This window comes from Balaenoptera acutorostrata, chromosome 19 (assembly GCF_949987535.1).
Source record: "Balaenoptera acutorostrata chromosome 19, mBalAcu1.1, whole genome shotgun sequence".
Taxonomy (NCBI): domain Eukaryota; kingdom Metazoa; phylum Chordata; class Mammalia; order Artiodactyla; family Balaenopteridae; genus Balaenoptera; species Balaenoptera acutorostrata.
In genome coordinates, this window is record NC_080082.1 from 58,275,961 (window position 1) to 58,415,453 (window position 139,493).

The following is a 139,493-nucleotide window of genomic DNA, read 5'->3' on the forward strand; positions in this document are numbered from 1 at the left end:
AGCCAGCGTAGCTGCGTGCTGGGGTAGCACCGTCCCGCTGTACTAGCCATATTTAAAGGGCGCGGTCAGAGGGCGCAGGTCGCTCCGGAGTCAGTGCCCTCCTAGTCCTCATATTTTTCCCCTCCTGGCGGCTAGAATTCGGATCCTGGAGAGGTCTTTGATGAAAACTTGCCCCTGAAGTCGGATTGAACGAGAAGTGGAGGGACCGCAGGGGTGTTTTGGGCAAGGTTTTTTCTTGCTTTGTTACGTTTTGTTATTGAAGTGTTACATGCCTCCAGAAAAGTGCACGGATCCTAAGCGTGCTGCTCAACTGAAAACGAAAAACACCCGTGGAAACATCTTGCCAGATCAAGAAACAGAACTTGGGTTGGCCAAGTTTTAGACTTTGCAGTTGCGGGTGCGAGGGAGGAGCCGCGATGGCCGTTGTTTTGACTTTCAGAGACACAAACAACTTGTTAAAAAAAAAAAAGAAAGAAAGAAAGAAAGAAAAAGGAAAACCACGCCTCTGTAGAGAAACGGGAATCAGGCCAGGCTCTGGTCAGGCTCCCTCAGGGTAGGAGCTGGGCTGTTGGACGGGTAGGAGGTGTAGGACTCAGAGATAAAGGGTGTTAGGATCTGGTTGGGAGAGCCGAGGGTGGGGTGGGGAAGGACTAGAAATTTGAGGGGATAGAAAATGCGCTTGTACTGGGGGTGGGGGGAGGGGAGGTTTCTGGGCTGGAGGGTTGGGAAGACCAGGGGGACTTGGAGCCGGTGGGCTAAAAGTGGAACAAGGCATCACAGCCCCTGGGAGAGGGCAGGTTAATTCTCCAGTGTCCTGGACTTTCCACAGCAAATGGGTTTCCTGCTGTTCCTTTTCAGCTGCACAGTTATAATTAAAACAGTCCATTAAACGTTGAGATGAGGGGCCCAGAAATCCAAGCTCATTCAGCAAATATTTGTGAGTTGTCTGTCTTCTGCCCAGACCTATGTTAGGAGAGAGGAAATATCGTGACCTATATGGGATTAAGTTCCATATTGGCAGGCAAGGACCCTGTGTCCAGAGCCCAGCTGAGCACAGGGGTGTAGCGTATTTGGTAGATGAGAAAAGGTGGGTGCATCTTCTCCCGTCCTAATTTCTCACATCTGGATGCTGCTCTGTCCCTGTCCCATAAGAGCTTCTACGTGCCTCGTCCCATTTCATCCTTTCCATAGCCTTCATAACGTCTGGACTCTGGGGACAAACAGAGCTGGGTTTGACTCCCCGGCTGTGTGAGATTGATCCGGTTTCTTACCCTCTCCACACAAAAATGTTAGAATTGAGGTTTAAATGAGAGTCAGCGCCTGGCCCAGGGGGTTGGTATTAACAGTTGTCAGAGTGTTTATCAAAGCGAGGAGTTAGTTAGGATTACCAGCTTAATGATGTGTTCAGGGGAGATAAACAGATGTCTGCAATGCATCAAAAACTGAGATGGGGCTTCCCTGGTGGCGCAGTGGTTGAGAATCTGCCTGCCGATGCAGGGGACACGGGTTCGAGCCCTGGTCTGGGAGGATCCCACATGCCACGGAGCAACTGGGCCCGTGAGCCACAATTACTGAGCCTGCGCGTCTGGAGCCTGTGCTCCGCAACAAGAGAGGCCGCGATGGTGAGAGGCCCGCGCACCGCGATGAAGAGTGGTCCCCACTTGCCACAACTGGAGAGAGCCCTCGCACAGAAGCGCAAACCCAACACAGTCATAAATAAATAAATAAAAGAACGTGAATTTCTTTAAAAAAAAAAAAACTGAGATGGAGATGATGGATGGATAGATGCATAGATGTGTGATTAAGCTAGTAGAGGAGGATGCTGATGGTTGAATCTAGGTGGTGGGTATTTATTCTATTTCTTCCACCTTTCCATATTTGAAAATGTTCAGAATAAAATGTTGGGGGGGGGCGATGGATTTTGGTGTCTGAATATACGGTCCCATTTTACAGATGAGAAAACGGAGGAGCTGGAGAAGTGACTTGCCCCAGGTTCATCAGGTGACTCGGTAACAGAACATCTGGGATTAGTTCCTCCCCTGGCTGGGTATCCCTGGGGCAAGTTGCTGACCTATCTGGGTCTCACTGCCAACCCGATTCTGAACCTGGAACTGACAACTTGCATCTGATTTTCAAAGGGAAGGGGTGTGTCGCCCCCTAAAGAATAGCAGGTCTCTTCCTATTTGGGCCCATATAGACCCCTCCTCTGGCCTTGGACATTTAACCTCCCAGGGCTTTGCCAGCCATGGCTAGATTGGGGGCTTCTTTCACACCCATGCCCATTCCAGCCCGCCTGGCCTCAAGACCATCTTCCTAAGAGGTCAGGTATGCCTGTGGAAGGGTGGGTATTATCTCATTGTTCAGCAGATCTTTCTTGAGCACTTATTAAGTGCCAGGCACTGTTCTGGGGTGTGTGTTGGGGGGGTGGGGGGGTAGATACCATAATGCACCTAAGAAGCCTGGAACCTGCTACAGAGGGCAGGGGAAACTGAGGCTAAGTGACTTATTTGCTTACTTGCTCATTGTCTGTGTCCCCTAATAGACTGTGAGCTGCGGAATGGGGGTGGGAGGTAGCGATGGGGCAGGAACCAGGGTGTTCTTGGTCACTGCTATATTCCTGGCACACACTAGATACCCATAAACAATACTTCCTGTATGAATGAATAAACTTGGACAGTCACCCCTCGCAATGCCTCAGGTCTGCTACCTTTTAACCCCAGTGAGTTCCCTAGTTCCGAGTCCCCCAGTGTTGGCAGCTATGACAAGAGACACCAGTGCCACCCAGCTCAGATCAGGTCCCACTACCCGGTTGTGTGACCTTGGGCAAAACGCTTCCCCTCTCTGAGCCTATTTAGTTTTCTACACTTCAAGGTGGGAATAACTAAAGGTCTCTAGGGGGGAGTTCCTGGGGGTCTCTTCTTGGTGAAGACTGGAAAAATGGCACCCAGATAAATGAATACCCAAGGTGTAGCCCAGTGGCTCAATCTTAGCAAATAGAAGGGCAAGCTGCACAAAAATAATGTCCTTGTATGTTGCTGTTCCTGGAAGGATCACATACCTCAGTGGGCCATGGATGACTACTATATGAGTTATAGATTGACCACTGTCTTATGTTTGGGGCAACACGGATTCACTTCTGGAATTGATAAGGTTTCCTTTTTCTATAATAGTCAATAATAACAGTACTTATCTGGCACTTCCTGTCAGATGCTGCTCTCCATGAGAACATTTTCTCCTAATGACCTTATGAAATGAGGCCTATTAATTATTTCCTCTTGGAAATGGAGGCACGGAGAGGTGAAGTAATCTGTCCAAGGTCACACAGCAAAGGAAGTGGCAGGATGTGAAGCACGGGCTCACTGGTTTGAGTCAGGGCGCTTAACCTCCGTGGTCTCTTAAATAATATGCGTAATGCCACCAAGATGCCAGGATCAATTCTAAAGCTTAAAACACATAGGTCTCAATCACTCTTTTATTCAACATGCATTTATTGAGCTGCTTCGGTATACACATGGCTTTTCCAGGGCACCGGGGAAATAGAAGGTAAGAAGAGACCAGAATATAAGTTCCCTTGGCTTGTGCGCCCTGGCAGGGTAGCTCCGAGCTGTCTAGGTGCTCGATGGGCCCCGAACAAGGCGCAGGGCACACAGCAGGCGCTCAGCAAGCGTTCCCTGAACGAACGCGCGAATCGAAGTGTCACGCCCGCAAGGCGTACACGGCCCCGCGGGGCGGAAACAGACCCAACACCACCGAGGCGTCCCGGGGCTTCTGGGAGTCCCATCTGCGCGGCCCGAGAGGCCTCGAGAAGGCTCTAAGACAGGTCGGACCCACGTCCCCGGCGCCCTCCCCGGGGCGTAGCAGCTCAAAAGACCGATTGAGGTGAGTGAACGAGCCGCGTTCGGGGTCCCGGCCAGTAGCTCCAAAGCACCGCCCGCCCCCGCGCCTTCCACCCTTTTGGCTCCGACTCCCGGCTCCTTCGCGATTCCACCTGCGGGGCCTCCCCTCTCCTCCAGCCGCGACTCCCGCTACCTTTTCGAACCTTCGGTACTCCCCCTGGTCGCGTCCTCCCGCCCGGCGGCCACCCGCGTCGGGGCGCGCCCAGGGCGGACCGCGCCCGCTCCCCAGCCGGGCTGGGCGCCCGGGATACGGGAGGGCGAATCCCTTTCGCCTTTCCCCCTAATCCGGAGCATCGCTCGATGCAGTCGGCAGACTCCACCGTAGCCTGGGAAGGCGCGCCCCTGAACCCCCGGGACTAGGGCTGGGGAGGGGGCGGCGCTGGTGCGGAGGTCACCCTCCCGGGGCGTTCGCAGCCTCCCATTCGTTCGCGGGCCCGCAGCTCGGCGCCCAGAGCCGAAGCTGGTTTGCGGAGTCGCGGGGCGGGGCCTCCTCCAAGCCCGTCCCTCAGCGAGGGCGGAGGGAGGAGGAGGAGGAGGAGGAAAGGGGGGGTGGAACACAAAACCTGCAAGGTTTTTTTTTTTTTCTTTTGCATGTAATTAAAAAATAATTTTTTTTTTTTTTTTTTTTGCAAACCCGAGGGGTCCCGCCCGGAGCGGGCGCGGGTCCGGGGCGCCCGGGCCGCGGCGCGGGGCGGCGGCAGGGGCCTGGCGGAGGCTGCCGGGCGGCCGCCATGCAATCAGGCAGTGCGCTGACCGGCCCGGCCGGTCGGCCCCTTCTGGGTCCTCCCTTTGCAGCCCGTGCGGGGCCGTCTCGGAGACCCCGCGCCGACGGCTGCTCAAACATCAGGGTGAGTTTCTCACAATGTAGCAATTTCTCTTTAAATCTCTTAACTCTCTCTACCTGCGAGTCGGGGCTGTGACAGGGCGCAAAAGCGAGGGGGGAGTGGGGGTTGGCGGCGAGGGTGTGTGTGGGGGGAGCCGGAGCCGGGGCCGAACCCACCCCCCCGACACTCACACACTTAGCCCCCCAACCGGGGCGCATCGCCCGCTGCCTCTTTTTCTGTTCGGCGCCCACCACCCCCGGCAGCCCCCCCTCACCCCCCGCGTCTCTCCATCACCGCCGCCCCGATCCTGCGGGGACCCCCCCCACCCACCCCGGGCTCCCCTGCCCAAACCCGGCGCCCGGTGCCTCCCCGGCCCTCCCGCCGGCTGCCGGGGATACAATGGAGCGGCGGAAAAACGAGACCTAACGTTCCACGGGGGGAGGGGTGGGGAGACCCCCTCCCCCGGTCCGGGGGGCCCCCCCTCCTCTCGCCCTGCTCCCTGCCTTTTGGGGAAGAAGAGGGCAATGGGGCAGCGGATGGTGGTTTCCCGGCCGGAGCTGGCGAGCCTTCATCTCCCCCTCTCGCCCGTCCCCTGCGCTCCCTCCTCAGATCCCTCCGGGGGTGCCGGGGAGAAACGGGGCCTACGGCATGCTGGGGAGGGATGGATGCGGAAGGAAGCCACTGGGTCTCCTCCTCCCCACCGCCCCGAAACAATGAAAGGAGTTGACTTGGTCCCCCACCCCCCAGCAATGAAAGGAGTTGACCCCCGCCCCCGCTAGCTGGTTGTTCCCGGAGGGGGCCGTTACGGGGGGTGGGGAGGAGGGAGGTGAGCCTTACCCCTGTCACCTCCGAGATTTGGGGCGGCCCCCCATCTCCACCCCCTCGGCCTAGCAATGGGAGGCAGCAGGCCCAGCCCGGGCACCGCGCTCGGGTGGTGACCTTTAGACAAAGGCAGCCCTTTCCCTGTGGTGAGCCTGGACGAGCCGGGCCCGAGGCCTCCCCGGGCCCCTGCGGAGGGCGGCCGGGCCGCGGGCACCCGGAGGGAGGGATGGAGGAGGAGGGAGGAGGGATGGAGCCATCTGGTTTTCCCATCCCTCGCTGCCCCTCGGCTGCTTCTCCGGCTCCTGTCACGGGCGGCCGCGGGGAGACCAGGGACCGCGGGCTGCCCAGGCCTTGGTCCGCGGCCAGCGGCGAGCGGGGCGAGCAGCCGCGGGCGGGCTCGGGAGGCAGCGGTGATTGGAAGGCACGGCGGCTCCTTCCTCTCCGCACCCCTTTGTTTTGCTTTGTGGTTCTGAGCAGCTGAACTTCCCGGGAGGTGGGGTCAGAGGCCGCTGTGTCAGCTCTCCCCAGAGGCCGGGGTGACAGGTCCCAGCCCTCTGGTGTACCCGGACCGGGGGCTCCTGCCCGTGCTCGGCCTTCTGTCCGGACAGGCAGCCCCTTTTGTTACATAGCCCTCCGATAGTATAGATCTGGGGATGTATTGAGGGTTTGCTTTTCCCTCACACCTCCTTTCCCAGGGCTCTTGTCAGGGAAACAGTTTTTAGAAACACCCCCAGACTTCAAGGCCTGAGATTTCTGAGAAGTGCTCTGTGCTTTCAACCTCTCCTCTCACCTGGGGTGGGGATGGGGGCCTCAGTCAACGCCGACCTGCTAGGGTGGTGGGAGAACAGGGGAGCTCAGGAACCACCGCCTTCCCATGTGCCAGCGTCCAGTGAGACTTAAGGGGTGTGCTTAGCTACACCCCCCTTCCCCAGAGCTCCCCCACTCCTGGAAGGCGGAAATAACATGTCCTACCCAGAGAGCATTAGGGATTGGCTACTGTTAGGTGCGCTACCCACTGGCCACCACCCGAGGAGGAAGTTGGGTCAGTTATGTGATTCCCATTTTGCAGACAGGCTAATGGAGGCTCAGAGAAGCTAAGTGACTTGCCCGGGGTCACACAGCCCCAATCTGTAACCGTCTCAAGTTTTTCCAACTCAGCTCAAAACTCTTAGGTTCTCCTGTACCCGTCTTTGGCAATTTGTCCGTTTGACTTCAGTTGAGTCTCAAATGTAGATAATACCAGGAAGGAGCGGCTGAATTCCCCCCCCCCCTCCCCCCAGTGCTCGTTTGGGGAAGGGGTAAGGAGCATCTGGAAGCTGGGCTGAGGGCAGGATGCTTTCACCTGTGGCTGGAGCAGAGCGTTTGCCTGCAGGAGCTGAGGATTGGAGGTGTGGAGTCAGGAGAAGGGGGGGCCCCAGGCCTTGCTGGCTGGGGTTTGGGGGGCATTTGGTCGGTGGCCCCTCTGTCATCCTCTTCCTGCTCCACCTGACCTGGGACTCGGCCCCACTGGGAGGGAATCTGAGCTGCCGGGGACCTTCGTCGTCGCTCTGCCCCGTGACCCTCCGTGGCGCCATGATGTAGCTGGCAGAGAACTCCCCTGCCCGCTCTCCCCTCGGCCTGGGCGGCAGACTCCCTGCCCCACCCTGTAACCTCAGGCGCTAGATTCAACTCACTAGTCCTCAGTTTCCTCATCTGCAGGTGGGGATCAGTAGAGCTTCCTTAACTGACCTTGCGGTGACTGAAAGTTTTATCCAAACGTGTTATTTTTATTTTTCCTTCAGCATACGGGGATGTGGCAGGCCTGTAGGGGTGGGGAGGAAAGTTGGGTGCTGGGTATTTTAGAGTGAATGGCAAAAGGCATCTACCCTGGAGGAATTCCCTGTGGTGGTGGGTGAGGGCCCACTGTAAGGAGTTCCACTTTGGTGACACTCCGCCTCCAGCTCTCTGGGACCCCACCCCTTCAGCACTTGCGGGTGCCGAATACACATTTGGCCGGTGGTGGGGGGGAGATGAGGGGGAAGGGCTGGGGAGGGCCCAGCTTACCCAGTGAGGGGGGCAATACGGGCGATCTTGCCATTTTACAGATGAGGAAACTGAGTCCAGTGGAAACCTGTTCCATGGCTGAGAGGGGACTCCAGCCCAGACTTCAGGGACGGGGGGTGTGATTGGAGAGGGGCTAACACTTGGAGGGACACCCTACAAATACCTTCCTGAGGTGACAGGCATCATAGGTAATCATAATTCCTGTGGGGTGGGGGCAGGAGGGGAGGGGCTGTAGGTCTCTCTAGGGTGAGTGCTTCCTGAAAGTTGGAACTGATTTTTGGGGGGCAGGGTGGGGGTGGAAAAGGGGGGAAGCGTGAGGCCCAAGAGTAACAGGCCTATGCCCTGCCCCCCTTTTTTGCCCGCTTCCTTCCCAGAGGCCTCAGGGGCCTTCCCCAACCTTCCCTGGGGATGTGGGGTCTTCCCCCTCTCCCCTCTGAGAGGTTGTGAAAGGGTCCAGGGGTCAGCGCCAAGCCCAGGGGGCCTGGCAGGAGGGTCCTGGGGGGTGTGGGGGTACCCCGGGGTCCTGGGGGGGTCACCTTTGAGCCCCAGGTCCAGCCACCATCAGAGTTCCCGCCCGCCCTCCCAGCTCTCCCCCGTGGCTGTCTTGACTCCTGGTCTCAAGAATGCAGAGGGCTGCTGGTGGGGGGAAGTTAATTGGAAACAGGAAAACATGGCATTCCTTTCTAGCCGGCCTGGGCCTGGAAAGCAGTGAGGGGCTGCCTTTCTCCCTCTCCCGCCCTGCAGGGGAGAAGGGTGGGGGGCATGGTTCTCTTGCCTCTGTCTCTCCGGGGTCTTTCCCCCACCAGGCTCCCTGACTCTTAGTGGAAACAGCAAGTTGCCTGTTTTACATCCATGATGTAAAACGCTCTCCCCCCAATCAGAATGACTTGCCCCCCTTTTTCACCGGGTCATATCCAAGTTTGTCCCCGCTCTCTGAGGGCGGAGGGCCTGTCTTAGTTGGCTCCCCAGCGTAGGATGTGTCACACTAGAGACACATGGGAAATGTTTGGTTGACTGGTCCCCAAGGATTCCCTCCTCCTTCCTTCCCTAGACTTCTCCGCTGCCTGGGGTACCACCATTAGAGTTTTATCCCCATTGACTGAAGCCTTTGTGTCTCAGTGGCATGCAAGATCCCCCAACGGGAAAAGAGAAGGTTTTCTAAGACATTTCTAGTTTGGCGACAATTAGTTTTGTGTCCTGAGTTTGCAGGTATTCATGGTGGCGGGGGATCTGTTGGCAGGAGAAGCTGGAGAGAGGGCCTGTCTGTCTTTAATTGTTCCCGATTAAACTTCCTGAGGGCCTACTGTGTGCCACGGCCCTGGGGCCCGGTTATGATATTGGGACCCAATCCGGGAGGAGGCTAGAGAGAAGTGTTGTCTTCAAGGCTGCTGGGGGACTTTGATGCCTTCTGTCTGGGTGGTTTGCAAAGGCTCCAAGGGGGAAGCAACTTCTTTCTCTCTTTCTCTTTTTTTCTAAGTGATACGTCCACATGGGACAAATTCAAAACCCCAAACATAGTAAGTCTCCCTCTTTACCCTCCGGGGCATCCCTGGTCCCCCAACTCACCTCCCCAGAGCACGGCCTCAATCCTGATGTTCTGTGCGCACACATTTATATACATGTGTATGTCTTAAAAAATATTTATTTTGCACAGATGTTAGCACCCTCTTCCCATCGTTATGCACGTTGCTTTTTTCACTTCATCTCCCTCGGAGATGTGCACAGTACATGGAGAGGTTTCTTTGGCTTTTTCTCAGCTGCGTTGTATTCCTCAGTGTGGGCAAATCCTCCTTGACTCAACATGGATATGGAGGTGTTTCCTAAAGTTTCAGCGTGCAGAGCCAGGGGGCATGCATCCATTTGTCTTACTGGGAAGTGGGTATGCCAGCGGGATAAACTCCTGGAGGCGGGATTGCTGGGTCAAGAGCCTGCGATTTGTCATTCGGTCACTCTTAGGAGGCACCTGTGGAGCTGTATCTTGAAGGAAATCGTTTCCCCTCCTATTCAAGTCATCCCACCCATCCATCCATTGTCTTTGCCTCTTGTGACCTCCTTGCCCCTTCCTTCCTGCCCGTGGCCTGCACCATGTGCTTGCCACTTGGTGTGGAGGTCAAGGGTGTGGGCGCTGTTGATTCGAATCCCGTCTCTGCCGCTTGCTGGCTGAATGGATGCAGGCAGGGGGCTTGCTGGCTCTGGGCCTCAGTTGCCCCCTCTGTTAAATGGGTTCACCTCAGTACCTACTTTTGGAAAGGCTGTTGTGAGGATTAAATAATACCCATCAAGGTGCATGGGTAGCCTAGCTGAGTCATTCAGTGGAGGTGTCATCTGTCATTCTATGGCAGTTCTGTCTCCTGGGGTCAGGAACCCCTTAATTCTGGGCTGTGAGCCCCCTTACTGGCAGGCAGGGGAGGGAATGCTGGCTTTTCCACTTACCTGCAGCGTGACCTTGGGCAAGCGATCTTTTTCTGGGTCTCGATTTCCTTGTCTGTAAAATGGGCCCATGATGGCTCCCTGGCAGGTGGGCTGGGAGGGCCGAAGGAGGCACTGCCCTCCCCAGCCGGGCGTGCAGTAGCCGTTCAGGAAGCAGCATCTGATGTTGCTGTTATTTTCACTATGATTACTGTTCTCCTATGGGCCCCACGCTGACTTCGCCACTCTGAAAGCTCTCCATTGTCTTCCTGAAAGGCACATAGGGAACATTGTTGGCATTCTAAACCGCACAGCAGCGGAGGGCACAGGGCAGGCTGCTGCGGCGGCATGGCCCTGGGGACAGACAGGGCTGTCCTGCTCCGGGTCTCGCTTTCCTCATCTGGAAGAACGGCTGTGATGGGAGACCTACCTGTATGCTCACGGATGTTCAGTGCTTAACACAGTGCCTGACATATCACAAGTGCTCAGAAAATGTCAGTGGCTGTGATGGTGGTGATGATGGTAATGATGATGATGATGATGATGATGATGGAGAGAAATCTCCCGTGGAATTAGATACCCGCGTCCTTGCCTCCTTCCCCTGAAACCCCGGGCAGTCAATGTTGGCATTTTAATCAGAGGGAAGGTTCCAAGGCAATCAAATACCCTTTGGGCCTCAGTTTCCTCATCTGTAACAGAACTCATGGGGTCTTTGTGAAGCTTAAATGAGTGAAGATGTAGAAAGCTTTTAAGACAGGCCCTGACTTGCAGGAGTGCGGTGAAAATTCACTTTGCTTGTTACTATTTTAACTTTTTATCATGGAAATTTTGAAGTACCCACCAAGAGTTGAGAGAATAAAATAATCAACCCCTGTGTACCCATCGCCAGCTTCGCCAATTTTCCGCTGATCCCTCCTCGCGCCACCCCCCCCCATCCCCTGCGCCACCCTGCACTTTCTTTTCCCTTTTCTGCTGGAGTACGTTTAAGCAAATTCCAGATATCATGTCAGTTCAACTGTATCATTCTCTTTACTAATGGTGTTATTATTTTTGGTATCCAGAATCTGTTTCATCACCTCCGGGTTCTATCCTGTTCTGTGATGGAAGAGACATTAGGCCCATTTCATAGATTGGGGAAATCGAGGCTGCAGGCAGTAAACTTTGGTCAGGTTGTCCTTGATCTGTGTTGCCATCGTGTTTTGGCCACCCCAGGCTTTGCACCTTGGTGGGTGGCTGTTTCTGATCACATGGGCTTGGGGATTTATGCCTGGATGTGGGTTCTGATACTCTGTGCAGAAATCACAGTCAGAGAAGGTGGGCCAGTGGCAGGGGGATGGACAGATGACCCCGGCAGTGAGGGGTTACTGGGTCAGCCGCCCGGGTTCGAGTCCTCTTTCTGCCCCTTCTAACCTTGTGACTTGGGGGCAAGTTACTTCCTTTCTCTAATTCCAGATTAGAGAACCAGAAGTACAGGAATCATAAATCGATGCTTCTTTCAAGAGCTTTTGCATCAGTTAAATCAGGTCCTGAGTGGAAAAGTGTTTTGCAAGTGCCTGGCTCAGAGTAAGCGCTCTGCAGAAGGTAGCAGTCACCATTGTCACTGTAGTTAGTTATCACTTCCAGGGATAGGAGTGTCAGAGGAAGGGTTATATCCCTGGAGCCCCTGACCAGGCCTGGCTGCCTTAATCCCCTCCTTTTGGTCACTCCATCCTCTGTAATTCTCCTTCAAAGTGTTTCTTGTCCTTCGAGGGGCTGGAGGGGGCTGTTGACTTCTAGGTAACTCCCCCCCACCAGCCTCCTGTGTCCCTTATGTCCCATCCTGGCAGCCTTGGGTGCGGAGTGAGGGAGGAACATCTCTATGGCTGTGGGACCCTCGTTAATGACCCCTGGGGCCCTGGAGGGAGCCCCGGTGGCCTCCGCAGCTTGGAGGTGAAGGGCGGTCCATTCCGCCAGGACACCTGCAGATCGAAGGTCCCTGGAGCCCCCTTTCCAGAGGATGGATGCCGCCCGGCCTCTCGTCCACTATGTGGTACTGGGCAGGCCGATGCTCACAGATGCTCACGGGGTGCTTGTGATAGTTGGCTAGACTGTAACCTCCCCCCTGTCCTTCAAGGCACCTCACCCATCCTCGAACACCAAGCCCTCCAGGCTAGGTGACGGGGGCCCCCGGAAGAGCTCTCAGCTTTTTACCCTCTCAGGCCAGGCTCCCCTCGGCTTAGCAGGCTCTGGCCACGGTGGCCTCACTTCTCTCCCCAGAACGTGCACCGTGCCCTCCCGCTTTTGTGGACGTGCATCCCCTTTCACAGAAAGTTTTGTGTGTGTTTGTGTGTGTATGTATGTATGTATGTATTTCTCCCCCATCCTCTCACTGAGTGTAATTGGCATACAATGAAATACACAGAGATTAAGGGTGCTTCTCCACGAGTCTTGCCAAACCATAGCAGCCTGTGTAATCCACACCCCATCGAGATCCAGAGCGTTCACATCGCAGCCAAAAAGTTCCTTTGTGCCCCTTCACAGTCAACACCCCCTCCCAGAGCAGCAGGTCACTGGCCCGCTGCTCGTTTATCCTGTTGTGGACCTGCCTTGCCTCTTCTTGAATCTCGCGGACTTGTGTGGTCCTTTGGGTTGAGCACCTCAGCTCAGCATCACTGTTTGGAGATTTAGCCTTTTTATCACTGAGCAGGGGTCCTTGGGAAGGCTTCACCTCCTTTCTCTCGGCAGAGAGAAATCTGCCCCCCCCCACCCCGTCCCCTCTTGAAGTCTCATCATCCCATTCGCCCCTCCCCTGGGTGCCCTTCCCAGCCTCGGCCTCTGGCCTAGGGATGCTCTCCCACTTCACTGCTCCACCCCTCGTAGCCCCATTGGGATGTAGGTATCCCGTGAGCTGTTCTTCAGGCCTGGCTTTCTCACCAGATTCTCTAAACTACAGAAGGAGGGAAATGATGTACCCCGTGTTCTCAGCTCCTGGTGTGCGGTAGGAATCCTGTAGGTGTTTGTTGACTGACTCGCTGACTGACTGAAGGATGGACATGTCACAGGCATGGAGAAAGGGAGCAGAGAGCCTGTGCTTGGAGTCGCTCTTCTGTTTCTTAAAAAGTGTGACCCACCTGCTTCCAAAGCACCAAAAATGCCAATCTCAGGGTGCCACGCATCTCCTGGGAGTCCTGGTGGGTGGGGCTTGAGAGGCCCCCAGCCAGCCTCAGCTGCCTTCATTGCCCCCCCCCCCACTTTTATCAAGCCCGACCCCTGAGTGGTTCCTTGGCTCAGGAAGCCCAGCCCTCAAAGCTGCAGGGCTCTGCCTGCAGCGGCAAAGCTCCACCGGCAGGCCCCTCACCCAGGGCAGGCAGCCATGGGTCTCCCAACTGCACTTGACACTTGGTGCACGGACATTGCCCATCCTGCCCTAGCCACCTCCCCACTGCCCAGTACTCGCTCCCTAAGTGTCTTCAGAGAGGGAGTGAATCAGGGCCCACGGGGCAGGTCAGGACTGGGGCCTGCCCGCTGCCCAGCAGGGAGACTGAGGCTGGAGGGGGGCGCTCAGGTGCTGCCCTCCTCAGTTCAGCCACGACCGGAAGCCACGCGTGCTGTGTTCACACAAGCCATTGGCTGTAAGTTACGCCTCCTTTTACCGAGATGCTAAAATGGGGAAAGACTCAGGTCTCGAAGTTGATAAAAATGTCCGGGAAACTTCTGCTCCGTCTTTGCCTTCTGGTTTCTGCGGCCCTTCTGGGCTGCCCGTGCTTTGCCACCTGAAGTCTCAAAGCTGTTTCGTGAGGAGTTGTTTTTCTTTGTCGGATTTCTGTCTCCTTAGCTGGCCCAGCAGAATTCCCTGACATCTGCCCGGCCCTTGCCCCTCCCCGAGCCCGTCCCCCTTCCGCAGTCCTATTTTTTCTTTGCGACCTTTAAGGGGCAGGGAGCCGTGTCTGCATTGGTCACAGGGGACGCTGAGCCAACTTCTGGGCCTGAAGAGCCCCCGGCCAGACTCTGTAGCAGAACAGGGAGATTTATTTAAGGGAGTTCCTAACAGAAGTCTGCTTTAAGCAAATGAACAGTAAAATATATATACTCACACACATACATTAATATATGTTATGTATTATTATACTTTATGTAATAATTTAGTGGTAAATTTAAACTTAGCAGTATAATAGGCATATAGTAAATGTATATATTATATACACATATATGCAAGTGCATATATATATATATATATATATATATCTGTATAAAATTCCCTTGTATTCCCATTCCCTTCCCTGGCCCAGTGCCCTGGCAAATTGTTCTGTGCCCTGGCAAATTGTTTGCTTGGTGTGGTGGATTTTGGCTTTCTACAGAGGATCCTGCTGTATTTCTCCTTCTGAGTCTTTTTCGCCCAGCACCCGCTTTCAGGCCTCCTGTGTTGTTACTTGGCCATTTGTCTGTTGCTTCTCCTGGCTGTGGGACTCCGTGCGGTGCAGTTATTATCATGGTTTGCTTAGAAGTTTCCCCAGGGCCAGACCCCCGGGTTGCCTTCCTCTCCCTGTTACAGCGAGAGGTGAAGTGCCTTGTCCAAGGTTACACAGCTAGCTGCTGGCAGAGCAGGGATTTGAATCCAGGCGCATCGTACTGGTTAATTCAGACCCACATAGCAGGCCTCCCTTGTGCCGGGCCTCAGAGCTCTGCACTGGGGACAGGGGAGGGGGGTAAGCCCAAAACACACCCATTCTCCCTGCAAGGTGAGATCAGTTGTCTCAGGAGTGTCAGCTGGGCTGGTGGAGGCCAGGAGGAGGCATTGCTTCTGGGGTATGTTGGTGCATCAGGGCAGGCTTCCTGGAGGAGAGGGCTTCTGGGGGCAGACTTTGGGCTCCACGCCATTTCCAGCAGAGAGAAACCTGGGATGCTTTGCACAAAGGCCAGTTGAAGCTTCACGGGGAAAGAGGGCCCAGGACACTGGGGCTGAGATCTGGGGTGCTTTGGTTTTGTTGATGGGAGGTAAGAGAAGGAGGGAGGCCAGGATGATCCAAAGTCACTGGCCTGAGCGACTGAGTGGATGCAGGTGCCGTTTCTTGAGATGCTGTAGTGGTGTCTATAGTTTGGGGAACACGAACCCCAGAGAGTAAAGCCCCAGCACCCTCTCGGCTGGCGGTGAGGTGCAGACGGAATGAATGAATGAACTGGAGGCATCACGAGTGAGAGACGGTGACACGGAGTGATCGCTGAAGTCCCAGGGATGGGGATGATTCCCCAGGGAGAGGACAGGAGAGGGTGGAGAATCAACTTAGGCGGCCACCCACGTGTAGGGAGGGGTAGGAGCTTCTTTGGCCAAAACAGAGAAAGAGGGAGGAGGGGCAGGATCGGGCACAATCAGTATCTCAGGAACAAAGTGGGAGAGTTTTTAGAAAGGCTTAACTTCCACGGACTTGAGGACAGGCTTCCTGGGTTGGATGCGGCTGTTCTGGAAGCAAAGATTTCCTGGGTTTGATGGGTTTGTAGGGGCGGAAGCCAGACTGGAATATGGTGAGGAGTCATGAGAGAAGGATGGCTTCATGGATGGATGGATGGATGGATGGACGGAAGGCAGGCAGGCAGATGGAGCTCTTGGCAGCCAGAGATGGAAAAAAAAATCTTGCTACCCTTTATGGCTCCCTAGTGCCCTCAGGTGAAAGTCTAACCCTCACCTCCCCCCACAGAGCCCCATGAGTCTGGCCTGGGCTTATCTCCCTGACCTCATCTCCTGCCCTTTCACCTTGCTTTCTTCCCACACCCAGCTTGTTCCTGCCTCCCCACCTTTGCCCTTGCCTCTGCTTGCCGTGATATTTTCCCATTCCTTCCTGTCTCCGGGCTCCTCGTCCTGTCCTGCAGGCCTCTGCTTAAATACCGCCTCCTCTGGGAAGCCTTCCTTGACGACCCTGTCCAACTTCCTCCATGTCACGCAGTTTATTTCTGTGTGAGGATTCATCCCCCGGATCTGACTGGGAATGCGTCCAGGCTCAGTATTCACTGCATGAATGAGGGGCCAGGCTTAGAGATTTTTAGGATCTGAGCAGGCTTAGAGAAAAGGAAAGGAGCGAAGGAAGATTCTAGAAGAAGAGGGAGGAGGGGGTGTGCTGGGTTGGGCTCAAGAGTGAAGTTTCCTTACGGGTCAGGAGGTGAGGAAGAGAGGGGTGTGAAGGCAGAAGAAAGATGTTTGTGCAGTTGGGAAGGAGTTCAGGAGGCCAGTGCAAACCTGCTTGGAGACAGGAGGGGGTGTCAAGAGGCGGGGGGCAGGAGAGTGGGAGGCCGGTGGTATTGCCAGCTGTTGGGAGGGCGAGAGCTTTGGCCGTCCTGCCCCAGCTGGGAGAGGCAGCCGCCTTTTATCTCTTCCAGGGCAAGGTCTTAAGAGCACGAGGTGGTCCTTAGTGTGGGGGAAGGAGGGCTCAGGTCTCTGCTCAGAGGCCTCCGACCTTTTCCTCAGAGAAACGCACGCTTGACTGTACATCCCAACCTTTGGCGGAGGATTTCAGGGGTGTTGTGGATCCAGTTAGGAGCTTTCCACAGCTCATGACCATAGCAACAATAATAATAACAGCCCGTGCGGCCATGGGCACCAGTCTGGGGCCCTCACAAGTCCTGACTCAGTTACTCACGTTAGGACCTTAGGAGGTAGGTGCAGTGAGCATCCCCATTTTACAGATGAGGAAACTGAGGCACTGGGCAGTTAAGTGACTTGCCCAGAGTCACACATCTGCTAAAGGGTAAACTGGGGATCCCCCACCCCACCCCGGGGGTTGCAGTCTGGCCCCAAAGCCCAGGCTTTTCGCCATAAAGCCTCACTGTTTGCTTGTTACAGGGACCAGGACTGAAAGCCCACAGTCAGGAAGCTGCCTTTGCCCCGCCCCCCTCCACTCTGCCTTTTGCCCTGGGATCCAGCTTGGGTCTCAGCTTAGCCAGTGGAGGCCCTGGCTCAGCAGGGTGCCGTCCCACCCTCCTCTTTCCCTTTTTACCCTCTGTGGTGTCTTCATTAACATAACCGTGGCGCCCTCCGGCTTCCTCGGATGTGTTTGTGAGTTTGTGAGCGAGCCGGGTGGGTGACTGACGGGGAGACCTGTAAGGAAGGGGTCAGGACCCCGGAGGCCGATCTGGCCTGGAGGCAGCTGCGGGACTTGGAGCAGGGGCCCACCACCTCTCGCAGCCTCAGTTTCCCCATCAGTGAGGGGGGGCCTGGTGCCTTCCTCTTGGAGGTTTCATAGATGACGTCACATGTCAACAGATGTGCTGCAAATTTCCGGCAGTAACTGGCTTCCAAGGTGTGTCAACATTCAGAATATTTCAGACCGCAGCGCAGGCTGGATGAGGTGGAACAGCCAGCCCTCAGCCAGGCAGGGCAGCTCCCCTTCCCCAAATAGGCTAAAGATTTCTGCAGCAAATACTATTCGTGCTGCTAATATATCTGTGGCTGTTTTACACTAAGGAGGATACATAAGGATGGTCATTGCAGGTTAGCTTTTGCCCCACAATGAGTAAAGGGGAAAAAAAGGGGATGGTTTTTAGAGATTTTTGGAGGTTGGAATTGCAGATATGGGGTTGTAGATCGAGATGATCTGCGACATGGTGGGATGTCTGTGGAGTTTCATTGAGATAAGGTACTGCCTGGCACTTAATAAGCCCGTTGTAAGTGCTGGTTGCTGTTATTATCACGGTGGTTGCTATTATTATCACTGACCGGCCTTCAGTCTGTACCTACTAAATCTGTGCAGACAGATTGGGCTGTGTTGCAGGTCAACAGTTTCTCCAACTTGAACGTGCACACGAATCCCTTGGGGAGCCTGTTCAAATGTGAGGTCTGATTCAGCGGGTCTGTGGCGGGCCTGAGACTCTGCATGTCTAGCAGGCTCCCAGGAGACCCTGAGGCCGCTCCTTTGAGTAGCAAGGGGTAGAGTGGTTTCCGGACGATTTCCGAGTTGCTTCAAGGGCCCTGCACTGGATGCCGAGGCTAAGATCAGATTCCTTAACTCTTTGAGGTTTGCCAATTTGAGGGCAGATCTGTATGAATTAATTAGACACGGAAAAAAGTCATATATAACACGATGAAACTGTCCCCTTGTCCTGCCCTCTCCAGAGGAGCCCTCTGTGAGGAGTTTGGATGCGTTCTTTCTACCCCTTTATTCTGTGCATACATTTTTTTCTTCTTGATCACACGTACCACATGAATTATTCTACACCTTGCATTTTAACTTGAACAAATGTCTTAGAATTATTTCCATGGCAGCAATCTAGAACTCCACTCTTTTTTTTTTTTAATTGAAGTATAGTTGATTTACAATGTTGTGTTAATTTCTGCTGTACAGCAAAGTGATTCAGTTATACGGATATATTTACATTATTTTTCATAGCCTTTTCCATTATGGTTTATTACAGAACATTGAGTACAGTTTCCTGTGCTATACAGTAGGACCTTGTTTTTTAAAAATATCTATTTAATTAATTGATTTATTTATTTTTGGCTGTGTCGGGTCTTAGTTGTGGCACACAGGATCTTCACTGCGGTGCATGGGCTTCTCTCCAGTTGTGGCACGCGCGGGCTCCAGAGCACGTGGGCTCAGTAGTTGCGGCGCGCGGGCTTAGGTGTGGTGTGTGGGCTTAGTTGCCCCAAGGCATGTGGGATCCTAGCTCCCTGACCAGGGATCGAACCCACGTCCTCTGCATTGGAAGGCAGATTCTTCATCACTGGACCACTAAGGAAGTCCCCAGGACCTTGTTTTTTTTGTTGTTGTTGTTTTTGTTTGTTTGTTTTTTAAGTTTTTTTAAGTTTTTTTTTTTTTTTTGGCTGCACTGTGCAGCATGTGGGATATTAGTTCCCCGACCAGGGATCAAACCCACATCCCCTGCACTGGAAGCGCAGAGTCTTAACCACTGGACCGCCGGGGAAGTCCCAGGACCTTGTTGTTTATCCATTCTGTATATAATAGTTTGCATCTGCTAATCCCAGACTCCCAATTCGTCCGTCCCTCCCCCCTCCGCCCAGAACCCATTCTTTTAGCAAACTAAAGGAGAAGTAGTATTCCATAATTTATTTAACCTCTACTCTATGGATTTTTTTTTTTGGTTCCAATTTTTACTGTGAGCCTATATATGTCTTTACATTTAAAGTGTGCTTACATTTAAAGTGTGTCTCTTGCAGACAGCAAATAGTCTATATCCTTTTGATGACTGGAATGTTGAGACCAGTGCCGTCCAGTAAGAAAATCCTAGCCACTTGTACGTTACTTATAATTTTCTAGTAGACACAGGAGAAAGAAATAGGGAAAATTAATGTGAATGTATTTTATGCAACCTGTTCTATACAGAATACTATTATTTCAACATGTAATCAATCTAGAAGTCACTAATGAGATATTTTACAGTCTTTTTTATTGTGGTAAAATGCACGTGACATAAAATTTCCCATTTTCACCATTTTTAAGTGCACAATTCAGTGGCATTGAGTATATTTGCAATGTTGTGTAGCCATCACCGCTATCCATTTCCAGAACTTGTTCATCCTTCCAAACAGAAACTCTGTTCCCCTTAAACAGTCATTCCCCATCCCCCTCTCCCACCACCTACTGGTAACCTCCATTCTACTTTCTTTCTCTGTGAATCTGACCACTTCTTCCTCATGTAAGTGGAATCATACAGTATTTATCCTTCTGTGTCTGGCTTATTTCACTTACCATAATGTCTTCAGGGATAGTCATCACATTCGTAGCATCTATCAGAATTTCCTTCCTTTTTAAGGCCGAATACTATTCCATTGTCTGAATAGACCACACTGTGTTTATCCATCCAATAACAGACAGACACTTGGGTTATTTCCACCTTTTGGATATTGCGAGTAGCGCTGCTATAAACATCGGCATACAAGTATCTGAGTCTGCCTTCAGTGCTTTCGGATATATACCTAGGAGTGGAGTCGCTTGGTCATCTGGTAATTCTCTTTTTAACTTTTTGAGGAATCACTGTTGTCCACGGTGGCCGCACCGTTTCACATTCCCACCAGTAACGCACAAGCGTTCCGATTTCTCCACATCCTTGCCAACACATGTTGTAGAGTGTTTCCCCCCTTCTGCCCCTCACTGACTTTTTGAAATCCAGTGTGTGTGTTTTCCACTCAGAACATCTTGTTGGACTAGCTCTGTTCCCAGGGCTGGGCAGTCCCATGAGGCCTCTCTGAGTGGACGGTGCAGGGTTAGACTGTTCGTATTTGCCCTCATTACTGGTGTGGCTGCGTTGAAATCCTCTATCTTGCTGTTCATTTTTGGTTTATCTCTGGTGTTCTCTGTTCCTTATTCTCTCGTTTCCTGCCTCCTTTAGATTAATTGAGTAATTTGGCCTTCCACCTTATCTCCATTAAGAGCTGATTCATGCTACCTCTTTATTACCCTAGAGTTTCCATTCTGCGTCTTTGACCGGGACCTGGGCTCTGATCCTGAGTGAGATGGGAGCCATGGCAGGCTTTTGAGCAGGGGAGTGACCTGACCTGACATTTTTGTATCCACACCTGCAGTTGCTTGTGCAAGAGCGTTTCTACTGGCCAGATTCCTGGAAGAGGACTTGCTAAGGCAAAGGGAAGCGTGTGCTAAGGTTTGAGGAGGCCCTGGCAAATGGCATTCCAGAAAGGCCTCACTGTTCTCATCCCTTGCAAACAGCAGCCAGAATTTACTGAGTGGCTGCTTGGTGCCAGGCCAGGCCCTAGAGATGCTGGCGAGAATCAGCCCAAGTCCTGCTACTTAAATAACTCTTGGTCCTGGAAACGCAGGGCAGTCTCTGGAGTGGCCTCTGAGCTCAAAGGAAGATGAAGCTTTCAGAGGAACCAAAAAAGGAGAGGCCAGAGGCTATTCTAGGTGGCAGAAGGAGGCCTGGCACAGCCCTGGTGTGAGCTCTGGCTGGACCAAGACGTGGACTGTATTGGCCTGGAGACGGCACGTGTGGGCTCCCCATCCACGTGGGACGTACCGAGGTACAGCTAAGGAGTCAAATAATAGTACCTCCCCCTTGGGGCTTGTTTGGGAGCGTTCAGCAGGAAGCAGACAGCACACGGGTTGTTGTTTGACTGACTTATCCCCGTTGGGAGGGGATCAGCATCCAGAACGGGTCGGCCTGACCTAGGGACAGGCGTGATCCATGCTTTGGACACGTTTAGGCCCTGTGGCAGATAGACTTGGACTCGGAGCCCCAGCTGTCTCCTTCTTCAGGCCAGCTGCGCCAGGCCTCTGTTAGAAGAGGATAAATAAGAGTAGAAGCTGCTTCTCAGGAGAGCGATGAGGGTCAGGCAATGAGATGGTGGCCACACGGAGCTCAGGGCCCTCCTGGACCAGAGGAGGGTTCCATCAAGGTTAGCCACTATTATTATTATTGCTGTTGTTGTTGCTGTCATTGTTGTTGATTTAAGGCTTATAGGCCTTGATTTAAGGCTTATAGGCAACAGCCAGATCCTTCCAGACCCACCCCCCCAGGACTGAGACCCCCTGGAGAAATGACGTCAGTTGCTCGGGGTCAGGAAATTGCAGAGCAGGGATTTGAAGCCAGGTTTGTCTGACCTGAGCTCAGGGGCTCCCTGCTTCCAGGCCTTGGGGGAGCCTTGGGCTTAGCACGAAGACTCTTCCCTTCTTAGATCAACCAGCGAGCAAGGCGCGCTATCACAGTAACACCACCTCCATCAGTAATGATAACGGCAGCTCGCCCGCAGTGACTCAACAGGCAGCAGGACCTGACCCGAAGCCAAGCTATTTGTAGTCTGTCTTTGCTTGTCATGGGAATATTCATACATTTGGCTGCAGAAATATTAGCGTTTGATTACTGGGTGGCGTCTCCGAGCTGGTCGTGGGTGTTCCGTCGTAGACAGGTGCGTGTCCCAGCACCTGGCAGAGTCTGAAAAAGAATCTGCTTTTCGGAAAGCATCTCCCCTCAAGGGTTTTGAATAAAGGCTCTTGGACCTCTTAGAATATGTATTGTGTCTCGCGCTTGCCCACCCCGCAGGGTGCATGTTGCCTGTACTGTTTGGCGACGCTGGATGGTGTTTCCTCTTCAGATTCCGCGCTCCTCGCCAGACGATGCAGAATGAGCAGACACGTCGAGCCCTGATGGGCTCCAAAGGCGAGGAAGCCGCGTGGGTGGTAGGAGTGGGCAGGGAGGCTTCTGGAAGCCTGTTCCCCGAAAGCTGGGAGCCTGGAGGCTGTGCTGGGCCGCGACTGGTGATGAAGGAGGAAGGGGGAACGTGATGATGGGCCAGACTGGGGCCTGCCCTGTGATAGCATGCTCCTTGCACGGCTGGACACGGTGTCAAGGGAACCAAGAGAGAAGCCAGGCCCTGGAAACGGGCAGGAGAGGAATTAAGGGCAGATTTTATTCACTTTTGTCTCCAGCCCGTCCGCTCTGCCGAGCCCTCCACTGGGTTGTCTCAGAGGCACCTCAAACTTAACACGTCGGACCCCTCACCCCCACCCCCCAAACAAACAAACAAAAGTAAAGCCTGCCCCCTCCAGTTCGTCACCATCTCGGTCCATCCTCCCAGTGGCCTGGGTCAGGTACTTTGGCATCATCCTTGACTCTTTTTTTCTCTCTCTTTTAAAATTTTATTTATTTATTTATGGCTGCTGCTCGGCTTGTGGGATCTTAGTTCCCCAACCTGGGATCAGACCCAGGCTGCAGCAGTGAAAACGCCGAGTCCTAACCACTGGACCACCAGGGAACTCCCAATTTTAATTTTTCTTATTGTGATAAACAACGCATGACATAAAACTTACCATCTTAGGCCCTTTTTAGTCACATTGTTGTGCGGATGCCCCTTTTCCTTCTGTCTTCTGCACCCCGTCAGTCCAGCAGTGTAGCCTGTGAGCTCTGCCTGTGGAAGATCTCCACCTTCTGGCCTGTCTCCCCACCCCCGCTGCACCCACCCCGGTCCAGCCACCATCACCTCCCGCCTGGACCATCTCAGTCTCCTCCTCCCGGGGCTCCCTCCATCCCCTGCCCCGCACCGGCTATTTCCCTCACTCAGCCAACCGGACCCTGTTGTAACCTGAGTCAGCTCACGGCCCTTCTCCGCTCAGAGCCCTCCCGCGCTCCGCTCCCGTAGCTCAGAGTAAAAGCCCAAGAACTCTGCTCATGAGTGCACTGACCACTGGGTAGCTGTGAGTGTCAAAAAAAAAAAAACCACACTGGGTTTCAAAGACTTCGAAGGAAGGGGGAAAACAGTCAACTCCCCATTAATACTATTTTTATATTGATGACACGTTGAAATGATCATGTTTGTATATATTATATTACATAAAATGTATTCTTGAAATTAGCATATGTTAAATTCACCTCTTCTTTCCACTTGAAAATTTAGAATGACATATGTAGCTTGCATCGCCTTTCTGGGGGGCAGCACTGGTTTAGAAGGCACCTCCCCTATTGGGTTGTCGGAGGGGTGAATGAATGAACATACGTAAAGCTTTGAGGACAGTGCCTGATATGTCTAATGCAACATGTTAGCTGTTATTGCTTTTTTAAAAAAAAATTTTTATTTATTTATTTATTTATTTGGCTGTGTTGGGTCTTCGTCTCTGTGCGAGGGCTTTCTCCAGTTGCGGCAAGTGGGGGCCATTCTTCATCGCGGTGTGCGGGCCTCCCACCACCGTGGCCTCTCCTGTTGCGGAGCATAGGCTCCAGACGCGCAGGCTCAGTAGTTGTGGCTCACGGGCCCAGTCGCTCCGTGGCATGTGGGCTCTTCCCAGACCAGGGCTCGAACCCGTGTCCCCTGCATTAGCAGGCAGACTCTCAACCACTGCGCCACTAGGAAAGCCCCTGTTATTGCTTTTTAATTGTGGGAAAATGTGCATACCATAAAATTTATCATTTTCACCATTTTTAAGTGTCCAGTTCAGTGGCACTAACTACATTTACGGTGTTGTGCAACCATCACCTGTATCCATTTCCAGAACTTTTTCGTCATTCCAAACAGAAACTCAGTACCCATTAAACAATAACTCCCCGTTCTCCCCTCCCACCAGCCCCTCGTAACCTCTCATCTACTTTCTGTTTCCATGAATTTGCCTATTTTATGCACCTCATTTAAAAAAAATTTTATTTTATTTTATTTTTTTATCTTTTGGCTGCACCCTGCGGCATGTGGGATCTTAGCTCCCCGACCAGGGATGGAACCCATGCCCCCTGCAGTGGAAGCGCAGAGTCTTATCCACTGGACCGCCAGGGAGGTCCCGTATGGTCTCATTGAAATGGAATCATACCATATTTGTCCTTTTGAGTCTGAGTTATTTCACTTAGCATAATGTTGCCAAGGTTCATCGATAAGGTAGCATGTATCAGAATTTCATTCCTTTCCAAGACTGAATAACACTCCAGTGAGTGGCTGTACCGCATTTTGTTTCTACGTCCCTCAGGCGATGGGCACGTGGGTTGTTTCTGCCTTTTAGCTGATATTATTTTTAGTTCATGATCTGACCCCTGGCTTTCTATCTATCTATCTAACCTCATGTCCCACTAACTACTCTCCCCCTTACTCACTCCGTTCAGCCTCACTGGCCTCCTTCCTAGACTCAGACACGCATCCACCTCAGGGCCTTTGCGGTTGCTATTCCTCTGCTCCATGATTCCCTCCCTCCCCCTCCTCAATCAAGCCTGCCTTTATTACTCTAGTTAAAATTACAAATACCTTGTCCTTCTTTTTCATTGCTTTTCCTCCACAGCACTTAGCAACTTCTGACACAATATTTATTTTACATTTATATTGATTGTACATGTCATAATCTTTTATAACATTTGTATTTTAAATATTGATAAATAATTCTATACATGACATATATATTCTAATATCTATTAAGTATTTATTCAATAAATAAAAGCTAAATACATGTAAATTAAATATTTGTAAATACTTAGTATAATCTGTTATATTGTTCTTTCTTTATTTCCCTCCTGACCCTCCTCAAAAATGTCAGCTCCACGTGAACAGGGATCTCTTGTTTTGTTCACAGCCATCCCTCCAGCTTCTAGAACAGAGCCTGGCACGCAGCACATATCCCAGGCCTTAATTGCTGAATGGATGAATATTTCGTGAATGAGGAACCCGGGAGGATGTGAATGAGCCAAAAGAAAGTTTGTTAATCGGGGAGAGGAGAGGAAGTTGGGAAGAGCAGGAAAAGGGCCCCGAGGCTTAAAAGCTGGTGTGATCAGGCCCTGGGTTAGTGTAGGGACACTAGGGAACAGGCTGGCGGAAGAGACACAGTGAGTGCTTTGGTGGGGGTGGGGGTCTGAACTTTACCTGAAATGTGGTTCCCTCATTTGCTGGGTAACCTTGAGTCAGTGACTTGCCCTCTCTGGGCCTCATTGCCTCATCTGTAAAAAGGGAGAAGAGCAGCTGTTTGTACATGAATGCAACATGAACATACACATTTCCTGCATTCCTGCCATGTGCCGGGCACTGTGGTAGATGAGGCAGGCAGCGTCCTCACCCTCATTGATCTATTCCAGGCCCCCACCTCCAGGGTCATGTAGAATTAAGCACTGTGGTGGCCTGTGGTGAACCGCAGTTCCTGTCGTCAGGTTAGCTGTAGGCTTCAGCTTTCCTCATTGGTAAGGTAGGGATAGAGGTACCCACCGTGCATGGTTGTCATGGAAGCCCGGTACCCCGTTTATGGTAATGGTGATTTCTAAATGAGGGCTTTGTTATTGGTGTGGTCTTGGGCTCGAGATGCAACTTGGACCCTTCATCATGGAGCTTATGTTTCTTTTCTTTTCTTTTTTTTTTTTTTGACCACGCCACGCAGCTTGCGGGATTTTAGTTCCCCGACCAGGGATTGAACCTGGGCCCCCCAGGCAGTGAAAGGGCTGAGTCCTAACCACTGGACCGCCAGGGAATTCCCATGGAGCTTATGTTTCTTTTCAAAATATGAACTTGACGTGGCTTAGAACGCATTTTGTGGATGCGTAAATCTCTGGCCTTGAACGTGGCCCTGATGCTTCACTAGGCTTTTCTGAGTTGGGCACACCTGTTGTACTGTGAGGCGTCCAGAGACTCAGTTTCCTCTCCTCTCCTCTCTGGAACTTCAGCAAAAGATTCTTCGTTCAGCAGGCTGCTGAGTTAACCAACCTTCATTTGGGGGGTGTGTAAGTTAACACAGGTCATGCTAGCTGCTGTAACAAATAAGCCCTTTATTCTCAGTGGCTTCAGTGTACTAAGTGGCTTCAAAGCATTTTTCTCACACATGTTATAGACCAGCGGGGGTGCTTCTGGTGGGGCAGCCTCATGTGAACTCATTGAGAGAACCAGACTCCTTCCCTAGCGTGGCTTTGCCCTCCCCTAAGTCTGTGGAATCCACTGTAGGTGAAGAAGTGTGGAGGGATGTCTTTTGTGCCAGGCCTGGAAAGTACGAATGTCACTTCCTTCCACCTACGTTCTGTTGGCCAGAATTCAGTCGTGTGACCACGCCCAGCTACAAGGGATGCTGGGAAATGTAGTCCAGGGAAAGAAAATGGTTGGGGGAAACATACAGCAGTCTTCACTATAGTGGGTGTGTATTTGTAGATGCCCGGGTGGCCAGTGGAATGAGTGGGAAGGTCTCAGATCTATGGGAGGGGGCATCTGGATTAGCTGTTTTCCTGACCTTTGGACCTGCAGTCTCTGATAAGACATATATTTCACACCATGATCCAGGAGGGAATACACACACACACACACCTGAAACAAAGTTTTGTGGAACACTTAGCTGAACCACCTTTGAGTCATTCAATATGTTTTTTCAATTTTACTCTGTTCTTTTTCCTTCATTTGTTTCAGTGATGATTGAGACTCACTATACTGATTTCATCACTGCTCAAATATTCCAACTCACAATTTGAAAAGCGCTGAAAATGAAAGTAGAAATGTGAGGAACCGTATGGGCAACTTCTACACTCCCGAGAGAGTACCACCTCAATTCCCCATGTGTCCCAAGCCCAGTTCCAGAAGCGCGTTGGAGGCATTGGGGCAATTCTGGAAGGTTAGAACACTTAGAACAAAATCTACTCGCTTCCCATGCTTACTGCCCCACCCCCCCAGCTACTTCTCTGACATCCTTTCCAGTGCCCTCCACCCACCTCACAATGATCTAGTTGTTCTTGGTGCCTATCAGGCACATTCCTGCCTTAGGGCCTTTGCACTCACTGTTCCCTCAGCCTAGGATGCTTTCCCCCATCTATTTGCATGGCTCCCTTCATTTCACTCTCTGCTTCAGTGTCACATGTATTGACCACCCTGTTTTAAAACTAAATCCTCCCCTTCCCCATCATTCCCTTATCCTGCCTTTTGAGCTCCTCCTGGCCACTTGCCACTAGCCAATATCACGTCGTAGATGACTTTGTTTACCAATTTATGGTTTGCTTCTTCCACGAGAATTTAGCTCTATGAGGGGTCTCCCAGGGCCTGGGGCATAGTAGGTGTTCACTGAATATTTGTTGAGTGAATGAATGCAAATGTCTTGGTTTTGTGTTTTTTTTCTCCCTGCCCAGTGGGAAAGCAGCTTCCTCTCATCAGCATTTTGGGAAGGTGAATTGTCCGCAGGGTGTTGTAAGAGAGGGTCTGGGTGGGGGTCAGGTGGGAGGGAGAGAACCGAGCTGGGAAAGCTGTTCCCAGGAATTCTGTGGAATCAATAGCTTGGTTGCTTGACATGAGAACATATGTCTATAGATTATTATTTCATAAAAGAATCGCTTAGGAACTGTGTGGGTTTTTCTGTCCCCCCTGCTGAAATAACAGTCCTAAATCTCACCTCTTAACCAACTTAACCTCCCAAGGCACTGCAGAGCGTGGCGGGACAGAGGGGGGCTCCCCCAGGTCCCTCTGGCCTGATTTGCTCTGTGTGTGTGTGTGTGTGTGTTCACTTTTTGTTGAAGTCTAAAGGTTTCTTTGTTTGCTTGGTTTTGTGTTTTGAAGTATAAAGGTATTTCTGCCTCCGAAATTAGCACTTTACACACTTAGAAAATTCTACAAACCCAGCACATTTCACATGCCTTTGTGGTTTCTGTGTTTTCTTGCCCATTTTTGGCTTTGGTGGGGTTGGGGGGCGGGGTGTGGTGGATGGCATGAGAGGCTAAAGCTTCATCTCACCTCTCACACGTGGCGCCCCCATCCCAGGGCCAGTAGTGGGTACAGAGGGAAGTGACCCAGGGACGCGCTGGGGGTCTCCCACCTGGGTCATGTAGGGCACCCAGGAAATTCAGCCAGGACTGGAGGCGGGGGTCCGGGCGCTGCCCCGTGCGTTTGGGGGGCGGGGGCCGTGCTGAGGGAACACGTTCTGGGAGGATGTGCAGCCTGGTAAGTGCAGGTTGGGAGTCATGGTCCGGGTGGGGGTGGGGGTGGGGGTGGGGATGGGCCATGTGACCAGTTCGTTCCTCCCGCTCTCCCTCCCTCCCTCTCTCCCTCCCTCCCTCCCTCTCTCCCTCCCTCCCTCCCTCTCTTCCTCCCTCCCTCCCTCCCTCCTTCCCTCCCTCTCTTCCTCCCTCCCTCCCTCCCTCCCTCTCTCCCTCCCTCCCTCCCTCCCTCCCTCTCTCCCTCCCTCCCTCCCTCTCTTCCTCCCTCCCTCCCTCCCTCTCTTCCTCCCTCCCTCCCTCCCTCTCTTTCCTCCCTCCCTCCCTCCCTCCTTCCCTCCCTCTCTTCCTCCCTCCCTCCCTCCCTCCCTCCCTCTCTCCCTCTCTCCCTCCCTCCCTCCCTCCCTCTCTCCCTTCCTCCCTTCCTTCCGTTTTTCCTTGCTTAAAATTTTGAGCAGCTTTATTGAGATATAATTCACATACCATAAAATTCCCCCATTTAAAGCATACAGTTCAGTGGTTTTCTGGTACATTCCCAGAGTTGTGCAGCCATCCCCACAATCTAGTTCCGGAACATTTTCATCCCCCCAAATGGAAACCCCGTATCCTTAACAGTTGCTCCCCATTCCCCCTTCCATCCAGCCCCTGGCAACCCCTAACCTGCTTTCTGTCTCATGAATTTGCCTGTTCTGGACATTTTCTATAAGTAGAACCCTACACTATGTGGCCTTTTGGGTCTGGCTTTCATGCAGTGTGTTTTCAAGGTTCATCCATGTTGTAGCGTGTGTCAGAGCTTCATTCCTTTTTTTTTTTTTTTTTCTTTTTAAACATTGAGATATTTGCATACCATTAATTTCTCCCCTTTAAGCATACAATTCAGTGGGGTTTAGTACATTTACAGAGTTGTGCAACCATCCTCACAATCTAGTTCTAGAACAATTTCATCACCCAAAAGGAAACCCTGTATATTTTCCCCTAATCCCTGGCAACCATTAATCTACTCTGTCTTTGGGGATTTGCCTTTTCTGAACATTCGTACAAATGGAATCGTGCAAGATGTGGTCTTTTGTGTCTGGCTGCTTTCATTTCATGTATTGTTTCCAAGGTTCATCCACGTTGTAGCATGGATCAGTGCTTCATTCCTTTTTTATGGCTGAATAATATTCCGTTGTACAAATGTACCACATCTGGTTTATCCACTTGTCAGTTGGTGGACATTTGGGTTGTTTCCACTTTTTGTCAACTATGAATAAAGCTGCTTGGTGGCTGTTTCTTCAGTCGAGGTGGAAGATGGCATTTCCAGCCACCCCCTGCCCAGGCCTGTTCTTCCTTTGTGTGCTTACAGGTACACAGGTTTCCCCTTCCCTCTCTCCCTCCCCCTCCTCCCCTTCCTCTTTTCCTTTCTCTTCCTAGTCTTCCTGTTCTTCCTGTGTTGTTATCTCCCCCTCCCCCAGCCTCAGCCAAGGGCTCAGGAGTCTGGAAATCATTTCCAGGGAGCCCTGGGCAGTCCCACAGGGTGGTTCTGCTCTCCCAGCAGGGAAGCCTCAGCCCTGCCTGGCCTCCCACCCCTGCGAGGGAACAGAGGAGGAACCTGATCCTTCTAATCCGGCCCCAGGGGACGTGTGTGGGGACAGGGCCACATGTAGGAAACAGCTTTCCTTTGGGGCTTAAAAAAATTTTTTTTTTCTTTTTTTAAATAGGAACAACGCGCGCAAGTAGAAAACTCAGTAGAAAACTCGAATAATATCAGAGATTTCTAGTGAAAAGTCTCCCTCCCTCTCCCAACTCCCAGCTATCTGTACCCACATCCTCTTCCCAGAGGTAAATGGTTATAGTTTGGGGGCCTCTTTTCAAACAGACATTCTGTGCATGTGTAAGCATCTCTCCCTCTCTCTCTCTCTCCTTCGCCCTCCTTCCCTCCCTCCCTCTCTCTTCACGCCCCACCCCCCCATTTTTTAAGGCACTAATGACAAGTTATTCTAACACTGTTCTGCCCTTTGCCTTTAGCTTTTAATGATATATCCTGGAGGTTCTAACTTGTCAAGTTCTGTGTCTTTCTCAGCTGCATGGTATTTATTCCATTGGAGGGCCCTGACTTGCTGAACCAGTCCCCATCTGCTGGACACTTAGGTTAGTTCTAGGCTATCACAAACAAGACTACAGTGAGGTACCGTGTGTACAACTGTTGATTTGCATGAATGTGAGTAATGTGAGTACAGGGCAAGTTAAAAGCCCAGAGGTGGAATTGCTGGGACAAAGGGTGTGCAGAAGAAAAAAAAAATTTATTAATGAAAATTTCCAACTGTATACAAAATTAGACAGAACTGCATAATGAACCCTCCTTACTTATCCCCAGGTTCCATAGATCAAGATCTGGCCACACTTGCTTGTATTGATATCTTTTTTGTTGCTGTTGAAGTATCAGTATTTTAAAGCAAATCCCAGATCTCCTGCCATTTTAATTCTGCAAACTCAAGTGTGTATTTAAAAAGCAAAACTAAGCACTTTCTTACATAGCCACAATGACATTGTCAAACCTAGTAAAAAATTACGGTCATTTGGTATCATCAAGGGATGTGCTTTTTTTAATTACTTTTTTTTATGGAGATGTGATTCACATACCATAAAATTCACTCTTTGAAAGTATATAGTTCAGTGGTTTTTAGTATATTTACAAGGTTGTACAACCATCACCGTTATCTGATTCTGGAATGTTTTCATCACCCTCAAAAGAAATCCCATTTCCATGAGAAGTCTCCTCATTTCCCCCAGCCCTCCTTCCCCACTACAAACCCCTGATCACCATTAATCTACTTTCTGTTTCTATAGCTTTGCCTGTTCTGGACATTTCACATGAATGGAATCATACAGTATGTGTGTGGTCTTTTGTACTTGGCATCTTTCACTGAGTATAATGTTTTCAAGGTTCGTCCATGTCGTAGCATGGATCAGTGCTTCATTCTTTTTTCTGGCTGATTAATATTCTATTATATGAATATACCAGGTTTATTTATCCATTGATAGACATTTGGGTTGTTGCCACTTTTTTGTCTCTTGTGAATATGCTGGTATGGGCATTTGTGCACAAGTCTTTGTGTGGATGTATGTTAATTCTCTTGGGTCTATACCTAGGAGTGGAATTCCTGGGTTAAATGATAATTCTGTGTTCAGTTATTGAGGTACTGCCAGACTTTCTCCCCCAGCAGCTGCACCAGTTTACTTTCCCACCAGTAATGCATGAGGATTCCAATTTCTCTTTTCTAACATAACCATCCTACTGGGTGTGAGGTGGTATCCCATTATGTTTTGTTTTTTTAAAATTTTTTATTTATTTTTGGCTGCATTGGGTCTTTGTCGCTGCGCATGGGCTTTCTCTAGTTGCAGTGAGCAGGGGCTACTCTTCGTTGTGGTGCACAGGCTTCTCATTGCCGTGGCTTCTCTTGTTGCAGAGCACGGGCTCTAGGTGCGTGGGCTTCAGTAGTTGTGGCATGTGGGCTGTAGAGCGCAGACTCAGTAGTTGTGGCGCACGGGCTCAGTAGCTCCGCGGCATGTGGGATCTTCCCGAACCAGGGCTCGAACCCGTGTCCCCTGCATTGGCAGGCAGATTCTTAACCACCGCGCCACCAGGGAAGTCCCCCATTATGGTTTTGACTTGCATTTCTCTAATGGCTAATGATGTTGAGCATCTTTAAATGGGGTGGGGGTGTGCATCTAAATTCTCATCTCTGTTTCCACTTGGCGGATGGGACCACTGTTTTTCACTGCCTTGTCTTTAATTTTCCCCCAAACACTCTCCTTCCCTCTCCCCTGCCTGTTTTCTCTGCCCCTGCTTTCTCTGTCTTGACTGAGTAGTCTTTGTGTAGAGACCACCAATCCTTCTTGCTGCCTCTCATTCAGGGGATAAAATCTGGGCTTCATGGTGGTCTGGGCTCATGCCCTTCCCTGGGGCAGCATGCAGCGTGCAGTGTAGGTGGTTGGTGGTGTCAGCCTGCCCAGTGGGGACCCACGCTCCACCCCTTACTTGCTGTGTGACTTGGGGCCAGTGCCTTTGCCTCTCTGAGCTTCAGATCCTTGAGGTTAGTGGTGAAGCCCATTTCTTTCCATCTTCTCTTGTGCTTTCTCCTTCTTTCCTTTACTAGATACTTTTATTAATGAAAATTTCCAACTGTATACAAAATTAGACAGAACTGCATAATGAACCCTCCTTACTTATCCCCAGGTTCCATAGATCAAGATCTGGCTACACTTGCTTGTATTGATATCTTTTAGCTTATAGCTAAGGGATACATGTTACTCCCATTTTGGGATGTGAATTGCAAAATGAGCATTTTGCAATTCACATCCCAAAATGGGAGTAACATGTATCCCTTAGCTCACTTATTCAGCAGTTATTTACTAAGTGCCTATTGTGTGCCAGGCACTATTCTAGGAGGGGGGGATATAGCATGAACAAGACAAAAATCCCTGCCGTCTGGGGACTGACTGGCTGGTGGGGGAGACCCATGGTAGGACTCATCAGAAGGTACTGAATGCAGTGGAGAAAAAGGGAAAGTGGGTGGAGAGGGCTGGTGGTGCGAGTGGTCATTTTAACCTGCCCTCGCTGAAAATGTGATATTTGAGCAAAGACCTAAAGAAGGTGAGGGGGAAGCCCCGTAGCTATCTGCAGGAAGGGTGTTCCTGACCGAGAACAGCAAGTGCAAAGGTCCTGAGGCAGGGAAGTGAAGATACTTGCCCCACTTCACAGCTGGTAACTTGTGGAGTCACAGTTTGAACCAGGCAGTCTGGAGTTAGAGTCTGTTTTTGTTTTTGTTTTGTAATGAACTTCATTAAGGTGTAATTTATATTTAATGTGATACACCCATTTAAAATTTTTTTTAATTTAATTTTTAAAATTGAAATGTAGTTGATTTACCATGTTTCAGGTGTACAGCAAAGTGATTCAGTTATACATATATATATTCTTTTATTTATTCATTTATTTATTTATTTATTTATTTTTGGCTGCATTGGGTCTTCGTTGCTGCGCGCGGGCTTCTCATTTTGGTGACTTCTCTTGTTGCGGAGCACAGGCTCTAGGCGCGCAGGCTTCAGTAGTTGTGGCTCACTGGCTTCAGTAGTTGTGCCTTGCGGGCTCTAGACCACAGACTCAGAAGTTGTGCCACACAGGCTTAGTTGCTCCACAGCATGTGGGGTCTTCCCGGACCAGGGCTTCACCTGTGTGTGTCCCCTGCATTGGCAGGCGGATTCTTAACCACTGCGCCACCAGGGAAGCCCCATATATATATTCTTTTTCAGGTTCTTTTGCATTATAGGTTATTACAAGATATTGAGTGTAGTTCCCTGTGCTATACAGTAGGTCCTTCTTGTGCATCTGTTTTATATATAGTAGTGTGTATCTGTTAATCCCAAATTCCTAATTTATCCCTCCCCCCCAAGTGATACATCCATTTTAATGGTACTTATTGGATGCATTTTGACAAATCCGTACCATTGTGTAACCGCCTTCCCAGTCAAGGCACAGAACATTTTCCAGCGTTTGATGTAAATAGAATCACACAGCCTGTGTTCTTTGGTGTCTGGCTTCTGCCACTCAGCACAGTGATTTTGAGGTTCATCTGTGTTGCGCATCTTAGTGGTTCGTTTCTTTTTGTTGCTGTGCAGTAATTCCATTGTGCAGATATAATACATTGCGATCTGTTTATCCCTTTGGCTGTGGGTGTACCTTTGGGCTGTTTGCAGTGTTTGGCCATTACACATGAAGCTGCTGTGAACATTCGGGTACTAATCATTGTGTGACATGTGCCGTCCTTTCTTTTGGGTAAATACCTAGGCGTGGAATGGCTGGGTTGGATAAGGATGTGTTTAACTTTATTAGAAACTGTCAAGCCATTTTCCAAAGTGGCCGAAACATTTAACATTACCCCCAGCCGTGCATAAGAGTTCCAGTTGCTCCACATCCGCACCACCACTTGCTGTTATCAGTCTTTTAAATTTTCAAATGGGTATGTAGTGGTGTCTCATTATGGTCTTAATTGAAATTTCCCTCATGACTAAAGATGTCGAATATCTCATTGGCTTCTGCGCCATTTGTAGGTCTCCTTTCGCTCGTTTTTAAATTAGGTTGTTGGTCTTCTTATTGTGTTGTAGGATTTCTTTATATATTCTGAATATATGCCCTGGTGTGATATATGTGTTGTGAACATTTTCTCGCAACATGTGAGTCCATTCTCGTTATTTGCAGTAGGTGTGTTCTGTAAAGTTGACGCAGTCACCACACTGGGGTCTTTGCAGAGATCCTGCTGGCTTTCCAAGTGGCGGGCAGCTAACTGAGGCCCCAGCTGATGTGCTGCTGTGGTGGTTCCCCCCACCAGCCTACGTCCCAATCCAGATACCTCTCAAGACCACCCTGTCTCTTCTGCAAGCACCCTGGCATCCCACCTTATGCCTGTTCCCACCTTATGCCTGTTCCCACCTTACGCCTGTTCCCACCTTATGCCTCCTCTGGTGCTTCTCTTTAAATGGCTTTATGGGATGTAATTCGCACACCCTCCAATTCACCAGTGGCTCTTCGTATATTCACAGAATTGTATAACCATCACCACAATCAATTTTTGAACATTTTCATTCCCCCCCCAAAAGAAACTGGGAACAGTCCCCTGCCAGGTGGCCCTGGACGGACAGGCAAGGGAGAGGAAGGTTGAGGGAGGCCCATGTCGCTGGAGCTGAGCGGAAAAAGGAGGGAGGGCAGGGAATGAGGGCAGTGGGAACAGGGCCAGTTCCTATGCGGCCTGGTGGGCCTCCGTGAGGACTTTGCTTTAACTCCGAGTGAGATAAGAACTCTGCTCGGATTCAGGGCAGAGGAGGGACAGGAGGTGACTCAGGGTCAAACCAGATCCCTAGACTGGGAGTGGGGGTGGGGAGACTGTTGAGGAGGCTGCTGAAGAAATTCAGGCATAATGTGGGTTCGGGAAATATTTATTGATCTTTGAATTGAATGAAGGAATGATTTCAGCAAAGCAGTAGGAGGCATTTGCTGAAGCAAATGTGCAGGGGAGAGGGCTGGAAGGTCTGTCCCAGCCACCCTCCAAAACCAGTCTCTCCTGCTTCTGCCCCCTAGAACAAGCAGGGTATCGGGAGGACCCAGCCACTGAACAACCAAAAGCCCGGCTTCCAGGCAGACCTACTTTGTGACCTGGGGCATGCTCAGGGGGGTGTTGCCTCAATTTTCATTCTGTAAAATGGGAATAATCAAGTGCCTGGGTGTGGTCAGTACATGTTTGCTAGTTTTCTTTTTTTTTAATTTTGAAATAGAGTGTTCATACAGAAGAGTAGAAAACGTGTCTTCCGCCTAGCAATGATCAACTAACACTCTCACTTTTTTTTAAACAGCTTTATTGAGCTTCAATTCACGTATCATACAATTCACCCATTTAAAATGTACAACTCTGGTTTATGGTACATTTGCAGAGATGTGTAACCATCACCATTTCAATTTAAAACATTTTCATCACCCCCAAAATAAACGCTGTGCCCCTGAGCCATCACCCTCCCCCGCCACTCCCATCCATCCCAGGCCTGGCAACCACTGATCTACTTTCTGTCTCTATGGATTTGTCTGTTCTGGACATTTCATATAAACAGAATCATATAATATGTGGTCTTTTGTGCCTGGCTTCTTTCACTTGGCCTGATGGTCTCTCTGTTCATCCATGCTGTAGCATGTGTCAGTGCTTCATTCCTTTTCATGGCTGAGTAATATTCCATTGTGTGGATGGACCACATTTTGTTTCTCCATCCATCAGTTAATGGGCATTTGGATTGCTTTTACCTTTTGGCTATTATGAATAATGCTGCTGTGAACATTTGTGTACATGTTTTTCAGTGCATACATATTTTCATGTTTCCTGGGTAGTGTACCCAGGAGTGTAATTGCTGGGTCATAGGGTAACTCTGTTTAACCCTTCGAGGAGCTGCCAGACTGTTTCCCACACGATCACACCATGTTACGTTCTACCAGTAATAGATGAGGGTGACAGTTATTCTTTTGTATTCTTCTGTCTTCTCCCCCTTTGGGGGAACTTTTTGTTGAATTACAACATGGAGAAAAGAGCACACATCATAAATGTCCAGTTGGATGAATTTTTTGCACATTGGACACACCCATGTAACTGGCTCCCAGATTTAAAAACAAAAAATTAAAAAACCCCCAGAACATGACCCCCTCCCAAAAGATGCCCCAACCCTTTCTGGCCCCTCCATCTGCCCCCTACCCCTCCAACCCCCAGGGAACCACCATCCTGATTCTAACTCCATAGTTAAAAGTGGGTGTGTACTTTTACATGAAACCGTACAGTGGTGCTTTCTTTCACTCAACATGGTGTTTATGAGATGATTCCATGTTGTATATACCAGTAGTTTGTTCCTTTTTCATCGCTGTGTAGTATTCCATTATGTGATGGACTGCAGCGTATTCATGCATTCTTCTGTTGATGGGCATCTGGGTTGTTTCCAGTTCAAGGGTGCTGTGAACATTCTAGAATGTTCTACATCTGCCCCATTATTCATAAGGACGGAATTAGAGTAGCCCCAGGCCCTGTGTGATGCCAGGTAGAAATTATCTGTAGGCTCCCCTCCCTTCTTGACGGAGGTGTGCCCCCCATCGCATGTTCTAGAACCCTCCTTTCTGAGTGAGGGTTGAAAGCCATCATGGCAGTCCCTGCTGCTGGTGTTGGCTCTGTAACTCTTGCTCTGTGGACTTGAGAGATGTTCTCTTCCACAGCGCCTGTGAACGAGCCGTCCACGAGGTCAGTGGGGATGCGGGCATGGTCTGGGGGTCCTGCCCCTGTGGAGGGTCCCTGACCAGCCTGACGGGGTTCATCGGGGTGGTGTCTGTACACATTCTGCACACTTGCCTGGAGTTTTTATTGTCTTCCATGTTGGGGTGGCTCCTGGCGTTTTGGGCAGGAGCCGCTGGTGTAGACTGATTGGATTAATTTGCCTCCTGGGTTGGTGTGCAGGGTGGGGCGGGTGGATAAGTCCTGTGGAGCATCCCCCCACTGTCCTGGGAAGATGCGCCCACCTCCTCTCTCTCTCCGTGTCTGACTGTCTCTGAGACGCTCTCTATGGCATCGGCCCCATCGGCACCTCTGCTCAGTTCCCCCTTCTCTGAGCAGCTTTCTGTGCTGAGGCCCAATTTCACCCCTCCCCCACCTGTGACCTTTCACCTCCTCTCCCATCTGCCCCTGACAGGTTCCCCCTGGGCCCCTGGGCCTTGCTCTCATCCCGGTGGCCGGTCCCCCACTGTGAGCCCTGCCCGATGGGTCCCTGGTCAGCCTGTGATGGGTCCCCCCTGCCCACCACGCCCTCCCCCAAACCTGGTCACACACCTGCTCTGTTCAGCATCAGCTGTGACCACTGAGAACGGTCCCCCTCTGTCATTCAGTCCATGTTCACACAGAGGGAACAAAACAGACCGAAACCTGGGCTCACCCCCTCCTCGCAGAGTCAGGCAATAGATAAGATAAATCAGAGTCACACGTGAAATGGTAATCAGAGCTTTGAAGTAAAGCAAAGCAGGAGAGGGAGGTGGAAGTGCTGGGTGAGGGGGTGGGGAATCGGGTTGAGCCTCACCGATCTGGTGCAAAGGTCCTGAGGCAGGTGTGTGCCTGGTGCATCGGAGGAATATGGAGCAGGCTGGTGTGGGTGGAGGGGAGCGAAGAAGGGAGAGGGTGAGAGGTGAGGACAGAGGTGGGATGGGGGCAGATGGTCACAGTAAGAACTTGGACTTTGATTCTGAGTGAGGCAGGAGCCGTGGGAGAGCGCCGAGCAGAGGAGGGACGTGAGCGGACTTGCGTTCTAACATGATCCCTTTGGTCACCATGTGGGGATGAGATTGTAGGAGAACCAGGGCAGAATCAGGGGGACAGAGAGGACAGAACCTGGTTGCTGTTTGTCACAGCCAAAAACCAACATTGCTATCCACCCAACTCCAGAATTGATTCAGATTTCCTTAGTTTCCCCCTAATGTCCTTTTTCTGTTCCAGTACTCCACCCAGCACACCACATTACATTGCGTCGTCATGTCTCCTTAGACCTCTCTTGGCTGTGACAGTTTCTCAGACTTTCCTTACTTTTGATGACCTCGACATTTTGGGGGCCTACTGGCCAGGGATTTTGGAGAATGTGCCTCTCTTGGGATTTGTCTGATGTCTTTCTCGTGATTAGACAAGGGGTTAGGGGTTTGGGAGGAAGACCACAGAGATAAAGTGCCCTTCCCATCTTATCACATCAAAGGTACATAGTATCCACTTGACTTATTATGGCTGATGTTGACTTGATCGCCTGGCGGAGGCCACAATACTTTTGATTCTACACTCCTGGCAGTAAAAATGGTAAGCATGTGCCTAATGCATATCTATTTACATGCATCCATTCATTTTAATCCTCACAACCCTCTGAGGTGGGCACTACTTTTAATCCCATTTTATAGAGAAAGAAACTGTAGGGAAAGGGAGGCTGAAGTGACTCATCTGAGGTCACACATCAATTAAGTGGCATTTGAACCCAGAAGGTCTGGTTCCAAAGTCCAGGCCTTAACCGTCACCTGTTTTTTATAAACTATATACGTACATGACTCCACTTTGGTACATTATTAAAAAAATACATTAAAATGTACATTAAAAACAGGTGAGGAAGATTTTAAAAAATCAAACATTTTAAATAGCATTATATTTATCAATAGTCATTACTAATGATAAAACCTAAAGTCTCTCTTTTGAATGATGTTCTTGATAATTAAAGTTTCAGTCAACTTTTTGCGAGTTCTGCTGAAAACATCACTGATGTTTTTACTTTTTAATGTGGCTTAAAAAGAGCTTACAATAGGAACAGCTTACAATAGGAATAGGACCATCGTCTTTATTTTCTGCTTACATTAACTGTGTTTTCTTTTTTTGAGATAACATTCACATAGCATAAAAATTAACCATTTTGAGGGGGAATGGATAAATTAGGAGTTTGGGATTAACAGATACACACTACTATATATAAAAGAGATAAACAACAAGGACCTACTGTGTAGCACAGGGAACTATACTCAATATTTTGTAATAACCTAGAAGGGAAAAAGCAACTGAAAAATTATTTATATATATATATATATATATATATATATATATATATATATATATCTCTGAATCACTTTGCTGTACACCTGAAACTAACACAACATTGTAAATCAACTATACTTCAATTAAAAAAAGTTAACCATTTTGAAGTGCACAGTTCAGTGGCTTTTAGTACACTAATAATGTTATGCAACCATCACCTCTATCTAGTTTCCTGCCAACCCACCTATCTAGGATAATTTCGTTTGCCCAAAAGGAAACCTTATACCCATTAAGCAGTTTCTCTTCGTTTCTCCTCCCCCCAGCCCCTGGCAACCACTAATTTGCTTTCTGTCTCTATGGATTTACCTTTTCTGGACATTTCTTAGAAATGGAATCATACAATATGTGACCTTTTGTTTCTGTAGATTATTATTTTTAATCTTTTGGTTTCTTTGTGAGTACTTTCTTATGCCCTCTGTCTCTTTTTGTGAGGATAGTTTCATTAAAAGTTGATAACGTGATATGTAAGTCAAGTTACTCGAGAATGTATTGTCAAGCAAAGGGACATCCCGGTCTCTGCTTTGGGACCTTGTACCCTTCTGAGGCACCTTGCTGCCTGGACCATCCATCACCTTCTGTCCAGCATCAATCCGTATATCGATTACCTGTCCAGCTGAATATGTTTTATCTCCGAGATTAGGGAATAAATAGAAATTGACATTTTACCAATGGAAAAGAACAGAGAGCCCAGGATGAGAGCCAGGCAAGGTATGGACATCTGGTCTGAGGCCGAAGGGGCCAGTGGTCACATTGATGGGGAAGGGAGAGACTTAATAAACCAAGCTGGGGACCAAAAACTAGTCATTCATTTGGAAAGAGATGAAATGGGATCCCTACCTTACACCATATACCCCCAGATGGCTTAAGGATTCAAAGTCAGATGTAAACTGTCAATCTCAGTTTAGACTTTGGGGAAAGGCCAGATTCTGAAACAAGACACACAAAGAGCTGCTGGGTGAGGAAGATTTGAAGACCTTGCATATCGCAGCTATTTTTCTCTGTCTCTGAGGCTCTGAGCAGCAGCCCTCCCTGCTTTGTCCTGGGTGGGAGGCCAACCCCTCTCCTAATAAGATAATTAGTAGCTTTGGGACCATCAGAATACCTTAGGGAGAAATGGCCTTAGCTGGAGCAGGTGCTAGATCAACCAAGAGAGCTGGTGTAAGGGTGCGTGTGCACTTCACATCCTGCCTGGCTGCCCACTTTTAGCTGCTCTGCCCTGCTGTCTGTCTCAAATTCCAGCGGGCCCTTGACTCTGCTCTTTCCCCTACACCTTCTGGTCAATCCGTCTGCAGACCCTGTTGCTTTGCCATCAAATCCAGACTCCAACCACTTTTCGCCTCTTCCCCTGCCACCATTGCCTCCTCTCTGGGCTCCCTGCTCCCATCCTTGCCTCCTGCAATTCGTTCTCCACTCAGCAGCCGGAGGGGTCCTGTGAAAACCCAAGTCAGGTCACGTCCCTGGACTCACCCAGAATAAAAGCCCAAGTCCTCACCACGGCCCACCAGGCCCTCTGTGGCTGACCCTCATTGTCTCCTCAACCCCGCTTCACCTCCTTGCTGGTGCTCAAGCATCCCCAGCATGTTTCTGCCACAGGACCTTTGCATCTGCTGTTCCTTCTTCCTGGACCACCCTTCCCTGGGTGTCTGAATCGCTCCTTCCCTTACCTCCTGCACATCAGCTCAGACTCCCCTTTCTCTGTGAGGCGGCCCCAACCACTTTCGCTAAAAATGCACCCGCAGCCCTCCCCGCCCCCTCCCCACAGCACCTTTCTCCCGCCTCCTTGCTTTCCTCCTCTCAGCACCATGTCTTTGTTCGTGGTCTGACTCCTGCCCTAGAACGTGACCAGGAGAGTAGGGATGTCTGTTGTCCTTGCCGCTGTCTCCCCAGCACTGTTTTGTTGAGTGGGGCAGTGGAGAGTCCTGGGAAGGGGAAACCACGTGACCTCAAATCAAATGGATCTCTTTGGCCCGAGTGGGGAGCTGAGTTTAGAAGGGACCCGAGAGGAAGCCGGAGGCCGGTTAGCGACTCCCCTGCAGCCCTCCAGGCGGTGAGCACAGACAGGGTTGGACGGACGATGCTGCTTTTAAGTAAGCCCTGGAGGAGGGTGGGGGGCATTTGTTAAGAAACAGGACGAAGTGTGGCATCTTGAAACCAGGACCACAAACCCATGGCTGGCTCAGGACCTGCCCACCCAACTCCCTGGCCCTGGTGGGGTAGACCTTAGGCTCCCACTTCTCAGGACTCCCCAGTGGTTCTGCCTCAAGTATCATGTGAGAGAAATCGGGCCATGATTAGGGAAGGCTCCTGACAAGTTCAGGAAGAAAAGAGTTTCCGCCGGGAAAGGGTAGAGGGAAGGGAGGTCGTGCCAGCAGATGCCCAGTTTTGCAGCATTTTCACGGACACTGGAAATGAGGCAGTGGGGTGTCCTGGAAGGCAGTCCAAGGATTTGGTGTCCCGAAGTATGGGTTCAAATCCCAGTGCTTCCTTTTACCACTGAATAGCTTTTTAGTTTGTGTGCATTTGGCTGCAAGTAACAGTTTACGCTGATGAGTGATGGCGGAAACTGTCCTCTTATTTTTTTTAACACATTTTTAAAAATTTACTTTTTGGGGAATTCCCTGGTGGTCCAGTGGTTAGGACTTGGAGCCTTCACTACTGTGGCCCGTGTTCAATCCCTGGTCAGGGAACGAAGATACCTCAAGCCTCGGGGCATGGCCAAAAAAATTTTAAAAAAACTTTTGCTTTTTGGAATGGTTAGGACATGGGCTGAAAAACCAAAAACTATTTTTGAAAAATTTGCAGCAGAGTGTCTCCGTCCCATCTTTGTCCCATCTGCTGGGTCCCCCTCCTAGTTCATCAGTGGGTTTAGTGCTGTAGAGATCCTTCTGGAAGTTCTTTAGACCTAGAAAGGTATTTCGGATATATAGTCTTTTTTTTTTTTTAATGGATGTATAGTTGATTTACTAGAATATATATTCTTGTATCTCCTCCCCACTGTCTTTAAGCAGACGGTAACGTTTTATACACACTGTTCTGCATTTTACTTTCGCACAGAGCCATAGTCGTGGAGAACTTTCTCTGTCAGTATATGGAGAACATCCTTGTTCCTTTTTTAAAAATAACATCTTTATTAACATATAATTCACATACCATGAAATTCACCCATCTAAAGTGTACAATTCAGCGCTTTCTAGTATATTCACAGGTTATATATTCAAGATTATATAATGTGCAACCATCACCACTATCTAGTTTCAGAACATTTTTATCACCCTCCCCCCCCCAAAAAAAATTTTGTGCCCGAGAGCAGCCACTTCAAATTCCTCCCTCTTCACAGCCTCTGGCAACCACTAATCTTTCTGTCTCTGTGGATTTGTCTATTCTGGACAGTTCATAAAATGGGATCATACAATATATGGTCCTTTGTGTCTGGCTTCTTTCACTCAGCATGATGCTTTCAAGGATCATCCATGTTGTACTGTGGTATATAAGTACCTCATTCCTTTTGATGTCTGAGTAATATCCCACCATACTGAGAGACCACGTTTTGTGGATCTGTGCATCCATTGGTGGACATTTGGACTATTTCAACCTTTTGGCTATTATGAATAATGCTGCTATGGACATTTGTATACAAGTTTTTGTGTGAATGCATGTATTCATTTCTCTTGGGTATATATGTAGGAGTGAAATTGCTGGGTCACATGGTAACAGTGTTTAACTGTTTGGGGAGTTTCCCAGACTACCTTCCACTGAGGGCCCGCCATTTTCCATTCCCACCAGCAGTGTACGAGGGTTCTGATTTCTACACATCCTCACCAGCACTCATTATTGTCTGTCATTTTGATTGTAGCCATCCTACTGGGTGAAGCAGTCTCCACTTGTGGTTTTGATTTGCATTTCCCTGGTGGCTAATGATGTTGAGCATCTCTTCATGGGCTTGTTGGCCATTTGTATTCTTTCTAAAAAAATTTTTTTTAAATTTTACTTTGGAGTATAGTTGATTTACAATGTTGTGTTAATTTCAGGTATACAGCAAAGTGATTCAGTTATATATATACATATATCTATTCTTTTTCAGATTCTTTTCCCATATAGGTGGCCATTTGTATTCTTCATTCATTTTTACAGCTGCATAGTATTCCCATTTAGATGGACCCAGTTTATTTAACCTGTTTTCCACTGATGGCCAGTGGATTACTTCCAATATCTCGCTGGTAGACACACACCTTGCCCTAAAAACCTCCTAAATGTATAATTTTGGATATGTCAGGTTGTACCTGTAGGATCAGGCCCATGAGTAAAATCTCTGGGTAAAGGGTAAATATATGTGCTATAATCTTGACCAATATTTCCCTGTACAGTTGATTCTCGTTCCCACATGCCATATTTGTGAATTCATCTACCTGCTAAAATTTCTTTGTAACCCCCAGATCAGCACACCGGGTGCTTTCCCAGTCATTTACAGACATGTGCAGAGCAAGTGCAAAATTTGAGTTGTCCTGTGTGCCTGTTCCCAGCTGAGATCGACCAGGGTGACCCTCTGTCTTCTTGTTTCAACTCTTATACCGTAGCCAAGTGGCTTTTTCTTGGTCTGTTTAGTGCCACGTTTTTCACATTTTGGGGGCTTTTTTGTTGCTGATTTAGCTGTTTAAAATGCCCCCCAAACATTGTGCTGAAGTGTTGGCTAGTGTTCCTAAGTTCCAGAAGGCTGTGATGTGTCTCAGATGAGCTTCGTTCAGGTGTGAGTTACAGCGCCGTTGGTTATGGGTTCACTGCGAATGAATCAGCAGTATATATTAAATCAGGTGTCTTTAAACAGAAACACACGTGAAAACAAGGTTATGTATTGATCGGTTGATGAAAATGTTGGGACCAGAGGCTCATAAGAACCTGTATTTCCCCCAGGAGCAATAGTTCCTTATTCTGTAATTCAGTGTTTGTGGCAACTTTGTAGAACATAACTACCACGAATAACAAGAATCGATTGTGTAGGTTTTTTTGTTTTTTGTTTTTTTAAGCTATGCTTTACTGGGATACAAATTAAGTATAATAAAAGGCACAAACCTTAGGTGCACTGCTTGATGAATTTTGGCAAATATTACCTATGTAACCATCACCTGGATCTAGCTACAGACCATTTCCATCATCCCAGAAGATTTCCTCGTGGACCTTCCTGGTCAGTACTTAGCCCTCTTCCCCTCCTGCTGCCCCCTTAAGGCAATCACACCTCTGATTTTTTTCCCCATCAGTTTCACTAGAACTTTACTTCAAGGGGATCACACAGTGAATGGTCTTTTGTGTCTGGCTTCCTTTCCTCAGCATGGTGGATTTGAGATTCATCCATGACCTTGCCTGTATCAGTAGTTCATTCCCTTTCATTATTAAGCTGTATTCAAGTGCATGGATATAACATAGTTTGTTTCTCCATCTACCAGTCGATGGACACTGTGCTGTTTCCAATTTGGGGCTTTTGTGAATAATGCTGCTATGAAAATTTCTGTACAAATGTTTTTGTAGACATACTTTTCACATCCGTTAAGTCAATACCTTGGAGTGGAATTTCTGGGTCATAGAGTAGGTATATGTTTAACCTTAGTTAATTCAGGCTTTTAGTTCTCTTCTGGAACAAAACATCTAGTTGAAGGCCATTCCAGGGATATTTGGCAGCTCAATATTGCCAGGCTGCTGGGTCTGTCTCTGATTCACTGGGCCTTCCCCCTCAGGAGTGCAAAATGGCTGCTGTAGCACTGGCCGTTGTCACCATGCTTCACATCATTCTCTCAAGCACGAGAGAGTAGGGGCAAATAATCTTCCCAATGTAAGGCTCTGTCTTTTTTATCCAAATGTAAAAATCTTCCCAGGTCCACACTTGGCTGCAAAGGAGGCTGAGAAAGGAAGTTTCTGGCAAAGGGGCAAAAGGCCTATACTCACTGTGAGTCATCCTCTTAGGAGGGTACACTGCTGAATGGAACCAAATCCAAGTTCTGTTTAAAAGGATATCAGACTGAGACTGGCTGTTGGACCCTCCTGAGCCTCGGAGAGGACCCTGCGAGGCCACATTGTCAGGGGCCTGGACACTGGCTAGGAACTGGTGGCTTGTGTTCTATACAAGAGCAAGAGCCCCAGAAGGAAAACTAAAGAGACAAAAGCTTCCAGAGCAGTGGTCCTTGGACCAGCAGCAGCAGTATCACCTGGGAACTTGTTAGAAATGCAAAATTTCAGCCCCCCCACCCCCCGCCCCTGCCCCCACCCTGCTGATTCTGAAATCCATTCTTTCATTCTTTATTTTAAAAGCCTTCCAGGTGACTCTGGTGCCTGCCCACGTTTAGGAACAAGTGGTCTAAAGCATGTGTGGAATGTTGTAGGGGCTTTTCTTTCCCCTTCGCTTCTCTTAACTCCATTTTTTCCTGAACTTGAAGTGTTCTCTTTTGCTTGATGCCCTGGGCAGCCCTGTGTGTCTGGTCAGGTGTAATCGCTGCTTTTGTTCCCTTCACCCCGACCCCGTTACCTGTTTCACTCCTCAGAGTTTCCCCGTTTTTTATACACTAGTATTAAGAAAAAATTCAAAAACCTTTTCAGATGCCTGATTTTCTTGGCAAGTCTGTGGCTTTATAGCTTCATTTAGAACAGCGGTGAATGGCAAAAAGGGAAAAGAGAGAACATACCAAACATTTCTAGTGTGTGACTACCTGTGTAAACAAGGCTTTTAGGAGCTAGACACCAGTTGCTTTATGAGCAATCCAAGTTTTATAGGGCACGCTTTTATGTTGTTAAACTAATTCAGTGATTTTAGAACTCTAAAGGTCACTGAAAATAAAGGTGGTGTCGATTTTAATTGCTCCCCAAATAGCTCTTTCTTTCTCTCTCCCCAAAAGGCTGGGTGGATGGATAGATGAAAAGAGAGATGGCGAAGCCTGGATCTGGGCAGGAATAGTGGTCATGGAGAGGAGGAGATAAAGTGGAGAGATTTGGGAGGTGGAATGGGTAAGACTTGGGTGAGGGACTTCCCTGGTGGCGCAGTGGTTAAGAATCCGCCTGCCAACGCAGGGAACATGGGTTCGACCCCTGGTCCGGGAAGATCCCACGTGCTGCGGAGCAACTAAGCCCGTGTGCCACAACTAATGAGCCTGTACTCTAGAGCCCGTGAGCCGCAACTACTGAGCCCGCGTGCCACAACTACTGAAGCCCGTGCACCTAGAGCCCGTGCTCCGCAACAAGAGAAGCCACCGCAGTGAGAAGCACGCGCACCACAACGAAGAATAGCCCCCGTTGCTGCAACTAGAGAAAGCCTGCACGCAGCAATGAAGACCCAATGCAGCCAAAAATAAATTAATTAATTAATTTAAAAAAAAAAAAGAAAGAGTTGGGTGAGTCAGAGGTGTGAGGTTAAAGCTGGTACTTAGTCTCTAGAGAGGGCTGTATCAGCTAGCTGCTGCCACATAACAAATAACCGCCAACTTTAGAGGCTGTTCTGGTTACTGTTGCTGTTTAACAAATTACCCCAAAATGTAGCAGCTTAATGGAACAATTGTATTATGCTCACAGGTTTTATGGGCCAAGAATTTGACATGGAATTTGACATAGTGGGTCTCTGCTCCATGATGTCTGCGGTCTTGCCTGGGAAGACTTGCAGGCTAGGGGCTGAGGGCTTGTTCATATGCCATGCTTGGCGCCTGGGCTGGGATGACTTGAAGATAAGACCATCAACCAGAGCGTCTACTCATGGTCTCTCCATGTGTCTAGCTTAGGCTTCCCCATAGCATGGTGGCCTCAGAGCGGTCAGAATTCTATTAAGGTGGCTTAAGCCTTCCAGGGTAAATGTCCTGGTGGACATGGCAGAAACTGAATTGACTTTTATGACCTAGCTTCAGAAGTCACATAGTGGCACTTCTGTTGCACTGTCCTGGTTGAAGTAGTCACAAAGTTTCCTCAATTCAAGGGGACTGGCAAGATCGCGCTTTGGTAGATCATGGGAGGTTGGAGACGTTATTTCAGCCATCTTTGGAAAACACGATGCGCCTCAGTGGATTAAAACACAACTGTGATTCTAATGGTTGGAATTTGGCCTTGGGTACCTCTGGTTACTTCTCTCTTACCTGGGTGTGGTCAGCTGTAGGTCAGCTAGGCAGCTCTGCTTCTAGGGCTTGGCTGGCTGTGAGCTGGGATGATAGAGGTGATGGGCATGTGTCTCTTGTCCTCCAAAAGGCTAGCCTGGACTTTGTCACATGGCAGCTGGGCAAAGAGTAGGCTCAGAAACGCACACCATCACTTCCACCACATTCTGTTGGCCAAGGCAAGTCAAAAGGCCAGCCCAAGTTCAAGGGTTGGATAATGAATAGGAGGAGCTGTAAACAGTGGGACTAGGGAGAAGAAGAGTTTTTGGCCCCAGTGGTCTTTTTTTCAGATCCCCTTACCATCATCCCTCTCCCATTTTGCTGGGCCTCTCTTCTCGATCAGCAGATTCACAGAGTACAGTCCTTGACCCACGGAAGGCTTTGAGAGTCCTTGTGATGGGCTGCAAGGATGTCTAGAAATGCCAACTCGTTTGTGTCAGGTTGTGTTTGACTGCAAATAACGGAAAACCTAACAGTGGCTTAAACTGTAAGGATTAAGAAGTCTGGAGGCAGGCAACCCATGAGGAGTTGTTAAGAACCTAGTCTTTTTCTCTCCTCTCATCAGTTATCCTCTGTAGGTAGGCTTATCAGCCTCAGATTTATTGCCTCTTGATTGCAAAATGGCTGCCACAACTCCAGTCTTCTCAACTGTACTCAAAGCTGGAAGCAGGAAGCAAAAGACTTTCTCCCTAGAGAAGCTCTGTCTTTATATTCTGGAAGAAAAACTTTCCCAAATTCTGTCTTCCCCAAAAGATTCATTGAGCAGAACCCAACTCTGTACACTTTGGCTTTTACTTATTTGCAAAACTATGGCTGGCCTAGCTGCTAGGAAGCCTGGGAAAGTGAATGGCTGATAAAGGGGATAGCAGTGCCACTGGCCTCGTCCAATTATTTTAAAGCTATTTTGGCCACAACCCACAGTAGGAAATATGTACACACAGAGACACACATAATTGAAACCAGTATCACAAACTGATCCTTTTGCTTACCCTGTGTGATGCCTTTTAATATTTTCTATTCTATTCCATTCCATTTGACCCTATACTCTTTAACTTAAAAAAAAATTACTTGTCGCAACCTGCTAATATGATTTCACAACCTTCAAAGGCGTGACCCATAGTTTGAAAAAGACTGACTGACTCAGAACAGCGTTTGTTTACATCTTGGAATTGGCAGGGGTTACCCCGAGCAGCATCAGGCTTCTGTGAGCAAGGCTTCTGTGAGCAAGGCGAGGAGGGGTGGGGAAATGGTGTTTGGAAAAGCAACAGCTAGACTTTGCCACATCCTCTTCTCCACCTATCACTTCCCATCAGCAAATGGTAGAGTTCCGTCGACTTTCATTTTTATGACTTGCAAATAACCTGAGGGTTACTAGCATTAAATTAAATCTAAATTAAAATTAGCCTGTTTCTGGAGCTTTGTGGGGACTTTTAATTCTGTATCCTGCTCAGCAGCCTGGCTTCTGCACAACTCCTGATGACAACGCAAAACTCCAATGGCATTCCAAGTGCCGGAGGAATTCACACGATTTTCTGGAAGGACACTTTGTCATTGTTGCATCATGGCTGTTCTCTTGAGCTGGTTGTGGTTTCGCAAGCCCAGCTTTTCCTGCTTTTTATAGCCCAGTGGTGGAGAATGAGGTTCTTCAGAATCACAGGGTCTGAGTTCAAATTCTGGCCCCATAGTGTGGTTTGGGGCAAGTGTCCTGACCCCTGGGAGCCTCAGTTTCCTGCGCTGTGGGAAACGTTCCTCCTGCCTCCCCAGGGACTGGGAGGAATCGATAGGTATGGGGTTAGCACAGGGCCTGATACCAAGGAAGCACTGGGGCAGGGTGGGCTCTTCCGAGATGTATCAGTCAGCTTCGGCTGAGTGATCTGCAGTAACGAGTGAGCCCTAGATCTCAGTGGCTGACAACAGCAAAGGCTCCTCTCTCACTCATGTGTCCGAGCTTCCTGCATTGGCTGTGGCTCTGTCCACGTATCCATGTCATGCCAGGACTTGGGCAGAACCATGCAATGGCTTTTAAAGCTTCTGCTCTGAAGGAGCGCAAGACGTCCACTCCACTGTGTGTAATTTGGGGTTGCAGCTTTGCATGCTAATTGTGTGTCCCCCACCTCCCCTGGTCACTTTTTCAAAAGCTTTTTGAGTATGTGTGTGTCGAGGAAGGAGAGGGGTGTCTAATGTCACCCCTGGTTGAGAACCACTAGTCATGATCTTCCCCAAAGTCAAGGACTGGGTCTGCTTTTGTTCATTACGGTATCCTCAGCTCTCCCCCATGCTGGACACAGAGCGGGCGATTGGTAAATGCCTTTCTCACCAGGCTGCTCTTTGAACGAATGATTGGATTTGCTTAACCCCCTGTGCAAATTCATTTGTTCACCCCACAAATATTTAGTGACCCCCTACCGTTTGCCATGCTCTGTGCAGGCTCTGGGTGTCCCACAGGGAACAAAACAGACAAAAATCCCTGTCCTTGGGGGGGGTTGACATTTTGGTGGGGGAGACAGACAATAAAAAATCAGAGAGACGTATGATTTTTTGATGTTCAAGTATTTTCAAAGTAAAAAATTTTCATTTTGGAAAACTGCAAATGTGCACAAAGTAGAATAGTGAAACATGGACCCCATCAACCAACTCTTTGCCAATTTTTAGTTTTCTGCCACTCTGACAGACCAGCGCTGTCCAAGAGAGCTTTCTGCCACCGTGGGAATGTTCTAGATCTGCGGTGTCCTGTGTGGTAGCCATCAGCCACGTGTGGCTGTCAAGCCCACGAAATGTGGCCACTGTGACCGCGAACTAAATGTTTAATTTCCTTTATACTTTTAAGGTAAATCTTTTTTATTTAAAACTTTCATATTCCTCATTGTTCCCTTTTTTTCCCATTGGTTTATTGTGGTAAAACATACATAACAAAACTTACCATCTCAGCCATTTCGAAGTGTACGATTCAGCGACATTAAGTGTGTTTGCATGGTTGTGCAACCTTCACCCCCATCCTTCTCCAGAACTTGTAGCATCTTGCAGAACTGAAACTCTGCACCCACTAAACAATAACTCCCGGTTTCTCCTCCCCTGCCCCCAGTCCCTGGCAACTGCCATTCGACTTCCTGTCTCTCCGTCATAAGTGGAATCAGATGGCATCTTTGTCTTTTTGTCACTGGCTCACTTCACTTAGCGTAAGGTCATCCATTGCTGTTGCTTGTATCAGAATTTCCTCCCTGAATGATATTCCATTGTAAATGGACACCACATTTGGCTTATCCATTCATCTGTTGATGGACACTTGGGTTGTTTCTACCTTTTGGCTCTTGTGAATAGTGTTGCTGTGAACGTGGGTGTATAAATATGTCTTCAAGACCCTGCTTTCAATTCTTTTGTGTATATATCCAGAAGTGGACTTGCTGGGTCATATGCTAATTCTATTTTTAATTTTTTGAGGAACCGCCAAAGTGTTTTTCACAGCAGCTGCAACATTTTACGTTCCCACTAACTAACAGAGCACGAGGGTTCCAGTTTCTCCAGGTCCTCGGCAAGACTTGTTAATTTTGGGGTTTTATTTTATTTTTATTTATTTTTTGGCTGTGTTGGGTCTTTGTTTCTGTGCAAGGGCTTTCTCTAGTTGCGGCAAGCGGGGGCCACTCTTCATGGCGGTGCGCGGACCTCTCACTATCGCGGCCTCTCTTGTTGCGGAGCACAGGCTCCAGATGCGCAGGCTCAGTAGTTGTGGCTCACGGGCCCAGCTGCTCCGCGGCATGTGGGATCTTCCCAGACCAGGGCTCGAACCCGTGTCCCCTGCATTGGCAGGCAGACTCTCAACCACTGCGCCACCAGGGAAGCCCAATTTTTGGTTTTTGATAGTCGCCATTCTAATGGGGGTGAGGCAGCATCTGTGGTTTTGATTGCATTTCCCTAATGATTGGTGGTGTTGATCATCTTTTCCTGTGCGTATGGCCGTTTGTATATCTTCTTTGGACAACTAACTACTCAAGTCATTTGCCCTAATTTCATTTCATTAGCTTGAACTTAAATGCGCGTAGTCACACATGGCTCGTGGCTTCCGTATTGGACAGCGCAGGTCAGTATGTCCCTGAACTCCCAGAACTGGATTATTTTGCAGTAAATCACAGACATTTTATCATTTCACCCCTACGTATTTTAAGATGTATTTCTAAAAGGTAAGGACTCTAAAGGAAAAAAACCTGAAAAACAAAAACACGATGCCATTGTTATACCTAGAATCTTAATCACAATTTCTTAGTATCATCAAATATCCAGACAGCATTCAAATTCTGTCTTTCCATTCTTAGTGGGTTCATTTGTGTCCTTCAAGGCTCCCTCTGTCTGCCGAGTTGAAAGCTGCAGGATCCTGGGTAACCCTGTGCATGGGTGGGCAGGGGGCCTGTATCACTGGTTGTGTGTGGCCCATGGTTTCCCATTCACCACTCTATTTAGCCTCGTTTGTCTCACCTGACAAATGGGGTAGCAACAGGGGTTTGGTAGGACCCAAGGAGACTTGGTACCTGGCAGTTTAAGTTGGACCATGTGCATAATCAAATGATATGTAAACTCTTCCATATGATAACTCCATTTTTAGTTTTTTAAGGAACCTCCATACTGTTTTCCATAGTGGCTGCACCAATTTCCATTCCCACCAACAGTGTAGGAAGGTTCCCTTTTCCCCACACCGTCTCCAGCATTTATTATTTGTAGACTTTTTAATGATGGCCATTCTGACTGGTGTGAGGTGATACCTCATTGTAGTTTTGATTTGCATTTCTCTAATAATTAGCAATGTTGAGCATCTTTTCATGTGCCTGTTGGCCATTTGTATGTCTTCTTTGGAGAAATGACCGTTTAGGTGTTCTGCCCACTTTTTGATTGGGTTGTTTGTTTTGTTGTTATTGAGTTGTATGAGCTGCTTGTATATTTTGGAAATTAAGCCCTTGTCAGTCACATCATTTGCAAATATCTTCTCCCAGGCTGTAGGCTGTATTTTCCTTTTGTTTATGGTTTCCTTTGCTGTGCAAAAGCGTATAAGTTTGATTAGGTCCCATTTGTTTATTTTTGCTTTTGTTTCTATTGCCTTGGGTGTAAACCCTTCAAAATGTGCTCAAGAGCCAAATGTGGCAAAAAGCACCAGGTGGAAAAGCTGGGGCCTGGGGACTTTTGTCCAACCTGACTGTGGTGTGGCCAGAAAGCTTTGGGAGTTGCCACACTAGGTAAGGTTCACAATGGCAGCTAAAACGATTGTGTAACAGTATCTATCGCTTACAAAATACTTTACTGCACCTGAGGATTAAAGGCCTAAGAGCCTCTCCACTGCCCTACGCGAAAATAAGAACCATGATTGTGCCCATTTTACAGATGAGGACACTGAAGCCTAGAGCGGTGAAGTCACTTGCCCGACTTCAGCCCATGTGTGGGGAAGTGGGGATTTGAACTGCTGACTCCAACCCCAAACTGTCACCCCATGCTGGGCCTCTTGGCATCAACCTGATAGGCGACATAGATGCCAACCCTGGCACCTGAACGGGGGACCCACCTCAGAGGAACCCCGGACCTGCTGATCATTGACAAATGGTTTTCTTTTTATTATGGAAACTTTCAAGAAGATGTAAATTAACTAGAATGGTGTACTGAAGCCCCCAGGTAGCCATCACCCAGCTCTAACAGTTACCAACATTTGCCATGTCTGTTAGCTCTCCCCAGCACCCCCACCCCCGACTACAACTCCATGCTGATTATTTATTTTGTACAGTTTTTTAAAGGTAAAATTAACATGCGTTAAATTGACATGTGTTGACATACACAAGTCTGAGCTGTGAATTTTTAAACCCCCATGTAACGGACACCCCATCACCATGGAGAACCTTGCCCTCTCCCCAGAAAGTCCCCCTCGTCCATTGCTCTGCTGTTACCATCTGAATGAAAACACATGGGTAACAGATTCTCACCGGCTGGAGCCTCCCACTGGACATTCACCCGCAGATCCCATTTGGAGAGCCCTGTTCAGGAGACACCCACCTCCTGGCTCTACTTCTGGTCCGAGGTTTACAGAACTTGGGCCACGCCCAAAGCTTGGGGCAGGGAGGAGGGGAGAGCCCACGTGGAGCTGGCGGCTCTCATGAAGCCACCTTGGGCGCTTGCGATCACCCTGGTCCAGGGCAGCGTACCTGGAATCTAGATGGGCCAGGATCCCGTGTTCCAGGGTCTTGTGACAGTTGCTTTCTAGATCTCTCCGGGGCCTGGGGCTCTCCATAAAAAGGAGAAGCAGCTCCCGTTCCTCCTCTCTCTTCCATCTGCTTGCTTTATCGCCTTTTTGGATCTGAGCTATCCCAAGCATTCACAAAATGCTAACAAAGGCTGTCACCCAGCTTCGTCTTATCTTGACGCTGTGGCCGTGTTTGCTTCACATTTAAAAGAGAAACAATATGATGAGAGGACCGTCTGTGGGATAGTGGTTAAGGGCGGGGACTCTGGAGTCAGCCTACCTTGGCTCAGACCCCAGCCTGACCGCTGACCGCTGGCAGGATCTAGGGCGTATGGCTCACCGTCCTGAGCCTCGCCTTCCTCATCTGTGGAATGGGGCTGCGAAAAGCACCTGCTTCATAGGGATTCAAAGGTGGTGAACAGGCTAATACGTGCAGAGTACTTAAAACCAGCAGCCATCACCATCATCACAACCACCATCATTATTGTCATCAGGTCAATCCTTGTTATTCGTGGATTCCATATTTGTGAATCCGCCTATTTGCTGACATTGATAACCCCCAAATCAATACTCACGGCGCTTTCCTGGTCACTTGCAGACGTGTGCAGAGCCATGAGTCTATTTGAGTCTCCCGATGCACGTGCTCCCAGCTGAGGTTGAAGGCGGCGACCCTCTCTGCCTCTCCGTTCGGCCCGAGAGCTATAAACAAGCATCCTCTTTAGTGCCCTGTTGTTTTGTGCTTTCTGTTGGTGGTTTTGCTGTTAAAGACGGCCCCTCCCGTGTAGTGCTGAAGGGCCGCCCCATGTTCGTAGGCACAGGAAGGCTGCAATGTGCCCAATGGAGAAATCGCGCGTGTGAGATGACCTGCCCTCAGGCATGAATTATAGCGCTGTTGGCCTTGAGCTCAGTGTGAGCGAATCAACGATTTATATTAAACAAGGTGTCTTTATTGTTTTTATTATTTTTTTAATAAATTTATTTATTTATTTAATATTTATGGCTGCATTGGGTCTTCATTGCTGTGCGTGGGATTTCTCTAGTTGCGGCGAGCAGGGGCTACTCTTCATTGCGGTGCGCGGGCTTCTCATTGCGGTGGCTTCTCTTGTTGCGGAGCACGGGCTCTAGGCGCGTGGGCTCAGTAGTTGTGGCGCACGGGCTTGTTGCTCCGCGGCATGTGGGATCTTCCCGGACCAGGGCTCGAACCCGTGTCCCCTGCTTTGGCAGGCGGATTCTTAACCACTGCGCCACCAGGGAAGTCCCAAACAAGGTGTCTTTTAACAGAAACACACATAAACCAAGGGGATTTATTGATGGGTTGATGAGAATGGGACCAGAGGCTGGCAGGAAGCTAACCCTGTCTTTCCCCAGGGGCCGCGGCTCAGCGGCCATAATCGCAAATTCGCGGTGACCTTATAGGGGACATAAGCACCTCAGATGACAAGATCTGACTGTATTTTGCTAGATTGAAGTGCTGATGGATTATATCATATGACGTTATATGCTGTTGCATGATGTGTGTGTGTGTGTGTGTGTGTGTGTGTATATATATACACACACAATATATAGGTATAGTGCGGTGTGTCTGCATATATATATGTGATAACATACAGTGTTGTTTCCTGTGGTTTTAAACTTGTATTTGACCTCTCGTCTCTCTGGCTACATCTTTCTCCTTTTCACTGACTGTCCCACTCACAGCCTCTCTCTCATTCTCTCTCCACAGCTGGCCCCCGAAAGGACACTGCCCAAGTCCCCAGCTGGGGGCCCTGCGTAGACCTGGAGTGGACGCCCCCTCCTTCCCTTCATGATTCGTTTGTAGCGCAGGTAACCAGCCAAGCATCCCGCGCATTCCCGGAGGGGCCGCGCTCCCCCGTCCACCTCCCCGGAAGGGACGCTCCTTCTTGGAAGAGCCTGGTTCAGCCACATCCTTCAGCCCCGCCCTCTCCAGCCTGGGCCCCCTGGGCCATTCGGGCCATTCCCCCAACCTCCATGCCATCTGCAGGCAGGATCTCCCTCCCCGCTTTCCGTCTTCTCCAGATTCTCTGCAGATCCTGCCTTGTCATTCCCTGGCCAGGCCTTGCCCACCTTAGGCTGGTTGGGAAGGGCAGGGGCTCGTAGGCCACAGAGCTGGTGACACGGGAAGACAGTGGGTGTGGGCGGAGATATGAAGCCGGAGAGAGTGTGTTATCTTTCTGCACCGATGCAGCAAGGGCCTTGGAAGGGCGTCTCTGGGGACAGTCCCCGGGGCCAGCTCTAGAGGCGAGGGCGATTGGTGTGTGAGGCTTCCTGGCCGTGTGTTTCTGTTCTAGACTGGGCTTGTTAACCGAGGGCCCATGAAGTGTGTACGTGTGTGCATACGTGTGTGTGTGTCCCATGACACGCTTCCCTCTGGGAAAGAATGTGTAACATTTCTGGCCCACATGCACGTTTCTGGCAAGAGGGTCTTTTGCTTTCATCAGACTCTCCAAGGTACTGTTCAGAGAAGACCCTGAACTAACCATGTGGGGTCCCTCCCTGAGATTGTCACAGAGCCGTCGAGGGTAATAGGGGCTGTAGTGGCGATCAGGAAGTTCAGAGAATGCCGTTGGGGGTTAGGGGTTGTGACCCAGCTGAGAGCACAAGTACGATTTTGTGTGTGTTTGGCGGGGGTGGGGGGGGCACGACAGTCACCGTGTCCTCAGTGAGTTCAGGACCATCCCCCTCCCCCTACCAAGAAGGAAAAGAGAGGGTACGAACTCCACGGCCCTGGAGCGGGATAGTGTGTGATTTCTCATCGTGTCTTGTCTGCGTGGTTGGGAGGGAAGGATGCCTGGGCTGATGGAAGCATAGGCGGGTGGGGACTTCCCTGGCGGTCCAGTGGTTAGGACTCAGTGCTTTCCCTGCCCGGGCCCGGGTTCAATCCCTGATCGGAGAACTGAGATCCCGCAAGCCTCTCAGTGCGGCCCAAAAAAAGTAAAAAAGGAGGAGCGGATGGAAGGATGGGTCAGTTTGTGTATTTGGAAGACGAGAAAGATGGGTGGTTGGGCGGAAGTTTGGAAAGATGGGTGCATGGAAGCTTGGTGGGGTGTCTGGCGCAGTGGTGGTTGGCGCGGGGGGTGGGTGGGCAAACACAGAGAGCTTGTTTTCTCACTTGTAAAATGGGGCACACGGCATCCCTTTCCCATGGGGGCTGAACAAGCTAACATTTGTGAAACGCTCGGGACAGTGCCTGGCACATGGTAAGCACGAGACAAATGTTAGCCGTCCTCATCCTCATCATTCTGACAGGCTCAGCCCGGCTCTGGCGGCTCCTCTGACTCAGAGCGCCCGCCCTCCTGGCCCCTCTCCCTCTCTCTTCCCTTCCTTGAGAACCACGCTGCATGCGTCTTCCAGGGGGACCCCGAACCTGGGCCCCGCCATGCCACCTCCCCTCCCTCCCTCCTTCCCCCGGTCACGTGTAGGACAGGAGCACAGGCTTGGGGCCAGACTTCTGGGTTCAGGCCTGGCTCTGCCACCTGCTAGCTGGGAGACAGAGAACCATGGCCTCCGCTCTTCCTTTTACTCATCTGCAAAGCGGGGGTGGCAGGACCCACCTCGAGGGATGCTGTGGGGATTAAATGAGTTACATGTGTGTGAAGCACTTAGCACGGAGCCTGCATGTGATCAGGACTCAGTCTGGGTTGATGTCACCACCATCGTCATCAGATGCTGGGGAGAGAGAGGGAGGAGGAAAAGGCAGCTGTCTGTCTCTGATCAGGAGGTTCTGGTACGGAGGGCACCTGCCCCACCCCTACCCATGCCCCTAGACTTAAGGGGACAGAAACCCTGACCCCTCCAGGGGTCTTGGCCCCAGGGAATGGTCCTTGCAGGGAGGGTCCTGGCACACTGCCGACATCTAACTTGTCTCCCTTGCCCTCTTCCCGCCCCGCCCCGTCCAGTGGCGATGGATGATGAGGATGGGAGATGCTTACTAGACGTGATTTGGTGAGTAATGGGCTCCCCACCCCACCCCATCCTCCCCCACCCTCTCCCTCCCCTCCCCTGTCCCTCATCTCCTCAAATGTCTCTCCCTTTCTCTCTTTCAGTGACCCTCAGGCCCTCAATGACTTCTTACATGGATCTGAGAAGGTGAGTGCTTGGGCAGGGAGAAGCATCCCCAGGGCAGGGGCCTGTGGAATTGGGAGCTGAGAGACACTCCCCCCCCCCCGCCCCCGATTCAGTAGACATCTGCCCCTTGCCTTCCATGAGCCGGGCCCCAGGGTTATGGCAGAGAGTGAAAGAGATGGCAAATCCCTGCCCTCACTCCATACACATTTCCTTGGTAAACAAAGCAACCGAGAGCTAATAAAGGTGATGGTGGGAAGCACCATGCAGAGCAGCATAAGAAATAATAATGTCACTTGCACAACAAAAGAGGTTTAAAAGAAAATGAATGGGAGGCGGAGGCAGGGGCTTCTTTAGCTGGTGTGAACCTGAAGGATCAAAGGGAGGTGCCCATGGCGCTCTGGGCAGGGGAAGGACAGGTAGGAAGGTTGGAAAGTTTGAGAAAGAAGGCCAGTGGGGCCGGAATGAAGGGGAAACTAGAAGGTGGTAAGACTGGAGTGGACAAAAATCACCAGGTCATGCAGGGCTTGGAGGACCTTGATCGAGGAGTTCAGACTTTATTCTGAACATGACAGGCAGTTCTAATGGGTTACTAAGCAGGAGAATGTCACAATCTGTTTGCACTCCAGAGAATGGAACAAAGTGGGGGAGAGTGGATGTCTGTTGAGCCATGAGGAGCTGTATCAGTCACCTACAGCTGCATAACAAGTTATCCCAACACTTCGTGACTTAAAACAACATTTGTTAGAGCTCTCAGTCTCTGAGGGTCAGGAACTGGGGAGTGGCTTAGCTGGGCGTCTAGCTCAGTGTCTCCCCTGAGTAGCAGTCAGGATGTTGCCTGGAGCCGCTGTCATCTGAGGGCTTGTCTGAGGCGGGAGGCTGTGCTTCCACAATGACTCACTGCTGTGGCTGTTGGCTGGAGGCCTCAGCTCCTCACCATGTGGACCTCCCCATAGGATTGCTTGAGTCCTCACAGCATGGCAGCTGGTTCCCCCAGAGCAAGTGAGCCAAGGGACAGAGCCAGGAGGAAGCTCAGTGCCTTTTATGACCTAGTCTCCAAAGTCACACACTGTCACTTCCATCATACTGCATTTACTAGAAGCGAGTCACTAAGCCCGCCCACACTCACAGGGAGGGAACGGAGCTCTGCTCCTTGAGAGGGGATGTATCAAACAATTTGTGGAGCGGAGGCGAGTGCAATGGGAGGATGGTGGCCTGGGCCCCAGGGCAGGTGCGGGAGGAGGTGCCAGGCGCTGGCTCTGGGATCTGTCTGGGAGGGAGAATCACTAGACTTGCTGGTGGATTTGATGGTGAGGAAGAAAGAGCATCCAGAATGCCTCCGGGACTTGACCTGAGCAACTGAGTGGGTGGTGGTACCGTTCTCTGAGACTGGGAGTTCGAGGTGGATTCCAGAAGTCCAAGGGCGGCTATTGGATACACCAGTCTGGGGTTCTGGAAAAAGATCAGCTGGACAGAGAAACTGGGGAGGCTTGGCTGTGGACAGACATTCATTGGGTGCTCAGGGTCTGTTCTAGGCGTTGCCCATGTCTACGGGAACGAGACAGGTCCCTGTGCTCCCAGACATGGGAACAGCACGCACATTAGGCGCCCAGGTGGCAGGGTGTGCCGGGTGCTTGGGCTGGGCAGTGGAAGGAGTGACTTAGTAGGAAGGGACGGACAGTTGTCGGGAGGAGGTGACAAATGTGACAGGCCCTGCCAGATGTGTTACCAAAGACGCTTGAGCAAAGCCACGGAGGCAGGATTCTAGAGTTCAAGGCAGGCGTGTCGGGAGAGCCTGGGACTCAGTGCTGGGGTTGCCTTGCGTTTTAATCTTGCAGCCAAGCTCCTTTATTTGGGGCATCTTTTCTGGAGGCAGAGTTTCCTGTACCCCTCGAATCTCCCCCCCAACCCCCCCCACCTCGTCTTCGTCTTTTTGTCCCATGTAACCCTAAATTGGTTTTTGTTCTAGAGGTGGGCCGGCCCACTGCCCAGCTGACCTTTGACCTTGGGTGGGGGCGGGTCTTGTTGCAGCTTGACAGTGATGACCTCCTGGATAATCCCGGGGAGGCCCAAAGTGCCTTCTATGAAGGTCCTGGGGTAAGTGGCCCGGGGGGCTTGGGGAGGGCCGTGGGCTCCAGGCATCACACAAGTCGCCTGTGGTGGCAGCCAGTGGGGGAGGGGAGAAGGGGTCACACTCGTCCCCTGAGGCACTTTGCCGGGAGCGGGGCAGGGGGCAGTCACTGAGGAGCAGTGTGGGGTGGAGGTGAGGCCGGAGCTGCTGGACCCCCAGCTGTGCCTCAGGCCCCTCAGAGAGGGAGGTGCGGTCCTGAGTCCCTGGCCTTGGAGGTCAGCTGCTACAGAGCTGGTACAGAGGCAGAGGCTGGCTCTGGAGTTCACGGCGGGCAGGACGGGGTGGTTCTCCTGAGGAGCAGTGCAGGGGGGCTTGGGGGTCCTGTCCCGGCTCAGCCGTGGGGTGTGTGACCTGGGGGAAGGGGATCGACTCTTGTGGACCTCAGTCTCCACCTGGAAGATGAAGGCAGGGGTGATGAGCAAAGCCCAGAGCGAGGAACACAGTGGACTTTTATTGAGCACCTACTGTGTGCCGAGCCCATTACTCAATGCCAGTCGTCCCTCCCTCTTCTTCCTCTTCTGTGGCCTCTCCCCTCCCCACTTCGCTCCCCATCCCTCCCCCTCCTTTTTCCTCCTCCCCCCTCTTCTCTCTCCCTCCCGCTCCCCCCTCCTCCCTCTTCATCAACATAACTATCAGTTACCGAATACCTATCATATGCCAGGCCCTTTACAGTAATTTTCATTTAGTCCTCACAACAACCATAGTAACATTCCAAATAATTTATCTGGCATAATATAAATGACTAAATCCAGAACCCAACAAATAAACATTATGTTCATGATATTACATTTATAGACCAGTAACAATATGCATTATTCTTACCCCTGCCGTCCTCTTTCAATACCCATAACGTCCCTGGTCAGGTTCTCAGCACCTCCTGTATGTGACGTCAGTGAACGTCACGACTGTCCTAGGAGGCGGGCTTGGTTATGGCCATTTAGCGGTTAGGAACTCAGAACTGCCTGGGCCTTGGTTGGGGGCTGAGCCAGAGCCCCATCCTGCCAGGCAGTGCCCTCCACTCAGCAGCAGGGTGACTCCTTTCCCCGGTCTGGGAGGCAAGGAGAGAGCAGTGGCCACCTCACCGGGCTGTTACTAACAACAACAACATGGGCAGTAATAATGACAGTAACAACGATAGATGATGTTTCTCACATGCCAGCTAGGAGCCGGGTACTGCTCTGAGCCTTCCACTTGGATTAACTCAGAATCTTTCAAACTACAGGTGTTGTTTGTTGTTTTTTTAAAATTTTATTTATTTTATTTATTTATTTTTGGCTGCGTTGGGTCTTCGTTGCTGTGCGTGGGCTTTCTCTAGTTGCGGCGAGTGGGGGCTACTCTTCGTTGCGGTGTGCGGGCTTCTCATTGTGGTGGCTTCTCTTGTTGCGGAGCACGGGCTCTAGGCGCGCGGGCTTCAGTAGTTGTGGTGCGCGGGCTCAGTAGTTGTGGCTCGCGGGCTCTAGAGCACAAGCTCAGTAGTGGCGCATGGGCTTAGTTGCTCCGCGGCATGTGGGATCTTCCCGGACCAGGGCTCGAACCCGTGTCCCCTGCGTTGGCAGGCGGATTCTTAACCACTGCGCCACCAGGGAAGCCCCCGAAGTACAGGCTTTGATCCATTACCTGGTCAAGTATCAGTGGGTTTTCCATGCCGTTGGCATAATTATTACTTGTGGAATATTTGCTCAAAAATGCATGCATGTATCGATTACACACTCGTGTCCTGGGTTGCCATCCCGGAAAGCATTTAAGAAACATCAGGCTCGGGACTTCCTTGGTGGCGCAGTGGTTACGAGTCCGCCTGCCGATGCAGAGGACACGGGTTCGGGCCCTGGTCTGGGAAGATCCCACATGCCGCGGAGCGGCTGGGCCCGTGCGCCACAGCTACTGAGCCTGTGTGCCACAGCTGCTGGAGCCCGCCCATCTAGAGCCTGCGCTGCGCAACAGGAGAAGCCACTGCAATGAGAAGCCCGCGCACCGCAACGAAAACCCAGCGCAGCAAGCAAGCAAACAAATATCAATCAATCAATCAATCAGGCTCACATTGCGCTGGGCACCAAGTAAGGCTCCCATCCGGTAGCTGCTGCCGCTGCTGCCTTCAACAGAACCACGATCTTTTATCTGAAACCTTTGGGGCCAGGCTTGTTTTGGAACTCAGGGTTTTTCAGATACTGGAAAGGTGACGCAGAATATGTGTGTGCTGCATGCAACATAACACACTCACTTTTCTGTGGTCGAACTTAAGGTGAGTCACGTTGCGTGGATGAATTACGCCTTTCCCTCAGAGCATCACCTGAGTTCCGTTCAGGATTTACAGCCTAAAGTTATCAAAACATTTGTGGTTTTCAGAGCCTTTCGGGTTTTGGAATTGCAGATAAGTATTACGGGCCTGTATGGCTGTTTAGAAAATGGTTTTTATTACATTCTGCGCAGATGGGGAAACAGGCTGGATTAAGCAAGCCCCGGGTTGCCCAGCCCAGCCCTGGCAAAGCTGGGATTTGAACCCGGGTCCAGCCGCTTCTAGGTGGAAGGTTCTTCCTATCCCTGCCGCCCTGACACCGAGTGCCCTTTGCTTCCGTGGTGCCCTGAGCCCGGCCCCTTGCTAACCTCGGCTCTCTCCTTCACACCTTACCTGCCTCCAGCTCCACGTGCAAGAAGCTTCTGGCAACCACTTGAACCCAGAGCCCAGCCAGCCAGCCCCCAGCGTGGACCTCGACTTCCTGGAAGATGATATCCTGGGCTCACCGGCGGCGGGGGGCGGCGGCGGGGGCGGCGGGGGCGCCGACCAGCCCTGTGACATCCTCCAGCAGAGCCTGCAGGAGGCCAACATCACTGAGCAGACGCTCGAAGCCGAGGCCGAGCTGGACCTGGGCCCCTTCCAGCTGCCCACCCTGCAGCCTGCGGATGGCGGGGCTGGCCCAGCGGGGGCCGGAGGGGCTGCCGCCGTGGCCGCGGGGCCCCAGGCCCTCTTCCCGGGTGGCGCTGACCTGCTGGGGCTGCAGGCCCCGCCCACCGTGCTGACCCACCAGGCCCTGGTGCCGCCCCAGGACGTGGTCAGCAAAGCCCTCAGTGTCCAGCCCTTCCTGCAGCCCGTGGGCCTGGGCAACGTGACCCTTCAGCCCATCCCAGGCCTTCAGGGCCTGCCCAACGGCAGCCCCGGGGGCGCCGCGGCGGCTACTCTCGGCCTGGCTCCCATCCAGGTGGTGGGCCAGCCCGTCATGGCACTCAACCCGCCCACCTCCCAGCTCCTGGCCAAGCAGGTGCCCGTCAGCGGTTATCTGGCCTCGGCAGCTGGCCCTTCAGAGCCAGTGACCCTGGCATCGGCCGGCGTCTCGCCGCAGGGGGCTGGCCTGGTCATCCAGAAGAACCTCTCTGCCGCCGTGGCCACCACGCTCAACGGGAACTCGGTGTTCGGAGGGGCGGGAGCCGCCACGGCCGCGGCCAGCGGGGCGCCCTCGGGACAGCCGCTGGCGGTGGCCCCGGGCCTCGGCACGTCGCCACTGGTTCCGGCGCCCAACGTGATCCTGCACCGCACGCCCACGCCCATCCAGCCCAAGCCTGCCGGCGTGCTGCCCCCCAAGCTCTACCAGCTGACACCCAAGCCGTTCGGCCCCGCGGGCGCCACGCTCACCATCCAGGGCGAGGCAGGGGGCCTCCCGCAGCAGCCCAAGGCCCCCCAGAACCTGACTTTCATGGCGGCGGGCAAGGCCGGCCAGAACGTGGTGCTGTCGGGCTTCCCGGCGCCCGCCCTGCAGGCGAACGTCTTCAAGCAGCCGCCCGCCACCACCACGGGCGCGGCCCCGCCGCAGCCGCCCGGGGCCCTGAGCAAGCCCATGAGCGTGCACCTCCTGAATCAGGGCAGCAGCATCGTCATTCCCGCCCAGCACATGCTGCCGGGCCAGAACCAGTTCTTGCTGCCCGGCACGTCGGCAGTCCAGCTCCCCCAGCCGCTCTCGGCCCTGCCGGCCAACGTGGGCGGGCAGATCCTGGCGGCCGCAGCCCCGCATGCGGGCGGACAGCTCATTGCCAACCCCATCCTCACCAACCAGAACCTGGCGGGCCCGCTGAGCCTGGGCCCCGTGCTGGCCCCCCACTCCGGGGCCCACAGCGCAGCCCACATCCTCTCGGCCGCCCCCATCCAGGTGGGCCAGCCAGCGCTCTTCCAGATGCCCGTGTCGCTGGCCGCGGGCAGCCTGCCCACACAGAGCCAGCCGGCACCCACCGGCCCCGCCGCCACTACCGTCCTCCAGGGGGTCACTCTGCCCCCCAGCGCCGTGGCTATGCTCAACGCCCCCGACGGTCTGGTGCAGCCCGCCACCCCTGCCGCCGCCGCCGGGGAGGCCGCGCCTGTCCTCGCGGTGCAGACGGCGCCCCAGGCGTCCCCCGCGGTCAGCACGCCGCTGCCTCTGGGCCTCCAGCAGCCGCAGGCACAGCAACAGCAGCAGCCCGCACAGGGCCCCGCCCCGCAGGCCGCCCCAGCTCAGGCCTCCACCCCCCAGCCCAGCCCAGGCCTGGCGTCCAGCCCGGAGAAGATTGTCCTGGGGCAGCCGCCCTCTGCCGCCGCCACGGCCATCCTCACTCAGGACTCCCTGCAGATGTTCCTGCCCCAGGTAACCAGGGCCGCCGGGCAGGGGAGGGGACGGCAAGGGCAAAGGCAGGGGCAGGGGGTCTGCGTGGAGAGGGGCCAAGAGCTGGAACCGGGTGTGGTTGAAGCAGCGAGTGGGAGGGTCCTGTGGGTTAAGGACAGCGTCTCGGAGATGGTCCCCCGGCTCCAGGTCCCCGAGGAGGAGGCCTGAGGGTGACAGGGCCAACTGACTGACACAGAGACAGACAAGGAGAGTGACTGGCTGACAGACTGCCCACTTGCTGGAGGGTGGGAGAGGGGTCACACAGGGAGAGGGGCTGAGACGTGGACGAACAGACGGGGCAGGAGAGATGGACATTGGGGTGGAGCTGGAAGATGACTCACGGGACTGAGGGGACGGAGCTGCCCCGGGTTGCGGCCTCCTGGACCCTGGGGCTCCCTCCCAGCGCCCTGGCCTTGGTTCCCACCACCCGCTCCCCTGGTGCATCAGTGGGGGCGGGGTGTCAGGGTGGGGAGGCCGCGGGTCCGTGGGGATGGCCTCTGACCCTGTGCGGGCTGCCTGTTTCAGGAGAGGAGCCAGCAGCCCCTCTCCACAGAGGGCCCCCACCTCTCCGTGCCCGCCTCGGTCATAGTCAGCGCCCCGCCTCCCGCCCAAGACCCAGCCCTGACCACCCCCGTCACCAAAGGAGCTGGCCTTGGCCCTCAGGCCCCCGACAGCCAGGCCTCCCCGGCGCCGGCCCCCCAGGTAGACGAACCCCAGCAGCCTCTGTCCCAGCGCAGACCAGCCCTGCCCCTCGCCCCCCCTCCCCGCTCCCTCCGCTCGCTCCCTGGCTGCCCTGCCTGCCTCTCTGTCTCGCTGGCTTGGGAAGCGGTGCTCTCCTTGGCTCCCCAGGTGTTTCCCGAGGGTCTCCTGACAGTCATGGATGCTTGAGACCACACTCTAGTCAGGGACACAAGATCCACACAGCAGGAAATGGATTAGGTCCTAGAATGATCATTTTCCTATCTGGATAACTAATATTCAGGTAGCTCACATTTTAAGGAAGATACCAAGAGGTCTAGATCTAAAGCCCCCTCTCCTGCTTTCCCTCCCAAGGCAGTTTCTTGCACTCCTTTCCCATGCATAGACAAGCAAAATGACAACTGGATTCCTTCCCTTCCATTTTTACAAAAGTGATAGCGTACTCTGCATGCATTCTGCACCTTTTATCATTTAAAAGTTCATCTTGGAGACTGTACTGCATTCTTTTACATGATTGCATAGTATTCCATTGTGTGGAGGTACTATTATTTATTTAACCAGTTGTTGGGAATTTAGGTCACTTTTGGTCTTTAGCTGTGGATGAGCATGGTTGCAAAGAAGAACTCTGTACGTATGTCTCTTTGTAGGATAAGTTCTTTAAAAGGAAATTGCTAGGTTTAAGAGCAAATGTATTTGTAGTTTTGACAGATATTGCCAAATTGCTCTGGAGTATAAATTTGTTTAACAGATTATCAGCAATATATGATCTGTGCCTTTTTGCCCCCACCCTCAGCAATATTGAACTTGGCCGATCAGATAGGTGAAAATGGTGTCTTGTTTTAATATGCATTTTGTTTTACAGTAAATGAGGCGGGGCGGGTTTTTATAGATTTAGAGCTGTTTGTGTTTTCCTTTCTATGGAATTGTCTGTTCATATCCTTGGTCATTTTCAAACTTGGGGTACTGGTCATTTTCTTGTTGATTTGTAGAAACTCTTTACATATTAGAGAAATTAGCCTTTGTCTCATATGAGTCATTAGCACATCAGCATTTGAGAGGTTAGGGTGGGCCACCTTTTATTCTGGAGGGATGGATGTTGTACTCGTTCGAAAAGGACCAGTGGGTAGGTGGATTAGGGTAGGCAGGAAGAGGAGGGAGTAACATGAGCGAGGTCCAGGAAGGCAGAAATCAGCTGGGCCTTGGCCTTAAACAGCCATGATTTCATTCTCAGGCTCTGCTACTCACCATGTGACTTGAAGCAACTAGTTTCTTCATTCCATCAACAGTTGTTTAGGGAAGGGGGTGCACTACGTATGTGTCAGGCCTTGTGCTAACCCTGGGCGAGTCCCTGTAACTGCCGAGCCTTGATTTCCTTATCTGGAAAATGGGAATAATAGTTTCTTTATAGGTCTGTTAGGACAAGTAAACCGGTTAATATGTGCTTTGCACAGAGTAAGCATTCCATAAATATTTGCTATTATTATTATTATTTTAGCTATTGTGTTTATGGGTCAGTCCAGAGGGACATGGGGCCAGGATGTCCTCAGGTCATCTCTACCCAGAGAGGAAAACCAGCCAGGAGTAGGGGAGGGGCGAGGGGCCGCCTAGCCCATGAGAGACTCAGGTTGGAAGCACTGTTTCTAGAGTGGTCGGACCGGGCCTGGGTCCCTGGGGCCAAGGGCAGTCCCCTCTCCGAGCCTCGCGAGCTCCCGTCCTCAGCTGGAACGTGGGGCTGGTAGGAGCCCTTTTTCCGAGTGCTGTGGTTGAGAGCCAGGCCAGGGCACCTGTGTACTCTGCCACTTTAATGTTGCATACCCTGCAGGTACTTGTCTAGACTCGCTCCTTGGGTGACCAACCAGCCCAGTTTACCCAGTACCGAGGAGGATCTCGGGAGACGGGACTTTCAGTTTTACAACTGAGACGGTCCCAGACAGACCAGGACAAGTTGGTCACCTTCCTGACTCCTCCCGGCCCTCCCTTGCCACCTTCCCTGCTTTGCATTTCTCCATAGCACTGACCACCCTCTGACCAGGCTGCCTGTTTCCCCTGTTTCCTGTCTTCACTGTAACGTAAGTGCCTCTCTGTGACGTATACTCTTCACTATAACGTAAAGTCCACGAGGCAGAGAGTTGTGTGCGTTCAGGTCCTGCTGTCTCCCCAGCGCCCAGAACAGTGCCTGGCCTGCAGCAGATGCTTGGTGAGCATTTGTAAAATAAATGAATGGAGGAAGGAACCCAGCCACACATACGAGCTCCCGCCCGGTGCTGAGCACTCCACGGCGAGAGCAAAGGGAGAGCCATTACCGATGGGCACTAGGTGTGCCTTGAAAACCACGGTCCCGGAGAATTGTTGTTAGGGGAAGTTAGGAACAGGGACTCGACTCCCGACCCTGCCACTTACAGGCTCTGTGACCTCCGCCAAGTCCCTTACCGCTCTGTGCCTCAATTTCCTGACCTGTCAAATGAGGATGATGATAACGGCATCTACTTCATAGGCTGTTGTGAGGGATAAATAAGTTAATGTATGTAAAGTGCTTGAACAGGGCCGGGCATGTTGAAAGTCCTGCAAGCGTGAAAGAAGCCGGGTGAATTTTCCATGAAGGGCCAATAGGAAACATTTTAGGCTTTGCAAGTCTCTGTCATTATAGCCTAGCAGCAGCTCTAGATCTAGATTCTAGATAAATGAATGAGCATGGGCGTGTTCCAATAAAACCTTATTTATGGACACTGAAATGTGAATCCCCTGTCAGCGTCCCGAGTCAGAAAATATTCTTCTTCTTTTGACTTCTTTTCAACCATTTAAAAATGTAAAAACTATTCTTAGCTTGCGGGCCATACGAAATGGTTGGCTAAGCGGGTGGCAGGCCAGATCTGGCCTCTGGGCCATAGTTTGCCAACCCTTTTGATGTCTTTACTTCATTACGTAGACACGCAAGGCTTCATTTATTCAGTCCCCCATTCATGAATAGTTAAGGTGGTTTCCCGTGGAATTGGTAACAAACCACACTCCCATACATATTCTTTTTTTTTTTTTAATTATTTTATTTATTTATTTATTTTTGGCTGTGTTGGGTCTTTGTTGCTGCACACGTGTTTCTCTAGTTGCAGCGAGCAGGGGCTACTCTTTGTTGTGGTGTGTGAGCTTCTCATTGTGGTGACTTCTCTTGTTGCAGAGCACGGGCTCTAGGCATGTGGGCTTCAGTAGCTGTGGCACATGGGCTCAGTAGCTGTGGCACACGGGCTCAGTAGTTGTGGCTCAGGGGCTCTATAGCGCAGGCTCAGTAGTTGTGGTGCACAGGCTTAGTTGCTCCACGGCATGTGGGATCTTCCCGGACCAGGGCTCGAACCTGTGTCCCCTGCCTTGGCAGGCGGATTCTTAACCACTGCGCCACCAGGGAAGCCCCCATACATATTCTTGTATCAGGCTTCGCACATGCATGAGAATACCCGTAGGGGTAAATTTCTAGAAATAGAATTGCTGGATCAGAGGGTATACAGTCGGCCCTCCATATCCACAGGTTCTGCATCCCCGGATTCAGCCAACCGCGGATCAGAAATACTTGGGGAAAAATATTCCAGAAAAAGCAAAATTGAATTTGCTGCGCTCAGACAACTATTTACATAGCATTTACATTGTATTAGATATTACAAGTAATCTAGAGATGATTTAAAATATACGAGAGGATGTGCATAGGTTATATGCAAACACTGTGCCATTTATACAAGGGACTTGAGCGTCCTTGGATTTTGGTATCCGAGGCAGTCCTGGAATCAATCCCCGTGGATACAGAGGGTTGACTGTAAGTGCTTCCCAAGCATGTTATGGACCAAACCGGTTGCTCCTCTGTGAGGTCTGTGCCGGTGAAGGCCTTCTCCCACAGCTTCCTCAACCCCAGATCAGCAGCCGACTCACTGCTGGCCAGGCGGAAAAATGCACTCCTCCTCCTGTGCTTCTCTCTAATTCTCTGCGTCAATCGAGCATCTTCCCATCTCCTCATGGGCAGTTGGAATCTCTCCGTAAACAGTCCACTCATGTGGGAGCTTAAAAAAAAAATGATTATAAAAATAATTTCATGCTTCTTCAGAGAATTTAGAAAATACAGAAAAGAACCAAGAAGAAAAACAAATCACCCATAATACCAGCATGCAGAAGCCACTGGTAACATTTTTGGTATGACGTTTCCTTTTCGCCTTGCTTTTTTTTCTTCCCATCCGTTTAAAACATTTGTCGTTTTTGACATTAGGTATTATAGTCACATGGTTCAATCATGAAAGCATTTTTAAAGTACGGGGAGAAGCATCCCAACCCATGCCTGCATTCCCAGCCCCCGGCCCTTCCCCATAGCCTCGGCACTTATTTTTTGTATCTCCTTCCAGCTCTGTGCATATACAGCCTCGTGCAAATATGGGTTTACATTTCTCTCTCTCCAGCAGGTAGCACATTATCCACTTACTTGGGCAGCGCGTGGGGAGTTGCCTTGGTCCTTTGTTACAGTGGAGAAGTATTCCTCTGTACAGATAGGGATAGACGAGCATTCATCCCCGGAAGTGCTGTCCTGATGCACGATAGACCACGTCCAGGCTTTGGTCCTCCACGCAGAGCTGCAGTAAACAACTCAGCCACCTGTCATTTCCCACATGTGCAGGCATATCTCTCTGGTCACTTCCTGGAAGCCTGTTTGCTGGTTCAGAGCACAGGTGCACTTAGAATTTGCACAGCTGCTGCTGAATTGCATTCCTCTGAGGCTGTAGCAAATGGTGCCAGTTTAGACCCCCAAAGGCAATGCACGGGTGTCTTTATGAGACACACGGCTTATTCCTAATGCGATGCCTGAACATGGTTCCATAGGGTGTTTTGATTTGCGTCTCTCTTACTACAAGTGAGGTTGAACATGTCTTGAAATATTTCAGCCTCTTGTGTTTCTTTTTCTGCACACTGTCTGATCATCTCCTTTGCCCCCTTTTTCTCACTGCTTGTTATTCTTTGTGATTTCTAGAGGCTCTTTGTATGTGAGAGAGATGAGCTTTGTCTAGGCTATGAGTTGCAACTATTTCCCCCAGTGTGTCATTTGGTTTTTGACTTGGTTTGGGGGGAGTGTGTGAGTATTTATCTTTCATGAGGATGAGATTCTTTTTTTAATTTTTAGACTTTTTCGGTTACTTTTAAACTTTTTTCTTTCTTTCTTTTTTTCTTTTTCTTTTTTGGCTGCACCATGCGGCTTGCGGGATCTTAGTTCGCTGACCAGGGATTGAACCCGTGCCCTTGGCAGTAAAAGCGTGCAGTCTTAACCACTGGACTGCCAGGGAATTCCCTGAACTTTTCATTTTAAAATCATTTCAAACATACAGCAAATTTATAAGACTAGTACATGGGAATAATACTCATGAGAGTTCTTTACTCTCTGACCAGATGTATTAGTCATCTATTGCTGTGTAACAAATTACCCCCCCCCCAAATGTAGCAGCTTGAAACAACAGACATTAACTTATCTCATGTAGTTTCCAAGGATCAGGAATTGGAAGCAGATTAACTGGAAGGTTCTGGCTCGTGATGTCTTAGGAGATTATGGTCAAGGTATCAACCAGGACTGCGGTGATATGAAGGCTTGACCCGGCTGGAGAATCTGCTTCCAAGAGGGTGCACTCGTGCCACTGCTGGCAGGAGGGAGGGCCTATGTAGAGACGAACTGAGGCTGAGGCCTCTCCGAAGGGCAGCTCATCACATGCTCTTACAGTTGGCTTCCCCCAAGTGCCTCATCCAACAGAAAGAGAGCAAGAGAGCACCCAGGATAGAAGCCACAGTCTTTTTTTATAATATAACCTAATCTTGGAAGTGACGTGTGGTCACTTCTCCTGAGTTCTTTTGGCCACTTTTGACCAGAGACCAACCCTGATACAATGTGGGAGACTGAATCCAAGGAGGCGGGGATCGCTGGGGGCCGTCTCAGAAGCTGCCTGCCCCGCCACATTTACCCACTATAAATATCTGGCTGCGTTCGCTTTAGCTGTAGCCCTCTCGGCATGTATACATTTTTTTTCTTCCTGACTCATTTGAGAGTAAATTGTAGACATCATGCTTCTTTACCCCTTAATATTTTAGCATAGTATTTCAGCCCTTGAGAATAAGAGCATTCTCTTATTCGATCACAGCAGAGCTATCAAATTCCGCAGATCTAGCCGTGAGACAATACTGTTATCAAATCCAGTGTCCATAATGCGGTCTAGCCAGTTGTCCAGTGAGCGTGTCATGGGTCATTCTCCTTATCTCACTTAGCATCTGGCACGTCTGTGTTGCCACTTCAAGCCCTCGGAAGCCTGTGCTTGGGGGGGTGGGGGGGAGGTGTCGAGTGGGCCGGCTCCCTTCACCCTTACTCACTTTAGCTACTCACCTGCTGCTGCCATTGGGTTTCTTCTCCTACTTTCTCTATTGTAAATAGTCCCACAGTGGCCAGCCCTGTGGGCATGCGCCTGAATGCTCCTTATCACAGATTCCTGGAGGGGGGGATTACCAGGTCAACTCGAGGGTCTTTCAAAACCACCAGATCAAACCGCCTTCCAGAGGGTTGTCCAGGTGACAATCTCACCAGCCCCTTGAGGGCCAAGGTCCAAGCTTCTGATACCTCCTTAGAGGTGGCAAGCCTTTGGGGACATATAGAGTGGTTGATAGGTTAGTTGGTTTTTTAACTTTGAATTGCCAGAAGTTATTCAGGGCCAAGCTTGGAGGCTTAAAGCAAGCCATGACTCCGGAATTGTCAGTTGGCCCACTTTGGAGGCTTGAAGCAAAGAGCCCGAGCTTTGGAGCGTGGCAGCCATGGGTGGCCTTGGGCAAAGTCCCCTGAGCCCTCTGAGCATGAGTCCTCCTTGCTCAGCTTGGAAGTCACTCACTGGGTGGTGTAGATAAGCCAGGGAGATGATGAGCACCTGTCTGAGACTCGACCAGTAATTTTGGCTCCCTGGCCTCAATTTCTCATCTGTGAAATGGGTCCAATATCATCACAGCTCTCAGGACCATGGAGAGACCACACAAGTGGGTACAAGTTCCCAGCCGTACGCGCTGGATCAGTGTGCACCGTCACTGGGGTACAGTGAGCAGAAAGGCACCACCAGCTCAGTGTCAGGTACCTGGCTGGTGCTCGCTGGTTCAACAGTAGCTGCCGAGGTTATGGTTCTTGGGGAGGTGACCTCAGAGGGAAGAGAGTGCAGAGGGCTAAGGCGCTCTGGCCGAGGTGTGTTGTAGGCGAGGTCACTGTACGTGTTACAGAACTAGTGCCCGGATTGCGTGTGCAAGTCTGACACATGCGTGTGCACATGCGCGCGCACACACACACACGCGCCCATACCTGCAGGCTCACATGGCTCCCAGGTAGGCGTGCAGCCACGGCCACACAGGCACACGGAGGCAGCGGCCACGGACACTTAGAAGGGGACCAGTAACTCATGGGCTGGTGCCCAGAGGGGCCTGACCCTGACCCTCAGTTTCAGTCCCTACCCCGGCCTCCCTGGATGCCCTAGTCCCCAGCCGTGCCCTCCTCGGCCATCAGCCCCCCGCCCCGGTACACAGCCACAGTGTCTGTGCTGGTATCTGTTCTCCTGGGTTAGCTGGACGGTCGGGCCAGGGCCGGCGGCTCGAACGCTGCCCTCGCCTGGCCGCCTCCCTCCCCCTTGCTGCTGTGCTCCTGCTCCCCGGCCCCCCGCCTACCCGCTGGGCAGCTGGTGTGGTGCCCCCGCCGCCGCCACTGCTTCCTACGCTGCTACCCCCAAAGCCTGCAGAGCTCGCCTTCATCTGGGGGGACTTGCGGGGGGGCACATGGGGAGGGGGGTGAGATCGGAGGGCAGAGGTGTGGGGGCATGGGGGGGACGGATGGAAGGGGGAAGTGGGGACAGACGGTGTGGGGGAAGGTGGGGGACGGGTTGAGGGAATGAGGTAGGTGGACGTGTGCAGGGCTTGGGGGGGACGGGTGGAGCGGTGAGGTGGGCAGTTCAGAAGTGAGGCGGGAAGGGCGGTGGGGTCCTTTCAGGACTAGGGGTGGCTAAGAAGGGGGGGTTTCTGGTGGGAGCGGCCAGGGTCCCCAGTGTCTTGGGGCAACGGGAGCCAAGGCTGGTTCTGACCCCCGCCCCCTCCCCTCTCCCTCCCTCCCCTGCCCAGATCCCAGCAGCAGCTCCGCTGAAGGGCCCAGGCCCCTCCTCATCCCCATCACTACCTCACCAGGCCCCTCTGGGAGACAGCCCTCACCTGCCCTCCCCACACCCTCCACGGCCCCCTTCCCGCCCGCCCTCCCGACCCCACTCTCGCCCACCTTCGCAGCCCCAGAGCTTGTCCCGCCCACCCTCAGAGCCCGCCCTGCACCCTTGCCCTCCGCCCCAGGCCCCCCCCACTCTGCCTAGCATCTTTGTCATCCAGAACCAGCTGGGCGTGCCCCCACCTGCGAGCACGCCGGCCCCCACTGCCCCAGGCCCACCGCAGCCCCCTCTGCGACCCCCGTCCCAGCCCTTGGAGGGGCCGCTGGCCCCAGCCTCCACCTCCTCTGTCGTGGCCTCCTCCTCCGAGACGTCCTCCAGGCTGCCAGCCCCCACGCCGCCCGACTTCCAGCTCCAGTTCCCCCCTGGCCAGGGGCCCCACAAGTCCCCCACGCCCCCTCCGACCCTCCACCTGGTCCCCGAGCCCGCAGCGCCCCCCCCACCGCCTCCTCGGACCTTCCAGATGGTGGCCACCCCCTTCCCGGCGCTGCCCCAGCCGAAGGCTCTTCTCGAGAGATTTCACCAGGTAATCGGAGGCAGGGACTGGCCCCCCGCCCGCCCCGCCCTCCCCTTCAGTCCCATCGGAACCCCTGGCACTTCATGGCTTTGTCTTCACCCCCAGCCCTGGTTCCTGGCCGCCCCCACTCCTAGCGTGTGCCCCCCAGCCACCTGTCGCCCTCCTCAGGTGCCGTCCGGAATCATTCTCCAGAGCAAGGCTGTGGGTGCCCCCGCCGCCCCGCAGACCTCCGCCAGCCTGGGGCCCCTCGGCAGCCCCACCGCCTCCGGGCTGGTCAGCGGGCAGGCCCCATCTGGGACCTCCACCGCCCCCAGCCATGCCCCGGCCCCGGCGCCCATGGCCACTGCAGGTAGGGGAGAGGTGGCCCATGCACGAGAGCTGGGGGGCCCGAAGGTGGGTGGACGGGGGGCTGAGGGCCGGGGAGGACGGGCTAGGGCAGAGGCTGGGGGCCTGAGCCCAAGGGGTCACCCAGACCTCCCGGGACAGGGAAGGTGGAGGAGGAAGGGCTGTCTCTCCAGATGTCCCTCCAGGGGGCACTCCCTCCAGGGCTGACACAGCCACCGAGGCCAAAGAAGCAGAGGAGTGAGGGGTGAAGGGTCACGCGTTTGGAGGCGCGCGCCTTCGTGCCAGTGACCCCTGAGCCCTGTCTGCCCCACCTCGCCCCCAGGCCTCCCTCCTCTGCTTCCCGCCGAGAGCAAAGCCTTTGCCAGCAACCTCCCGACCCTGACTGTGGCCAAGGCCGCTGCATCTGGGCCAGGGAAGTCCTCCGGGCTGCAGGTAAGGGGCTACCAGAGTGGAGGGCTAGGGCCCGAGTGACATCACCGGGAAACCGGGACGGGGGCTGGAGGGGCAGGGGGTGCTGGCCGGCAGACAGAGATGGGCAGATGAGACACAGCCTTGCGATGGGCGAGACACCAGGACGGTCTGGGCTGGGGGGACACACGAGAGACCGAGACAGTTGGACAGAGACCCCTCCCGGACACCAAAATGACAGGGTGATGATAGAGAGATGGCTTGAGTGAGAACCCAGACGGTCACTGGGGACTGGAGCAGGTGAGAGGTTGAGACTGTAGGAGGAGGGGCTGCATGGGCTCGGGACAGGTGGGGTGAGGCCCTAGACGGAGGGGCAGGGCGGGGTGGGCAGTGAGACACTGAGTCAAACAGAGACGGCGGAGATGGGGGGGAGGTTGGGGGGAGAACTAGGATAGTGGTACCCAGACTGGAGGGGCGAGACAGGGAGTGTGCGGGGTCGGGGGGGGGGGGAGACGGAGGCGGAGACCAAGATTCGAAAGAGCATGAGAGGGAAGACCGGGCATGAGCAAGGGAAGTCAAGAGAGAGATTTAGGCAAAATGAGAAGAGTCTGTGCAAACCAGATGCTGGACAAGGACGAGGGATTCAAGGGCCATTTGGTGGGCAGGGAGGGAGACACCAGGCGGAGGCCGAGAGACCCAGGCCGGATAAGGGGCTGGAGGGGACCCAGGCGGAGGGCGCCGAGGGCTCGAGCCTGCCCGTCACCCTCTCCTCACCGTGTCCCGCTCCTGGATCCAGCCCGGGTCTTCCCCGCAGGTTGAATGTGATGGGCAGAGCATCCCGCAGCTGGGACCAGGACCCCATCTCGGGCGACATCGGCCCCCTCCCATCTTAGTCCCGGGCTGGGGGGTAGAGAGGGTCAGGCTGCCAAGGGAAGGCTCCTCCGTCGCAGTACCTCTCATTGGCCTCTTCCTCCCCACCCCCATCCCCCCACCCCGCAGTATGAGAGCAAGTTGAGCAGCCTGAAGAAACCACCTATCCTTCAGCCCAGCAAAGAAGCCTGGTGAGTTCAGTGCCCGGCCCTTGTGCCTTCCCACCCCGTGCTGTCCCTCCACCTCTCATTAGCCCTGTGGTTTGGGCAGTGCCATTTCCCTGAAGACCCTCAGCTTCCCCCTCTAGAAAGTGGGGTGGGAATAGTAGTGATAATACGGTGATGGGTGAGGATTCGGTGAGGCGGTATGAGGAGTATTCATGAGGCAGCTAGGCTGCTGGCTTCAGGAGGGAGGGATTCGGCGTGGCTTGGTCACCTCGGCACCCCCAGCATCTCAGACAGGCCTGGGGCAGGCAGTGCTTCGTATCAGGGGATGGGTGATGAGCGTTTGGGCGGGTGGTAGGATGAATGGGGGCCTGGGTGAATAGATGGATGGATGGTAATCAGACTGGTGCGTGGCTGATCCGATGGCTGTTTGGGTGGATGGGCGGCTTGCCTGCGTTCTGTCCCTCTCTTCTGCCCTACTTCCACCGAGAGTGTTGGTCATGTCCTCATACAGTGCCCAGTCCTGTGCTAGATTCTGGAAACACCAGCCAGACCAGGTCCTGCCCCCGTGGTGTGCGGGGGCTGCTGGTCTAGAGCACAGGGTACAGCCAAGCATGTCTGGTGGGACATTATGTCTGGTGTATTATGTACATTCATACATAATGTTTACGTGCTGGGCTAGAAAACAGCCCATTGAGAGAACAGGATCTTATCAACCAACCAACCAGTGTCCCAACCTCCCTGCCAGCCTCCCCAGGCCTGCTGCTGGGTCAGAGGCAGAGCGGGGACATGCTGACCCCAGGTGGCAGGAGACGGTATTGCATGGAGGCTGAGTAACAAGCTCTGGCCTCTGACTCCCAGCGCTGCCTCTTCCTCGCTGTAGGTGCTTTGGGTCAGGGACTTCACCTTTGTGGACCCCAGTTTCCTCATCTGTAAAATGGGCATAATGATAGCGCCTACTGCCTTTGGTTGTCCGCAGAGATGCACTGAGGCAGAACAGGCACATTCAGCACCCGATAACACATACTCCCCCAGCGTTCCTTTCCCTGTCCCGTCGTTTTCTGCCTTGTGGCCTGGGGCTCAGGGTCCAGGATCTGCTGCCTCCTGGCCTCACCACCAGCTCTGTGTGTGTGTGTATGTGTGTGTGTGTGTGTGTGTGTGTGGTGTCCTCCCCACCCCCCAGCTTCCTGGAGCATTTGCACAAACATCAGGGCTCCGTCCTGCACCCTGACTACAAGACGGCCTTCCCTTCCTTTGAGGACGCCCTGCATCGCCTCCTGCCCTACCACGTCTACCAGGGTGCCCTCCCCTCCCCCAACGACTACCACAAAGGTGAGGCCTCCCCTGGGACTCTCCCCACCCTGTCCCCGGCGTGTGGAGGTGGGAGGCGAGGATTGCAGAGGGTGCCGAGGAGCAGATGCTAGTGCAACTCTGCACGCGCCCTTGACTGTGGGTCAGGATGCGCCCAGCTCCGTGCACATCTGCGGGTCCCTAGGTCCCCAACCTCTGGGCCTCCGGACCCCTTCTCTTCCTCCACAGTGGACGAGGAGTTTGAGACGGTCTCCACGCAGCTGCTGAAACGCACCCAGGCCATGCTCAATAAATACCGCCTCCTGCTCTTGGAGGAGTCCCGGGTAGGGTGGCCGTCACCTTCCTCCCTGGGGGACCCTGCCCTTTCCCCTCACCCCCTCTGAGCAAGAAGGAGGGAGGGGGGCTGGGTGGGATCACAAGGACAGTTTGGAATGTGTTCCCATCCATGCCGGTTGCTCGCGTCCCCTCCCCCACCTCACCTCTCCACTTGCCCATCTTCTCTTCTCTCCCCCCTCAGAGGGTGAGCCCCTCAGCGGAGATGGTAATGATCGACCGAATGTTCATTCAGGAGGAAAAGACCACGCTGGCCTTGGACAAGCAGCTGGCCAAGGAGAAGCCTGGTGAGAGGGGAGAGAGGCGGAGTCCCCGACTCCTACCCGCGTAGTGCCCAGTGCCAGAGCCGCCGAATTAGACTTGGGGCGGGAGCAGGGTGCGTGGCCTTACCTCACCCCACCACTGGGCGGCGCCCGAGCCCCGCCTTCCTGCCGGCTGCTCCCGGCTCTGAAACCACAGAAAGCTGAGCTCATCTTCCTCCTCCTCCATCACCGTGTGTCCATTTCATTTCCTCGATCCTGGCCTGGATGGAGGGAACATTCTGCCATCCCCGGGGGATAGAAAAGCAGGGGAGCAGAGCCAGGACTGGGGTGAAGCAAGCAAGGTGCCTGGGTTGCAGAAGTTAAGGTGGCGTCCACTCCCCGGTGCTGACCTGTGCTTGCACACTGGGGGGACTTGGGAATTGGGGAAAGGGTCCTACCTAGCAGTATGTCCTCAGGACTTGATGAGTCAAGGGCTTAGCCCCGGGCCTGGCAGGTAGTAGGCGCTCAGTGTACGCTGGCTTCTCTCAGCTCTGCTCTGCAGGCGCCTCGTGCTTTCCCTAACCCCCTGGGTTTTCTTGGCCCCCTTCTCCTGCAGATGAGTATGTGTCTTCCTCGCGCTCCCTCGGCCTCCCCATCGCCGCCTCCTCCGAGGGACACCGGCTCCCCAGCCACGGCCCATCACCGTCCTCGGCGTCTGGGGCCCCGACCCAACCCCCTCTGCACCTGCCCACCAAGCTGGTGATCCGGCACGGTGGGGCGGGCGGCTCCCCTTCCGTGAGCTGGGCCCGGGCGTCCTCCTCCTCCCTGTCCTCCGCTGCCTCCTCCCTGGACGCCGACGAGGACGGCCCGATGCCCTCCCGCAACCGCCCGCCCATCAAGACCTATGAGGCCCGGAGCCGCATCGGCCTCAAGCTCAAGATCAAACAGGAAGCCGGACTCAGCAAGGTCGTGCACAACACAGCCCTGGACCCGGTGCACCAGACCCCGCCGCCACCCCCCGCCGCCCTCAAGGCGGCCGAGCCCCCGCCCCGGCCCCCGCCGCCGCCCCCCGCCACCGGCCAGATGAACGGCACAGTGGACCACCCGCCGCCGCCGGCCGCCGCCGACCGCAAGCCGCCAGCGCCGGCCCCCCACTGCCCCCGCCTGCCGCTCCGCAAGACCTACCGCGAGAACGTGGAGGCCCCGGGCGGCGGGGCGGCCGAGGGGGCGGCGGCGGGCAGAGCCCGGGGTGGCAGCCCGGCCCCGCTGCCCACCAAAGTGGACGAGGCCACCAGCGGGCTCATCCGCGAGCTGGCGGCGGTGGAGGACGAGCTGTACCAGCGCATGCTGAAGGGCGCCCCGGCCGACCCCGCGGCCGGCGCCGGGCAGGGCAGCGGCAGCCGGGAGCCCGGCTGGGAGGCGCCCCCGCTGCCCCCGGCCAAGCGGCGCAAGTCTGAGTCGCCCGACGTGGACCAGGCCAGCTTCTCCAGCGACAGCCCGCAGGACGACACGCTCACGGAACACCTCCAGAGCGCCATCGACAGCATCCTGAACCTCCAACAGGCCCCCGGCCGGACGCCCGCACCCCCGTACCCACACGCCGCCCCGGCGGCGGTCACGTCTGCCTCCCCGACGCCCCTGCACAGGCCGGAGGCCTACCCGCCCTCCAGTCACAACGGTGGCCTCGGCACCAGGACGTTGAACAGATAACACCGGGCTGGTCTTCCCTTCCCTGTCCCCTCGCTCCGCAGGGACGCCGCGGGGAGGGGGGAGGGGGGCAGCCGGGCGTCCGACCTCAGCCTCCTGGGGGACACGAGCCGGGGACCCCTTGAGTTTTTCTTGCCTAAGTTATTTGAGTCACAAAGGCCTCGCCCCCCACCTCCTGCTTCAGCCGGGTTGTTGGGTGGGGGTCGTGGATTTCGGGGAGGGGCTGTAATGTAAACTGTCCCCCTGCCAAAGGAGGGGGTAATCCTGGTGTGTCGTTTGCTATTTCTTCCCATTTCCTGCACACTCCGCCCCCCGCCCCCACCACCGGGGGACACGTGCGCTTTTGCCAGGGATGAGGGCTTCCTGGCTGTCCCCACTGCTCACGCGTCTCCGGGTACCGGGCCTGTCCGTGTGGCTTCACGTATCCCTGCGTGGAGGGCGCTCAGAGCCGGCAGGGTCCTTGCGAGCTGCGCTCAGCCTCTCCCCACCGCCCCCCACAGGCCGAGAAAGGAAACGCACGGGAGGGGCGGCGTGAGCCTGCATCCCGGGACCCCCAGCTGGGAGCGCTGTGCCCGCGGGCAGCTGTGTCCCATCCATGTGTGTGCGTCCCGCTCCGTGTCCTATGTCCCTCTGTGTGCGCTCGAATGAGAACGAGAGATTGAGAAGCCTCCAGTCCCTCGACTGAAATCCGAGCACCTCCAAAACAGGAAACCGGGGTCTTCCTCCCACCCCCTCCCCAGCCAGTCTTCCCTCTGTTCTTCCTGCCGCCAGCCACCCACGCCAGATTTCGAAATCTTGGAGACAAAACTAGTACTGTAAGATAAATTTTTTTGTACTGTATTTATTGTGTATAACGATTTTTTTAAAGGAGAATTCTGTACATTTAGAACTCTTGTAAATTAAAAAACGATCCTTTTTTTTAAAACTGTACTGACGCCCCCCCGGCCCCCTTTGCTTTCGGGTCTCCGGGGACTTGTTTGGAGTCCTGGGGTAGGGGCGACAGGTGGGTGGAGAGGGGGATTGCGAGGACTTAGTCCACATACATATGTGAGCCCCTACTGGGTGCCAGACCCTGTTCCAGGCACAGGGGTGCAGCTGAACAAGACAAGTGCCTGTCCTGGGAGGGCCAACTTGGTGGTGGAGAAGGCAGGCAGTGAAAAAGTTCAACCAAGCACAGGCGATTCGTATCATTCCTGGTAAGGTTCTGTGGTCTCTGGGAACACGGAATTAGCAAATACTGAACCATCGCTCCTGGGGGGAAATACAGGGTTAGCTTCCTGCCAGCCTCTGGTCACGTTTTTGTCAAGCCATCAAGACATCGCCTTGTTTTATGTGTTTCTGTTTAAAGACACCTCACTTAATGTATAGTGCTGATTCGTTAACATTGACCTCACAGCCAACGGCACTATAACTCGTGCCTGAGTGAAACTTCTCTAACCTGTATTTTCTCCCTGAGGCACATCCCAGTCTTCTTGTGCTTAAGCACTTGAGACAGCACAAAGCACTACACCTGGGGGCCATTTAAAACAGAGAAATCAGGACTTCCCTGGTGGCGCAGTGGTTAAGAATCCACCTGCCAATGCAGGGCACACGGGTTCAGTAAGATCCCACAGGCCGCGGAGCGACTAAGCCCGTGCGCCACAACTACTGAGCCTGCGCTCTAGAGCCCGTGCTCCGCAACAAGAGAAGCCATGGCAATAAGCCCGTGCACTGCAAGGAAGAGTAGCCCCGGCTCGCCACAACTAGAGAAAGCCCGCGCGCAGCAAGGAAGACCCAACACAGCCAAAAATTAAGTTAAAAAAAAAAAAAACCATGAAAAATAAAACAGTGAAATCAACAAAAGCACAGAAATGTGAGACACGTGGCACTAAACAGACCCCCAAAAGGATACTTCATTTCCAGTACAAGGGCGCCGCCTTAGCGACTCAACGTTTCACTCTGCGCATGTCCGTGGAAGTGCTGCGAGTTTGTGGCATCACAGATACATTTTAACAAGTGGACTAACTCACAAATAGGGCACCTGCTCACAGTGAGGATTGACTGTAAACGTGTACAGTGTCAGAGATGTGGGGAAAATCAAGCAGGGTGTGTTAGTTTCCCATGGCTGGCATAACAAAGTACCACCAATTGGGTGGGTGGCTTAAAAGAAAGAAATTTATTCTCTCGGTTCCGGAGGCTAGAAATCTCAAATCAAAGTGTGAGCAGGGCCACAGTCCCTCTAGAGACTCTAGGGGAGGATCGATCCTTCCTTACCTTTTCCAGTCTCTGGCCCCCCCAGGTGTTCCTTGGTTTGTGTCTGCATCACTCCAGTCTCTCCTTCCAAGCCATCTTCCCTGTACATCAGTGTGTCTTATAAGGACACCAGCCATATTGGATTAGAGCCTATCCTACTCCAGTATGAGCTCATCTTAACTTGATTCCATCTGCAAAGACCCTATTTCCAAATAAGATCACATTCACACCTGATTCACTAGGGGTTAGGACATTGACGTATCTTTTGGGGAGCTGCAACTCAATCCATGACACAGAGTGAAGGAGTGGACAAAGCAGCTGCTAGTCCCTAGAACCCCTTTGTGTGAACTAGAAAACAGCACCCCTTTCTTCTAGAGTTTGGAGAGCAGCATGTGACCTGGAGTCCAGCCCCCTTCATACAAGCGAGTGCTTTGTGCAGTGAACAACCTGCCCAACTGCACATGACGGCCCTCAGGATCAGGTGGGAGCGGAAGACTTCTTTGAGGAGGTGACATTTGAGCAGAGAGCTGCATGAAATAAGGGAGGGAACCACGGGGAGATCTAGGGATAGAGCACCCAAGGCAGTGAGAACAGGCAGTGCAAAGGCCCTGAGGCAGGAGTGTGGGTGGAATGTTAAACAGCGAGGAGGCCCTGTGACTGGAACCTAGGGAAGAAGGGGGTGCAGACAAGAGGTAAGGTCAGAGAGAACAAACGGGGCCTATCCTGTAGGATCTTGAGCCCCACGGTGATGACTGCTTTGACCGTGAGTGAGGCGGGAGCCCCAGGAGGGTTCCGAGCAGAGAGCTGAGCTGTTTTAGGTTTCCCAGGCGCCCTCTGGCGGCCGTGTGGGGAACCGACATGGCGGGGAGGCGACTGCCATAGTCAGTGGGAGCGACGGCGGCTGAACTAGGGTGATGCTCCCCGTTCCTCTTCAGGCCCCTGGGGGTGTTTGAGGGGGAGGAGCATATACATGGGATCTCCAGGAGAGGGACCGCCCCCCTTCCTAGCTCTAGACCTACTTCCCCCACGTACGTAATAAAGCACTGAAGGAGAATGGCAGTTCTTAACATCCTCTAATCCGCCCCCCCCCGCAAGCTCCCGGAAGACCTCACGTGGCCTGGCCGCGTAAAGAAGTTTGCCAGTGATTTCCACCTGCTCACGGCCTCAGTTCTGGAAGGCTGGCTGCATGCAGCCCGAGCAGAGGAACACGATGAGTAACGTTTTCAGAACACTTACCAAGGCACTGCTCCGAGCCCTTCAGCTGGGGTATCTTACTTGATGCTCACAGAAGCCCCCGTGTGGGAACTGATAGCCCCACCTCGCAGGTGAGGAAACCGAGGCCCCGAGGGATGCAGTGTCAGACTGGGCTGCAAGCCCGGCGGTCTGGCTGGGAGCCTGCGACCTTCCCCTATGCACACCCAGCTTGGGGGGAGGGGGGTATATAACAGAAAGGCCTTGGCCGGCTGTGCAGGAGCCAGAGACACTCCCCCTCCCGGGCCCCTGGGCAGGAGACCAAAACTGATCTCAGCTCCTACGGTTAGTCCTTGGGACCAAACTTCTTTTTTTTTTTTTTTTTCCATGTGGACCATTTTTAAAGTCTTTATTGAATTTGTTACAATATTCCTTCTGTTTTATGTTTTGGTTTTTTGACTGCAAGGCAATGTGGGACTTAGATCCCCCATCAGGGATCCGGCCCGCACCCTTTACACTGGAAGGCGAAGTCTTAACCCCTGGACTGCCAGGGAAGTCCTGGGACCAAACTTCTTAGATGTTCTTAGACGCTAGACGCAGCAGAGTGGGCATCTGGGGGGTCCCTTTTCTACAGCTGAGCCATCTGGAAAAAGAGGCCAGGAATGGCTATCTCAGAGCCCAGATCACCTGGACACAGAGCAGGATTGGAACCCAAGATTGACAGTGTCCGAACTACAAGCTCACTGGCTGCCTTCTCCATCTTCTTTTTTTTTTTTAGTTTATTTATTTTTATTTATTTATTTATTTTGGGCTGCGTTGGGTCTTCGTTGCTGCTCGCGGGCTTTTCTCTAGTTGCGGTGAGCAGGGGACTACTCTTCGTTAAGGAGCACGGGCTCTAGGCACGCGGGCTTCAGTAGTTGTGGCACGCGAGCTCAGTAGTTGTGGCTCACGGGCGCTAGAGTGCAGGCTCAGCAGTTGTGGCGCAGGGGCTTAGTTGCTCTGCGGCATGTGGGATCTTCCCGGACCAGGGCTCGAACCCATGTCCCCTGCATTGGCAGGTGGATTCTTAACTACCGCTCCACCAGGGAAGTCCCTGAAGGCGTATTCTTAACCACTGCGCCACCAGGGAAGTCCCATCAGTATATTTTTAAAAATCCACAAGTCTGGTACTTTCCTGGTGGTCCAGTGGTTAAGACTCCACGCTTCCACTGCAGGGGGCCCTGGTTCGATCCCTGGTTGGGGGACTAAGATCCCGCATGCCGCACGGCCAAATAAAAAAAAAAATTTTTTTTTTTTTTAAATCCACAAGTTTGTGACATGGTAATAGGGGCTGTTGTATCAGTGCACGATTAGCTGTGGGTCTAATCAGCAATGAGTAAACAATCCCTAGAAATTCCAAAACAACCGAAGTGTGAGAACATCAGCGATTCCTCTTGGTGACAGTCTAAAATCCCTGCTCTCATGGAGCTCATGTTCTCGTGAGGGAGACCGTCGCTGAAGCACAGAAATGTAAAATATGTAGAGTGGTGATAAAGACGGCAGAGAAGAATAAAGCAGCGATAATGGATAAATCGTGGGAGATCAGGGAGGGCTTCTCAGAGGAGGTGACGTTTGGGTGGAGACCTGAAGGAGGGGAGGGAGGGAGCCACTTGGATCCCTGGGGGAGACAGCATTCCAGATGGAGGAACAAGAAGTGCAAAGGCCCTGAAGTTGGAAGGTTGTATGAGGAACAGCGAAGAGGCCAGTGTGGCTGGAGCTGAGTGAGAGAGGAGGTGAGGGCAAAGGGAGCCCGCAGATCGTTCAGGGTCTTGTGGGCCACTCTGAGGGCTTTGGCTTCTACTTGGAGTGAGAGAAGAACCAAGGAGTGTTTTGAGCAGAGGAGTTTCATGAACTCGTTTAAGTTTTAAAATTATTATTCCTGATAATAAATTATTATTATTATTGGTGTTATTGTTTTATTGTTACTATTCCCATGTTAGGAAGGGAGACAGGGATGGAGTTTGAACCGGGGACCGGGAGCCCGCCCACTCACCCATCTCGCAAAGGCGTCCTGCCACTCCCCACCGGGGGGCGCCAGAGGCCCGGCGCCCGGTTTCGGGGGGGGCGGGGGCGCCTTGTCCCGCCCCCACCCCCCGCTCCTCCCGTCCCTCCTCCCGGCTCTCTGCCCCACCCGGCTCAGACGGCTCCGGACTGGACCGCGAGCACAGGCCGATCCGCGGGCGCCTTGAATCCCCGCGGGACCCCCGCCCAGCTCGCCCGCCCGGTCCAGCCGCCTGCGCGCCCCATCGGTGAGTGGTCCCCGACCGCAGCTGTCGCCTCCCAGCCTCCGCCCGCGGAGCCCCCGAGTCTGCCTTGGCTCTGAGTTATTCCCCTGCTCGCCAAAGACCCTCAGTCCCCACCCCAGTCACTGTGTAACGGTCTCCCGGGTCTCCCCACTCCCTTCCGAAACCTCCCTGTCTCCCCCCAGCCCCTTCCAGTAACAGTGTCCCCCTCTCTCCTCCTCCCTTCCAGTGTCTCCCACTCCCCCATCCTCTCAGCCAGAGGGGATCCCCTCCCTGGGGTCTCCCTCCACCGCCCTCATCCATCTCTGTCCTATTTGGTCCCTCCTCCCACCCACAAGCTCCTCTCCTACCTCACCAACCCGATCGCCTGTCCAGTCACCCCCAAAGTGTCCTCCCCAAGATGTCCCCCAGGTCCCTCCCTGCATAGGACACCACCCAGGGCTGCCTCCCTCTGCCAACATCCCAGGTCCTGCTCCAGCCTCTCCTTTACCTCTCTGGCACACCTTCCCCGAATCCGAATTCTTTTCCTTTTTTTTTTTTTCAAGTATCATTATGATTTTATGTATTTTAACATATTTGATTTGCAGTTATTTTTGATGTCCAAATTGTCCCATTTTGGCCAGTGGGAGTCCTGTCAAGCTGAGTCTGTGTCCCTGTGACATGCCCCGTCTATGTCTGAGCACTTCCCCACTGTCTGACCCAGGCTCACTTGTTCTTTCCCCACCTCAGCCCCAGAATCAGCCATTTCTCCAAGAAGCCTCAGTTTCTCTTTTAGTGGAAAATGGTATTTAGAGACTCCAATCTGACGAAAAGTTGGTTCTGTGAAAAGATCAGTGCAATTATAAACATCCACTTAGACTGATCAAGGGGAGAAAAAAAAAAAGAAAAAGCAGACACAAACGACTGATATCAGGAATGAAAGAGGGGACATCACTACAGATCCTACAGAGCATGAAAGTATAGTAAGGAAATGTAGAGAACACGGTCTGGGTGCTGGAAGTGCTCACTGCTGCTGGGTTGGTAACTGTTTCTCTCCCTAACTCCTTAGACCTATGATAGGAGTGCAGGCTCTGAGGTCAGGTTGCCTGGAGTCCCAGCTTGAGCACTTTCTAGCAAAGTGATCTTGGGCAAGTTATTGCTATCTTCTTGAACCTACATTTCCTTGTCAGAAAAGTGGGGATAATAATAGCCCTACCTGACAAGGTTTTTGTGACGATTAAATGAGTTAGAGCAGTGTCTGGCATGCAGTGATCATAAATGTTACTATTCTTGTGAATGCCCAAGCCCCATCATGATCTGGGGGGACCCAGGCAGTAGTTCAGACTCGCTTCTCATCCTTGTGCCCATGTGTCCAGCCACTCTGTCCATCCATTCCACAGCTCCAGGTCATGATACCCCCCATCCTCTCTGCCTAAATGCCCTTGTCATGCCCACTCTTTAGGGAGCAGCTCAAAAGTCAGCCCAGCCAGAGCTTTCCCAATCCTGTGGTTGGCTCACCATGTCCCCCTCTGGTGCCTACAAGTCCTCTTACCCGGCATTTCCCAAGCATCATTGACTGCTTGGTGCCCAGTTTCTCTCCTCACTGGAGGCTCTGACTGTGGGGGGGGGGGGGCTGGTCTCTGGAGTATGTTTGCATCCATAGCTCTTGACACATGGTGTGATTTCAGTGAAAATGTGCAAAATAATGGGAGGGGTGGAGGAGAAAGAAAAAGATGAAGGAATACACTTCTTCCAATCAGCTTCTGCATCCTTCCCTTTGTTTATCTCTTGGTCTTCCACCATCAATCCCCCTTCTTCAATCATGCCATTGTTACTCTCTTTCTCTTCCTCCAGCTGGAATAATCACCTTCTTCCTCCTTCAGCCATCAACTCCTGCCATCCACCAACAGTGCTCTAAGAAGCTCCTCTTCCCTACCCATTCCACCATCTTTCTCCATCTATTCGACCTCCTGGCTCCCTTTCTTCTCCACCTCTTCCTCCAGGCAGTCCCCCATCAACATCCTCTCCTCCCACAGGTAGCTCTCCCCCTGTGCATCTCCATCAGCGAGCTCAGCAGGCAGTGTGCGGCCATCATGTTCAGCTGGCTGAAGCGGGGCGGGGCTCGGGGCCAGCAGCCCGAGGCCATCCGCACGGTGACCTCAGCCCTCAAGGAGCTGTACCGTGAAAAGCTGCTGCCTCTCGAGGAGCACTACCGCTTCGGGGCCTTCCATTCACCAGCGCTGGAGGATGCTGACTTTGACGGCAAGCCCATGGTGCTGGTGGCCGGCCAGTACAGCACGGGCAAGACCAGCTTCATCCAGTACCTGCTGGAGCAGGAGGTGCCCGGCTCCCGGGTGGGGCCCGAGCCCACCACCGACTGCTTCGTGGCCGTCATGCATGGTGACACCGAGGGCACCGTGCCTGGCAACGCCCTCGTCGTTGACCCAGACAAGCCCTTCCGCAAACTCAACCCCTTTGGGAACACCTTCCTCAACAGGTGTGCAGCCAGGAGCCAGGAGTGCATCTTCCTGTCCCTGGCCCCCAACCCCGCCCCATCCCTGCCTGTGTTTCTCTCCTTTTCAGCCCCAATTCCCTTCTCTCTACTAGATCCTTCCTCTTCCTGCCTTCTCTAGGGGAGCAGTTAAGCCAGGGACGCATGGGTTTGACCGCTGTCTAGCTGGGTGGCCTTGGGCAAGTGACTTAACCTCTCTGTTTCTCTCCTATCCTCATCTGGAAAATGGGGATAACCATAGTCCTTACTCCATAGGGTTGTTGTGAGGACTAAATGAATTAACACCTACAAAGTGCTTAAAACAGCACCCGGCACAAAGTAAGTGCTCAATAAACATCAGCTCTGATTTTTTTTATAGTTATTATTCTCTGTCCTGATCTTCCTTTTCTCTTTCAAGATTCTTCCCTTCCCTGAACCTGATTCTCCTTGGTGCAGTCCTGGGTTCCCTTCTTATGTGTCCTCTCCTCCTGCCCCTCCCTGCACTGACCCCTGACCTTCCCTCTGCCCCAGGTTCATGTGCGCCCAGCTCCCCAATCAGGTCCTGGAGAGCATTAGTATCATCGACACCCCAGGCATCCTGTCGGGGGCCAAACAGAGAGTGAGCCGCGGTGAGTGAGGCCCGGATCTCTGGGTCTGAGGGGGGAGGGGCTGGGGGCCTGGACTCTTGGGTCTGAGGGGGGAGGGTCCCAGGGTCTCTGCTAGGACTTGGGCCTGTGTCCGCCGGCCCTGAGCTGGTGCGGTAGCAGAAGGGAGCTGGTGGAACGCTGTGATCCCTCCATGTTGGCACACGTTGAAGGGTGGGGGAGGCGTGTGGGTGAACACGTGCGAACGGGCTGCAGCTGCGTATCTGGGTGGGTCTGAAGGATGGAGGGGGAGAGATCAAGAGAGACAGAGAGAGATACACAAAGTCAAAGATGGACAGAGATTCAGAGGGCGAGGCAGCGATACAGAGAGACAGGAGACCCAGCGAGGAGGCTGAGCCGGGCAGGCAGGCCCTGGGCCCGTGTGAGCTCTTGGCTCTGTGTCTGGGCCACAGATGGGGCTGAGGAGGACCTGGGAAGGGGAATCTGGGCGGGGGCCAAGGGCGGCCTGGAATTTATAAACAGCTGTGCAGGGGGAGCGCGGAGGGGAGGGGGTGAATTCCAGCGGGGCCCCCGAGGGAGCCCGGCCCCCACCCTCGTTCCACCCAGCATTTCTGTCCCCTTCCACCCCTGTCCCGCAAGGCCTCGGAGGCCAGAAACTGGGGCAAAGGAGGCCGCAGTGTGGGGCAGAGGGGAGTGGGAGGCGACTGCAGGGAGGCAAGGAGGCTGGGCCTCGGGGTGAGGGCTCGGACGGGAGTCCCTGGCCGCTGCCCAGGAAGCGCCTGTTCCCCGGAAGGGAGGCAGGAGGCAGCTGCAGAAGCAATGGGGTGGGGGGGAGCTTGGGGCGTGGGCCTGGGAGAGTCGGAGGGGAGGGAGGCCTCCAAGCCAGGGCAGGGGTGCAGGGTGGGCGCCCAAAGGAAGTGGGGAAGAGCAGAGAACAGGGTCTCCTTCCCTTTCAGCAGAGGTAGGGGAAGAGGAGAGTCCGTCCGTCTGCCTGTAAGGATGTGTGTGTGTGTGTGTGTGTGTGTGTGTGTGTGTGAGTGTCTGGGAGTTTGTGCCCGTGATTGTGGCAGGGTGTGACTTTGTGTGCGGCACTGAGGGACGCCGGGGGGCTTTGTGGGATTGTGTGTGACAGTGACTGATCGTGTCTGCATATGTGGTTGTATTGTGAAATGTGTGTGTGAGTGTGTTGAGCAAGGGAACTTTTCTGTGACTGTGTGGATCATTTAATGTGTGTCTGGGAAAGTGTGTAATTGTGGTGTGACTCTGAGGTGTCAGGGCTCTGCTTGGGATTGTACCTGTGTGTGGCCGTGTAGGAAGGCCTGAGGGGATTTTGTTGGATTGGGTGTGACCGCATGTGATTGTATCTCTGTATACATTTGTGCCCTTGTGTGTACAGAGGGGGGGGGGGTGTGTATGTGCATGAGTGTATCTTTTGTGTAACTATATATGATTGTGTCTCTAGTTTGGTGCGTGTGCAAGTGTGCACAGGCTTGTGTGTGCCTGCTGCTGTTACTTTGTGTGGGTCTCACAACGTCTTTGCAATTGCGTGACCACGGATATCTGTGTAGGTTCCAGATTGTGAGCGAGGGTGTGTTTGGGAGTCTGCATCTTGTAGTGTGCGGCTCTGATGGTGTCCAGGTGTACGCTCCTGAGTGCACGAGTGTGTGTGTGCACGTGTGTGTGCACTGGTGGAGCAAGCGGCCTCTGCCTGGAATATCTGTGAAGGCCACACGTGTGTGATTGTAGCATAGTGGAGCCTTCTGGCGGGGTTCAGATCTGGCCTCTGCTCCTTCTAAACTGTGGGACCTTGGCTGAGCCACTTAACCTCTCCATGCCTCAGTTTTCTCATCTGTAAAATGGGAACGTGATAGTATCAGCCTCATGGGTTGCCCTGAGGGTTCAATTTAAATGTCAAAATGTGTGAAGCGCTTAGAGCAGTATGTAGCACACACTAGGTGCTATGGAAGTGCCCATGACTGCTTTTCCTCTGTGAGGCTGTCGCTGTGCACCCCGGGGTGCCTCTCTGCCACGTCTCCCGTTCCCGCGCTGACTCAACCTCCCTCCCTCCGTCCCTCCCTGCATGAGACACACTTTCCAAAGCCGGGCCGCTGTGTGTGTTTGTGTAGACATTGGGGAGGGAGGAGGGGCCCCAGCTGCTGTTCCTCTGGTGACCTGGCCCTTTCTCCCCGCAAAACAGTGTCACCCACCCCCCACCCCATCCCATCCCGTCCCCAGTGGCTGCAGGAGCCTGCTTCCTCCCATGCAGGATTGGCCTGGCACCAGCTCCCCAGCAGAGCGTGGAGGCCCACGGGGCTGCTGCTCTGTTGCTTCCTACCTGAGTATCTGGAGTAAATCCCTTAACCTCTCTGTTCCTCAGTTTCCCCTTTTGGAAAATGGGGGTCATAAGAGTGCCTGTCTCCTGGGGTCGTTTTGAAGATTCAATAAGTTGAATCGGGAAGGGCATGAGGTGACTTCGGGTGAATCAGCGATGGCTCCCTGTTCTGCCAGTTAACTCCTCATCCCCCAGGTTGCCACTCTGTTCCCTCCTCCTGGAAGCCCTCCCTGACTACCCAGGCTGGGTCAGGCGATCCCCTCTGAGCTGCTGCATCCCAGCCTGACCACTCTGGACCGTGAGCCCAGTAACGACAGACCTGGGGCTGCCTGAGCCACACTGTGTCCCCAGCACAGAGCAGGCGGCTCTGGGGATGGCTCCTGGATGACCCCCCAACGGTGTCTCGCAGGCATCATGAGTAATGTTTGTTGAGTGCTTACCATGCGCCTAGCACAGTTTTTTTTTTAAGAGTTTTATTGTGGTATAATTTACATGCCTAAAGCTCACTCATTTTAAGTGTATAGTTCAGTGCCAGGCACTGTTAAAGCTCTTTATATATCTTAGCTCATGTGTATTACTTAAAAATTTTTTTTTAATAATTTTATTTATTTATTTGGCTGCGCGGCATGTGGGATCTTAGTTACCCCGCCAGGGATCAAACCCGCGTCCCCTGCATTGGAAGCAAGGAGTCTTAACCACTAGGCCACCAGGGAAGTCCCCTCATGTGTATTCTTTTAATCTTCACACAGTTCTAGGAGGTAGGTCCTATGATGATTTCCATTTTACTGAGGAGGAAACAGAGGTCCAGAGAGGTTACCTGCTTGCTTAAGGTCACCTAGCTGATGGGGGCAGAGCCGGGATTCAAACGTGGGTCTTCCCAACTGCCAAGTCGGGGGGGGTCTCAACTGCTCCTCTCCTCTCTCCCAAGCGTCACTTGTTGCTGAATGAATGAGCGAATGAGCAAAAAAAGCAAACAGCGTGAATGAATGAGTGAGTGAGGAAATGAAAGGTGAAAGGAATGAATGAATGGACCCAGGAGCCAGCTGTTGGGATGGGTGCCCCACGAAGGCAAGGACCTTGTCTGAGTGTTCTCTGTGGGACCCCCAGTGCCCAGGACAGGGCCTGGCACACAGAAGACTCAGTAAATGTTGTTAATAAATTTAAAGTATTTAACATCTGCTATGGCAAGAGCATAACCGGGGCCCGAGTGAAATCTTTAGTTGCTGGATGGTGGGGAGATCTGACAGATCCTGGGGAGGGGCTGGGGTGATGGAGGCACTCGGGGGCCTTGCGGGGGTGGGGGTGGGAGCACAGGGTGTGTAGAAGCACAGGGAGTCTATTAGGAACACTTCAGTGTTTCAATAACTGGACCAATGCCCGCTGCTAACATCTGCCTAAAGGATGAATGAAAAAGGGGAGGGGGTGATTGTCCCCTGTAGTCAGATGGCTTGAGAGACGGGGGCCAGAGTGATGGGGGAAATTCTGAGGGCTGCAGAGACAGAGCTGTGGGGGCACTCTTGGGGCCTCAGCTGTTTCTCATAGACAAAAATTTCGAAGGTTAACAACCTGAACATCCGGTACAGTCTAACTTGAGTCCAAAGGAATGGCTGCATCCCAGTGGCTGGAGGCTCGGGTGCTGACCTCTGCCCCTGGCGCCCCCGTCCCACCCCCTCCCCCTAGGCTACGACTTCCCGGCAGTGCTGCGCTGGTTCGCCGAGCGCGTGGACCTCATCATCCTGCTCTTCGATGCTCACAAGCTGGAGATCTCAGACGAGTTCTCGGAGGCCATCGGCGCCCTGCGAGGCCACGAGGACAAGATCCGCGTGGTGCTCAACAAGGCCGACATGGTGCAGACGCAGCAGCTGATGCGCGTCTACGGGGCGCTCATGTGGGCGCTGGGCAAGGTGGTGGGCACGCCCGAGGTGCTGCGCGTCTACATCGGTTCCTTCTGGTCCCAGCCCCTCCTGGTACCCGACAACAGGAGCCTCTTCGAGCTGGAGGAGCAGGACCTCTTCCGCGACATCCAGGGCCTGCCGCGCCATGCCGCACTGCGCAAGCTCAATGATCTGGTGAAGAGGGCCCGGCTGGTGCGGGTGAGCAGTAATGGGGGGCTGGCTGAGCAGTAACCGGGGCTGGGGAGGCAGCGGCAGCTCTTGCCTTTCCTCTGATCCTCCTCTACTTGACTGCTGGTCCCTGGCATCAACTCTCTTGATTAGTTAAGTTCTCTAATCTGAGAAAGTTCTCCTGCTGTGCCTGGCCCTGTGCCGGGTGGTGCTGGGAACACAGCAGTGACCAAGGCAGTCCAGGGGAGAAGACCACCCCATCCCCAGACAGTGACCATCCAACATGGTCAAGGCTGAGACTGGGGAGCCCAGGGGAAATCCGGGAGGGCTTCTTGGAGGAGAGGGCATCTGAGCTGCAAACTGGAGGATGAGGAGGACAAAGAGGGGAAGAGATTCTAGAAAGCAGGACCAGCAAGTGCGTGGACTGGAGATGAGAACATGGCCAGTTCAAGGAAGAGGAAAAATGTCAGTGTTGAAGCCAGTGTAGACAGTGGGAGTAACTGAATCTGAGGCTAGGGGCAGGGGTGGGGTGGGGTGGGGTGGGTGAGAGTCAGATCACCCAGGACTGTGGCCTGGAACTTGTGCTTTGTCCTGAGGGCACTGGGGAGCCATGGAAGGATTCAGAGCAGGGGAGGGACAGGGTCAGACTCTAGCTGCCTTCTGGAGGGTGGATTCAAGGGCAGTGAGACTCGGCTCCCAGACCAGGGAGGAGGCTGGGGACTGAGGAACAAGGAGGAGCCTGGATCAGGACAGGGCCTCTGGGACTGGGAGGCCAGAGCACTGGTTTAAGAGCGTTTTGGAGGACGAATGGAACATTCACAGGGGAGGCTGCCTGCCAGGGTGGAGGTGGGGCAGGAAGCTGGGCAGGCAGGGAGGCCTGGAAGGTTATGGGGGATGGAGGAGCCTGAGGTGTTGGTTTAAGGAGCTGCAGAGAGGGGGTGAGTCAGAGCCCCGCCCCCACCCCAGGAATCCTCTTTGGGAGGGAGCTGCCCAGTGTGGTCGGCTCCTGAGGGCTCCAGAATCCACCTTTCTCTCCTCCTCTGCCCAGGCCCTGGACTGTCTCTGTCTGTGTCTCTGTGTCTCTCTCTCTCTCTCTCTACATCTCATTTCTACCTCTTTCTCAGTTTCTCTCTCTCCCTTATTGTCTCTCTTTTTTTCCTCTTCTCTTCCCTCATCCCATTCTCTTTTCTCTCTCTGTCTTTCTCCCTCTCTCAGTCCTCCCTCCCTCAGTCTCCCCCTGGGTCACCCTCTTCCCCTACGGACCCCGGTCCCCCAGGTCCCTCGGGGGAGCAGACAGCAGCGGGAGGGGGAGCTCAGGGTCCGTGGGACCCAGGGGCGGGGTGGGGCCGGACACCTGGTGCCCCCGCCACGCAGGAGGTGGCTCCGGAAACCCAGACAAACCCCGGAGTCCGGGACCCGCGCCCCGGTCCACCCGCCCACCCACGTTATCTCTTCCTGGCACCTTCCGCGGCTTCCTCTCTGGAAAAGCCATTAGTGCCTGGCCTCCTCCTGTCTTCTGGGTTCCCGAGGAGCCGCCCTTAGGCCCCGCCCCCTCTCCCCGTTGGCCCGCTCTCGTAGGCCCCACCCACCGGCCTGGCCACACCCCTGCCCTGATTGGCCTTCTCAGACCTGCAGACCACTCCTTCCCCTTCCTCCTGCAGATCCATCTATGGCTCCCCAGTGCCGCTCAAGACACAGGGTCTACAGTGACCAAGCCTTGTTGCTTCTACCCTGCCCCGTGTCACCCGCTCATTCCCCACGTGTGATTCTGCCACACTTGGTCCAGCCATCAAACAACAGCACACACCGTTTACCTCCCCTTGTGCGCTCCCCCAACAGTACAAGGCCTTTCCACACTCTTGGTAACTACCCCTCTGTGCCTCAGTTTCCCTGTCTGTCCCAGTGTCCGATGTGGATGAATCCTCTGGCTCTGCCCTTTGGTTGAAGTGATAGGTGCTGCTAGAAGGGGCGATTTCACTGTGCTGTGACACTTGAGGCCAGGGTCTTGGGAGGTTCTGATTCTAAAGAGACCAGGACACCATGAACCTTCATACCGAGCTCGCTGAGGTGACTCGATAGCATTAATTCAACAAACAATTATTGAGCGCCTACAATGTGCTCCTGCACTGTTCTAGGTCCTGGGGATAGAGCAGGGAATAAAACCAGATAAAGTTTCTCTTCTTGTAGAATTGCCTTTTAATTGGGAAGTGGATGTTAAACAAATTAATCTCTAATATTATATTGTATGTAATAAGGATTATGAAGAAAAGTGAAGCAGAGAGACTGGTGAGAGGCTATTTTAGGGTCATTGAGGAGGGTCTCCTGGAGGAGGCGATATTTGAGCAGAGGCCTGAAGGAGGGGAAGGAGTGAGCAGAGTGGAGATCTCGGGGAGACCATACCCAGGCAGAGGGAACAGCAAGCGCAAAGGCCCTGAGGCCGGGACATGCTTGAACAAGGAGCCCAGGGTGGTGGAGATGGGAGATGAGGATTCAGAGCCAGCCAAGGTGCCACCAAAATGTTTAGCATTCTAAACCTATGACTCATTAAAAGGACTTTTTTTTTTTAAACATGTTTATTGGAGTATAACTGCTTTACAATGGTGTGTTAGTTTCTGCTTTATAACAAAGTGAATCAACTATACATATACATATATTCCCATATCTCATCCTTCTTGCGTCTCCCTCCCACCCTCCCTATCCCACCCCTCTAGGTGGTCACAAAGCACCGAGCTGATCTCCCTGTGCTATGCGGCTGCTTCCCACTAGCTATCTATTTTACATTTGGTAGTGTATATATGTCCATGCCACTCTCTCACTTTGTCCCAGCTTACCCTTTCCCCCTCCCCATGTCCTCAAGTCCATTCTCTACATCTGTGTCTTTATTCCTGTCCTGCCCCTAGGTTTTCATTAAGAGGACTTTTTTTTTTTTTTAAAGGATTTTATTTATTTATTTATTTATTTATTTATTTGTTTATTATTTTTGTCTGTATTGGGTCTTCGGTTCGTGCGAGGGCTTTCTCCAGTTGCGGCAAGCGGGGGCCACTCTTCATCGCGGTGCGGGGACCGCTCTTCATCGCGGTGCGCGGGCCTTTCTCTATCGCGGCCCCTCCCGTTGCGGGGCACAGGCTCCAGACGCGCAGGCTCAGCAATTGTGGCTCACGGGCCCAGTTGCTCCGTGGCATGTGGGATCTTTCCAGACCAGGGCTCGAACCCGTGTCCCCTGCATTAGCAGGCAGATTCTCAACCACTGCGCCACCAGGGAAGCCCCCTAGAGGACTTTTTAATGAGTGTTTTTAATTGAACATTTAAGACCATCTCATGGGAAAGCACTCATGTTCTGTCAAACGTGCCCCCTCCCACCTCTGACCCCAATGGCTCTCAGGTTCCCTTCCCTGCAGGCAACCCCCGTGAGTAGTTTCTTGTGTCTTTTCCAGATATATTCTATTTTTATTTAAGCCTATCCATTTAATTATTGAGCTTCCTATTAAAAATAGGACATGAATGCTCTTTTTTCCCCCTCTCCTTGTTTGCTTTTTTAAAAAAAATATTTATTTATTTATTTATTTGGCTGCGGCGGGTCTTAGTTGCGGCATGCGGGATCTTCGTTGTGGCGTGCGGGATCTTCAGTTGCAGCACGTGGGATCTTTTAGTTGCAGCATGTGGGATCTAGATCGAACCCAGGCACCCTGCATTGGGAGCGCAGAGTCTCAGCCCCTGGACCACCAGGGAAGTCCCCTCCTTGTTTGCTTTTTGATAACTTATGAGATCGTGGCTCAAAGGTTCTCAAGTTCATTGGTTTATTCCACAAATATTTCTTGAGTCTTTTCTCTGCACACTGTGCCGGCGCTGGGGACAGAGGGAACAGACAAGGTCCCAGCCCTCCTAAAGCTCACATTCTGATGGAAGGAGACAGAATAAGTAAACTAACAGATAAATGAAATAATGATGAATTGTGATAAGTGCTGTGAATGAAACAATAAAAGTAAAGGTAGAAAGGAATTGGATGGTGGTGCTTGCGGCACCTGCTTCCCATAGGATGGCCTCTGTGAGGAGGTGACATCAAAAGGAAGCTGAAGGAGCCAGTTGTTGGGAGACTAGGGCAGAGTTCCAGGCGAGGAGTAGCACGTGCAAAGGCCCTGAGGTAGGAAAGTGGTTGGCATGCTGATAAAAAAAGGACGGCAGGTGAGGAAGCTGGAGCAGATGGAGGGAGATAAAGTTGCATGAATTGGCAGGAGCCAAGTCGTGAAGAGCAGTCTCAGGCCCTCATTACACTCTTAAAAATTATTGAGGCCCGCAAAGAGTTTGTATGTACATGGATTAAATCTTTCTATATTAACCATATTAGAAGTTAAAACTGAGGGTATTCCCTGGCGGTCCAGTGGCTAGGACTCAGCACTTCCACTGCCATGGCCTGAGTTCAATCCCTGATCAGAGAACTAAGATCCCACAAGCCTCGCGTTACATCCAAAAAGAAATAAGTTAATACTGAGAAAATGTTTCATATTTATTTCTCTCATAATATTAATCAACCAACAATACTTATATAATTCTTTTTTTCGGCCGTGCCGCGTGGCTTGCGAGATCTTAGTTCCCCGACCAGGGATCAAACCTGTGCCCTCAGCAGTGAGAGCACGGAGTCCTAACCACTGTACCGCCAGGGAATTCCCAAACAATACTTATATCCTTATTAATAAGTAACATTTATTATAAATGTTATCTATACATTTTGATCATGTCGATGTATACTAATGAACAGATATTGATAATAATTAACATGGTAAGATCATTTAAAATAGCAAGAAAAACATCTACTACCTGTTAACCTAAGTAACAGATGTTGTATGAAAATTAACTGTTTTCCAAACCCAAAAAAAAAACCCAACTTAGGGGGGACAGTGGCCCTGTTTTACATGTTTGCAAGTCTCCTTAATGTCTGGCTTCAGAGGAGACATCTGGATTTGCGCATCTGTTTCTGCAGTCAATTGCAATATCTTTTAGCCTTTAAAAACTCCACTGTCTGCTGGGGAGGAAATGAGAGTAAAAAACACACACAGCACCTTAATATTCTTATGAAAATAGTTTTGAGTCTGCAAACCCCTGAAAGGGTCTCGGGGACCCCCGGGCCACGCTTTGAGAATTGCTGCAGTAGGGCCTTGTCAGCTGTGGGAGGAATTTTGCACTTGGATAAGAAGCAAGTTGAGACATAGTAGCAGTGTCTCATGGTGCCGCACTTGTTCCTTAAAAAAGCAAAACAAAACAAAACAAAAACGACCCTCCAGCTGCTACTTCATGGGGAAAGGATTGGAGGGGCTGGAGGGGCCAGAGTGAAAGCCAGGAGTCCAGTGAGGTGACTGGTGTGTCCCCCCAGGCAAAAGATGGGACTGCTGGGATGGGGGGGTGCAGCAACTGAGGTGGAGAGAAATGGAAAAGTAGAAGAGAGATTTAGGAGTTAAAAGGGCTCACTGATGAAATAATTGTGGCCAGTGAGGAGGGAGAATCAAATCAGGAATGATTTCCAGATTTCTGGGCTCCACTGGGTAGGGAGAGGTGGAGGTGCCGTTTGTCTCCCGAGATGGGCACAGCTGAGAGTGGCACAGCTCTGGGGGGCTGGACCTGAATTCCATTGCGGGCGTCCTAAGACGGAGCTGTCCAGGAATGTTGACAAGGCAATCAGCTCTGAGTCTTGAGCTCCAGGGAGAGGCCAGGGCTGGTATGTAGATTTGGCAGTGGACATGGAGGGATGTTTACACCACGGGAGGGGCTGAGAGTACCTAGGAGAGATGGGAAGCCCTTGTACCCACGGCAGCAGCAGCTCACCTGTAATTGTTAGAAATGCACATTCTCAGGCCCCACCCCAGACCTAGTGAATCAGAAGCTCCGGGCAACCCATGTTTTAACGAGCCCCGCAGGTGACTGTGAGGCAGGCTTAGGTGAGAACTCTCCTCCCCACAGGTTCACACCTACATCATCAGCTACCTGAAGAAGGAGATGCCCTCCGTGTTTGGGAAGGAGAACAAGAAAAAGCAGCTGATCCTCAAGTTGCCCGTCATCTTTGCCAAGATTCAGCTGGAGCATCACATATCTCCCGGCGACTTCCCGGACTGCCAGAAGATGCAGGTGGGAGGCCGCCCAGGAGGAAGGCAGCAGGGGTGATGTGATGGGAAGGTTGGCTTCCATGGGCTCCGGGATGGGACCTTGAAAACTAGAGGGATGGATGGCAGGTTCCTGAAAGCACTTCCCGCAAATGATTCTGTGGGAGCGTGGTTTTGTGAATTAAGGGAGTGAACAGCAAACCCAAAGCAACTGTGGCTTAGTTAGGATAGAAGTTTATTTCTCTCCTTCATAAATGTCCTGCAATATGGTCCAGGGCTGGTCTGGTGCTTTACAGAGCCAGGGACCCAGTCTCCTTCTGTCTTAATTCTCCTCGAAGTCTGGCCTCCAGTCCCAAGAACCCCCTCATGGTACAAAATGGCTGTGGAAACTCCAGCCATTGTGTCTGCATTCCAGCCAGCAAGAAGAGGGCAAGGAGCTGGGCGGGAGGGGAAGCTAATGGTACAGTCTCTCTCTTTAAGAACACTTACTACAACAGTGCTGTCCAATAGTACTTTCTATGGTGACTTTCTATGCCGTGCTGTCCAATGTGGTAGCCACTAGCCACATTAAAACTGAAATTTTAGGTTTTAATTTTAACTAATTTAAATTTAAATAACCACATGTGGCTACTGTATTGAACAGGGCAATTCTAGAGTTGCATGTGCAACTTGTGCTGACATCCAATTGGCTAGAACTTAGTCACATGGCCACAGCTGCTGCAAGGGAAGCTGGGAAGTGTAGTCTTTTCTCTAGGTGGCCAGATGCCCCGGTAACATTCAGGGATTCCATACTGAGGAAGAAAGGAAGATCGATATTGGGGGATAACCGGAGGCTCCTCACATGTCCAGGCCTAGGATTAACCAGTGTCAGGGAAAGCACTGGGTCTGGGTGTGGCAGCCTGGGGTAAATGAAGAGCCACAGGAGATGGGCAGGGCAGGAGTGACCAATGGACGTGGGGACAGAGGTCCAGGCTCAGGCATGGAGGCGAGGACTAGCGCCCCTAGCCCAGGCTCTGTTTTGAGGTTGTGTTAGGCTGATACTGAAAGCCTGTGACCTTTGGGTCTTAGATATTTCTAGTCCAATACTGAAGAATTATAATAGAGTGAATTTCCCCTTGGTCACTGACTAGATCTGTGAACCTGGTCAAGTCACTTAACTTTTCTGAGTCTCAGTTTCTTCAACTGGAAAATCGGCATCCTGATAGTATCTACCTTGGATGCTTAATTGGCTAGTGTTCGCGACTTCCTTAGACAGTGTCTAGCACAGAGTTTGGGCCGAATCAAGGTTTCTCAGCCTCCACACTCCTGACATTTGGGGCCAGATAATTCTTCCTTGTTGGGGGGGGGGTGTCCTGTGCATCGCAGGCTGTTTAGCAGCATACCTGGCCTCTATTCACTAGATGCCAGTAGCAACCCCGAGTTGTGACAATCAAAAATGTCTCCAGATATTGCCCGCTATCCCCTGGGGACACCATCATCCCTGGTTGAGAGCCGCTGGGCTAGATAAAGAGCAGCTGTGAATATTACGCTGACATTTATTGAGCACTTCATCCAGATGAATTCATTTAGCCTTTCTCACCTCCCGGTGAGGGGAGTGCTAGTTCTCAACCTGTTTTCCAAATCTGGAAACTGACAGGGAAACCAGAGAGGTCAAGTCACTTGACTGAGGACACACAGCACCCAAGTGGCAGAGCTGGGTTGGAACCTGGGCAGCCTGGCCCTGGAGTCCTCCCTACTCATCACCATCAATCACATCCCCGTCTCTTTATGGTCATGATCAGTGGCGCTCTCTGCCTTGGCTCTGGAAATTAATGTGGTGCTGCGATGTGGATCGGTCTTTGCTGCAACTCTTCTGGTGCAATCGCTTTAACAGCTGCACGTGTGAGAAGCAGCGTGACCACAAACCCAGCCCTGCAGCGGCTCTAGCACCAGATGACTTCTTGCCCCGGGGGTGGGGGGTAGTCCCAGGATCTCCTGATGACTCTCCATCCCAAACCTAACCTCCAAATATGGGGCAAGCCGCTTAGTCCTTGCTGTGTGGTGGGGTAACAGAGCCAGCAGGGTGGCAGGAATTGCATTTTCTTAACTTGCATAATGGTGGGGACGTTGACTGGGCAGCTGGGGTGCCGTAGAGGGTGGGCAGGACTGAGGGCTGACGGGTGTGCTCTGGTCAAGCCGTGGCTGATGTCAAAATGTTGAAATCCTTCTCCACCAGCTGGTGAAAGGCTGCTGCTCTGAGTCATCGGAGGGCCCCTGCTCTCCCTACTGTCCAGGGATTCTGGGGTCATGCCCGGCACTGGGTGGGGTGGGGGGCACTGTGGGACCTTGCTGCCCAAGTCTCTTCTGAGTGGTGGGTACCCAAGTGGATTGGGGTGTTCAGATAATCAAATACTTCTGCACCTCTCTGTCAAGAGCTGCCCAAGTGTCCCGGAGCCAGCACGGGGCTGGGGCCTTCGGGATGGTGCCCCCTGACTTCTCTGCGTTCCCCTCCCCACAGGAGCTGCTGATGGCTCACGACTTCACCAAGTTCCACTCGTTGAAGCCAAAGCTGCTGGAGGCGCTGGATGAGATGCTGACCCACAACATCGCCAAGCTCATGCCCCTGCTCCGGCAGGAGGAGCTGGAAAGCACGGATGTGGGCGTGCAGGGGGGCGCTTTCGAGGGCACCCACATGGGCCCCTTCGTGGAGCGGGGTCCTGACGAGGCCCTGGAGGACGGCGAGGAGGGCTCGGATGATGAGACTGAGTGGGTGGTGACCAAGGACAAGTCCAAATATGATGAGATCTTCTACAACCTGGCGCCGTCCGATGGCAAGCTGAGCGGCACCAAGGCCAAGACCTGGATGGTGGGTACCAAGCTCCCCAACTCTGTGCTGGGCCGCATCTGGAAGCTGAGCGACGTTGACCGAGATGGCATGCTGGACGACGAGGAGTTCGCCCTGGCCAGCCACCTCATCGAGGCCAAGCTCGAGGGCCACGGGCTGCCCACCAACCTGCCCCGCCGCCTCGTGCCACCTTCCAAGCGGCGCCAGAAGGGCTCCGCTGAGTGAGCCAGCCGCCGCCTGCCGGCCCCTCCCCCCTCTTGCCCTAGCCGTGGCTCCCCAGCTCCGGGTGGCTGCGCGCACATCCCCACCCCGGCCCGCGCGCGCCCTGCCTGCCCGCTCTCCCAGCTGTAAGGATGGGGGTCCCTCTGCCCCCCGCTGCCAGGCAGTGCGGACCAGGGGAGGGGCAAGGCTTCTCTGCCCACCCTTCACACCTCTACCCTCACGTACACTTAGCACATCATTCCGACACTAATACACACACACACACACACACAGAAGCATCCATCCCTGCATCATTCATTCAAATATTTGTTGAGCACCTACTATGTTCAGGGCTCCTTCTAGGCACTGGGGATTACAGCAGAGAGCAAAGCAGACACTCTCTATGCCCTCGTGGAGCTGACATTCTCAGGAGAGAGCACCTACAGAGTCACTCAAACACACAGAGACACGCACCCAGGCCTAACCCGTCTGATCCCTGATTCTGAGCAGGACCCCTCATAAGTGAGCGGCCACTTGGTTGAAATGACTAACGGAGGGGTCCCCTTGCCCTGCTTCCTCTTGCCCAGCCAGGCGGGGACCCTCCACCCCATGGTGTCCTCAGGTCTTGGGACCACTGGGGGCTCAGGGGGGAGACACACCTCCTACTTCCTCAGCTGGACCCCTCTTAGCCCCTCCCCCCAGGTCCTGCCACACCCCTTTCTTTAAGAAGGATCCTCTGCAGACCAAAAACCGCCTTCCATCCCTGTTCCTCCCAGATGGCGTCCACTCTGAGGCCTTTCTGTTCTCCACTCACCTGCCCTGGATTGAAAGCCCAGCCTGCCCCCCCCCCACCTCAGGCTCCCCACAGCTGGTGGTCCGAATTTTAGACTGCTGGGGCACAGCCTCTCGGCCCACCATCAGTCCATATTTAAGTGGAGCCCCTGCCAGATAGGCCCCAGGACGTTATTTTAGTCCCCTTTTCAGGGACGTCGTGGGGGGAGGGGCTCTTGGTGCTACAACCCTCCCTCCCCTCCCCTAAAGGGAACTCTCACCCCCCTACACACACACCTTTTCCTGCCTTCACTACGTATTAGTGCTTGACCCTGGTGGGGGACCACACGGAAAAGATGGGGAAGAGCGGAACAGATGGGGACGATGCCCCCTCCAGGGTGCTCGCTGGGATTCCCACGCCCGTCACCCCTCACCCCGTGCCTGGGAGGGGACTGTGAACGTAATAGCGTTCCCACAGTGCAAATAAAGCCATGGCTTCTTTCCCTGTGGGAGTCAGGCTGTCTTGGGCTGGGTTAGAGGTGGGGATCGCTCTCCCCCCCAAACCCCCTGGGGAAGGAGGGCCCTGGGCAGAACTTCAGGGGGGTACCCTCCAAGCTCTCCGGGGCAGAGGTGGAGGCCATGACTCAATGCTGCGGGAACCTGATGACTCAGGCCTGGGCTGGGGACCAGACCGACATATTTTCCGAAGAAAAGTTACTCTGAGGCCCTCCCTCCGGGACATCCCTCCCTCAAACCTCCTGCCGCGGGGGCCTGGGAACCAAGCCCTGGGCCGTGGGGTTGTGTGTATGTGTGTGTGTGTGCCAACTTGGTTACAAGGTGCCCCCGTCCTCCTCCCTGCCCGCCGACGTCCACCCACACAACCTGGGTACACAGCTCCTGACACGTAACACCGAGGACAAGCGGGCTCCCGGAGGGGGAGGAGGTGATACTGCCCATCAGGACCACCAAAGTGTGCGCACGCGCTCGCTCACGCCCAGGGGGGACCCCGCTCGTGGTCCCGCCGACTCACACCCAAGGCCACACCCACGGCCCCCGGGACACGCTGGCCTCGCGCCCTCCCCGCCCACGCGCGCCCGGTGGCGCGGCTCCCGGCGCCCCCTGGTGGACACACGCGAGCTAGGCTGGCCCGTCGCTGAAACCCCTGCCCCAGGTGGTGGGTGATCAGGTCTCCAGGGCCGAATCCCGGGCCTGTCACCTTCCCCAGGCCGAGTTCCGCTGTGTGAACCCGCCCCCCCCCCCCCCCGGCGCCTTCCTTCTCTGTGCCTTTTTCCTTTTCGAGTGGAGAACGGCCTTATGAGGCTCTGGATCCCTATGGATGGTTGCCAGGGCCCAAGGGCATCTGAGCTCCCTTCCTTATTTGTAAACAGCATAGATTAATTGATTCTAAGATAAAGTCTCAGGGGGCGAGGTAATAACAATAGTTAACATTTAGTTCCCGGCACAATCTTAAGGGTTTTGTATATATTACCTTGTTTAATCTCCAGAATAACCTATGAGGCAGATGAACCATTATCACCCCCATTTTACGGATGAAGCAACTGAGGCACAACTATGTAGCTTACCCAAGATTAATGATTCTGAGCCTGTGCTTCTAGGGTTCTAATAATGTATGTTTCTAACATTTCTCGCACGTAATGTTCTGTGCCCCCAACCTCGACATTCCGAAAACTCTGATTTCCAAGATGCTAGGGTTGGAACATTGACAGGTCAAACGTTCTGACATTGCAAAGTCTCGTGTGCCGAATCTGCCACTGACGGGTATAACTTTTCTTTTTTAAGAAAACTAGATTTTTAAAAAATTCAACAAATTAAAAATGATACTCATATTTTAAAAGTATTCCTAGGCGGCCGGGAAAGGTATTTCGCCTAGGGCTAGAGCCCCAAACCTACAACCTGGGGCGGACCGGAATCTGCAGAAGAGGGAGGAGCCATTTATCCTTTACCAAGATAGTAGCCTCCCCGCCCCTTTGCGGCTCCAGCCACCCTACCAAGATGGCGGTCGCCGGTAGTAAGTCACGGGAGGGGGCGGGATTTCGGCGCGCGCATGCCCAAACCGGATTTCCGGGAGCCGGAGACCAAGTTCTTCCTTTAACAAGATGGCGGTGGGAAAGGGTGGTGGTGGTGGCGGCGGGCAGTGCTCGAAAAGCGAGGCCGATTCCGGCTTCCTGGGGCTGCGGCCCACTTCGGTGGACCCGGCGCTAAGGCGGCGGCGGCGAGGCCCAAGAAATAAGAAGCGGGGCTGGCGGCGGCTCGCTCAGGAGCCGCTGGGATTGGAAGTCGATCAGTTCCTGGAGGACGTGCGGCTGCAGGAGCGCACGAGCGGGTGAGTGGGGCGGGACTGCGGACAGCTGGGCCACGTTCTGTGTGGCGGGGTGCGAGGCCGAGCTGCCTGGGGGGGACTTCCGGGGGCCTGGGAGCCCCTGTCCGGCACCGCTGGGGAAGCCGAGGGGATGGACTGGGAACTCCGGGTGACAACCTGGGGGACTTAATAGGGTCACCGGGTGCAAGACGCCCAGTTAAATTAGAATGCAGGTAAACCACAAACACTTTTCCGGTATCAGTACGAACCATGCACCCAGCCTAGTTTAGTGCGTTTTTTTTCTTTTTTTAAAATTAATTAATTTTTGGTTGTGTTGGGTCTTCGTTTCTGTGCGAGGGCTTTCTCTAGTTGTGGCAACCGGGGGCCACTCTTCATCGCAGTGCGCGGGCCTCTCACTGTCGCGGCCTCTCTTGTTGCGGAGCACAGGCTCCAGACGCGCAGGCTCAGCAGTTGTGGCTCACGGGCCCAGTTGTTCCGCGGCATGTGGGATCTTCCCAGACCAGGGCTCGAACCCGTGTCCCCTGCATTGGCAGGCAGATTCCCAACCACTGCTCCAGCAGGGAAGTCCTAGTGCGTTTTAAGTAGTAAATTCTGCAAACTGGAGGGAGGGGCTCTGGCCTGGAGGGGTCCCAGGCGGGAAGATCGTACTTGAATGAGCATAACAGGAAAACTGAGCCCGAGAGGTTAAACCTGCTCCTTCCGCAGCTTCGTGCCCCTCTCCCTCACATGTATGGCTGACATTCTGAATTTCCATCTCCCAGTGGCTTGATATCAGAGGCCCCCGATGAAAAACTGTTCTTCGTGGACACTGGCCCCAAGAATGAAGGTGAGGAAGTGTTTTTGTGGCGGGTGTATGGCGATGATTAGTCCTTATTGAGGCTCTCTCAGCCTCTAAAAGGATCTGTGTTAATGACGTGGCTTGGGTGGCAAAGACCTGCAAAAAAAGGTCTTTACTATATAAACAAGAAGACCTGGAATGAACAGAAAGCAAGTTAGGGACTAACCTAAAGAACTCATTTTTTTTGTGTGAGGTTTCAGAGAGGTCTCAATGCCCAGAGAATCCAGTCGGGATCTGCCTTGTTGAGTAGATAATCATAAATCAGGAGGTCTCCGTTAATTTGCAGAAAACTAAGTCAAGGACTTGCTGTAAGGAATCATACCTGTTTTACTCAATAAGATGTTTGTTCTTTAATGAGAACAAAAGGATCAACTTGAATAAGTTGGTAAGAGACTCCTCTTGACCCGCTTGCTTTAATTTGCCAAAATGCAGGGTCGGGACCTTCTAAAACAAGTGGAGGAGAAGCAAGTTAGGGTTTGCTTTAGTGAGTAATAAGGTTTACTGTCAATATCTGGAAAAACAGATGAAGAATAAGCAATTTGTTTTACGGAGGGGCTAGAAAAGCTAAGGGGTCCGTTTTAACCGGAAAGCCGATAGCTTTAATGAGCAAAACGTCAGGCTGCTGTAACAGCAGGATGGCCTTTATGAGCATGTATGAGATCAGTCAAGGGATCTGGTCTAAGGGAAATGAAAGGACCTCTTGGGGGAGAGCGGTCTTTGAGGGAGCAGGTAAGGAAGGGGTATTAAAGAGGTTGACTTTCACAGGAGTGAGGAGATCTGCTCTGTGAACAGAAGGGGAAGGCAGGGAGCTGCCCTGGTGAACAGGCGAGGAAGTCGTTACAGATTCTGCTTTAGGTTTAAAAAAAAAAAAAAAAAGTAGAAGGATAACAGTGATTGCGCGCTTTCACAGGTGATCACTGTGCTGTGGGATCTTGAAATACGATGGACCCTTGAACAGTGCAGGGGTCGGGCACTGACGTTCCATGGGGTCGAAAATCCACGTGTGGTTTGTAGTCGGCCCTCTGTACCTTGGTTCCACATCTGTGGATTCGACTAACTGCAGATCGTATGTTCCTGTAGTATTTGCTATTGAAACAAATCCTGGTATGAGTGGACTCCCGCAGTTCAAACCCATGTTGTTCAATGGCCAGCTGCAATTATTGGGTTGGCCGAAAAGTTGGTTTGGGTTTTTCCGTAAGATGTTATGGCAAACCCCGAACGACGTTTTTAGTCAACCCGATACATCTCCGCCTGATCCTGTGAGGTAGGCATTAAACCTCATTTTGGCAGCACAGAGGAGCAAAGTCACTTTCATGAGGTCCCTTAGCAAATGGAAGGATGCGGATTCCATCCTAGTATGTTTTGTTCTAGAGTTCTTTTTACTATTAGGCTTTAGAAGTAAAAGCAGAAAATGCTGTTGTGCTAAGAATCGGCCGTCTTGGGTCCTGAGTCCAGCTCCCTGGGCCTCATGTCGCCTGACCACCTGCTTTCTTCCTTGTTAGCATTAAGGGTTCTGTGGCCACTTCCCTGTTGCCTCTGGAAGCCCCTTGTCTGCAGGGCTGTGGGTCTGACTCCTCTGTGTCCCCAGCACAGGGCTGCCTCCAGCTGGCCCAGGAAATGGGTGTGGTGTGGGGAGTCACAGCTTGGGCACCCTGGGCGCTGCCCTTGCGGGGGCCTCTTTCCTCAGGTGGGAGCCTGGGGTCAGCCTGGGGCCTCCAGGTCTGTACTGGGATGCAGGTCTCCAGGGGAGCCGGAATGAGGGGAGTGGGAAGTTGGTCTTGGGTAGTGAGGAGGCCTGAGGCCTTAATTCTTTCCTTTCTCCCACCCCCAGAGCTGAACAAGAAGAGGACCAAAGGTCAGAAGAAGTCGCTGCTTCTCAAGAAACCCCTTCGGATCGACCTCATCCTAGAGAACACATCCAAGGTTCCTGCACCCAAAGAGTGAGTGTCCCACCACCCCCAGACCCTCCTTCTCCTCTGGTTCTGGCCTCACACCCTTCTGTGAAGGCCCTACTCACTTCCTGACCCTAAAGGAATTCTGGGGAGGGAGGGTGATAGGTGAAGGGCACTGGAGGGGAGGATGGGGTCGGATTTGCGCTTTGGAGAGCGGATTGGGGGCAGTGAGGCTGGGGCCAGGGCGCTGTGGCTGGGCGGGTGAGGATGGGCCTGGACGGGGCCGAGGGCTCTGTGGATGGAAGGGGGTGCTGGGTGGGCAGCCACGGCCAGGGGGTGGGTCAGGCAGGGCTTAGTGACTGACCCCTGACCCCACCCTGGGGGTGGGGCGTGGATGGCTGATGGGGCGGACAGTGGGGCGACGCTGAGGTTGGTTTTGAAATGGTGTGTGCGGTCCCTGGGAGACAGCCAGGGCAAGGGCCCCAGGGGCTGTTGTGTTGTCAGGTCTGGGGCTCAGGAGAGAGGCCTGGGCTGGGGGCAGACGTGGGGAGATGGTCTCCAAAGCTGCTGGATCGAGTGAGGAGTAGGGGAAGCCTGAGGAGGCCCCTGTGGAGGGAGGAGATGCTGGGCTGCCTGGCGGGGACAGGGGGAGCCCGCCTCACCCGCTGCGCCCGCGCCGCTTCTCCCCGGCCCAGCGTCCTTGCCCACCAGGTCCCCAACGCCAGGAAGCTCAAGCGGAAGCAGCAGCTATGGGAGAGGCTGGCAAAGCAGGGCGAACTGCCCCGGGAGGCGCGCAGGGCTCAGGCCCGGCTCCTCAACCCTCCTGCGGTCAGAGCCAAGCCCGGGCCCCAGGACACGGTCGAGCGGCCCTTCTACGACCTTTGGGTCAAAGACAGTGAGTGTCCCTGCTGCCGCGCACCGTATCTGAGGGGGGCGCCCTGCGGTGTTGCTTTGAGGGTCTTCGGCGGAGTCAGGTGTCTTGAAGTGGCACCGTTTTCCCGCTCGTGCTCCCCTTTTCCAAGTGGCCGGCTCCTGCCCCTCCGCCTTGGGTCTCTTCTGCTTTCTGGACCCCGTCCACGTGCGCTTTTGCCTGGCATTCGAAGCCCTCTGGGGTCTGAGAGTCAGTCCTTCCCGGGCCGTCTTCCGGTCAGTGCTTCAGTGCCATCTTAAGGGAGGAGGGCTGGGAGGGAGCCCCTCAGGGCCCCGAAGTTCCCCCAGCAGCCGCCCCTCGCTGCCTCCGCAGACCCTCTGGACCGGCCCTTGGAGCGCCAGGACCCTTTTTTCCTGGAGCAGACCAAGAAGAAAGGTGTGAAGGTGAGAATTCGTCAGAAGGGCGTCCGGGGTGATAGGGGTCAGAGCCCGGGGCTGGGGAGCGTTCAGGCCGTGGGGCCTCAGCGTCCGAGCCCGACCGGCCTGTGACCCGGAGCCCACTTGCTGGAGCCGGGCAGGCAGTCCCGCCTCCGGGGCACAGAGCAGAGTGGTGGCAGGTCAGTGGGACATGCTTTAGGGAGAGGAGGGAAACCTTCACTGGAAAGTAAGATGGTACTAAGGGGCCGGAGACCTGGTGTAGTGAGCGAGGCTGCAGAGATGGGAGGGCAGAGCCTCCAGCGAGGGGGGGCTGTAGGGTGCGGAGGCCCGCTGGTCGGGGGTGGGAGAAGGCTGCGGGGAGCCCACTTGGGGCTGTGGGCTTCTATCCTAAGTGCTTTTGCACACGGGAGCGGTGGGGTTGTGGGCTGCTCTGAGGAGGTGGGACAGGTGGGGGCGGGCACCCCAGCACGGGGGTGGAGGGGGCGACCCAAGGCAAGTCCTTGGGCGGAAGCACCCAGCCTGGCGGGCAGTTGGCTGTGGGGAGGGGCAGGGGGCGTCAGGGGCGACCCCCAGGCTTCTGCTGGAGACGGGGGGCCTCTGCTGGGGTGGAGGCCGGCCGGGCAGGGACGCGGCAAGTCCGGACGGGGAGCTGCTGCTCAGAGCTGAGCGTGCACTCAGGGCCCCTGGGGGTTTGTTAAAGCACAGGTTCTGGTTAGCGGGTTTCAGGTGAGCCCGGGGCCCTGCGTTTCTCCCAAGCTCCCGGGGGCGCAGGGCTACACTCTGAGTGTCCGTCAGCCCTTGTCTGCAGTGTCCTGCGCTGACAGACGCAGAACCTCGTGCCCTCTGCCGAGCACAGCTGCCGATCTCAGTGATGGCCTGATGACCGTACCATACAGTTTTGCAAGTCTCACCCCTCCCCACCGCTCTGGCGACAGGGACCCTACTCAGGATAGGCAAGCAGAGTCCCTGCGTGCTCGTTCTGGGGTTGCTGCGCCCGCGGTACCAGCTGTCCATCGTTCCGGATGCCGCAGGCACCTCCCAGCTTGAAGGCTGTGCGCCGTGCTGAGGCCTCTGCCGCCTCCCGGGCCCGGGGTCCCGGCACCTGTCGGAGCTTGAGTCATGGCGCTCCCGGGCCTTACCCTTTCTTGGTCTCGTCCTCCTCCAGCGGCCGCAGCATCTCCACACCAAGCCCTCCCAGGCGCCTGCCGTGGAGGTGACGCCCGCGGGAGCTTCCTACAACCCATCCTTTGAGGACCACCAGGTACGCTGCCCCGCCAGGCCTCTCAGCTGGTGCTTGGCCGCTTGGTCGGCATGCCCTCCCAGGGCTCGTGGTCCAGTCGGGGAGACAAACCTGTTCCCAGACAGTGATGACCCAGAGTGGGCAGGGCTGGGATGGAAGGGCACGGGGGGGGCATCAGACCCAGCCTTGGGAGTCAGGAAGGGCTTGCTAGAGAAGGGGGCATCAGAGCTGAGACTGGGGGCAGTTTGTTATGGTAAGAGAGGAAGGAAGGGGGGTGTTCCAGGCAGAGGGAACAGCATGTGCAAAGGCCCAGAGATGGGTGAGACCGTGGTACCTTTCAGGAACTCTGTGGGACATAAATGCAAAAGGCTTTCAACTGTTGGCAACAAAACGTGTGACCGAGTAAGCTTTGTGCAAGGGCGAAGGTAGTTTAGCAACAGGAAAAGCTGGTGGCAAGAGTCAGTGTTTATCTCACAGACATCTGCTGGGTACAGATGTCACGAACAGAGAGGGGACAAACCCCCGCCCTTTGGGAGCTCAGGTTCCTGGAGAGAAATCGAGGTCGCTGAATAGACGCAGGTGCTCCTGTGAATGCTGTTCAGCGTTGCTCACCGTGAGACAGACTCTTAGCTGAGCAGTGGCAGGGGGCCGCGTGCCTCTGCCGGGGAACAGCATCTACGGGAGCCGGCAGCGCTGCACGAAGCACTGAGAGGACGAGGCCGGCCGCAGGCGGAGGAGCTGCGCGCAGAGGGAGATGCTGTCTTCTTCTGTTTCTTTTTTAACATAATCGCTTTATCAAGATATGATTTCCAGGCATGTGATTCACCCCCCTACAGGACACGATTCAGTGGTGTTTAGTATATGCAGAGTTGTGCGGCCGTCACTACAGTCAATTTTAGAACATTTTCATCACCCCAGAAAGAAACCTAACGCCCATCAGCCGTCACCCCCCGGTTCCCCATTTCCCCTGGTCTCTGGCATCCACCACTTCTTCCTGTCTGTGCGCGTGTGCCTGTTCAGGGCACTTCCTGGAAGTGGAACCCTGCAGTGTGTAGAGACCAGACTGTCCTTTAAGAGAACGGGCAGAGCAGACGGGAGGTTAGGGATTAGAAACCCCCTTGGGCTGGTGCAGGGAGGCCAGGGAGAGGAGGGGGCGCCTGGGCCGTCGAGGGGGGTGGGCTGAGCCCTGGGGTGGGGGTGCAGGTGGGAGGTAAGAGGGCCGGGTCGGTAACTCCCAGGAGAGGCCTCCAGGGCCTGGGTCCTCACCTGCGTCCGCGCCCCCTCCCAGACGCTGCTCCGGGCGGCCCACGAGGTGGAGCTGCGGCGGCAGAAGGCAGCAGAGCAGCTGGAGCGGCGGCTGGCCCCGCCGGCCTCGGAGCAGGCGGCCACGCAGGTGAGCCGGGCCCGCGCGCCCCCCCCACAGCCCGCTCCCCGCCGTGCGCCTGACCCGCCCCCTCCCCCCAGGAGTCTGCCTTCCAGGAGATGTGCCAGGGGCTGCTGGAGGAGTCGGACGGGGAAGGGGAGCCGGGCGAGGGCCAGGACGAGGGGCCCGGGGCTGGAGGGGAGCGGGCCGCGCGAGCAGAGGCCTCGCCCACAGCCGCCCGCCCGGCCTCCGCGGAGAAGAAGACGGAGCAGCGGCGGCGGCGGGAGAAGGCCGCCCGGATGCTGGTGAGCACCGTGGGCCCCGTCTGCTCTGCCCGGTCCCGCAGCCTGGTTTCCCCTGTCGGCAGCCTGCTTTTTTGGGCTGTTTGGGATCCTTGAAGCTGCTTTGTCAGCCGAGACCTAGTTCCTGGCATCCTCCAGATGCCTCTCTGGGCTCAGAGGATGCAGCGGGGAACACGCCACGTCAGGCCTGCTGCCCTGGTGATGATGTTCGGGTGGGGGGTGGGGAGGGTTTATGAACCACAGACAGAGAAAAACGGGTAAGGAAGGTCGGTTCAGAAACCAAGCGCTGGGCTTCCCTGGTGGCGCAGTGGTTAAGAATCCGCCTGCCAGTGCAGGGGACACGGGTTTGAGCCCTGGTCCAGGAAGATCCCACATGCTGCAGAGCAACTAAGCCCGTGTGCCACAACTACTGAGCCTGCACTCTAGAGCCCGCGAGCCACAACTGCTGAAGCCCGTGGGCCTAGAGCCTGTGCTCCGCAACAAGGGAAGCCACCACAATGAGAAGCCCGCGCACTGCAACGAAGAGTAGCCCCTGCTCGCCGCAACTAGAGAAAGCCCACGCGCAGCAACAAAGATGCAGCCAAAAACAAATTTTAAAAATAAAGAAAAGAAAGCAAGCACTGTGGCTAAACAGCTGCTGTGACCTGGGAGCAGGTGGAGGAAAGGCCCCCCGGGGCCGGGTCGTGCTCGGCCTGGCCTCTGACCTCGCCCGTCTCCGCAGAGGGTGCAGCAGGCTGCCGTGCGGGCCGCCCGGCTTCGGCACCAGGAGGTCTTCAGGCTGCGTGGGATCAAGGCGCAGGTGGCGCGGCGGCTGGCGGAGCTGGCTCGACAGCGGGAGCGGCGGCAGGCACGGCGGCTGGCAGAGGCGGACAGACCCCGCCGGCTGGGGCGGCTCAAGTGAGGCCCGGGCTGGGGGCTCCCTGGGAGGCCGTTGGGGTCCATATCCCCCATCTGGCGCCTTCCTATCTTTGCTCAGCCTGGGCCCCTCCTGGGAGACCATCTCTTTCCACCAAAGTTCCGTGTTCTCAACCCAACTGCCCAGCCTGTTGTTCCCAAGAGGGGTCTTTGGCCTGTGTCCTGGGCCAGGCTGACCCCCCCCTCCCGGACGCCCCACATTCCCCAGGTATCAGGACCCCGACATTGACGTGCAGCTCAGCTCGGAGCTGTCTGACTCACTCAGGACCCTGAAGGTACTTATGTGGCTGGGGGGCTGGGGTGCTGTAGGGGAGACGCCCGTGCCTGGTGATGATACCCATCCTTGCTCCCCACGTCCCCCAGGGACTATGGGCGACATCATGGCTGCCCCCAGGCTGGGCTGGTTGGGCTGATGCCTGGGGGCTGAGGGCACGGGGTCCCCGGGGGTGAGGGGCCGAGTGATGGATAGTTGGAGCCTGGGGCCCTCAGAAGACCGTTCCTCCTGGCCAGGTCCCATTGTAGCCCCTGGTCTCCGGCCCCCACTCTCAGCGTCTTCTGTCCCAGAGGGGTCTTCCTAAAGCTCAAAATAGACCCTGTTCCTCCCCCGCTCAGAACCTGCTGTGGCTTCCCAGTGCCCCCAGCTCCTCGCACGGCCACGGACTCTGTGGTCTGGACTCTGTGTGGTCTGGCGCGCCTCGGGGCTCCAGCCAGCTGTGCTTTAGTGGGCCGACCGTGCACTCTTCTTCTGACCCCGCCTTTGCCCCTGCTGCTCCCTCTGCCGGCCACGCCCACTCCCCTTCTCCAGCCTCTTTCCTGTTGCTTCTTCCAGACCCAGCTCAGGGCCGGCCCACGGCTCAGTACCTGTCACCCCATGAGCTCAGGGCCGGGCTGAGCCCCTGGTGTACGTGAGGCCAGACTGGGGGCTTGGCTAATGGGACTGCGGGGCTGACTCCCCCCACCCCCTCCACTGGACCCTGTGGAGTGGTCAGGGCCCTAGGGTTTCTGCCTGGCACCCGCTGAGGCGTCCCTGTCCGTGTCTCGCAGCCTGAGGGCAACATCCTCCGGGACCGGTTCAAGAGCTTCCAGAGGAGAAACATGATCGAGCCTCGGGAGCGAGCCAAGTGAGAGCCGGGGGCTGCCATGCGGGGCGGGCATCGGGAACCTTCCGCGCCGGAGGGGCTTGAGGTCGCCGACTGCTCTCTTCTCCCTCCCCCAGGTTCAAGCGCAAGCACAAAGTGAAGCTGGTGGAGAAGCGGGCGTTCCGCGAGATCCAGTGAGCGGCACTCCCCTTCTCCCCGGTGGTCCCCAGCGGTCCCGGGGCCCTCCCAGACCCGGTCGCTGTGGCCAGTGATGGAGCGATGCTCCCTTGGCCAGGCCCGGGACAGGGTCAGCCTGCCAGAGCCACGTGACCGCAGAGTCAGGCCAAGGGAGGGTCCCCGAGGGGAAATGGAAGGGCCCAAACCAGAAGAGGGGGTGTCACGTGGATGAGGATGTGGGGCCCCGCACCCCCGTCCACCCTCAGCCTCTCCTCTGTCCCCAGGTTGTAGCTGCTGCGAGATGTTGGAGCCCCCGCCCTTCAATAAAGCACCTTCTTTTTTGGGGGGTTTGTTTTTTTGTTTTATTTATTTATTTATTTATGGCTGTGTTGGCTCTTCGTTTCTGTGCGAGGGCTCTCTCCAGTTGCGGCAAGCGGGGGCCACTCTTCATCGCGGTGCGCGGGCCTCTCACTATCGCGGCCTCTCTTGCTGCGGAGCACCAGCTCCAGACGCGCAGGCTCAGCAATTGTGGCTCACGGGCCCAGTTGCTCCGCAGCATGTGGGATCTTCCCAGACCAAGGCTCGAACCCGTGTCCTCTGCATTGGCAGGCAGACTCTCAACCACTGCGCCACCAGGGAACCCCCAATAAAGCACCTTCTGACCAACACCTCAGGCCTCGCGTGTGACTTGTCTCCCTCCTGGGGGCAGCTCTGCGTGTCCCCCTCTAGCACACAGGGATGTGGGTACCAGGGCCTTCGTCTCCACCAAAGGCTGCTGGGAAGCAAGGGCGTGGCAGAGGGCGTGTCCAGCAGGGGCAGGGGCGTCCGTCCCGGGAGTGAGCAGCGGCTTACAGAAGCAGGCAGAGGAGACGGGCCTGCCGCTGTTGGGTGTGGGAGGGGAGGGCTGCACTTGGGTTTCTGGTGGGGGGAGGTGGCCCATTGCACTGCAGTGACAGGGAGGCGGACCTTGACCGCAGGCACCTTGACTGCAGGCGTGTCACGTTCAGAGCAGCAGCTGAAGTTTGCTGCCCGCCTATCCTTTCTCATCAAGCCCTCGCGACAGCCAGTTTAGGAGGGCTGGAATTACCTATCCCCGCCCCGCCCCCTTTTTCTCCGGCGGCACCGTGCTGCAGGCGGCATCTGTTACGTGGCCGAGATTGAACCTTCGCCCCCTGCAGTGGAAGCGCAGAGTCTTAACCACTGGGCCGCCAGGGAGGTCCCCATCCCTATCCCCTTTCTAAAGGTGAGGAAACGGAAGCGCGTGAAAGGAGGTTGATCCTCCCCCCACCCCCACTATAAAGGACTTAAAAACACTTATGCTACAAGTAATGAAAGACTGTTGTCTCACTGTAAGTCATTGATACGGTTCATACACATACCAGAGAAATGTGAACGTCACCCCTGACCTTTGCCCTCCATCCTAACCCTCTGCAGAGGTAGCCGTCTCTGCAGTTTGCTCTGAAGGGTTCCGTCATGTTCCACGTGTGAGTCTGTTAAATTACATACGTATACGTTGGAAAATAGTGTTTTAATTTTTCTGTGTCTGGGATAGGATCATACCATATGTGGTTCTGTAACTTGCCGTTTAGTACATGTTGGGGAATTTATGACTGTGTAGGGTGCGTCCTCATTCTTTTTTTCAGCTGCAGAGAATTCCACTGTACAACCGTGCTGTGATTCCACTCACCCAGGCCCATATTGCTCCTGGTGAAGCTGGAGGGGATACCTGTGTACCTGTGCCGTTTCACATGTGTCTGTAGGCCAAGTACCTGGAAGTGGATCTCTGGGCTACAGGGAAAGTGTATCTAAAAGGTCATTTGGATCCAGCCAAAATGCTCTCTGCATATAGGAGTCCCCCCCTTGTTTGCTCATAGCTTTGCTACGGTATGGTCTCACTTTTTATTTTATCGTGCATGGTTACCAGTAAGGTTGAGCACCTTTTCATATGATCACTGGTGGTTTCTTCCATGCTGGTTCAAATCTTTGGACCATTTTCCTCCTGGGCTGTTTTCTTGTTTGTTTATAGTAGCTCTTTATTTATTATGGGTCTGAAGACTGTCATACATGTCACAGACATTTCTCCCAGGCTCTTCCTTTTGACTTTGTGCATGGTATCTTGTCAGGAGTGTCCATTGCTTTTAGTTTTCTGTTAGTCTTTCTCTATTTTTTATCATGGCCTTTAGGCAGGTTGCTCCAGGACAAGATGTTTATAAAAATATAGCAGGCAATTTATAAAACAAATGGCTGAAGGGAGAGACTAACGTCAGAGCCTCCTCCTTCCCGCCACATCACAATTTAAGGAACTGTTCCTGCTGTTCCTCCCCTTCTCCCATCTTAAAAAGGACTGTTATACAGACAAGAAAACTGCAGTGTGCGTGTGTGTATAGGGGAGGGGGCAGAGGATGGTAGGTTGAGGTGCAAATGGAAGCCACTTGGTGTCTGCTAAAGCCTTAAGCCCCAGCCTTTGACCCAGTAACTTCATCCTGGGAAGGGAGTCTGAAGGAAGCTGCTGGAAAAAGGGAGGAAACTCTTAATGTCCAGAGATGGCCAGCAGAGCATCTGTCAAATGCTGGGTTCCCCGGGGGATGGAGAGGTCCCAGCTATCCGAGGGCAGATTCTGCCAGCCGGGGCATTAGGCAGAGTCCTCAGGAAGTTCTCACTGTTTAATGTCCTGGGGAAATGCGTTTGTTCCCCTGTGTGCAAAAAACACGGGGTAACAGCAAAGACAGGTTTGTGGGTTTCCCTGCATATCAATTACATTTCACTTCTGATTTTTACATTAAAAGAAAAAAATTTAAAATGCTGAACTCCAGTTAAAGATTTGCAAGCTGCAGTGGTGCCCTGATGTCTGCAACTTCTTTTTGAAATGCATAAAATAAAGGGGATGAACGGACAGATAGGGGAGGGACAGATGCCCAGATGTGTCATCAAACAAGTTCAGGGAAATGTTAACGGTAGAATCTAGGTGCTGGTGCATATGGGTGCTCCCAGGAAAACTCGCTTGCCTTTACCATTTGAAAATCTTGCTAATAATTATTGGGAAAAAGCACATTGGGATTTAGCGTGATGCTGATGGAGCCTTAAGGTTCAAAGTCAATTACTTGCACTGGTCCCTTCCAAGGTCCTACACTTCCTTTCGAACTTGTAACTTACTATTTTTCCTGTAGCGGGTCCCTCAAATTGTAAAAGCTTCAGGCACCACAAAACCTGAATCTGCCCAATCGTGGTATTAAAAAAAGTGAATTACCCACCAGTTGAGTGATGCCTGAATAAATGATAGTGCATCTATACTGCAGAGGGAGCTAGAGTTGGTTATTTAAAGGATGGAAGCCATCTGTAGGCAGCAGCCTTAAATTGTGGTTAAGAGCATGGACTTGGGAGCTAGAGTCTTGATTTCAAATCCCAGCTCCGTTACATACTAGCTGTGTGACCTCGTGAAGGTTACTTCACTTCTCTGTGCCCCAGAGTCCCCATCTGCAAAATGGACATAATGATAGTGCCTACTTCGTTGGGTTATTCCAAGGGTGGCATCTGCACACAGAAGTGCCTAGGACAGGGGCCTGGCACAGAGTAAGCCCTAGATGAGTGTATTATAATGTTAGGGAAAAACAAAAATGGGAAAAAAAAAAGTGTGGAAACTTGCAATCTGTGCCAAAGACTCCTCACACATGCTCTTACCTTTTGACCCACTGATTGCACTCTTGGGAACATGCCTGAAGGAAATGGCCGGAAATTTGGGGAAAAGCATAATGCAGAGGCAGGTCAGTCAGAGCGCTGTGTAGAATGGAAGGAAGCGTGGTAATGGCCGTGGGATGGGCCTGGCCACTCGGGGGAGGGAGGCCTCTGCGGCCACTAACCCAGGGGTCGGAAGCATGCGTAATAACCGGAATGTGTTTATGTTCTGCTGTTTTGTGGAATAAAGGAAACAGAATCTGCCCCCATCCATGCTGGGCTTCATTGAACTAACCCTGTGCCCAGAGTCTCTTGGGTGGGGGATTCCAGGGGATGCTTTTTCCATCTTCAGCCTTTTTCCAGCTTTTCCAAACTTTTTTAAAAATAGGAATTCAAAATATGGACATAGATGCCTTGATGTGCTGTTTGGAAGATTAGAAACAGAAACAGTCCAAATATAGACAATGGGAAATGGGTTTTTATAAGTGAGATGTCTACACGATGGGATATTTCATCACCATTTAAGAAAAAAAACAGCTTTGGGGAGAATTTTTTGGGGGGGAAGGGGAGGAATTTTTAATGATCGGGGGAAATACTTATGGTCTGTCTCAGAGAACTGTTAAATGGGGAAAGGATTATGACTCTGACTACTTTAAAAATGTAAATAAACACATAGGCAGAGAAAGGCATTTGGGAAGATGTACACCAGGGTTAACAGGGGCTACGCTCCGATGGTGAATGATGCTAGATTTGTATCTTCCTCCTTAAATCTGCTTTTATGTATCTTCTCCAATTCACTGGGGTGAACCCTGGGTGAGCTTTGCCAACCTCCACCCACCCTCCTTACAGCAGGGGCTGGAGGCAGCAGCTGCATTTCCCAGACGCCCTCGCAGCTGGATTCTAGGTGTAGGACAGGCCCCAGCGGTTAGAGTCCTTCCAGAGACATGGACGGCAGAAGTGACCCTAGGGTCACAGCCAGGACTGGGCGTTCTTGAGCCCAGAGGTTCCCTGGAAGCACGTGGGTTCTGTGCAGCCGTCCTGGGCATTATCCCTAGAGCCCAGCCTAGGGCCCAGCCTAGAGCCTGCTGCCCCAGACTCCCTTGGTTTTGTAAGCACCTGATTCCCTGTATTAAATCCCCTCCTGTTTAAAACACCTGGAGTGGTTTCTAGTTAGGCTCTGATCCCTGCCCAAGATGCATTGTTTTTACGCTCAGGAAAGTAATTTTTAAAATTCTAAGAGCTCCCCGAGGTCTGCAAGAAACTAAACCCTTTCTGTGACGTTTTTGCTGTGTTCATTTGCCATCCAAAGAGATGTTGGCCCAGAGAGGGCAAGAGGCTTACCCAAGACCACACAGTTGCTAAGAGTCAGGGGTCAGGCGGAACTTTGTCCATTCCACTTAGAGAGCCCAGCCTTCCATGAATGAGTCAGGAGCACAGATAGATAGATGGCTGAGGACACCTCCAACACTTTGTGCTCACCTGCCCCACAAGTTCATGGTGGGGGGAGGGGGGAATTGACCTATGGTCTAAAATCCTCCTGTGACCCAAACTCTAACGTGACACATTAAGTCCCCCAGGCCAAAAACCTGGCAACATCATGGATTCCTCCCTTTCCTTTAATGATAATGTCATTTAAACAATTAATACTTGTTCCATAATTAGAAGGCTGTCTCTGTCCCACGTCCTTGTTCTGGTCCCAGTGTGACAGGCGTTACTGTGCTCCCCCCACCTCTTCTTTTCTTTACCACTGAGGAATCTGAAGCACAGACAAGGGAAGTGACTTGCCCAGATTTGAGATTCTACCCGGGTCATGTCCATTCTCCCTTCGAAAGAACTCTCGCATTTGTCCCCACCCCCACTTACCCACCCAGGTACTAACTCCAAAATGCCGAGTCCTCTCCTAGTAATTGACATTTGAGCAGAGAGTGGAATAAAACAAGGGAGGCAGCCATGAAGATAGGACAGGAAAAATTGTTTCCAGGTGGAGAGAACAGCCAGTGCAAAGGCCCTGGGGTTGGGAGCCTCAGGAAGGGAAAAGAGACCTGGGCGCCTGCAGCCAAGGGAACCAAAGAGAGAATGTGGGAGGTGAGGCCCATGATGCAACCTGAGACGACATCATGCAGTGCCATTCAGACCATGTGAGGAGAGAGAGTCCCTCTGGCTGTGGCTGGGGAACAGACTGTTGGGGGCAAGAGATGAAGCAAGAAAGCAGCTGCAGTAGTCCAGCTGGGAGATGACGGTGCTGGACCAGGGTGGAATCAGTGGAGGTGAGAAGCAGTCAGATTCTGGATCCATTTTGAAGGTGGAATGCGCAGATTGGCCGAGAGGTTGCACGTGGGCGTGAGAGGGTGGAGAGAGACCAAGGATGACACCGAGGATATTCTGGGTGGAACATTTGGATGGGGGGGGGATGCCCGATGAGGAGATGGGACATAGATGGTTTGGGGAACACAGGTTCCAGGAAGTAAAGCACTAACCCGTTCCTGGCTGGTGAGGAGAGGCAGAGAGAGACAGAGAATGAATGAGAACTGAACGGATGGAGGGGGAATAGTAAAAAGCTGGTTAACTGAGATGGGGACAACTCAAGTAAAAGTGTGTTTGGGGCAGAGAAGTTTGGATTGAATTTTGACCAGATCAAGCCTGAGTTGCCTATTAGGCTTGTAAAAGGCAAAGTGGCAGAAGTGGCCGGACCCAGGAGTTCAGAGGCCCGGTCAGGGAGAGACTGGGGTGGTCAGCGAGTGGGTATTGGTGGCATTTGAGGCAGTGGGAGCTAAGTAAACAAAAGCAGGAGGAGAGAGGGGGATGAGAGAGGGAGGGAAGGAGGAGTGGAAGCGGGCGGGGGTCAGCAAAAGGGACCCAGCAAAAGCGGCCAGAGAGGTGGGAGGGAATCTGGACTGCAGAGGAACCACTCCCACGAGGCTGGACGTGCCCCAGAAGGGAGGAGGGTTGGCCAGGAGGTCGGGTCCGGGATGGATCGCTGAGAACTGTCCTGGGGATCCAGGGCGGGGACGCCCCTGGTGACCATGCCTGGAGCGGTCTCGTGGCGCCGCCCGTGGTGCTACGTGAATATTAACGTCCAGTCTCCCAGAGGGTCGGGCGCGGACCGTCAGGTGCAGGATCTCGGAAGTTCTAGGACCTACCGAGTAGAGATGCTGGAGAGACGGTGGCCGCCAGGGGGCGCCGAGAGCACACACCCGGAACCAGCTGGCCTGGAGGTTCCCGGGCGACCCTAACTCCCCCTCACCCTTACCCAAGACCCCTCAAAGGACCACATTGCAGCAGGCGGGATAAAAGCTAGACGCCCCCCCCCAGGCGAGGGGCAACGCTTTCTGAATGGGTGGAGCAGATCTGAGGCGGGGGTCAGCAGGGGTCCTGGACGTGGAGAGGTGGTGGTGGGGTGAGCTGTAAAAGGGCGAGGGCCAGAGGGAGCATAGGAGAGGCAGGGACCCTGCCATGAAGGGCGTGTGTAGATCCCGGTGGGGGCGAGGGCAGAAGGGGCGGAGGCAGTTACTCAAAGGTTCTTGTCACTTTGCTGTAGGCAAGGCGTGTCAGGCCTCACCTCTGACTACTCCCCTGTCCCACCTGCCCTGTACCTTCCCCCATTTGCCAGGCAGAGACCTTACCCAGAACCCCTAGGGGCTGGCAGGCATCATTTCAGCCCATCCGTCCATCACTGGATCCATCTATCCATCTATCAATCCATCCATTTCCATCCACTTATCTGTCCATTGGTCCATCCATTTATCCATGCATCCAAACATAAAGAGTGCATGCTAAAAAAAAAAAAAAAAAAAAAAAAAAAAAGAGTGCATGCTGTATGGTTTCGTTTATACGAAGTTCTAGAACAGGCCAAACTCACGTATGTATGGTGATAGAGGATTGTGGTGACCCTTGTTGGGTAACTGACAGGGAAGATGCGTGAGAAAACTTCCTGGGGAACCGGAGATGACCTATATCTTGATATGGGAGATGGTTAAATGGTGTTATACATGTGAAAATTACACTGAGCTGTAACTTTAATATTTGTGCACTATACCGTGTTAAAAAGGTAATTAAAAAAAAGAGGGTGGTCAGGGAAGGCCTCGCCTAAGAGGTGACATTTGAATAAACACTCCTGTCACCAGCACCACTGAAAGTTCCGAGGCTTCTGCAGGTACCGTATTCCTCAGTGTAGCCCGCACCAAAATACTTGCCCTAGTTCCTTTGGGTACCATATTCACCACAATATGTCACATGAGATTCCTGCCTCCTACTGTTTGCACCTGTGTCGGTGGCTCAGTATGCCCCATGTGAATGAAAGAGGCCTGATGGAAACTCGGTGGGACTTTGGACAAATCTGCCTCCAGTGGAAGAAGAGCCTATAAGCCCTACTTTACAACATTTAAAATGGGAAATATGCCCTTTCCCTTTAAGGATGTAAGTTGGCTTCTTATCAGCGAAGGTCCAGTCTGCAAGGAAGTGAACCCCCTCCCCCAACTCTCCCCCATCCAACTTGCCTGAATTCTAAGCGCCTGGTACTGGCCTAGAAAGAGATAAGAATTATCACAGGGAGAGGAAGATAAGAATTCTCCTGGTGTTAACAAATGACGTAGTTTGCATTCCTGTTTCACAGACATTAAAAATAAATAAATTTATTTATTATTTTTGGCTGTGTTGGGTCTTCGTTGCTGTGCGTGGGCTTTCTCTAGTTGCAGCGAGCGGGGGTACTCTTCGCTGCGGTGCGTGGGCTTCTCATTGTGGTGGCTTCTCGTGTTGCAGAGCACGGGCTATAGAGCGGACGGGCTTCAGTAGATGCGGTGCGTGGGCTCAGTAGTTGTGGCTCATGGGCTCTAGAGCGGCAGGCTCAGTAGTTGTGGCGCACGGGCTTAGTTGCCCCATGGCATGTGGGATCTTCCTGGACCAGGGCTCGAACCCATGTCCCCTGCATTGGCAGGTGGATTCCTAACCACTGTGCCGCCAGGGAAGCCCCACATACATTTTTTATACTATTCAATTGTAGCCATTAATATAAGAGACTCTCTAATAAGCTTACTAAGTATTTTCTTAAAGATGCGTTTATCTGGCAAGTATTTACTGAGTGCTAGCCGCGTGCCACTCACCACTTTAGATGCTGGACACATACCAGGAGGGAAGAAAAAACAGAAAAACACAGAGTGCACATTCTAGGCGGGGGAGACGGCTAACAGCTTAAAAAAAAAAAAAAACCTAAAGTAAGATACATGGAATGTCAAGGGTGTAAGTGCCATGAGAAAAAGGGGGTACAGAGGGCTGGAAGAGGTGTTGCAATTTTAAATAGGGTGTCAGGGAAGAAGTGACATTTGAGCAAAGATATGAAGTAAGGAAAGAGCCCTGCGACTGTCTGAAGGAAAAGTGTTCTAGGCAGTGGGAACAGTAAATGCAAAATCTCTGAGGTGGGGACTTCCCTGGTGGGCCAGTTGTTAAGAATCCGCCTTCCAATGTTGGGGAACTAAGATCCCACATGCCGTGGGGCAACTAAGCCTGCGTGCGGCAACTACTGAGCCTGCGCGCTCTGGAGCCCATGCGCCACAACTAGAGAGAAGCTCGCGTGCTGCAACAAAGATCCCGCGTGCCGCCACTAAGACCCAACGCAGCTGAATAAATAAAAAGATCAAACAAACAAACAAACAAAAAACCCCCAAAAATCTCTGAGGTGGATACATGCTAAAATGCAGACGAACCTCGAAAAAGTTATGCTAAGTCAGACACAGAAGATCCTGTAGGGACTTCCCTGGAGGTCCAGTGGTTAAGACTTTGCCTTCCAATGAAAGGGTGCAGGTTCATTCCCTGGTCAAGGAGCTGAGATTCCACATGCCTCGCGGCCACAAAAACAAAAACAAAAACAAAACATAAAGCAGAAGCAACATTGTAACAAATTCAATAAAGACTTAAAAAATGGTCCACATCAAAAAAAAAAACTTAAAAAAAAAATCACGTATTGTATGATTCCATTTACACGAAACGTCCAGAACAGGCAAATCCATAGAGACAGAAGGTAAATGAGTGGTTTCCAGGGGCTGGGGGGAGGCGGGGAGTGGGGAGTGACCGCTTAATGGGTACAGGCCTCCTTTTGGGGTGATGAAAATGTCTTGGAACTAGATAGAGGTGCCGGTTGCACAGCATTGTGACTGTACCAAATGCTTCTAATGTTAAGTGTTAGATTAGGTGTATTTTACCACAATTAAAACACACACAACTCCCATCTCCTATCGCCACCATTTCCTATAAGAAATGATGACAAGACCATTTTTTTAAAAAACAAAATGTACTCTGTGAATGTACCAAATGCCACTGAATCGTACATTCTAAGATGGTTAATTTTGTGATGTGAATTTAACCTCAATTTTTAAAAAAGGAAAAAACTCCACAAAACTCCAAAAAACCCTGAAGAGGCGTGTCAGTTTTGTTCTGGGAAGAGCAAGGAGGCCAGTGTAGTTGGAGCGTAGTGAGGAGGGCATAAGATCAGAGAGGTAAAGAGGGGGTCACAACATCTGGGCCTGTAGTCCACGGTGATGACTTTGGGTGTTGGAGCGGGGCGTGTGCAGACGCTGGTGGGGACCGGCGCCCCCTGGCGGCCGCATAGGGAACAGACTGTGAGGGAAAGTAGGGCAGGGCAGGAGCTCCCTGAGTCCTTCCCGGAGGTGGTAGGGTCTCCAACAGCGCCCGCAATTGGAGGTGCAGAGGGGTGGGTACATCCGGGATACATTGTGAAAGTAAATCCACCATCACTGACTGATCTACAAAGAAAGAAGCCAATGCACTCCAAGTTTTTTTTGCTTGGTCTGGAGTTGCCATTTCGAGACGGGGAAGACCGGAGAAGGAGGGGCCCAGAGGTGGGGTGGGCGAATCAGGACCTCAGGTTGCTGGTGCCCGTTAGATGCCCAATTGTCGGTTTCAAGTAGGCAGTTGGATGTAAAAACCTGGCATTCAGGAGTGGAAGTATGCATTTGGAATTTGCATTAATTATATCCCAAACCCGTGAAAAATGCCCATTCTCTCCGTACCTAGTGCAGTAGAGTAGAAATTTCATAAAGCGATTCCTGGCAGCGCCCTCAAGCCCACACACAATGGAACAGCGAACAGCGTGGCGTAGTTTGTGTTTTAGACTTTTTCTTTTGCGTACCCTCCTCCCTCTGGGTCTGACCAGGGTTACCAGTTGTGTCAGGGTCCCCAGACCAGCCCCGTGTTCAGGGATTTGCTAGAAGGCCCTAGAGGAGTCCGTATAGAGTTGATTGATTGATTTCTTTTGGCCGCGCCATGCGGTTTGGGAGATCTCAGTTCCCCGACAGGGATTGAACCCGGGCCACAGCAGAGAAAGCCGGGAATCCTAACTGCTAGGCCACCAGGGAACTCCCCAGAGTTGATTCATTATAGTGACATAGTAGGACACGCAGCGGATCATAATGGGAGAGTCTGGAGAAATCCGCATGCAAGATTCCTTATGCCCTCCCTTAGCCCTCCCATGAGGGCTCACCCTGAGCACGTTTCCCCAGCAATGAAAATGCGGCAATGTGTAGGCAACGTTTCTGCACAGAGAAGCCCATTAGAGGGACTTCCCTGGTGGCACAGTGGATAGGACTCTGCGCTCCCAATGCAGGGGGCCCAGGTTCCATCCCTGGTTGGGGAACTAGATCCCACATGCATGCCGCAACTAAGAGTTCGCATGCCACAACTAAGGAGCCCATGTGCCGCAACTAAGACTCGGTGCAACTAAATAAATATTTAAAAAAAAAAGTTATTGGTTTAAAAAAAAAAAAAAAAGAAGTCCATTACAGACTCAGGACCCAAGCGTTTTGGGGAGACTATTCACGTAGGTACCCTCTACCCAGCATGTACCCAAATTCCAGACTTCCAGAAGGCAAGCAGACATCAGCAGCATAAACCATATTGTTTTGTATAGTCTAGGCAGACTGAGCATTCTTATCTTTAGGAAAGTTTCATATCAGTGGAGGAAAATGTTTATCAGCCAATTTCCCCAATGCTAGGCGAGGGCCAACCTTGCATGCAGACTTTTCTAAGGCTAGCAGACCCAGGACTGCTACAGTAACTGCTTCTGGAACTCCAGCTCCCTCACCCCCTTTATGCCTGCAGGTTGAATCTTTATCTCTCCAAGAGGCCAAGTGGCAGTGATGGATTTGAACAAGATGAGAAGCCAGATAAGAAAAAAAAAAAAAGCATAAGCTCTAAAAGAAGAGCTAAAACCCTTCAACTTCTCTAAGAAAATAGAGGAAGAAATTTTGGTGACCTTAGGTTTGATGTAGATACCTTATATATGACACCCAAAATCATGAAGTATAATTAAAGGGAAAAATACACTGGACTCATCAAAATGAAAGTCTTGTTCTTCAAAAGACATTATTGCAGAAATGAAAAGGCAAGCCACAGACTGGGAAAATATTTGCAAAACAGATATCTGACAAAAGACATATCTAGAATATATAAAGAACTCTTACAATTTAATAAGACGACAACTCAATAAAAAATGGGCAAAAGATGTGAGGAAATAGACACTTAATCAGAGAAGACATAGGACTGGCAAATAAGGGCATGAAAAGACTTCATTAATATTCAGGGAAACGCAAATTTAAATCACAGTGAGATACTTCCCTAGGCCCATTGGAATGTTGAAATTAAAAAGACTGATTCTCCCAAGTGCTGGCGAGGATAAGGATGAGGATGGAGCAACTGGAACTCTGGCACCCTGCTGGTGGGAATATGAAATGTTACAACCACTGTGGACAACAGTTTGGCAGTTTCTTAAAAAGTTAACCATACACCCACCCTCTGATCCAGGGCTTCTACACCTAGGTATCTACAAGACAGAGGAAAGCAGGTGGCCGTGCAAAGACATATGTGCATGAAGGTACACAGCAGCTTTGTGAAAAGCTGAGGGAGCCCCCCAGGCAGGACCAAGCCCTGAAGTTCACGGGGCTCCCGGGACAGGTCTCCTGGCAGGCGCTGCTCTAACTGCTAAAACCTCAGGCCTTGGGACGGGCTCGGGGCTCGGGGCAGCCAGCACCTCATGGGGAGGGCAAGGCTCAGCAAGGGGTGGACTTGCCAAGGCCACCCAGCCAGGTCTGTCTCTTGGGACCTGCAGGTCCCACGTCAGCAGCTCCAGAGAAGGCAGAGTGTGGGGAGGAGTGGGGGGGTAACTCCAGACGGCACCCTGAGGTCACTGTCCTGTCCCTCACGTCCCCGATGGAGGGCTTCCCCCCACCCCCACCTGGGCTCACGGTACCTCGGTTCCTGTCGCCGCCCCTGGCCTCCTGCTCCTGTGTGTGCAGCACCTCAGGGCTGTTGGCGAAGATGCAGGTGGGGTGCAGCACGGCGCCCTGCTTGGTCTCAGTGTGGAAGATCTGGAGAAGCTGAAGGTGGGCGCTGGTGACAGAGGCCTCAGACCTGCTCTTTCCGCTGCCAGGTTCCCTCCTCCTCATCAACTCAAAGTCCCCTCCTCCAGGAAGCCCTCCCTGACCTCCTCCCAGGCTGGTCAGATGCCCCCTTTGGATGCCTCCAAACTTAGCCCCGTCCACTCTGGGTCTTCTCCTTCTGGGGACAACATATATCAGGGTCTCGGTGAATGTTTGTTGAATGAATGAATGAAAGAGTGAATAGTACTAAACAATTTGGACCTGTCTAGAGGGCACTGGGGGGCCCACAGAGAGGAGTGACAGGGTCAGGTCAGTGCTTCAGGACACGCTCCAGGCTCCCTCTCAGGCGGGGGCCTCTGCACGTGCTGGTCCCATGAATGGTGGAGTCGGGGTCCTCCCCAGACAGGCCCGGCCTGCGGAGGGCTCAGTGGTCCTCCCTGGGGTGGGGGTGGGGCGCACAAGGAGAAGCCACAGCCTCAGGGAGGCCCTGGCCCCGTGCAGAACGACAGTCAGACGGGGTGCCCCGCCGCTAGCCTTACCTGCATCCAGGTGTTGAAGACATTGAAAGCGTGATGGGATTCCGGGTCACTCTCCAGGGCCACCAGATTAGACACAGAGCCTCGGGCAGCGTCTTCCCTGGGGCAGGGATGAGGCAGAGGCTGGACCCCCTGGCTTCTCGGAAGTCCAGGCCTCCTTCACCCCTTGGAGCTTTCGGGGTCCCTGACAACTCCCCATCCCACCTGACCCACCCCACCTGACCCCCCTTTTCTCCGTCTTGCCAACAGGAAGGTGGTTCAGAGCACAGGCTCCACAGCCAGACAGCGGGGTCATATCCATGCTCTGTGCCTGGTGTGACCTCATCCAAGTACCTCAGTTTGCCCATCTGTAAAATGGGATAACACATTTCCTGCCATTTAGGCCCGAAGGAGGCTTTTGTTTCATTGTGTATTTAATAACAGAGCTGCCTTCCCTGGTCTATTTACAAAACTCCCCAGCCCAGCACTCCCTGCCATCCTTCCTGGCTTTATTTTTCTTCCCAGCACTCACTATGCTCTAAATAAATAGGAATCCTTATTTATTTATGTTTTCCCGTGTCCGTCTCCCTGACCATAACATGAGCCCCAGGAGGCAGGGACCATGTCTGTTTACTGCATGTGCCCGAGCCTGGGCGTGGGTCGCTGTGAGGCTGTGAGTGGGAGTCTCCGTGTGTTGTGTGATTGGGCTGCAGCGTCTCTGCCTGGGTGTGTCCCTGGGGTGGTGTGTGGTTGTGCAATGGTGTTCATGCCCAGATGCATCCAAGTGAGAGTCTGTCTGGGAGTCTGGCTGGGTTATTGGTAGGTTAATGTTGGGTGCGTGTGTGTGTGTGTGTGTGTCCGTGGGCATTATTGATCACGTCTCTGTGTGCAGCTGTGCGGTCGTGTATCAATGTCCGTGGCCAAATTCAGCAGCGTGTGCTCTGTATACAATTGTGTGTCCCAGTGAGCGGGATCTCTGGGTGAGCTGCTGTGTCTCTGTCCGGATACACGTGTGTTGTGTTATTGTGCGTCCAGGGTACAGTTGTGTGTTCTACCACGTGGCCGGATAGAGGCGGCAGCCATCGTGCGTGAGTTGCGCATTTGGAGGTGTAGTTGTTGTGACCCTGGCTGGGTATGGGCTGGGCTCTTGTATAGGGAGAGCCTGGTGTGCTTTTGTGTCATTGTGTAGCAGAATAGAGGTTTGTGCTGTTGTGTTGTGTCTCTGGCTGGGCTGTGGTTTGTCTGGATGTGCAATTGTGTAGCCAGGTAAGGGGGAGAGCTGTGGTTACCATTTGTGTGTGTGTGTGTGTGTGTGTGTGTATGAGAGAGAGAGAGAGAGAGAGAGAGAGAGTGAGCAAGGGATGGATTCCCAACCCCAGAAGCATGACTACTGCCTCCAGCCTCCTCCACTCCTGGGCAACAGAGACCTCTTTGTTCTCAGTGGCAGAAGGGGGTTGTCTCTCACTCTTCAGGCCCCTGGCAAGTTCTCAGCCCTAAGCCCAGTCAACAAAACAGCCTCTGAGCATCTGCCCTGTGCCCAGCCACTTGCTGGGTGTGCTGAGAAAACATCAGACCTGGGACAACCAGAGTGGTTGGGGCGGTGTTGGGGGACCCCCACAGGGACCCTGGCCAGCCTGCGGGGTTTGGGTGGCCTTCCTTGAGGACAGCATTGTTAGAAGATAATTTTGGGGAAAAAAGGGAAGATCATGACTCATACAGATCTAAAAGTGAACACATGTTAAAGATTTCACTTAACACTGTGAGGTGTTATAACTGGTTCAAAGGAAAATCAACGAACAGACGCATTTATAGATCAGGAATATTGAAACAAAAATGCAAATAGAGGCAAAACATTTGGGGGGGTCTTATGGTCTGAATGTTTGCGTTCCCCCGAAGATGATGGTATTAGGAGGTGGGGCCTTTGGGAGGTGCTTAGGTCATGAGGGTGGAGCTCTCGTGAATGAGATTGGTACCCTTATAAAAGAGACCCCAGAGACATCCCCTGCCTCTTCCATCAGGTGAGGACACAGTGAGAAGGTGGCAGCCATGAACCAGGAAGAAGGCTCTCACTCAACCATGCTGACACCTTGATCTTGGACTTTGAAGCTTCCAGAACTGGGAGCAATAAATTTCCGTTGTTTATAAGCTCTAAACTGTAGTATTTTGTTATAGCAGCCCAAACAGACTAAGGGAGAGAGGGTTGTTGCTCCACCAGACAGAATTCATTTGCATGCCTGTACAGAAGAATTATTTTGTACTGCCATCACTTATGTACAATTTATGGAGTTGTAAAACAGAACCCCATAGAACCAGATAACTCTGAATGGCTTGTTACAGGCTGAATTATGTCCCACCAGAATTCATATGTGAAGTCCTAACCCCCAGTACCTCATAATGGGACCTTATTTGGAAACAAGGTTGTTGCAGATGTAATTACTTAAGATGAGGTCATACTGGCATAGGGTGGGCCCTAATCTAAAATGACTGGGTCCTGGGAATTCCCTGGTGGCAAGACTCCACACTTCCACTGCAGGGGGCATGGGTTCGATCCCTGGTCAGGGAACTAAGATCCCACATGCGACGTGGCATGGCCAATAAGTAAAATAAAATAAAGATAAAATAAAATAAAATAAAGTAAATAGGGAAATTTGGACACAGACATGCACACAGGGAGAGGGCCATGTGAAGTTGAAGGCAGATATTGGGTGATGTACTTAGAAGCCAAGGAACACCAAAGATTGCCAGCAAAACACCAGAAGCTAGGAGAGAAGCATGGAACAAATTCTTTCTCACAGACGTTAGAGGGAACTAACCCTGCTGACACCTTGATCTCTGCCTTCTGGCCTCTAGAACTGTGAAATAAACTTCTGGGGTTTAAGCCACTCAGTTTGTGGTACTTTGTGATGACAGCCCTAGCAAACTAATACAGATGTAATATGGAGAAGGTATAATTTATCACGACACAAAATTTTCCCTACAATACGTTGGAGCTGATTTCTGGAGGATAAGCAGGGTCAGGCAGTAGGAGAGGGTAGAAACAGCATGTGCAAAGTCCCAGAGGCAGGTGAGGTCCCTAATTCCACGTGGCTAAGGCACTAAGAGAGGGGCAAGAAGGGAACAATGGGACCAGTCACGGGCAGAGCATGCTAAGGCTTGGGGTTCTTTTGCTTGTTTTCTTGGCCAAGCCGGGCGGCTTGCGAGATCTAAGTTCCCGCACCAGGGACTGAACCCCGGCCACAGTAGTGAAAGCCCGGAATCCTAACCACTAGGCCACCAGGGAACTCCAAAGGCTTGGGTTTTTGTTCTGAGGACCCTGGAAGCCTGAAAAAGACCTCTATTTATGGGACACTGACTAGCCCAGCCACATGTTATCTGCTCTACATCACAGGCTCATTATATCGTCCCAAGACCACTGAGATCACCTCGAGGACACACAGCCAGCAAAAGAGGTGGGATGGAACTTGAACCATGTCTGCCAAGTGCCCCGAGATGTCAGGGTCACAGCAGGTGAGGACCGGCGGATCAAAGACAGAAGCTGCGGTGGGAAGACCTCGGGCAGAGCTAAGGGCAGGGACTTTGTCTATTTTTTCACTGCTGTATCTTCGGAACCTATGACTGCAGGTGGGTACCCAGTACGTATTTGTTAGATGGGTTAATATTCTCTGAAGGCGATTGTGCCCATCTTCCGGAGGAGGAAACTGAGGCTCAGAGAAATGAATCGCGCCCTAAGCCTTTAACTCAGCTGCCAGCTTCCAGCTGCCAGCACTTTCCATGAACACCTTGCCACAGAGAGGGCTGGAAGGCGCAAAATGGGGGGGGGGGGGTGCCAAGCTGATCAGGCGGCGCCCGGGTGCGGATGCCAGGCTTTAACAAGGCAGCAGGGGCCCTGGAGAACTCACTGGAAACCCCAGCTTCAGGGGCTGCCCTGAGTACCCCAAATCCTTTCGGACACGGCCCTCTCGGCCTCCCCGCCCCCGCCCCCGCCCCCCAGGTCCTCGCTGCAAAACAACCGCCTGCGCTCGCACTTCCGTTTCCTCCTAGTAACAGTTGGCCCTGAATCCCCGCCCCACGAAGCTATACCATTCCAGCCCGGAGGGGGAGATCCGGGAGGGGGCGCGCAAAGGCTTCTCCCGGGACCCCCTCTGCCGGCATGCTCCCTGGCCTCACAGGGCGAGAGGAGGGAGATTTGCGTCGGACCCTCAGGGTGGTGGTGGGCCGCAGGGCCCCCCTCGTCCCCGCTGTGGGGTCTTTCTCCCCTCATCCACCCCCCCCCGGCGTTGGTCCGCTCTGTGGAACGCCGAGTACCAGGCCTCTCTGCGCATGCTCCGCCTCGGGGCGCCTACCCTGCATTTTCTCGCCGGGGTGCGGACCGGGTGTTAGGACTGTAGCGGATGCTCCGATCCGGAATCATGGGTGTTCCCGTCCGAGTCGTCTATTGGTGAGCACGAGGGCCGGAGGTCCCCTCTTCGAATCCCGCCCGGGCCCCGCCCTGTCCTGGCGGAGCCGGGCGCTGGGGGCGTCGGGGGCAGGACCCATGGGGATCCTTCCACTGGGAAAAGGATTCCGTGGGGGAGGGAAACAGAGGGCGTTGATTTCTCTGCCCTCGCCCCCGCCCCGGTCCCCAGTTTGTAACATTCTAGGCGTCTCAGGTCACAAAAGGTAGAACTGCGACACGTGTGTGTTGTTTTAACCCCCCCCCCCCGATTCCGGGGCTCAGTGTGAGGAGCAGGTGGGGGTCAGTTTGTAATGGGAGAGGAGGTTCCGTCAGCGCTTAGGTTTCCCCTCCCCCAGTACCTGGAACAATCGTGGGGTGGGGCCGGCCAGAGTCGAGAAGGTTCGAGAAGGTTCCGGCGTGCGTTTGGCAAGGACTTGAATGCATACAGTGGATGCCTTCCGCTACTAACCCTAGTCTTTTTCTGGCCTCGTTTTTCCTGTCTGTAGAGGGAGTGATCTTAACGTTACCGCGGAGGGAATGCTGTGTGTTGGGTGTTAAACATTTGATCTGATTGGCCCGTTCAGAGTGAAAAAGTGCCAGGTCGGCAGGCAGTGTTCTGTCCTGTAGACCGCTTGATCGCCCTGGCACCTAGGACTGTGCTGGCATGCACAGGCATGCTGGCCTGTAGGCGCTGAATAAATACATGTTAAGTGAATTTCCTCTCTCGGAAACCCCTTGAGTGGGGGTGTGTGTCTAGCTCCATTTTACAGGTGAGGAAACTGAAGCTGGGAGTGGGGCAGTGGCAGGTCAGTAGCTCGAGGTTCAGGCTGCAGATCACAGATTACCCGAATCTGGGTCCACTGGCTGTCATGTCTGTGAGATGTCCAGAGCGGGTTATGAAAGGCTCAGATCTGTCACAGCATTAGCGGTGTCTCTGCCCGCTTGGTCACGCAGGGGGTGGAGTGAAATTTTGAGGCCCGGGGGGCCTGTGCACCAGACTCCAGTTCCAAAATAGCCTCCCGTGGGGGGTTGGGGAGGCGTTTAGATTTCATCCTCGGGCCTGGCAGGGCCTTGGGGATCCAGGAATAATGGTTTCCCTTGGACGGGCGGGGGTGGGGCTGTTATTTCAGCAGTCATCCTAACCCAGTTCTCTCCATTGTCTCCGCCTCTGCTCTGCCTCATGCTGTGGTCTCTCCTTGTCGCCCCTTGTTTCTGCACCCCCGCTCACCTCTTGTCTCCCTTGCTCTGTGTCGAATTTTCCTCGCGTGGGTGGCTCTCTCCTTCCTGTGTCCCCGCCTCCCCATCTGTGTGCTGCTTCCCAACACTTGGGCGTGTCTCTCGTCTCTCTTGAGGGTGTCTGTGCTTTGCTTGGTTTTGTCATCTGTGTCCCTCTTCATCTCTTCCTGCCCGCCCCCCCCCCCACCCCACTTCCCTCCATCTCTTCTCCTGCCTCTCCCTGGATCCCCACCGTCTCCCTCTCTCTCCTGGGACCCGCTCTCTTGGACACTGTCCCACCAGTGGCGCTTGAGGCTACAAGTCCAAGGTAAGCAGAATGGTCCCAAGAGGCACCCCTGGAAGATGGGGGAAGGGGGGCTAGCTGGCGTGGCTCCTGTGGACCCCTGTTGTGACCTCCCACCCCCTTTTGCAGTATCTTCAGCTTAAGAAGAAGTTAGAAGATGAGTTCCCTGGACACCTGGACATCGTGGGTCTTGGGGATGGGGAAGGAGTCAAACATGGGTCACGTCCGTCCCTCAGCCCTGGGTGTCCGTCCTTCAGCCTTGGATGGCAGCGGGGGTGGTTTGGGTCAGCCCCACCCTTCACCCCCGTTCTCCATTCCTTGGGAAGCTGCGGGTGTCCCCAAGAGGGCATCTCAGCCCTGCCAACACCTCTCCCTCTCCCCAGTGCGGCGAGGGGACGCCCCAGGTCACCGGTTTCTTTGAAGTGTTGGTAGCGGGGAAGTTGGTTCACTCCAAGAAGGTATGTCTGTCTGTCCATTCTGCCCCATTTTGGGCTAGTGGGGTGTTGGGACTGGGGTTGGCATCTTGGTCCCAGCTCATCCCTCCCCTCTTCCTCCCTTCTCCAGGGAGGTGATGGCTATGTGGACACGGAGAGCAAGTTTCTGAAGCTGGTGGCCGCCATCAAAGCCGTTTTGGCTCAGGCCTGATGGGCCCTGAAGGCAGAGGTGAGGGGGACCCAGCTCCTAGACAACAGAATTGACGACTCCTAGTTCCTAATGTACTCCAAACCCAAGTACTAGTGTCCAACACAGTACCAGAACAAGTAGCAATTTCCATGTTGTTCTCTGGATCATAGAACTGCTTTTCCGCACTTTCTGAGCCTGCTTTTCAATTTTCAAGCCTGTACGTTCTAGATGAGCCCCAAACCCAACCTATCCTGGAACTGGGCCCTGGATACTAACCTAGTCCATAACCAAGCTCTGGGTCCTGGCTTTTGAGAGCCTGGAAGCACTTTCTGCCCCCCTCTAAGCTTGAGTGCCAGTTCCCACCCCACGGTGTGCTAGCACTGAGTGTCCTGTGCCAGGATACTGTGGACCCAGGTACCTGCCCCCAGCATGCTTTGCACCAGGAACCTGGTTCTCAAACGCTTTGAACTCAAGTTCCGTTTCTTATCCTCACTAGGGCAGAGTGAGGTTGCTTTCAGTGGGAATTTGGACCCGCAAATTTGAATTAAAGCAGTACAAAAATATGAATGTCTTGCCTCCTGTGCAGGTCTGAAAAGAAGTGAGTCTCCCCAAATTAAAAAAAGAAAATCAAGAATTTCACAATTCCAAAGCTGCATGAGCTGGCGATGTGTGGGCTCTTGCTGTAGGAGGGAGGGGGTGGAGGTGGGGTGCCACCTTTGTGGGGTTTGAGCGCCTAAGGACAAACGGAGCGCATCCCTTGCATAAACACACCATTTGCCACCTCCAAACTGCCAGTAACTCAAAGGCATTTGCTTAAATCAGCACAAGGTTTGCTTGGATTCCAGAGGAGTCCACCAATGGATGATTTCATCTAAAATAAGCAAAAATGGGATTTATGTAAGAGAAAAGAGAGAGGGGAAGAATGATTCTTGTTCGCATGGTTTTTGAGTGCAGTTTCAGGAGTCTCGAGACCACCGTCAAGCTCAGCGATTCTCTTGAAGGACTCAGAACTCAGCAGAGCTGTTTTACTCATGGTTACAGTTTATTACAGCGAAAGCTTAGAGATTAAAGTCAGTGAAGTGACTCCCTTTAATCTGGCCTCTCTCCCTGTAGTCTGAAGCCCCCTCCCCACCCCTTCTCTCTGCACAGTCCAGTGACCTTGGCCCAGCCCCTCTCGGCAGACGCTTCATGACAGGAAGGACTGAAATGTCTCTTGGACGCCTGGTCCTTCCCTGATGTTCTCGCGGCTGCCGGTTGGGGTAGAGATGGACGCCCCTGGTCTTTGCCTGTGTGTGTGGGAGTGTGCGTGTGTCCCCGGGAGTCCAACTTGGCACGCTGGTCCTGCTTCTTCCTTCCTTTCCCCCCCGTCCCTCATCTCCCTGCACCCCCCCCATGTCTTCCTTCTACCCTCTGGTGTTTGGGGTGGTCCTGCTCCAGGCTTCCTTTTCAAGCGGAAGCCGAGAGCGGCATCAGGATGAGTGAGTCTCACATTTCAGCAGTGATTGCAGCGGTTCACAGCTCAATAAATGTTGACGAGGTTAACAAACTGTGCCTGTGTCCACGTGGCTGCATTTTACCCCGGCACCGCCTCCCCCTGCTCTCCAGCCCAGGAAACTAGTGATCTGATAGGTGCACAGCTATAACTAACTTCAGGGTTGAACTTCTCAGTGGTCCCCAAAGCCAAGGTTAAGGTGGCCTCTGGACGCCACCTGGCGCTGCGTGTAACCATCCCTGGTGTAAGTCCTCCAGTGTGAAGTGGGCCCCTGGTTGCTGTGTTCAGGAGAAAGCTGGCAATGATTGGAAGAAAGGTGCTGGGTGGCGTCATAGATTGTGTTTGGGGCCCTGTATTTCACCCCCTCCTCGCGTGTCTGCCTTACCCCCTTTACCGTCCTCACGCTAGAGGTGGCCTGTACCTCCTACCTCCTAACTTTGGGTTTGATCACATGACTTGCTTTGGCCAATGGAATGAGGCAGAAGTAACGGGGGTCAGGTCTGAGCCTGGGTCTCAAGATGCCTTGTTCTGCCGGTGTTGAGGACGCTGGGAAGTGCCTGGAAGTCTCACGGGCCCACTTCCTAATATTTCATGTGACAAGACTGTAAGCGTTACGGGTGACTGGCCACTTGTGTACAAACCACAGTTAATTCACTTTTTAAGAACTCCGTCTTGACATTATCCCAGCTGATTACAGTTGGGATGGGGCCTGAAGATGTGCGTGAGTCCCTGAGGTTTTAAAAACTACCTTTAGGATCCATGTTGTAAAGGGTTAGGTCCTGGCGGGTATTAATAAAGGTATTTTGAAATTTCAAAATTTAAAATAGGTTCTTTCAGAAGTCCTTTCACTGAGGGCCATTGTATCTTACATGCATCTGCGTATCCTGAAAACTTGATTCAAATCATTAAGACATATGAACAAAATTTAGTCTGTATAAAATCCACTAGAATATTTATAAAAGGTGCCCCAAACAGGAGGATGCTGTTTTTGTTTTGACGGCTCTCACCTTCATTGTGGGCTGACAGATTGGGGGCTCTAACAGTCCTCCTACAAAGACTCTGGAAAATACTGTAGCGAATGAACCATGCTTGGTTATGGCTCAATTCACCCTCTCTGAGCCAGGCCGCTGGGTGGCCTGGGTGAGGTGAGGAAATGCACTAGACGCTACAAAGAAGCACCTGGATGCAAAAGTACCATCTCGGAGGTTTCTAAGTTGGAGACATCTAAGAAACCACAGCTGGAAGAGACCAGTCATTGGGCAAAAGATAAGAGGATAAATGTCTGAAAATTAGAAAAAATCACAGCCTCAGAAATACTTTTTTCTTTAAAAATAGCTTTACCAAGGTATTACATACCATGCAATTCACCCATTTAAAGTATACAATTCAATGTTTTTTACTGTATTCACAGATACATGCAGCCATCACCACAGTCAACTTGAGAACATTTCATCACCTCAGAGAGAAACCCCCGCATGCTTTAGCACCCCTCCAATCCCCAGCCCCGAGCAACCACTAATCCACTTTCCGTTTCTACAGATTTCCCTGTTCTGGAGATTTCATATGAATGGAATCATACAATATGTGGTCTTATGTGTCTGGCTTCTTTCACTCGGCATAATGTTTTCAAGGTTCATCCATGTCATGATGATGTAGCTGGCATCAGAACTTCATTCCTTTTTTTTTTTTTTTTTTTTTTTTTTTTTTTTTAAATTAGATCCATACGATGACACATGGCTTTTTTTTTTTTTTTTTTTTTTAAATTTTATTTATTTATTTATTTATTTATTTATTTATTTATTTATTTATTTTTGGCTGTGCTGGGTCCCCGGTTCGCGCGAGGGCTTTCTCCAGTTGCGGCAAGTGGGGGCCACTCTTCATCGCGGTGCGGGGACCGCTCTTCATCGCGGTGCGCGGGCCTTTCACTATCGCGGCCCCTCCCGTCGCGGGGCACAGGCTCCAGAAGCGCAGGCTCAGCAGCCGTGGCTCACGGGCCCAGCCGCTCCGCGGCATGTGGGATCCTCCCAGACCAGGGCTCGAACCCGTGTCTCCTGCATTAGCAGGCAGACTCTCAACCACTGCGCCACCAGGGAAGCCCCAGAACTTCATTCCTTTTTATGGCTGAATAATATTCCACTGAATGGATAGACCACATTTTGTTTATCATTTCGTCAGTTGATGGGTATTTAGGTTGTTTCTACTTTTTGGCTACTGTGAATAGTGCTTCTATGAACGTTCGTGTACAAGTTTTTGTTTGAACACAAAACAAAGGAGTGGAACATCTGGGTCAACAGTAATGATTTTTTTTATAACCTTCCTGGCAGAAGGTCATATGAAGACCTTTAGATTCCCTCAGAATTGAGGAACTCAATGCTTTTGATGGTCATGAAGTCCACACTTGTCTCAAATACAGTACAATTCTAACCCGATGAACTCCCAAACCTTGAGCCACTTGTTCTGCGAGGACAGAAATTGTTTCTCCCCGAAGACAAATGCTGATGACCCATGAGACTGCCTGTACTCCATGGGCCCATACCCAGTGACATCTGGGAAAACTCCCATGACAACCATCAATAATAGCGACAAGAAACAAAGACCCCACACGTCTTCACTTCTAATGATTCTGACTGTTCTCTTAGTAAAACAATTCTTTGGAGGTTTAGATCTAAACCAGGTAGGTGGAGACAGACCACAGAGAGAGGCTAGTGAGCTACTAAGACTCGATGGCGCTTGACCTTAACCCCACTGGAGTCTGCATGGTGTTACCTCCAGCTCTCCATTTGGTTTAGCCAAGTCACATTATGCCACCACTTGATAATTTAAATGACATAAGACTCCCAAGTCCTTTGTTTAAGCAAGAAATCTGGTGGGTCAGGCTAGGCTGGGTTATGCGTCGGTGGAAATACACAAAACCAAACCCAAATCTCAATGGATTAATGCAACACATGCAAAGCCCTCTCCAGGGCAACTGTCCTCCCTGCACCCATTCAGAGACCTAGAGCAGCAATGTCCAATAGAATTTTCTGTGCGGATGAAATTTTTCTGTATCTGCTCTAACACCATGGCCACTGGGCACATGCCACATGGTGCTTTCGAGAGCTTGAAAGGTGGATGTGACTGAGGAACTGAATTTTTATTTTACTTTATTTAAACTTACATTCAAATTCATGGCAACTGTGGCTAGTGGCTATCTTATTGGATAGTGCAGATCTAGACAGACGGAGACTGTTCTCCCATTGCTGCACCTGGACCCACAGCATCCTTAGTCCCCGTGGCTGGAAAAGAGCACAAAGAAACACGTGCTAGCTCTTAAAGACATCAGCCAGGAAGTGACGCCCATCACCTCTAGTTGCAGCCCATTGGCCAGAACAGTCACACAGCCCTGCCCACCTGTAGAGCCTGCCTGGGGACTGTAGTCAGGAAGAGGAAGAGAGCTGGAAAAAATGGTGAGCACTAGAAATATCTACCACAGTCCTTTTATTTTAATTTTACCTTATGCATGGAGGAGAAAGAGAAAATGCTATGATCCTATTTTGGCTTAACAATTTTGGCTAAGACAATTCACATCTTCAAGAAAAGGAGGGGGGGCTTCCCTGGTGGCGCAGTGGTTGAGAATCCGCCTGCCAATGCAGGGGACACGGGTTCGAGCCCTGGTCTGGGAAGATCCCACATGCCGCGGAGCGGCTGGGCCCGTGAGCCACAATTGCTGAGCCTGCGCTCTAGAGCCCATGAGCCACAACTACTGAGCCTGCGCGTCTGGAGCCTGTGCTCCGCAACAAGAGAGGCCGCGATAGCGAGAGGCCCGCGCACCGCGATGAAGAGTGGCCCCCGCTTGCCACAACTGGAGAAAGCCCTCGCAGAGAAACGAAGACCCAACACAGCCAT

The 139,493-nt window shown here is 52.8% G+C and overlaps 4 protein-coding genes and 1 non-coding gene across 11 annotated transcripts; all 5 read left to right on the plus strand.

The window, feature by feature from the left end:
• Nucleotides 1-3,740: 3,740 nt before the first annotated feature.
• On the plus strand, nt 3,741-80,377 carry BICRA (BRD4 interacting chromatin remodeling complex associated protein). Of its 2 annotated transcripts, XM_057534740.1 has the most exons (16): nt 3,741-3,879; nt 4,536-4,744; nt 55,502-55,602; nt 57,696-57,741; nt 57,843-57,885; nt 59,893-59,958; nt 62,629-64,596; nt 65,140-65,316; nt 73,459-74,076; nt 74,236-74,416; nt 74,735-74,844; nt 75,820-75,881; nt 77,038-77,186; nt 77,394-77,488; nt 77,683-77,785; nt 78,357-80,377. In XM_057534740.1, the coding sequence occupies exons 4-16, from the start codon at nt 57,701-57,703 to the stop codon at nt 79,448-79,450; spliced, it is 4,707 nt and encodes a 1,568-aa protein (XP_057390723.1). In that variant the 5' UTR covers nt 3,741-3,879; nt 4,536-4,744; nt 55,502-55,602; nt 57,696-57,700; the 3' UTR covers nt 79,451-80,377. The 2 variants fall into 2 exon arrangements, with proteins under 2 accessions (XP_057390723.1, XP_057390722.1); XM_057534739.1 differs by lacking the exons at nt 3,741-3,879; nt 4,536-4,744 and adding an exon at nt 26,906-26,976 and having other exon boundaries at nt 74,173-74,416.
• A 4,642-nt stretch (nt 80,378-85,019) lies between these two features.
• Nucleotides 85,020-103,013, plus strand: EHD2 (EH domain containing 2). 2 transcript variants are annotated; one of them, XM_007168204.2, is made up of 6 exons: nt 85,020-85,158; nt 87,168-87,628; nt 88,154-88,251; nt 92,240-92,652; nt 98,575-98,739; nt 101,212-103,013. In XM_007168204.2, exons 2-6 carry the CDS (start codon nt 87,225-87,227, stop codon nt 101,761-101,763), a joined length of 1,632 nt encoding a protein of 543 aa, XP_007168266.1. In that variant the 5' UTR covers nt 85,020-85,158; nt 87,168-87,224; the 3' UTR covers nt 101,764-103,013. The 2 variants fall into 2 exon arrangements, with proteins under 2 accessions (XP_007168266.1, XP_057390352.1); XM_057534369.1 differs by having other exon boundaries at nt 85,030-85,158; nt 87,172-87,628.
• Nucleotides 103,014-104,618: 1,605 nt separating this feature from the next.
• Nucleotides 104,619-114,633, plus strand: NOP53 (NOP53 ribosome biogenesis factor). Of its 4 annotated transcripts, none has more exons than XM_057534195.1 (13): nt 104,619-104,854; nt 105,613-105,677; nt 107,521-107,629; nt 108,277-108,476; nt 108,825-108,895; nt 110,055-110,150; nt 111,418-111,522; nt 111,594-111,797; nt 112,516-112,691; nt 112,918-112,984; nt 113,754-113,830; nt 113,926-113,982; nt 114,378-114,633. In XM_057534195.1, exons 1-13 carry the CDS (start codon nt 104,628-104,630, stop codon nt 114,613-114,615), a joined length of 1,692 nt encoding a protein of 563 aa, XP_057390178.1. In that variant the 5' UTR covers nt 104,619-104,627; the 3' UTR covers nt 114,616-114,633. The 4 variants fall into 4 exon arrangements, with proteins under 4 accessions (XP_057390178.1, XP_057390180.1, XP_057390179.1 ...); XM_057534197.1 differs by lacking the exon at nt 114,378-114,633 and adding an exon at nt 114,250-114,309; XM_057534196.1 differs by lacking the exon at nt 111,594-111,797.
• LOC114236120 (small nucleolar RNA SNORD23) lies at nt 113,031-113,141 on the plus strand. The gene has a single exon (XR_003622145.1). It is a non-coding gene; the product is annotated as a small nucleolar RNA SNORD23 (small nucleolar RNA).
• Nucleotides 114,634-131,818: 17,185 nt separating the features above from the next.
• On the plus strand, nt 131,819-135,663 carry SELENOW (selenoprotein W). Of its 2 annotated transcripts, none has more exons than XM_057534200.1 (6): nt 131,819-131,976; nt 133,492-133,516; nt 133,622-133,675; nt 133,876-133,950; nt 134,057-134,155; nt 135,230-135,663. In XM_057534200.1, exons 1-5 carry the CDS (start codon nt 131,930-131,932, stop codon nt 134,135-134,137), a joined length of 282 nt encoding a protein of 93 aa, XP_057390183.1. In that variant the 5' UTR covers nt 131,819-131,929; the 3' UTR covers nt 134,138-134,155; nt 135,230-135,663. The 2 variants fall into 2 exon arrangements, with proteins under 2 accessions (XP_057390183.1, XP_028018882.1); XM_028163081.2 differs by having other exon boundaries at nt 135,266-135,663.
• The last annotated feature ends 3,830 nt before the right edge of the window (nt 135,664-139,493 follow it).

Bases quoted from the DNA above. Each gene is read 5' to 3' on its own strand.
- BICRA (XM_057534739.1), top strand. From the start codon at position 57,701: ATGGATGATGAGGATGGGAGATGCTTACTAGACGTGATTTG. The intron at 77,187-77,393 runs GTGAGGCCTCCC...CTTCCTCCACAG, and splicing joins CCCCAACGACTACCACAAAG to TGGACGAGGAGTTTGAGACG. The intron at 77,489-77,682 runs GTAGGGTGGCCG...CTCCCCCCTCAG, and splicing joins TGCTCTTGGAGGAGTCCCGG to AGGGTGAGCCCCTCAGCGGA.
- EHD2 (XM_007168204.2), top strand. From the start codon at position 87,225: ATGTTCAGCTGGCTGAAGCGGGGCGGGGCTCGGGGCCAGCAGCCCGAG. The intron at 92,653-98,574 runs GTGAGCAGTAAT...TCCTCCCCACAG, and splicing joins AGAGGGCCCGGCTGGTGCGG to GTTCACACCTACATCATCAG. The intron at 98,740-101,211 runs GTGGGAGGCCGC...CCCTCCCCACAG, and splicing joins CGGACTGCCAGAAGATGCAG to GAGCTGCTGATGGCTCACGA.
- NOP53 (XM_057534195.1), top strand. From the start codon at position 104,628: ATGGCGGTGGGAAAGGGTGGTGGTGGTGGCGGCGGGCAGTGCTCGAAA. The intron at 105,678-107,520 runs GTGAGGAAGTGT...TCCCACCCCCAG, and splicing joins CACTGGCCCCAAGAATGAAG to AGCTGAACAAGAAGAGGACC. The intron at 112,985-113,753 runs GTACTTATGTGG...CGTGTCTCGCAG, and splicing joins ACTCACTCAGGACCCTGAAG to CCTGAGGGCAACATCCTCCG.